The sequence below is a fragment of the Neofelis nebulosa genome, chromosome 15 (assembly GCF_028018385.1).
Source record: "Neofelis nebulosa isolate mNeoNeb1 chromosome 15, mNeoNeb1.pri, whole genome shotgun sequence".
NCBI lineage: Eukaryota > Metazoa > Chordata > Mammalia > Carnivora > Felidae > Neofelis > Neofelis nebulosa.
The window spans coordinates 63,021,747-63,155,986 of record NC_080796.1 but is presented as its reverse complement, the minus strand read 5'-3'; the positions used below and the strand labels follow the sequence as shown (position 1 = coordinate 63,155,986).

The 134,240-nt window shown below is 40.5% G+C and overlaps 1 long non-coding RNA gene across 1 annotated transcript; it reads left to right on the top strand.

Moving 5' to 3' along the window:
• Positions 1 to 63,857: 63,857 nt before the first annotated feature.
• Positions 63,858 to 124,444, top strand: LOC131495831 (uncharacterized). The gene is made up of 4 exons (XR_009254143.1): positions 63,858 to 64,245; positions 105,080 to 105,224; positions 119,758 to 119,902; positions 122,277 to 124,444. It is a non-coding gene; the product is annotated as an uncharacterized LOC131495831 (long non-coding RNA).
• The last annotated feature ends 9,796 nt before the right edge of the window (positions 124,445 to 134,240 follow it).

Genomic DNA, 134,240 nt, shown 5'->3' with positions numbered 1-134,240 from the left:
ACAGGAATTATTTCATTTAATCCTCATAGAATTGCTGAGACCGATAATATTATGAGCCCTATTTTACAGTTCAGGAAAAAATGAGGGGAAAACAGGCTAAGAAAATTGGCCCCGTTGTAAGTGCTGGAGCAAGAATTTGAACTATGTGATGTTGATTTTTTAATTAACAATCATACTCGGTTGAGGTGAAGGGAAGATATATAACAGACATGGTTTAGTGGAATTTGTTTTTTAGGACGAGCAAGAGAGGAGACATACTTTAATAATCCACTACAGTTTAGCTTCCACTGACAATCATGGATTGTTAAGAAACTGGTGGAGAGAAGTGAATGACAGGGACGAAACAGGGATAAGCAGCATAGGCAGGGCAATGAATGACAGTCACTGGAAAGCCACCACTGCCACCATCTTTGAATGTCAAGGTTGCAGAAAGTCAGGTACTGTGGATTACCTCACACGAGTGGCTGTTCAGGCCTTGCTCCCACATCAGCATCAAGGCCTGAGCCACCTCAGGAGATAGCTCTGATTTCACAAAACTCTTTAACTAAAACGAAAAAAAAAAGTTTTTTTTCTTTGTGTTAATCCAAACCCCGCTTCCCTGTAGCATTAATCTAGTTGCTGTTACTAGCTCTATCTTCTGACGTCATGTAACATAAATCCACCCCCTTTTCCACCTGACAGCCCTTCTGGGTATTTATCCAAAGAAAATGAAAACACCAATTTGGAGAGATATATGCACCCCTATGGTCATTGTAACATTATTTATAATAGCAGAGACATGGAAACAATCTACGTGTCCATTGACAGATGAATGGACAGCGAAGGAGTGGTGTATATGCGTGAAATAGAATATTAGTCAGCCATTATAAATAATGCAATCTTGCCATTTGTGACAACACGGATGGATCTAGAGGGCATTATGCTAAGTGACATAAGTCAGAGAAAGACAAATACCGTACAATTTCACATATACACGGAATCTTAAAAAGAAAACAAATATAGCAAAATGGAAATAGACTCAGGGATACAGGAAACAGATTTGGATATGGGTCGGGGGGAAACGTTGGGGTGTGACTAAAATATGTGAAAGGGATTAAGAAGTACAAATTTCCACTTATAAAATAAATAAGTCCTCCTTATAAATAAATAAGGATGTAATATACAATGTAAGGAATGTAGTCAATATTACTGTAGTAATAATGTAGTCAATGTAGTCAATAATACTGTAATAACTTTATATGGTGACAGATGGTAACTAGGGGATCATTTCATAATGTATAAAAATATCAAATCACTTTGTGGGGTGCCTGGTTGCCTCAGTCAGAAGACCATGTGGCTCTTGATCTCAGGGTTGTGAGTTTGAGCCTCATCTTGAGTGTACAGATTGCTTAAATAAATAAACTTAAAAAATATCAAATCACTATGGTGTTCACTTGAAACTAATAGGATATTATATGTCAATTGGACTTCTGTAAAAAAGAAATGAAAATAAAGTGCCTCACTCTCCCGGCTCCTTCAACCATCCTTTATGCAAAATGGATTTGAATCATTTATCATTCTAGTCTTTCTCTGTTTAGGCACACTTCAGCTCTAATCCCACTTTGGAGAAAGAATTTTGATAAATGAAGTATATAACATTGTATAAGACATGTTTAGGGGCTTTAAGCCTCAATTAAAGATAATTGTATAAAATTAACTATTGTTGGGGCGCCTGGATGGCTCAGTTGGATGAACATACGACTCTTGATTTCAGCTCAGGTTATGACCCCGGGGCGGGGGGGGGGGATAGAGCCCTACATAAGCCTCTGCACTGAGCATGGAGCCTGCTTAAGATTCTGTCTCTATTCCTCTCTGTCCCTGTCCCCCACTCATGCATTCTCCCCCCCCCTCTTTTCCCCAAATTAAAAAAAAATAACTATTTTCAATAGTCCCCTTAAAACCACATACGTATGCGTGGACCATTAGAAGGGTTTACTGGGTGTTATATGTCAGTGATGAATCACTAAATTCTATTCCTGAAACCAATACCACACTCTATGTTAACTAACTTAAATTTAAATAAAATCTAGGAATAAAAGAAAGAACGGTTTAGACTGGAATTATGACCTCCCTTGTTCAGACACCTTAAATGAGACCTAAATTTATATTAGCATTTTGAGTCATCTTGCATCAACTAAGCCTCTAAATCTTTTCCACACCAATGGCTGCTAAGCCACAGACCAAGGGACAATCACTATAAAGGCGGCACAGAAGAGGAAAGAATGTGGGTTTTCCAAGCTTTTTCACCCATTTAGCAATTCACGTTAATATTACCCATTCATTCATCAACTCACTCTCTTGTCCATCCCACAAGCAGTTACCAAATACATAAATCTGTCCAGTTATGCATAACATACTTGGGTGGGCTGAATGTGAAAGAAATATGAGACATTAGTCCCTGCCTTCAAGAAACCTATAATCTAGCTAGGGAGGGGGAAAAACCTACAAAACAAGATGAGTTCTTGAAGCATCACACTGGAAAAGCATGGAATTGATTCAGAAACCCTGAATTCTAGACAGAACTTTGACTGAAGCCAGTCACATCACTTCTCCGGGCTCAGTTTTCCTATTTAAATAATGAGACGCTTGGAGTTTTCAGGTTCTTTCTAGTTCTAAGGTTCTATGCTTACGAATGCCAGATGACTGCAAGCTTCTTGAGTGTGGGAACCACACTATATTTAAGTTTATTTTTCATTAAACTGTACAGTGGTAACCAGTGGTATCACTTAGTACATATTTATTGAATGGGCTCAATTCAATACTACCCCTTAGCTTCAGTTTGGAGTACAAAAAGCACCCCAAGTCAACCCCCAAATAGGCATGGGAGTTTTAATTCCAAGGGTGACTGGTGTGATGGCCCAAAGACGTGAATATGCAGTCCTGATGCTCAGGTGCAGAGATGACACACACATCCTGAGCCATGATCAAGGAGTGAGGTCCAAAGTATACACTAACCAGGCCCACACTGCCTACTTTTCCTCAGGGCTCCTGCCCCTTATCTCTTTAGGTATTACACCCCTCCCCCCCAAACCCCGCTTGGCTCCTTTTGCTCTCTTATCAAAGTGTTTGACGGCCCATAAAGAAAAGTTGGATAGAGAATCTGTTACTTTTTTCCAAAGCTGAAATAGTCCCAATACTAACAGCAGCACCTTCTCCCTGATAAGCCCAGATTTCTTGCTGTGGAAGCAGAAACACACACACACACACACACACACACACACACACACACACACACAGATACACACACACACACAATTGCTAGATGGTTACCCTGCTAGATTAGTCTTTATGTAGCTGTCTGTACTTACAGAAGAAGGAAGGCGACAATGAAACTCTTGGCAGAATAATATGCCAGGTGGGGTGAAATAAAAATGGAACTTGCAGTCTGGAAGTTGAGGTGGAAAAAGCTACTTGTGGGGAAGGGGGAAGGTGACGGGTTGTTTGGAGACTCTGAATGTTAAGCTGATGAGTTTTAATTTGATGCAAGAGGGAGCCACTGCAGGATCTTTAGCCACTGCAGGATTATGCCACGTATTGTAGCTATTTATCCCCATGTCCCAAATCATTCATAGACTGTAAACTCCTTAAGGTGGAAAAACACAGGAAGTAGGAAGACAGGCAAAGTGCTGGTCCCACTAACTCTGGTGAGTGGTGAAAGGCTGTTTTTCTACATCACTTTGAATGAGGAGGCACACTGTTGCTGAAAGAGCAGTTGTAAGTGATAGTTAAAATAGCAACTTGAAATCTACACAGTCTTGATTTTGAAAAGAACTTAGACTCTGGAAGTTGTTACCCTGGGAAAACTTGATTCCCACCAGCATCTATTTGAGGGACTGAGAAATAAAAGCTCAGGCAACTTTGGAAACACTTAGGCAAATGGCATTTTGATGAGTTAATTGTAAGTAGATCAGGAACACATGGATTAAATCTTCCAGAGAATACCCATTGGCTTAAAGAGTAAAAGTCCAGTGTTGTTGACATCATGGAGTTTGGGTTTTGCTGAGCTCCCTATCTTTGGAAAATCAGTTTAAGACTGTCATCAGATGTATGCAGCTGTGGGTTTTTCTCAGATCTGCTTTATGGTTTTATGGCTTTCAGAGTGAAGCCAAAAGTCTTCCAACAGTCATGGCAAGATGAAGATCTGTAAATTTTTGAAAGCATGTTCCCAGGCAGACCCATCATGGCCAGAGCCTTTTGTAGCTGGTACCAGCCTAAGGGTCAAAGTTACAAGAAAATGAATTGGGAATTTGTGTTTAGAGACTGTCCTGGGTCGCAAATTTTGCTGGGATATTGCAAATGGAAAATTTGGCCATTTCTGGTTGTCTCAAAAATTTAAACTGCAATTAAAATGGAAAATAAAACTCTCTTGGGGTGCCCAGGTGGCTCAGTCGGTTAAGTGTCTCACTTCGGCTCAGGTCATGATCTCACAGTTCGTGGGTTTGAGCCCCACATCAGGCTCTGTGCTGAATGCTTGCTCGGAGTCTGGAGCCTGCTTCGGATTTGGTGTCTCTTCTCTGCCCCTCCTCTGCTCATGCTGTCTCATTCTGTCTCTCAAAAATAAATGTAAATAAAAAGAATTTAAAAAAAAGAAAGAAACTAAGACTCTCAAAAATTTCTGAGCTCATGCTTATAAGTAACAATTGTAGGGCTGTTCTGCAGCTCAGAAAAGACAAGGTCACGGAAAAAAAAAATAAAGCAGACTTGGTGGTGGATGAGCCTCTCCTCCAACCACCCCTTTCTAACATCTTCAAGTTCACAGTGACAATTGGAGGCACTGTCATCCTTTTGAAGGGAGGCTGTAGGGGGTGGGGAGGGTGAAAGAGAGGCTGGGCAACCCTCAACTTTCATCTTCTTAAGTTGCAGAGCAACTTTGGTGAAAATAGTGCATTTTCGCATTTCAGAAATCAATGTTTAGTGTTCACACACAGGATGGCTGCATATACAACATTCATTCTGCAAAGTGTCTGCATATAACATTCAATAGCTCGCACACAAAGCGACCTGATATTTTCAAGAGAGAGGACCACTGATTTCATATTTATGTTATCTCCAGATCTATTCCTTTGTGCCATCTTTCAAATCTGCCTGCACTTGACATCTATAAAGGAGACAAAACTTTTTCATTTGGGTTCAACATTTTACGTTGTAATTGATGGGTGCAAAAGCTATGAGAGACCATATATGAATCAGCACTGGCAACATTGATGGAGAGTTGTTATTAATAGGACAAAGACTATCAAGAAAATCCATAGGACCAAGTCAGAAATCTGCAGGACCTGAGGATGTTCAACACTTCTTTTCAAAAAGCTAACACATATTTAAAATATGATGCATAGTCTTCAAATGAGATTGGAAGTAATAGAGTAATGTGATCCAACCCATAGTTTTGCTCCTTTCTGGCCATATTACCTTGAAGATAATTAGCTTCTCTAAGACTTATTTCCTCATTCATGAAATCAGGACACACAGGAGCCCTCCCTTAGCCACGATTTTGGTTTCACTTTCCATGGTTTCAGTTACCTGCGGTCAACCACGCTCTGGAATGGGTGGTCTTCTTTCTGACATATGTCAGGGGATCAATAGTAGCCTAAAATGCTACGTCACAGGGCCCACGTCGTTCACCTTGCTTCATCTCATCACACAGGCATTTATCATCTCCCATCATCACAAGAGGAAGGGTGAGTGCAGCATAGTAAGATATTTTGAGAGAGAGAGAGAGAGAGAGAGAGACCATATTCACATCACTTTTTTTTTTTTTTTTCCAACGTTTTTTATTTATTTTTGGGACAGAGAGAGACAGAGCATGAACGGGGGAGGGGCAGAGAGAGAGGGAGACACAGAATCGGAAACAGGCTCCAGGCTCCGAGCCATCAGCCCAGAGCCCGACGCGGGGCTCGAACTCACGGACCGCGAGATCGTGACCTGGCTGAAGTCGGACGCTTGACCGACTGCGCCACCCAGGCGCCCACATCACTTTTTTTATAGTGTATTGGCAGAGTTGTTCTATTTGATCATAAGTTATTGTAGTTAATCTCTTACTGTGCCTATTTTAAAAACTAAATTTTTTCAGGGTGCCTGGGTGGCTCAGTTGGTTAAGTGTCCGATGCTTGATTTCGGCTCAGTTCATGACCGCGAGATCGATCCCTGTGGTGGGCTCTGTGCACAGCATGGAGCCTGCTTGGGATTCTCCCTCCCTCTCTCTCTGCCCCACCCCTCAAAATAAATAAATAAACATTAAAAAATTTAAAAAGTAACTCAACTTTTTCATAGGTATGTATGTAAAGGAAAAACCATAGTATAGAGAGAGTTCAGTACTATCCACAGTTGCAAACATTAAAAACATTAAAATAAACATTAAACATTAAAATATTAAATAAATTAAATAAACATTAAGCATTAAAAAACTTAAAAAGTACCTAAACTTTTTCATAGGTATATATGTAAAAGAAAAACCATAGTATAGAGAGTTCAGTACTATCCACAGTTTCAGACGCCCACTGGGAGTCTCTGATTGTACATCCGCTGTGGATAAGGGGAATTGTTCTAAAAGGACCTACCTGATGGAGTCACTGTGGTAATTACATGAGATAATATATGAAGGGAACTTAAAAACATGCTTCTGTTATTAAATGTTGGTTCGTACTGCTTTTGATATCAACAATCGTCTTGTTGCTGCTTCTTTAACAATGACAGCTGCTACTGAAAAGAATAGGACAAGAGGAAAAATATCAAGTCACACATTTAAAAAACATTTTTTATGTTTATTTTTGAGAGAGAGAGAGAGAGAGAGAGAGAGAGAGAGAACACCAGCAGGGGAGGGGCAGAGAGAGAGAGGGAGACACAGAATCCGAAGCAAGCTCCAGGCTCCGAGCAAGCATTCAGCACAGAGCCCGATGCGGGGCTCAAACCTAGGAATCCTGAGATCATGACCTGAGCCAAAGTTGGACGCCTAATCAACTAAGCCACTCAGGTGCCCCACACATTTTTTTTCCCCTGACAACAGATCTTCTCTAAGGTGAGTAATGACTTTGTGAGAGACCGAGTTGGAAGTTGCCAGCATGAGGAAGACAAAATGAGAATGGTCTGATCAGCAGAGAAAAACTCTTCCATGAGTGGACCTCAGGAGCTACAGAACTCTTCTGAAATGGTAAGAATTTTCTTTGTCTCAGAAAACTTTTTTTTCTCATTGTAAGCAATACAAGATGGCTGAAGCACAGTGGCATATTTAGACAGGAGATGGCCTCTTTTTTATGTATATGATTACAGCGGCAGAGGAAACAACCATAGGATAAAACATGCATCTGATCACTAAAAGTACGAATTCCATTAGCTACGTTGAATTCAGCTCTCCCTGTGGCCAGGCCCCATGCTAAAGGCTTTACATACACTTCCTCCCTGAATCCTACACACAAGTCAATGAGGTGGCATGATTGTTATTGTCCCCATTTTATGAATGAGGTGATTGTGGATTAGCACATTAGGTGACTTAAATCTAGCAAGGGAGACAGATATTAGACCAATAATCACACAGACAAATATATGATTGTAAACTGTGTTAACTTTATAACCGGAGCCAGTGAAGCACAGAGGTAAAGAATTAGGCAGGAGTCTGGCAACTCACTGCTTATATTTGAATCCTAGCGCTGCCACTTACTAATGGTGAACTTTGGGCAAATCGCTCACACTGTCTGTGCCTCAGTTTTCTTGCCTATAAAGTGGGATACTAATGGTGACAGTTGTGTGGATTAAATGAGTGAATATACTTTTTGTGCTTAGAGAATTACCTGGCCTACAATGAGCCCTCAATATATGTTAAGCCTGCTGTAATTCCTCTCTTACATATAAGAAAACAAGGGTAGATAGATCAAGTAATTTTGCCAAGGTCCCATTACTTATTGGGAAGGAAAGCTAGAATCTGTCCATGTCAGATTCCAAGGCCTACTCTCTTAGTTAGGCTCCTCCCTAGGCATCAGCCGTAACCAAGGGGAGAGGTGGTCCTTCTGGACAAAGTGGGAAGTAGGGGCCATGAGATGAAGCAGGAGCATGGGTAGAATGTCACAACTCTCGCTGTTTTCTGTTGTAAGAATGGAGGAATTGATAGTGTCAGTATGTAGATGTCACCTGGACAGGCAGGGAAGATGTCTTCCTCTGGCTCTTCACCATCCTCTTGACAACCCCTGCATTGTTCCACTCTTGGCCTTGACCATACGAAACACTCGGGGGCACAAATGCGCCCAGCTCTCCATGATTATGAGCAGTTGGTTTGACAGGCAGATGGCTCATGTGATATGGTCTTCAGCCCTCCAACATGGACTCCCTAAAAGTCTCCATTTTGAATGACTACTGTCTTGGTCAAAACTAGATGTTCTTAAATCCTTTGAAATTTATTGTAGAAAGTTTCATATCAGAACCTAGTACATTTGACTTTTCTTTCAGAATAATGTGATTGGTCAGTCTAGATTCTCAATGCCAAGTTTATATTCTTATTAAATGAGATAAGAATTTAAGTAAAAATTATCTGGAAGGAAATTCTTTCACAGGAGTCTATCTTTACTCCCAAATTTTCAGAAATAAAAATTTCCTTCATGTAATTTCTTCCAGTAAATCTAGTGCATTATGTAGCAATCCTAATTATTTTCAGTATAATAAAATAACTTTAGAATATATTAGTCTTAGGACAGGTTTTATTAGGGCAGTATTTGTCTTCTTCTTAAAGGTGTGTGAGGGAGAAGGGGAGAGAGAGAGAGGGAAGGAGACAGAGAGGTATGAGAGAATTTCTATTTTCTATAGTGCCTCAGTTTTATTTTCCACCAGTTACTAAGTATAGTGTCTTAGTGATGCCATTTAAACTCTCTGAGCTTCAGTTTTTCAACTGTAATTTTCTCTGATATCCTTTCAGGGTTATAGTGAGACTCCAAATAGATAATATCTAAAAATTTCTTCATAAACTCTATATAATTATAAAAGAATTACAATTGTTCATATGTGTCTAGTAAATAATTATATACATGGAATGAATTTGCCTAGTTGGGCTATTGGGGTTCAATCTTAGCCTTTGGAAAAGAACATATACCTTTGATGTCAAGGGTTATAACAGCTTTACATGTTCCAATAAGGCATTCACTTATGCATCTGATAGCTGCCTATGCTGAAACCATGGCCCCAAACCCAATGACCCACTGTAGCAAAACAATATACAACCACCCTCTTCAAGGATCACAGAAGAAAAACATGGGCATATATAACCATAACACAAAGTTGAACATCAAAAATACTATGAAGTGAGGAGTCAAGCACAAGTGATATTTTGGGTGGGGATGGGGGCCAGCAAATTATTTCCAGTTGGTAAGAGTGAAAAATGAAAATGTCCAGCTGTACTGTGCAAAGAAGAAGAGCTTGCCTGGACCCCAGGGGCAGTGGTATGACGTGTGGGTATTGGACATGAGGAATGAAAAGAGAAAGGGGTGAGTAGAGAACAGTGTTCTAGGAGAAATCAGCTCTGTGAGCAAAGACGTGAAAGTGGGAACATTTTACATCGCTCCTTTTCAAAGTACAACCTGGGGGTTTCCTGATTTGTGAACTGATGAACAATGTGCGTGTTCCTTTATGAGTTCTTGGGGGAAAGAGGGATGATGCGCAAACTCCCAGATTTTCATTTTTATGACTAAAAGCAAATTATTACCCACTGAATAACTGTATGACTAAAGATGACTAATATTTGCTATATATACACCAAAATTTGTAAGTTACTAGAATTTCCTTAGGTCTATGACTCTATCCTACTGAAGAGTCTGAGTGCCGAGATCAAGTTTATGCTGTCTTCGTAGACACCCAGATAGTTGGATGCCCCCCTACCCACTGCTATCCCTCAGTCATCTCCAGAGGTGAAACTGTTATTTGTGTATTTTAGGTGCTATCGTAAGTTGATCATTGCTTTCAATTTTTTGGGTTTTATTTACAAATTCTTTTTAGGTTTACTCTTGTTTTATTTTATTTTATTTATTTAAAATTTTTTTGTTAATGTTTACTTATTTTTGAGAGAGGGTTAGAGCACCAGCAGGGGAGGAGGAGAGAGAAGGAGACATAGAATCTGAAGCAACGCTCCAGGCTCTCAGCTGTCAGCACAGAGTCCAATGTGGGGCTCGAACCCATGAACCATGAGATCACGACCTGAGCTGAAGTTGGACACTTAACTGACTGAGCCATTCAGGCGTCCCCTCTTGTTTTATTTTTTGAACCATGAATCATTGCTGGGCTTTTACCATTTTGATAACTATTGAGCTTTTTCTATATGCTTTATCACCAAGTTCTTTTCTTTTGGACAAAGGAAATAAGTGATAGAGATGGGACCACATGTCTTCTGTCCTGACCTAATATATCTCTCCTACCCTGTATACAACATTTGTTTTACCACCCTGTCGTGCTGCCTTTGGACAAATCTTGTTGGCTTTTAGGAAAGAAGACAATGTAAAGGTACAACGTAAAATTCCTGATTATGTTGACCAGGAGCTGGCTAATTATGATCCATGGGTCAGATCTGGTCTGCTGTGTTTATAAATAAAGTTTCATTGGGACACAGCCATGCCTATTTTTTGTATATGATCCAAGGCTGCTTTTGTACTATAATGACAGAGTTGAGTTGCACAAAGTCCCAGAAGCCTTAACATTTTACTTTTTGTCCCTTTACAGAAAATATCTTCTGACCCCTGGTCCAGACCTTAAGAGTGAAGCTATTTCCCAAAGGGAAATCTCATAGCTCATTTTGGGGAGAAAAATATGATATGGGCATATCTAAGAAGTGAATCAGAGCAGGTTGTGATAATTCACTGAGCAAATCTGATCACATTAGGAAAGATTATTTTACGAGTCACTTTCATCTTGAAAGGGCACAATCAGATCTTTGTAGGTGAAACAGAAGTACACAAAATGTAAGTGATTATTTGATGAATAATAATAAAATGTACCCACTTAAAATTAGTAATTCTTTAACTTTTCAGGGGTTTCCTATTCTTTCTCATTACATTGTTTTGCATTTTTTTAATGTTTATTTTTGAGAGAGAGAGAGAGAGAGAGAGAGAGAGAGAGAGAGGCAGGGAAGGGGCAAAGCGAGAGGGAGATACAGAATCGAAGCAACGTTCCAAGCTCTGAGCTGTCGGCACAGAGCTTGGCGCAGGGCTTGAGCTTACGAACCATGAGATCATGACCTGAGCCGAAGCCGGGCGCTTAACCGACTGAGCCACCCAGGCGCCCCCTAATTACATTGTTTTTCATCATCAGCCAAATCTTTTTGTCAAGAAATAAACTCATCTTGAAATTTCACCCTGCCTTTCTTCTCCCATCCTCCAATTATTCCTCCTCATCTTCTGTTCTGTCATGCATACATCTTATGGCAAACAATATTTATTTGTCTTTCGGCTCACTAGAATCTCTAAATGTGTTTTGATGGCCTTGGGAATTGAATACAAGCCTTTAGGATGGGGCCAAGTCCGGGTTTTATCCTGAGAATATGATGTAATTAATATAAGCTAGCTTATATATTCTTCACTTTCAATAGGAAAAATGTCTTACAACACACCAGCCTTGTGAAGTTATCTACCTGAGATTTTAGGACCTTGGGTGGCTTCCTCAAATGCCTGCCAATGGTAGAATTGACTACGACTGTAGCTCCAGCTGCCACGGTGCTTTTCCCCAGGGTTCTCTGGTAGGATCCTCATTTTGTTTGCGTATGTTTTGATTTCCTTACAGTGATATCATTGACTTTCACCCTGAAAAACATTCTATGCCACTGCATTGAATAGCTGAAAGTCCATTTTGTGTTCATGCCATTCAGCTCTGATTGACTAGGCGACTGAGATATTCATAACTGGGCTTAATCCTTTATTTTAAAATTAATACCAAAAGGTTACACTTTATTCACAAAAATTGTGAAATAGTTCAGATTGTATTGGGAAGTCTTTCTGGTTTGTTGGCCATGTCAAATGGCCAGGCAAATTGTTTACTTCTCCCTTGAATTTTTATTTAAAAATCCAAATTTCACAACCAGTACAGATTTCCCAGGCAGTGTTTGCTCAAAGTGGATTCCTTCTAGAAATACGTGATATGTTTCTAAATTAAAAAAAAATTAATCTGAAAAAAAAATCAACATTTCAGAGTAACTTGAGATTCCTCTGACTGTTTTGAAAAAGCGTGCTACGTCTATTTATATACAAGCCACCCTTGCAATTAATTCCCAGCTTTTAGAAACCCAGAATTTATTCTAGTGGGGTTTTGTTGTTATAAAACGAGATGCCACAGTAAGGAAAAATACATGGTTCTAATTATTGTGCTTTTTTTTTTCTTTTCTGAGATATGTTTTTCCATGACACTTCAATATTTCTTTTGCAGGTGGTCAGCAATTTTATTAACAATTGGCAAACCTACTCCTACAAAGCCAACATTACCAAATTATAAAGCAAGTCACTGGAGAAGAAAAATTAGGCTATGGGTAGGCTCCTCATGGGGTTTACAACATCGTCAACATTTGAACTGCTCTGAACTAAACTGTAGATTACAATTTTAAGGGGGTGGGGTGGGGGTGATTTCTACTTTCTATGAACAGCTTCCAACTCCACTTTAGGAGCATATGGAAATTGAGAATATTCTTGATTTTGCAATACGACTATTGTCTTTTCTCAGGATTACGAAAAAGTAGAAGACGCAATGAAAATAGAGTGCAAATTATGAGGGCACATGTTTAAATTATAACCTTGGCTGGCACGGCAACATCTTCTCAAATTTTTTATTTGGTGAAATTAAATCTTGAATACTGTAATTCTGGATTTTCTGAAGTTTAACAAGACCTGTCTGAAGCCTTTGGGGTAACAAATGAAATTTCAACACTGCGAGTGACTCACATCTGTTACTTCACATGGTTGTTCTTGGAGTTCACAGGTCAGCATCTTTCCTCATGGGGTCTTTACCCCAAGTGTCCCTGCTCAGGTCCACACTCCTGTCTGTGCCGAAAATGACTCTCCCTCCCCTGTGAACCTTGTACCACGACTATAGATGTGAAAGCCTCAGGAAGAACTGGGGGTAACTCGTTCCTTCCCCCAAGTAAGGGGACCTGGCTTTTCGGGTTCTGGCACCAGCTTTGACACTATCAGGTGGGGATCATGAGGACTTGGCTGAACAATTAAGAGGCCTGGTTACTGCGTTTTAGACTTCGGGAAGCTGGCTGTGTATATATGTCCTTTCAGAGACTCCCTAATTGTATGACAGAGACACTCCGTGTCATTTGCCTATATGTCACCTTTCTTGCCATGCATGTGGAAGCTCATGTGCAGGGGCTGGACTTCATATCCTGTTGCATAACTGGAGAGACCACGGTCCAGCCTCAAAGGGGAAATGTCTGTACGCACCCTTCTGGGTCATCTAACAATGTGTAAGATAAGGAAGTGGAAACCAAAGCATAGTTGTGTGTATGTGGGTGCGTATTTGGGATGGTGGGCTCAGAAGCCCAAAGGAGAACCAGAGTATAGACCAACTCTGGTCTCTTATGAACACAGGCCCCGTCATTAACATTCTGTTCTCCCAATAATCAGGAAGGTAAGATAGCAAGGCCAGAACACTCCATGAGTGATGAATGCCTGGCTCTCATGTGGCTGGCCACTCACAAGGCAGCTACTCACTGGCTCTCCCTCTTACATTCTGAGAACTAACTCTTAATGTCTGCGGGAGGGACTCCAAGGATTGCAGAGATATGGCCGGAGATTTGGTTGAAGACCAGCTGGACTTTCTGCCATGATTACAGGCCTCAAACAATTGGAAGATAGTTTGGTAGATTCTTCTTAAAAAACGAAACATACCATTACCATACAATCCAGCAATTGTGTTGATATTTACCCAAATGAGCTGAAAACTTATGTTCACACAAAAACCTGCACATGGATATTTTAGAAGCTTTCTGCACAATTTCTCACACTTGGAAGGAACAAAGATGTCCTTCAGCAGGTGAATGTGTAAACTGTGCTATATCCAGACGGTGGAATACTATACAGCACCGAAAAGAAATGAGCTATCTGGAGCACCTGGGTGGCTCAGTTTTCTGACTGCCCAACTTCGGCTCGGGTCATGATCTCACGGGTTGTGGGTTTGAGCCCCATATCCAGCTTGCTGCTGTCAGCCTGTCAGCGCAGAGCCCATTTCAGATCCTCTGTCCCCCTCTCTCTGCCCCTCCCCCACTTTCACTCTCTCAAAAAGAAATAAACATTTTCTAAAAAAAAGGAAACGAGCTATCAAGCCACGAAAAGACACGGAGGAACCTTACGTACATATTAAGTGAAAGAAACCAATGTGAGAAGGCTACGTACTGTTTGATTCGAATTATATGACGTTATAGAAAAGCCAAAACTGAAGACAGTAAAAAGATCAGTGGTGGCCAGGGATTGGGAGGAGGGAGAGATGAATGGGCGGAATACAGAGGATTTTTAGGGCAGTGAAAATATTCCGGTGGACACATGTCATTATAAACATTTGTCAAAACCGATAGAATGCACGATGCTGAGAGTGAACCCTAAGGTAAAGTGTGGACTTGGGGCGATTGTGACGTGTCAGTATACGTTCATCTCTTTTAGCAAGCGTGCCACTCAGGCAGGGGGTGTTGATAGTGGGGAAGCCTGCGCATGGGTAGGGGCAGGAGGTATATGGGAAATCTCCGTATCTTTCACTCAGTTTTACAGTGAACCTAAAACTGTCTAAAACTAAAAACTATTAGAAAACATACTCAAACGATCCTTAAGCAAAGGCTAAGCCAGAGCCTCCAGGCTGGGCTGGAGCCAGTGCTGGGAGGGCTGGGGAAGTTTGATTCTCACTGGGCCTGGAGACCCTGAGGGAGATAGCACCCAGACAGTCTGGGGTCTTCGTGAGTGGGAATTGCTCTCCTCTATCTTTTATTTGTGAGCGGAGTTGACCAACTCTGGATGGAGGACCTAGGGTCCAGCCTCTCAGTGGGGGACATTGGAATGGGAAGCACGCACTCGGCTGAACCAGATAGGTTTATAAGCAGAGAATGTGGCGGGAGAACTGGCTTTTGAGATTTTAGTTTGCAGCTCCCTCCCGTTGCCTTCTTTCCTGATTCCCCCGGATACAGGCGGGCATTTTGGATTCCCATACCCCAAAATGTTTTGCAGGGGAGAATGCAGGAGCTGGCCAAGTCAGGATTCTGTTTGTTTTGTCAACTGCGGTTACTCAATGAAGCCTGTGAAGTGTCCCGAGCAGAAGGGGAACTAGGGCAGAGCATGCAAGAACCATGTGACCCCTGATTCTAGAAGGCAAAAGTCGCACCCACCTCGTGACAGCATCCGGGGCTGCCAGCTTGGGCACCATGGTGGTCCCTGGGTGCGGGGCGAAGCCCCCAAGGGATCACTGCATGGCATGCCCCAGAAAGCTGAGCTCTGCATGGGGAAGAGCCCTCCACCCCAGTATGGTATGCAGACGGCCGAGCCAGCAGACGTGAAGAGTCCAGGTGGGAATGGGACAAAGAATTCACGTTAGTCGTGCCCGGGGAGGAGTGCCTGAAATTCCAGGGCCTCTGTCACACCCAATAGTAGCTGAGATTAAATAGACTCCACGTCAGATTTGCATAAACACACCGTTTACAGCACACTAAAGGTTCTGTTTGCAGATTCTTGCTCACAACATCTGCCCATACCTTGGACAACCTTCTGTGAAATGTGACACACGGCAGTTCCCACCCTCAAATATCTCCATCGCAAGTGATGGTCTTTGCTACGCACGTATAACCAATAGGCCCATTTCACTGGTTTGTTCAAGAAAAGGAGCACCAAAGACCAGGTCTCCACGGCTTGCCATCGAGAAAACTGTTTTCAGCTTCTGCATGGGTTTTTCTCGCAGGTTTCTATTTTTCCCAACAAAGTTTTGAAGTCTTAGAGTATCGGCGCCGTCCGGAAATAATGACGTGAATCGTCACCGTGGTTAACGCTCACACGGCCGCCGTCTCATAAAACAAACACAACGTAATAGAAGAGACACGTCTCTCATGCAGAGGAAGTCCCAATCATTTATGTGAATACATGGCCCTTAAGGAGGGGGAACATGATCCCCCACCCCTTAAATGTCCACAGTGGCTTCCTTTCAGGAAGCAAGGCTTTGAAAGGGGGAAAGAGAGTGACTTCCCAGTGGCGAAAGTGGACAAGCACTATGTCAGCCATGTGAGCAGGTTAACATTAATACGGATAAATCACATCAATAGTATATACCCGCGGTATGGTGTGCTAACAATGTTACTTTACCTCTGTAATCTCCCTCCTAAAATCCTGTAACCCCAGTCTAATCGTGAGAAAAACATCAGCCAAATCCCAGTTGAGGGACGTTCTACAAAATACCCGACCAGGCTTCCTCAAAACTGTTAAGGTCAACAAAAACAAGGAAAGACCAAGAAACTCACAGCCAAGAGGAGCCTAAAGAGACATGGGGACCAACTGGATTTCAGGGGTTTCTTTTGCTGTTGTTGTTCACCCTCGTCTGCTATATCCTCAGCGCCCTGCACAGAGCTTCAGTATACTTAGCCCTCAACTCATTATCGAATAGGTGAAAGAATAAAGAAAGGAAGGACTGTAATGACCTTTGAACTGGCCCTTCAGATATCTCTATATGCTTGGGTGATGACAAGTACATGAAAAATAGCAAAGTCCTCCTTAGGAAAAAGTGACCTAACCAGTATCTGTATTAAAAAAAAAAAAAAAATAGGAGAAATGGGGCATCCGGGTGGCTCAGTTGGTTAAGCATCTGACTCTCGATTTAGGCTCAGGTCATGATCTCAAGGTTCATGAGTCTCAGCCCCAGACGGGGCTCTCTGGTGTCACCTGCTTCAGATCCTCTGCCCCCTCGCTCTCTGCCCCTCCCCCACTCTCTCTCTCTCACAAAATAAATAAACATTGAAAACAAAAACAGTAGGAGAAATGGAAGGAGGAGTTATCTAAGCCTCAGGTGAAATTATTCCACAAAGGTAAAGAAAAATTTACTTCCGCCGGCAGGGAAGAAAGCTGATCACCGTCTCCTAAAATGGGTGTTAGCCCACATTACGGCTGGACAAAGTAAGGCTCAGGTAACTGTTTTGACAACAGTTAGGAAATGGCAGCACTGGAATGTGAGTCCCCATGTTCTCATCTGTAACAAATATTTTCGAGGCTCCATTCTGTGCCAGTTGGGTGCCAAGGCACTGCCGTGTACCCAACTGATGCCTTTTTCTCCAGGGCTAGACCCTCTAAACAGCACAAGCATTTGGGGACTGTATCGCTTAAACTCATGTAGCATGGGGTGCCTGAGAAGAGGAAAGCTAAAATCGAATATTGGCATTTATTGCAAACCTGAGGAGTAACAATAGACCTGAAATGCAGTGATAGTGGAAGAAATGGGAAGGCCCGATAAGTGGGCCCTGCCATTCTAGGGAGGACCTTCCCCACACCCTGTTGTGTACGTCTTTTCTTCCGTAGGGAGCTCGGCAGCGTCTGGGGGCACATAAAAGCCGTTAAGATGTATTAAGAAATGACAACTGTCTGAATGGTGTTTCACTGCATACTTTCCAGGTTTATTTGCTCACAGAATTCCTTAGCTTATTTACGGATCGCAATTTACCTTGCATAGCAAGAGTGATTTGTAGAACACACTCTGGAAAGCCTTCTTTGATCAAGGGGTTGCCAAATGCAGTTAGAATGGAGAGCGCGAACAGTGTTTCCAGCGCCTGGAACAGATGTCTGTGCACAGAGCTCAGGCACTAGTGAATAAATAAATGAATGAATGAATGTAAGAATTGTGAACACCTTGGCAGAGCTAATGGATGTAAGTGGCTCTGTTTTTGTTGCTTTGTTTGCTTATTTTGAAAGGGTCGGGAGCTCTCACAGAGCCCTTAAAATGACAATTACGCGGGATGCTTACTTTTCCTAGCGCCAGGACTCCTAGAGAATGAGATTAAATACCCCTTTGTTTAGTAACTTTTTTTTCTCAGACCTCAGAGGTGATTTCAGTTACCAAAATAAATAGGGACTTCTCTTTCCTTACCAAAAGATATTATGGGTTATCTGATTCTTACAACACTGCTTTTAAAAGTAGCTATCCCAAATGGATCGAATTTGGAAGGTGTTTTGTTTATCTGGCACGCAGAGCAGTGGCAGTCAGCAAGCCCATATAACAGAAGATGAAGATCCCTTATCTGGATGGAATTTAATTAAAAATAAACAAGAAGATGGCTACTATTTTAGGATAGCAGAGCCTCTTCCTATAATTTAATTTCCTTCCAAGAGAGAAGATGATGTGAAAACTTTTCGGATTCCAATGTATTAAGGCGTATTCTACATCACATTATTATTCCCAAGGGTAGTTTTTTTTTTTTCTTCCTCCCCGACCTTCAATTCTTTTTTTGTCAAGTAATTTTTCTTCAACACATGAGTTCCATTAGCTGATTCAGTTACATCCTGCCCAGTATCTCTATCTACTTAATTTTGACAACACCAAGAGCTGGAACTCTAAACCAACAATTCCAAAAATAGTTTCTTTGAAAACAAAGATGCAATCGCAAATAGATTGGATTGAAAAGTTCCCTGGATAATGTCTTATACGGTTCCTTTAAAAAAACAAGTGTGATGAGCCGACTCATCCTACTGGAGGTCTCAAGAAGTAAACCACAAAAATGCATTTATCTCTTTTGTTGTATACTTAATGGACGTTCTTAGCATGGAGGCTTCATTTGGGTCTGCCTGTGTTGTGCATCTTGCCTGTCTTAGTAACGTTGGACTTAAATGCAGTCTCCCAAAGGACAGTTTTCTCATTTCACGTCACTATATGAGTGATAAGTAACAGCCTTCTTTGAGATAGGGCCTTTTGATTAGAGAAGGTTTCTGTATGAATGTGAGAAAATATATGGCTGCTTTGTGGTAATCTTGAACGCATTTGGGGGCACCCTCCTTTCTCCCTCTCAGTAATAATAGCAGACATTTACCTATTTGTGGAGTGTTTACTATGTGACAGGTATTGTGCTATGCATCTAACTTGTAGTATATCATTTAATCTTGGCTATGATCCTGTGAGGTATGTGCTATCGTGTCCACTATTTTACAAATACAGAAGTGGTGTATGGAGGGATTATTGCCCAAGGTCATGGAGTCAGGATTAGGGTTAGGAGTTAGGAGGCAAACTGAGATGAAACACTATCATATAAAACAGAGCTGGACTCTAGAATTCAAGCCCCAGCTCTTCATGTAATACTGCTTTTTTTAAAAAAAAAATTTTTTTTTTAACGTTTATTTATTTTTGAGACAGAGACAGAGCATGAACGGGGGAGGGGCAGAGAGAGAGGGAGACACAGAATCTGAAACAGGTTCCAGGCTCTGAGCCATCTGCCCAGAACCCGACGCGGGGCTCGAACTCACGGACCGCGAGATCATGACCTGAGCTGAAGTTGGACGCTTAACCGACTGAGCCACCCAGGCGCCCCTCCTCATTTCTTATTGAGGTTCAGAATCTTCAAGGATTTCCTTTTTTTTTTTTTTTTTTTATGTCCACTTATTTTTGAGAAAGACAGAGAAAGAGACAGTGAGTGAGCAGGGGAGGTGCAGAGAGAGAGAGAGAGACAGAGGATCTTAAGGGGGCTCTGAGGTGACAGCAGAGAGCCGAATGCAGGGCTCAAACCCACAAACAGCGAGATCATGACCTGAGCCAAAGTCGGACACTTAACCGACTGAGCCGCTCAGGCACCACTTCAAGGATTTCTTTTTGTTGAAGGGACAAAAATTCAAATTCTTCAGTTAGAGAATTCATTTCCTAGAGCCAGCCCACCTTTCCAAACAGTTCCCATCAATCTCTAACAGAATCCTTCTGGTGCAGATGCCGTTTTCCTCATGTGACAGACTTCTCCGCAACCACCTGTTTGTTCATACATGGTTGCTTCTAACTGAAAATTAATTTTCTTCTTTCACTTCTGAGAATCTTAACTATCACTTACATTTCATCCCAGACCTGTGTTTTCCCATAGACTCTTTAAGCTGCCCCTTCTGGAAAATTATTTTTTGCCCACGGAGCTCCCATGGGACAGATTATTTACACAGCCACAGTGTATTTATAAAACACTCCCTTGGCTTGCTAATTTATCTTTCCTTTATTGTGAAAATAGGATTCAGTCTTCAAGGTAGGACTTTTTTTTTTTTTTTTTGAGAGAGAGTATAAGTGAGGGAGGGGCAGAGAGAGAGAGAGAGAGAGAGAGTCAGAGAGAGAGAGAGAATCTTAAGCAGGCTCCAAGCCCAGCAAGCAAGGACCCCCAGGTGGGGCTCAATCTCACCATTGTGAGATCATAACCTGAGCCAAAATCAAGAGTCAAATGCTTAACTGACTGAACCACTCAGGAGTCCCTTGGACTTTTGTTTTTTTTTTAATTCTTCTTTTTTTTTTTTTTTAACGTTTACTTATTTTTGAGACAGAGAGAGACAGAGCATGAACAGGGGAGGGTCAGGGAGAGGGAGACACAGAATCTGAAACAGGCTCCAGGTTCTGAGCTGTCGGCACAGAGCCTGACGCGGGGCTCAAACTCATGGACTGCGAGATCATGACCTGAGCCGAAGTCGGCCGCTCAACCAACTGAGCCACCCGGGCGCCCCTGTTTTTTTTTTTTTTTAAACAGTGTAACTTATATACTTCAAGACAAACTCTCAATGTGCTTGAAGCTCATGAGTATAGTCATTTTCTCCAAGGCCCTCACAGTCGGCTTCTAAATGGCTGTTTTAAAAGGGATCCTAATATTAGTCCAAAGTTACTTCTCTCTCAGATAACCTAGATGTTGGGGTTGACTCTAGCCTACTTGTCTAAGATGCAGTAGTCAATGTGACATTTTCATTAACTCTCAGCATCAAAGAGAAAGCCTGAGTATAAATCCCTCTGGTTTTCCAAGACAATTTGTTGATTCCTTTTCATCGAACTCCAAGATACTATACTCAGAGCTCTGTGGGAGTGACAACAGGACCCCATCTGCCTAGGGAGTCTCGCCTCCCCATAATAATAGGTGTAAAAATTTAACATGTATGTATTCATTCATTTATATTTTCCCAAAATTAATGAAGTTGGCTCCAAAGAGATGGATGCTAGTATGTTTTTTAAATAACATTTTCACAAATAAAACAAGACTTTCGTATCCACACTACATAAATCCACATACTCACAAGCTCATTTAGATTTCATGCTTACTATCTACTTATTACTTTAAATTTATTATCATCACATAAATCATACCTCCTCCTGTTTATTGAGCTCTGTGCCCCAGTTAGTTATATTTTATATATATGGTCTTTAATCTTTATTAAAACCCCTATAGGAGACACCATTATGTTCTTACTCAACAGCTATTTTCTAACCCACTTTTTCCTGACGATAAGACGCCAAATTTGTTTGGAGAGAAACTGTGGCCAAGTCCAGACAGTGAATCACCATTTCTTTGAACCCTCATAAGGATATAGTCAGTTTCTTTCTTTCCTAGTCTCCCTTCTTTCCAGAGGTGGCTTTCTAACACGGTTCTGGCTGAGAAGACAGCAACAGAAATCTGCTGAGCATTTCTGGAAAAGGTTTTGGTTTACTGATAAAAGGGTGCAGACCCTCTTTGCCTTCCTCTTCCCTTTTGGTTGACTTGAATGGACTGTGATGTTTGGAAATATAGTGGCCATTTTCCAACTGTGAGGCAACCTCATTAAGAAAAGATCAAAATAGGTGCAGAACTGTTAGCTATTGTGTCCTTGAATTCATGCCCATAGCCATCAACCTCCAGATTTGGGATGCTTCTTTAAACTAAGATCACTCAGGTTGTGTTACTTGCTGCTGAAAGCATTCCCCACTGATTCACCTCGTAAGGTGAATGCCATTATCCCCTTTCACTGATGAGGAAACAGTGGTTCAGTGAACATTTTGTGAGAGTAAGATTTTGTTTTGTTTTTTTCATTTAAGATATAGACTTATATGTCTACTGTGTTCTTGACGTTGTACCAGTTGCTAGGAACAGAAGAGTAAGACCAAATCCCTACAAGCATGTAGATTTGAAATTTCACTTTCCCTCTTCTTCACATCTTGCCAACCTAAAAATATCAGAATTGTCATTTCGTGTGACTTTAGAAGAGCAAAAACGAAACATTGAGTATTTCTTTTTCTTTTTTTTAAATTTTTTTTTAATATATGAAATTTATTGTCAAATTGGTTTCCATACAACACCCAGTGCTCATCCCAAAAGGTGCCCTCCTCAATACCCCTCACCCACCCTCCCCTCCCTCCCACCCCCATCAACCCTCAGTTTCTTCTCAGTTTTTAAGAGTAAACATTGAGTATTTCTAAAAGTAAGGACCGCCTGGTTGGAAAACAAGGTCATACAAGCGCGTTTAGTTGTAAAGCTTGTTAAACTAATTAGTGACACACTCTACTCCAAATTAAGGAAAGCAGTGGAGTTGTTTGACTTTGCTGGGTACCTACTTAAGCCACGCAGATAAACTTGCTTCAAATCCTGTGTGATATGTTTTTCTAGGCATAAGTGCCTATGAGCATGATGGCTCACATTTCTGAGTTTCAAAGCTTCCCTTTCTTGAACAGGAGACAAGCTGTTGCTTTATTTTTTAGCAAAGTAAAATCAGGTAAGAGTGTCTGGTCCCAACGCAGAGAAAATGGTGTCCATAATAACAACTTATTTCCCCTTTTAAAAGGTGGACTTCTGGGGCGCCTGGATGGCTCAGTCGGTTGAGCGTCCGACTTCGGCTCAGGTCATGATCTTGCAGTCCAGTGAGTTCAAGCCCCGTATGGGGCTCTGTGCCGACAGCTCAGAGCCTGCTTCGGATTCTGTGTCTCCCTCTCTCTCTGCGCCTTCCCCACTCATGCTCTGTCTCTCTCTCTGTCAAAGATAAACATTAAGAAAACATTTAAAAGGTGGACTTCTGCCTGATATCTAAATGCTTTTATAACCTTTTAAGAAGATGGAGTTCTCAAAACTCAAGCTCATTGCAGCTGGCATCTGAAGCTGGGGGCACTCACAGAGCTGGTTAATGTCAGCAGCCCCAGGATTGTCAGGAAAAATAGGCTGAAGCGACGCTGTTTCATTTTAAGTAGACTTGTAAGACATTCCAATTTTCAGCTCCTCAACCCAATGGACCAAACACCTCTGACTACCTCAAATGTGGCCTCGCTGAGTGCTTCCATATTCAGGGGTTATTAGAAAGGATTGAGCAAGTGACCTGTAACTGGGAAGGAATCAGGGCAGCCTCTGAACCTCCTCGGAGAGGTCCTGTAATGAACTGGCCTCAGAAGGTCTTTGATGCTGCCTTTGCATCCTGTGCAGGAGCTTTCGGCTCAGTCATTTCCTCTGCACTTTGGTCGCGCAGCATGAAGCCTGCTATTAGAAACAAGGTTTATTGCTGCCTTGCAAACATTTATTGGGTAGTATCTGCAACATGGTATCAAGTTATAGTAATGTGCTGTTCCGGGAACCTTTCTGAGAGTTTTTAGTGTTTCAGAAAACGGTCCTCTGAGATTTCTTCTGTTTCAGAAATGAAAAGTAGCAGAGACTATACCCACGCCTGCACACACACACACACACACACACACACAGACACACGCACAGACACACGCACAGACACACACTCGCATACCCTCTGGTTTCACGGTGGAGATGTACCATTTTTCTTTCAAGAGAAACATCTATTCCTAAACTAGATCATTCCTGGACTCTTTAAGTCGTGTGCCTCCGAGAGCAGGTAACCAGATTTACCATTTGCCTGGAGATATTCTTCGCCTGTATTCATACAAGGTCAACAACGTGACACACAGTTTAATCCCCAAGAGGATTTATTCCGTGTTGCTACCTACTCAATCAAGCTCAAGCTTCTCTAGTTCATAAGAAAATAGTCGGATATGAACTCAATGCAGATGGTTTTCGTGCTGCAGGAGAGGAAGAGTATGCACCTTTAATCATGGTGATGGGAATGTGTACTGTGACCTCCAGCTGTGGCTGCGTGAGTCCTCTTTTCCTCCCCACAACATCTGGAGAATGCGTTATATACAGGGTGGTGCTCAGGAAATGTCTGTTGATTGAATGGAAGATCATTAAAACAGGTGAATAAAAGGTAAAACGTGTTATTCATTTATGCATTTCCTGTTTGACGTTCAAAGATTTCCCCAACTGACATGAAGTTGTTTTCTATAAGCCATTTATAAAGCTCCATACTGGACGAAGTGATGAAAAAGAACCGAAGAACTTATTCCCTGATGTCAAGGAGGACCTGACGGAGTTAGGCTGAAAAACAAACAACCTAGTGACGTGAATGCCGTTCCAGTCCTTTTCCGATGTGGTAGCCCCTCCTCGACTTTCCCACTTGATCTGTCTCTCCGCCGAGAACTGCTCCATCTTTCTACCGCACCGCTTGCTCCTGCCCACTCCTGTCACCCTCTCCCCCAGGCTCAGACTGCACCTGTTGTGGCCGTATTTACCTCCTCTTTCTCTTCCTTTCTTCTTTTCCCATTTTACCTTCCTAATTCCAGATTCTCAATTATCCTTCAGATCCCAACCCCCAGATTTGGCTTTGATGTCCATTTTTTTTTTCTTTTTTGGTGTATATCCGTAGTGCCCTATATTTATCTCTACTCAGGATCAGAACATTGTAAGGCTCCAGGGAAGTTGACTATTATGATTATTATTATGCGCATTATTATTCTCTACTATAAAAAATAAGTGGCTGTTTGAAGAGACCATCTTCCAGCACCAAAACATTTAAAGATGATGAGGAATAAGACAGCGTTCTCTTTATTTACGAATGATATAGTTGAAAGGCCTATATTATCTCCAACCAGCCCTACCCCCACCACCAAAAGGGATTGCTTGCTTGGACATTAGTTATATAATTAATATCTCAACTAAGTGTTATGGACTGAATTGGGTCCTTCAGACATTCATATGTTGAAGACCGCCCCCCCCCCCACTCCCGCCCCGTGTAATGGTATTTGGAGGTGGGGTTTTTGGTAGATCGTTAGATTTAGATGAGGTGATAGGATGGGGCTCTCATGATGCTATACCGGACAACTCTCTCGCTTTCTCGGCTGTGTGAAGACAGAGGGAGAAGGCAACCACCTACAGGTGAGAAACCAATCATGTTGGTATCTTGATATCAGACTTCTAGCCTGTAGAACTGTAAGGAAATACATTTCTGTTACACCTCCCAGGCTATGGTATTTTGTTATAGCAGCCCACACTGACTGAGACCTAGAGCTAAACAGATTTCTTTAAAGGTGTTTCCTGGTGGGCAGAGAGATTCTATTTTCAAATGAAAGACCTCATTTCATGGGAGAAACCCCATATTGAGGTTCTTAAATTTCAGACACCAGAAATAAAGGAATTAATTCAACACTCTCCTACCATCTCTGTGTTCCAGCTTTGCTATTTTCAACTATTCTCCGTGCATTATATGCAGAGGCATGTGCTGAATGGTAAATGTAGATGATATATATTCTACTTAAAACCCTTCACTTGTAATCAATTGCCTACAGTAATCCTGTTTTCCTCTGGACCATCAGATAGGTTATTTATTCCTCTTGTAATTCCAGTTCTCTGTTCCTCCTTCTCCTCCATACTTTTCTTTTTTAATATTTTTTTTTACTTTTTTTATTTTTTACTTTTTATTTTTTTAATATATGAAATTTATTGTCAAATGGGTTTCCATACAACACCCAGTGCTCATCCCAAAAGATGCCCTCTTCAATACCCATCACCCACCCTATATTTTTTAATGTTTATCTATCTTTGAGAGAGAGAGAGAGAGAGAGAGAGAGGGAGAACAAGGAAGGAGCAGAGAGAGGGAGACACAGAATCTGAAGCAGGCCCCAGCCTCTGAGCTGTCAGCACAGAGCCTGAAGCAGGGCTCAAACTCAGGAACCACAGGATCATGACCTGAGCCCAAGTCAGACACTTACCTAGTTGAGCCACCCAGGTGTCCCTCCTTCTTAACTAAATACTACTCAGGCCTCAGAATTCAATCAGTACATCACCTCTTCTTTGGGAAACTTCCCTTGGTCTTCTCAAAGCTGGGAAAATGTCTGTCTCCTGTGATCCTAATTCATTATAAACATCCCCTTTTGGTCCCTATGTTGTAAGTGGACGTTTTCTTGTCTATCTCGGGCAACGTATTATAATCTCTTAAAAGACAAAGACTATTTCTTCTCTTCAGTGTGTACTAGAGCTGAACTCAATAACTGGCATGCGTACACACTCAAGTTTTTATTGAAAAAATGATTGAATGAGTTATTTACTTTCTGGGTCTTTCTGACAACTATGGTTACAGGACTCATGGTCATAAGCCCAAGATTGGCCCCACACCTGAGGACAGTATTTCTCCAGTGTTTAGGACCCTTAGATTTCAGTTCCCCTTTGCTCTCTCCTGATTCTTGAGTTTCACTTATTCTCTAGCTTTCAGATCTAATCACAGTGTGAGGAGATATTTATTCTGACATAAGTTTGAGGCAAAAAAGGAAAAGATTCCAGGGAACATCTTTGTTTTTTCTAACTCTATCTTCCATTTCCAGAACAGGAGAACCCTTTTCTTGGGTTTTATTCGCTCTCTGTTTTGCTTCTTTCCCCTTATTGTAACCAAATGAGACTAATATAAGTTAACTTAGATTAATATAAGTTAATTTGCCTTAGTTATTTTGGATTCAGACAACAAAAAATATCTCTTTCAGCACTTCTTTTTTTAAAAAAAAAAATGTAATGTTTATTTATTTCTGAGAAAGACAGAGGGACAGAGTGAAAGCTGGGGAGGGGTAGAGAGGAAAAGGCACGGAATCCAAAGCAGGCTCCGGGCTCTGAGCTGTCAGCACAAACCCTGACACGGGGTTTGAACGCACAAACCATGAGATCATAGTCTGAGCCGAAGTTGGACGCTTAACCGACTGAGCCACCCAGGTGCCCTCTCTTCTGGCGCTTCTTAATCTTACCAGATGATGCCCACTATGTGACAGAAACTTGCAGATGTTTCTACTTTAACCTTTTCTATTGCTCCTAATAGAGTTTTCCTTTAGATGGCACTGTAGCAGTTAAGGCAAGCCAGCTATTTTCAGAGCAGTATTGGGAGAAACTCACTAGAAGTCAATCTACTCGGCCAAGATTGATTGACTTATTTTCTTTAATGTTTATAAAATTTGGTAATGTTGTGTTCGATGTGAAGGCATATCTCAGAAGAAAATGAACTTTTCAAAAAAACAGATCATGTTTAGACAAGCTAGTTCTAGTTTCAAATACGGTGCTAAAAAGAAATCAAAACAAAGCATTCGGTTTTTATTCGAGATGGTGAGCAATTTACTTTTTTTTTTTTTTTTCTTTTTGGTCTGGAATCTGATTCAAGTGCCTTGATTCAGCTTCTTGCAGAACTAACTAAAACTCAAAAGAAAAATTTTAAAGATGATTTTTATAGCAATGACATCATTATATAAAATGTTGGCATTTCATATTTTCCAAACAGAAACTTGGAAATAACAGAATACAAGTTAAATAAAAAAGTTGAAACTAATCCAATTCTCTATTTTTCTTTCCATTTCTTTTTCTAACCGAGCTTTTTATTGCCAGCTTTTACTTTGCATAATAATATATGATGAATTGTCCAGGAAAGACCCAGTGGGTACATTTCTCTTAGAAATAAGCCTCACTGTGCAATAGGAGGCCAAGTTCTAGGGCAGCATGCTTATATAATCATGTAAGATTTTCCTTATTGCTGAACAATTGACCACCCTGGGCATTTGTCAAGTAGGTAAATACACGGAGGCGCGGGTCACCAGAAGACTGAAAACACAAATCACTTTATTCAAATCCATCCCTATTTGCAGAGAAACAATCCCAACTCAAAACATATACCCTTCTGGTAATAGTCCTAGCAATATTATCTTGGTATATTGAACTACATATTAAACATTTTAGTACTTATTTGTTTAATGAGTCTGAATCATTAGGCACATGGGCGAGAACCATGGCCTTTAAAATATTTTGCTGGCACATCTTCTAAAAGAATTTTGAAAAACTATTGATCCTCTTGTAATTTTTGTTTGACTTGTAAAATATCTCATTGTAATTTGAAATAATTGCCAAAGATATAATTCTTTTCTTTTTTAAATGTTTATGTTTTTGAGAGAGAGAGAGACAGAGCACAAGTGGGGAGGGGCAGAGAGAGGGAGACACAGAATCTAAAGCAGGCTCTAGGCTCTGACCTGTCAGCAAGAGCCAGAAACCAGGCTTGAACTCATGAACAGCAAGATCATGATCTCAGCCGAAGTCGGATGCTTAACCAACTAAACCACCCAGGCACTCCACCAAAGATATAATTCTTATTGTGAATATCACTATTATAAAATGATTCTATGCAATTGATCACAAAAATTAAAAAATATTTTTATTAATAATGATCAAATATAAAAAAAAGAAATTATCAGAAATGCATTTTCTGATAGATGTATTGGGATTCCATTCCCTTAACTGTTTAATGGATACAGGAGTGGATATGATTATTGTCAGAAGGAGGTAAAATGGAAGTCAATAACAGAAAGAAGCCATTGGGCCACTGAAATCTGTGGGGCTTCATAAAAGATAATTAATTGTTTTTTGTTAAGAGTATTATATAGGAGAATCTGTAAGTTATGCCAAATCTAATAAATATATATTTGTCATGAAAGTTGATAAGTGAGAGGGATTTTTGGAAAGTCAATGAAAATGTTTTTCAGTCTGAATAAGTGGTTAAGAAGAGATAAAAAGTAAACTAACTCTAATATTAATTTCTTTTATTTCAAAATATAGTGTTGATATGTAAGAAATGATTATGAAATTTTTATTTCCTCCTTAAAATCATGCAAAATATGTAACTGAGACATGAGATAAATAAAAATATTCACCAAGTTGTTTCTTCATATCAGGAATGGGGAAAATGAAGAGAGGGTATGTCTTACAGTTGAATGGAATTTCCCAGCATACTTTTTATGAACCTGGACTACTTAATTTTAAAATAAAGAGAGAGAGGGAGAGAGAAAGAGAGAGAGGAAGTGTGTGTGTGTGTGTGTGTGTGTGTGTGAGAGAGAGAGAGAGAGAGAGAGCATAGAACCTTGCCCTGAGTTTGCTGCCTGATGAAATGAGGCATTGCAAGCTTGACCAATTCTTATTGATGACATTTATTTTGGTTCCACAAGACCATCCTGGGTGATGCACTTTTTGACAATATTTGTGTAACTGAGGAGGGAATCTTTAAACAAGAATTAACATCATTATGACCCTAGTATAGGATTCTGCAAATATTCTGAATTCAGAATATTTCAACAAGTGCTCTAATAACCCCAATTCTTAAGCACGGGCTTTGTCCTTAGCAGAAATAAATTTTAGACAAGGAAAGATATGAACCTTTAATGTGAGTTTATAGTGCCTCATTAAAAAAGTTTGTCAGACACAAATATTTCATAATGCTCCTGTTTCCTGCTCTGAAGAGTTTTACACCCAGTATAATGTACCGCAATGTGATTCATGATGGATGAGAATTACACTTTTCTTCGGTACACAAGGAAAATAACGATTCTGTAAGGGGACCTGGGAATAAGAGAACCTGGCTGATATGAACACAGGTAAGTTCTCAGGCATCAGTTTTAAGGAACAGTAAACATATGGAATTTCAGAATCTAGAAATTGTTTCCCTGAACACCATCCATCATTATAGACCTTGTTGGAAAGTCTCTCTGGACCCCTCAGGGTAAAAACAGAATTTATTGATCCATGGAGCCAAGAAAGTTTGTAGGTAGAGCAGGAATCAGGTCTGATTTGAGTGAATGCCAGCTAGGTTTGGGAAACCACCAAGTGGAGAACTTGGAAACCCCAATTGTCTCCTATTCTGGGGATGCAATCATCCTTAGGATAGGGCTGGTCCTTCCATCAAAGTGTCAGGCCCCAACTCCTCCCCCAAGCTGGGAAAACAAGGCTCAATTTGGGAGGGTGGTTGCCTTGAGGGTAGTTCTAACCCCTTCAGTCTTCCATCACTCCATAGGAGAACAGAATCTCTTCTATTCACAAAGGGCTTCAGGGAAGTCATATAGAGGGTAAAAAGACAACTTACTTTTCAAAATGCATCATCTTGTTATATTAAGACTTTCACTTTTACAGTTTTCCTATCATGATTAATTGTGATCCAATTTCAAAACCCTTGGCCAAGGAGCCATTAACTCTCATGTAGATCGTCTCCCTGACCAGTGTGGAGTCACCTTTCCTAATGGTGGTTGAGAGGACCACCTACCCCTGGAGATACTCATACACTGGCCCACATCTGGTGTCACCACAAAGGGATTTCAGCAGTGTCACCTTAGGTGGAACACATCAAAATACATATTAAAATGAAAGATGAAAAAGCCCCCACAAAACATGGACCATTTGAGTGTAAGTAGAGGGAACTTGTTGGAAAAGATAAAGTACCTATGAATGTGTTATTTTTTGTAGATAGAAGTGAGTTTAATGTGTTTAAGTAGCTATAAAGTTCATTGTCTTTTATATTTGATGCTGGCTATGGTGTCATCCAAAGGTACAGTGTGGCTGAAAATCTCCAGGTGTAACCCACTGCTGTTTCTACTCTCTGTGATAAGACCCTTGGAGTTGATCCTCTGACTGCTCCTCAAAGAGTCTTCGTTATTGGACACTATTTCTTGGTGTCAGGAAACTTTTATGAGAAGAAGAAGAAGAAGAAGGAGAAGGAGAAGGAGAAGGAGAAGGAGAAGAAGAAGAAGAAGAAGAAGAAGAAGAAGAAGAATGTTGATTGCTGAAATCTACCCAGCTGACACATTTTAGAAGCTAAGCATTATGCTTGAATACAAAAGAGAGAAAAATCCATCCTCTATCCTCAAAAATTCCCCTGTAATTGAGGAGACCGATTCTGTACCCATGAGACAATAGGTGATCAGTCAACCCAGGATAGGAGGGACTGGGAGGGTCTTGTTAAGCCAGGGCAGGTACTTTACATATACACATGTCTCATTCAATCCTGCCACAAACCTGGGAGACACATATTTCTGTTTTGTGTTACAGAAATAAAAATGGAAGCTTAGGTAGCTAACTCCTGTGGCAAAGATGACCCAACTGGTAGGTGAAGGATTTGAGATTTAAGTCCAGGTCTATTTTGAGAAAATAACTTCACTGCTGTGTCCTGGTAGCCAACACCTATGCTCTCTGGAGACTCTGAATTGATTGCTCTTAACCTTGGGACAAAGAGCTATTGTACAGTAAGTGTCGAGATACGAGTTCCAGCTGCATGAATTTTGAAAATCCTTTAACCTTCCTGTAGCCTACTTTTATCATTTATAAAATGTAGACAATCTCCTGTTTATCTTCTAGTCTTATTGAGCAAAGAAAATAAAGGCTAGAGACTAGAAAGTGTTTTATGACACAGAGCAAGAAACAATCTTAGACATTGTCTAATCCGATACTTAAGAGATTACTGATAAGGAAATGGAGAATTTGGTGAATTAACTAAATAAAATAATAAATTAAACCCTAAGGGTTACCTAGTCCTTGTAATGTCTACTGTGCTCCTTTACAGTCTATGCAAATATGGCATTGTATAGTGGAGAAGGTGGCTATTAATTTTATTAGAGATGTTACATCTTTCACTCATTCTTTTTATTTTTTTTATTTAATTTTTTAAAATTGGCATCCAAGTTAGTTAGCATATAGTGCAACAATGATTTCAGGAGTAGATTCCTTAATGCCCCTTACCCATTCAGACCCTCCCCCCCTCCCCCAACCCCTCTGGTAACCCTCTGTTTGTTCTCCCCATTTAAGAGTCTCTTATGTTTTGTCCCCCTCCTTGTTTTTAGATTGTTTTTGCTTCCCTATCACTCATTCTTGATACACCAATTCAGAGAGATTGTGTGTAGCAAACATCAGTTTTATATGGTAGATTACTCTTTGCCATTTGATAATAGCCTAGCTTCTATATTCGACTTTGAGTTTAGGTTAGGAGTTTAGACTAACTTGGTGTTGATGAGTATTTCCGAATAGTTAGACCAGTTTCCTTGAGGTAGCTTGAGGAGTCCTTCATAACCCAAGGTCAGGGTTTAGTAACGTCTTTCACAAGTGTGACTTTAATGTGACAAATTGAATTCACAACTGTGGGAAATTCTATATACTGAGTTGCCCAGGAAATAAAAATGGTGATAATAATATATGCACACTGCCTATAGCTTATAAAGTATTTTTACAATAAGATCTCATTTCATTCTTTTCCTTATTCATGCTTTCAAAATATTCTTTAGTAGTCAAACATGCCCTAGGTCTGGGAACACAAAGATGAATATCACACAATCTGTTCCTTGAGAGCTTACAGTCTATTGCACACGTTTAGAACCTTTTGGTTTATGGGTCTGTTTGAGACGCAGATGTTCCATGAAAACCTTTTACATTCATGTATATAGAATTTTCCCTAGGGGGTGCATTGGTCAAATTTAGTGGTAATAAGGATTATGGGCCTCTGGTCTCCTACTTCTGAAGAGCAGCACTGTACTGTAAGAAGAAGACCAGGTGTTAGGACTATCACTATTTTTATAGAAGAATAAATTAAAGTTCACAAAGGTTAAGCAACTCATTTTGGGGCTGGTAAGTGGTGAAGTGAGAATCTATTCTCTATTTTCATGGTTACATAATAAAAGTAGAGTTGCTCATAAAAAACACATGTATCAAATAGCTCAGAAAGATGCAAAATAGAAAACACTAGTTTTCAGTTTTGCCTCCACTATCTAAACAGCTGCTTCCACATCAAACTCACTTGTCGAGAGGCAAGTTTTAAACTCGATCTTTGTCAACTGGATATTAAACGGACTCCGGGTACAAGCATTGCCTTTAATGAGACTCACTGCAAACGACACAGTCTCCATGTCTGCTAGCTCCAAAGATGACATTCTTGGGCAAGGACGCACAATTACTCTGGAGCTCACTTTGGACCAGCCAATTTTGTCCAGGTGATGGGAACACGCTGTCCAAACGTGGAGCTTCGTGTTTCAACCAGGGAGCAGAGGCATGGGGTAAGGGCGGCAGGTGCCACATGAAGGAGACTTGGCCGATTTAAATCATATGCGTGCACTGCCTTGTACTCTGGGAACAGGCGGTACAGCGAGGGCAGAAATAGTTCAGGGCTGTCATTCCAACCAAGGTGGATGGTGATCTTCATTTTCTCAATTTTAACGTTGTGTGTTAACGATGCAAGATTTGGTGTTCGTTTCTTATTTGCATAATAAGCTATTGTGCTTGCCAGCAAAGTGGTCTAAAAATGACGAGGATTCTAATTAGCTACTAGAGGAATGGTCACCAAAGATTTCCTCCCTCTAGGGTCACTATGATGATACATTTCACCTGTTTGCTGCTGGTTTTCTTGTAGATCAACAGCACCTCTAATAGCAAGTACAGATTTTTTTGTTCTCTTAGTGACTATACATAAACCTCAGAAAAAAGGATAAAGTTCATGAGAATAGTTATTATGAAAGTCCTCCGTGCAATAAGTTTTAATAAAAATGAACCTGTTGGTTATTTTTGAAAATGAGTTAAATGATATTTGACAAATAAAGTTGTGGCACTAAACTTTTATTTGAGGACATTGAAAAAATATTTCATTTTGCCCTTAGCTATTCAGGTCCTTGGACATAATCACAAAGGTTAAAGAAAACGATAAAGTAGCTAGAAATACTTAGATGAGAGAATTTGATTTGAAAATTCAGGCTAGAAATTGCTACATAAAACATGCTGCACATTACTTTTGGAAAGGGGTATAGAGTGGCTAAGAGCACACGCTCTTTCGAGCGAAGGTAAATGTTTCAAATCCCGGTTCTGCCTCATATGAGCTGTGTGACCCTGACAAATTATGTAATTACAGATTATTACCTGCCTTGCAGTTTATATGTAAATAGAGATGATGATAATAGTATCTACTTTATAGGGTTGTTGTAAGGATTAAATAATACCTGATAGATATATAAATATTCGAAATTAGTGGTGGTAGGTAGTATATTCGACCTATCCTATTTTCCTTCATTTACCAAAAAGATAAGGAACATAAAGCTTTTTTTTTTAATGTTTATTTATTTGAAAGAGAGAGAGAGCGCGCGCCTACACACAGGAGCAGAGGAAGGGGAGAGAGAGAGAGAGAGAGAGACAGAGAGAGAGAGAGAGAGAGAGAGAAATCTCAAGTAAGCTCCATGCCATCAGCACAGAGCCCAATTCAGGACTTGATCCCTTGACCGCGAGATCATGACCTAAGCTGAAATCAAGAGTCAGAGGGTTAACCAGCTGAACCACCCAGGTGCCCCAGGGAAGGTAGCTTTATCTAAAATGCTTGGCGTTTCATATTTTTGCATTGGATTTCAAAAATTGTTTTCACAGTGCACTTTTGCTTAGAGATCCTATCTTGGCCCAGAACTTGACAGTTTTTTATAACATGATTCACAATATTAAGCTATAAAGTGATTTTGTAGATATTCCAGTTCAGTGATGAATAAACTGATGTTCTCTGACTATGGCTGGCTCTTCGGAGTTTTAAATGTGGCTTTTGGGTTAACAATTATTAAAAATATATATATTGACCTTATAATTAAGGCACATCATGTAATTTGTAAGACAGAAACTCCTAAAAATATATGTCAGTCTAGAATTTGGAGAATTCATTTAAAAAATAATTGTAATAAAGTTTATATTATATTTTCCTATAGTCTTTTCCTATGACAGAAAGTTAAGCTTTAGATTTGAAAATATGTTCAGTGTTTGGGATAAATTCTTCTAAATTGAATTTAGAATAGATTCTATCTCTTTTAAAAATTATTATCATTTTAAAAATTAAAATTTCAAAAAACTTAATTATGTTTTCAAAATTTTAAAACTCTTCGAGATTTTGCTTTGAAGGCCTTTTCGAAATTTTAAGCTTTCTTATAAGTAAATATACTCTATTTGTCAGTTCTATTAGCATGAATTATTGAGGTATTGACATGGAATTATAAGAATTACATCCTAGCCATTTTCCAAAGACATTGAGCAATAGTGGTGCCAAATTTATTCAGGTCGTTTATTTTCAAGTTTATTTTGGGTTGAAAATAAACAGTGTTTTTGAAAATTTGTGCCAAAATTATTTCATCTTACCTGACCCTTTAGCAAGTATAATTGAGTCTTTGAAGCTAGAGAGAAATGCATCGAATGAGGGACTTCATATTTTTTTCAAGCAAAGTTTAATAAGTGCATGTTAGTGGTGATCTAAAAACCCACCCTCACGGGGGCACCTGGGTGGCTCAGTTGGTTAAACGACCAACTCTTGATTTTGGCTCAGGTCATGATCTCACAGTTCCTGAGATGGGGCCCTTGCATCGAGCTTTGTGCTGACAACGTGGAGCCTGTTTGGGATTCTCTCTCTCTCCCTCATTCTCTGCCCCTCCCCTGCTCGCACCCACTTCTGTCTCTCTCTCAAAATAAATATATAAACATTGAAAAAATCACCTTCATATATCTTTCACATATATGAATGAAAATACATGCAAAATGAAAAAAATAAGCAAGATATAAATTTCAATGATATTATTTGAGAATGGTAAAGAAATTCTTTCTCCTGGATAATTTCAAAAGAAGTAGTGAGGAGTAGGGGACATGTATGAATCCTACAGTCAATTAGAGTTGGACAAGGTCGAGGAAAATCAATTCTACCACTTTATGATGAAGAGAATTAGAACCAAAATCTTAACATCTGTTGCATAAACTCTTGGAAAGTGTCCCTCCATAAATTGCCTATAATCTGTCCCCTGGAAGGCATGTTGAGAAATTAGACTGATAAATAAAAATTAATTTCTACATGGCTTAAAAGGGTTAACAATATTTTGCAGGTATTGTGTAGCTGGATATAATAGTGCATAATACCATTAAAACATTACAAGCCACAAAACAAGTGGAGAGAAAACTACAAAAAAGTAGATTTTTTTTTAAATAAAAGAGTAATAGCAAGTAATAATGAAAATATTCCATATTCGACAGAAAGGAAACATTTGTCAATACAGCCCTGTAACGTGTATGTTTTCCTCTAAGTTTTATTAACATCTGCAGGGAGCCAGTGAAATTTCACATCTTTTTATTTCATTAATATTGTCATTTATGATTTGATGTTCCAGAAGCCTTCAAGCCTTCGTACACATGGTGTGGTAGAGACAACTTTGGAGGTATTTATCATTTTCAGTGCCTCTTCTACAACCCACACATACACACAGGGACCCCTGATATCATGTTTGCTTCATGAGACTATGTTTCCAGCCATAGCTGATGGAAGAGGAATTCCACTGGTTCTAAGCCATTCTAGATTCACTCTCTCCTTTGAGTTTGAAACTGGGATAAAGAGTACTAGACTCTACCAGTGTTTTGAACTGAGAGCAGATAAATCCTAGAGCTATGAGATAACACCCTATACCTCACACCAGGAGAGGCAGAGGAATAAGTCTATAGAGACATATGGGTGAAGCACAAGTATGGAGAGAAACAAAATCAGAGACTGAGAGAGAAAGAGAGTCTAAGACAGGGCTTGTCATGATTCACAGTGGTATTTCTGTTACTTTTCTTGCCATTTCTCAGGCTCGACAACACCTGCTGTGTTTGGAATCTGCGAGAAACACTGCATTCTTACAATGATTTTCTTCTCTTATTGCATGGTCTTGTCAGGAGACCACTGTCCACATGAGGAAACACTGCATTTGTTTCACTCAACAAATATTTCCTGAATGCTTACTATGTCCAGAGTACTGTGTTTTGTGCAGGGTATAAACAAATGAACAAAATAGACATGATGTGGAACTCATCATCTGAAAGACAGAAATTAATCATGGTGGTTAGTAGAGGATATACAACCCTCGCTGTGGGCATAATGAAACACCTGACCTGGTCTCAAGGTATTGGAGGAAGCATTCCATGAGAAAGTGATGTTTCGGCTTAAGCTGTTGGGTGAAAAGTATGGAAGTAACAGGCTTCACCTGTGTGCGAATTAGAACCCAGCCAACCTTGGGGCGCCTGGGTGACGCAGTCGGTTGAGCGTCCGACTTCAGCCAGGTCACGATCTCGCGGTCCGTGAGTTCGAGCCCCGCGTCAGGCTCTGGGCTGATGGCTCGGAGCCTGGAGCCTGTTTCCGATTCTGTGTCTCCCTCTCTCTCTGCCCCTCCCCCGTTCATGCTCTGTCTCTCTCTGTCCCAAAAATAAATAAAAAACGTTGAAAAAAAAATTAAAAAAAAAAAAAAAAAAAAAGAACCCAGCCAACCTTGCTTCCCAATAAAAATAGCAAATACTGCTGGTAAGGAAGCATATTAAACTGTTTTTCCTCAGATATTTTCACAGGTAATTTGTACAGTTTGAAGAACAAAAAATAAAAATAAATGTGGAAATATCATTTAAAATGAAAGCAACGAGCATTTGACATATTTCCCACCTCCTCTCCCAGTGATTCATGATTCCAAGCACCCAAGAATTCCTTACAAACCCAGAGGTTAAAGTAACCTGAAAGGTGTTTAAGACAACTTATTTAGTAAAAACAATTTGACCTAAGCAGAGTTATTATCTCTTTACGTAGGATGAAAGGAAATCATAGAAAACTGAAGCTTGCCACATGGGACGTAGAGTAAGAGTTAGATAGATTTTGTGTTTAAGGGAATTGGCTTCAACTTGATTAATCAGCTAATCAAATGTCTTTGTTTCATTTTAGTTTCCTTTTCAACTCAGAGAAAAACTTTCAGAGGACATCATCTGTGTAAACACAGCAGTTACAGGTGAGGAGAGAGCCTCCTCTCTGTACATGACTCTTTGCTTAATTTTTTCCTTTTAATTATGGTTCAGCTAAAGGATATATGCACATAATATTTTATTTTATTTTATTTAAAAAATTTTTTTTAACGTTTATTCATTTTTGAGAGACAGGGAGAGACAGAGCATGAGCAGGGGAGGGGCAGAGAGAAAGGGAGACACAGAATCCGAAGCAGCTCCAGGCTCCGAGCTGTCAGCACAGAGCCGGACATGGGGCTCAAACCCACGAGCTGTGAGATCATGACCTGAGCCGCAGTCGGACAGACGCTCAACCGACTGAGCCACCCAGGCGCCCCATATGCACATAATATTTTAATGAAACAGACTTAAATGCTAAGTAAGTATTATAATGAGCTAGGTAAGTGCAGGCAGAGAGTACGTCAGGCAGGAATAGCACAATGAAGGAGCCAAGACAGGAAGGAATGTCAAAGGGTTTGAGGGTCATAATAAGACGCTGGAAATTTATCATAAAAGCTGTCCAAAGGCTTAAAGCGGGGAAATGATACAATCAGATGTTCATTTTAAGTCAACAAATTAGATGGAGCAGGTATAAAAGTTTTTGCTAGAAAGTGACTGTGTTAGTGTGTGTGGACTAAGCTAGTCATGATGGCTAAAATAGAGAGAGGGGTAATGGATTTGGAAGAGATTTTTTAAGAGGTATAATTTGTCGGTTTGGTGATTAATGTGCCCCAAGAAAAGAGGAAAACTCAAAAAGGATGGTCGTATTGTAGGTGGTACCATTTGCTTTGGTAGGAAACACTGGAGAGGGAGCAGGTTTGGGTCAAATTCACTTTTGTTCATACTGAGCTTGAAGTTCTTGTGAGATATCCAAAAGGAGGGGCTAAGTAGGTAGGTCAGGAACTCAAAAAACATATCTGGGTACAGTTTTTAAATGTAATGCTTATTGGTGCATAGGTGATACTTGAAATGATGGATATATTTGAGATTCTTCAGATTGTACAAAGTCAGAAGAGAGGAAGCCTGAAATAGAGTCCCAAGTTGCTCCGAGTTTCAAGGGTCCAGGATAGAAGGAAGCTAATAAAGGAGCCCAAAAGTGAAATAATCAAAGAATGGGCAAAAATCCAGTGGAGAACCCTGGTTGTTATGTCCAAAAATATTTTGTGAAACACATTTCCAAATAATCCCTGAGACTTTCTGAGGAATCTCGTTTCTCTTCCAACTACAGGGAAATACGTGGATTGCGACAGATCAGCCGCCAGTCATCCACGCAGCTAACTTTGTGGAAGAGTTGTGCTAGAACTCAGCTCTGCTTTCTTTCAGTGGGGAGCTCTTTCTTTACAATAAGATGAGAGCCACTCTTTAGTGGTTCTACTCAAAACTCTGTCAGAGTCAGTGAAAGAGGGTAACACTTTGGAAGAATGGAAATGCTAAATGCCAACTGGCAGAGAAGGTAGGCTTCAGAATTCCCAGTTTACGTTTGAGCTGCGGAGGGGTGTCCAGGAGGCTCTACAAGCTTCCCATGGTTGCCCAATGGCAGTGGAAGATTCAATTACTCCAGAAGCCAAGTTTAGGAAACCATATGCCTGGAGTCCACCTGGCCACTAGAGGGCTCCAACCACACAGGTGATTGTTGCAGAGTTCCCAGGGCTTACAACAGTGTGTTCGAAGGCTATCTGTGAAACTAATACACTTTTGTACATTTCAGGCATACAATAGAGTTAGTGTTAGAAACACTGACTGAGGGGAAAAAAATAGATGAAGTGATTATATTTCCCTCTGCTTGGAGGTCTTTTCCCAACTGCACATAATTTACATAGGTTGGCAACCTACAAAATTCTTTGTTAGCAAATTACAGTGTACAATTACTTCTTAATTCTGTTTGTCTTTGTTTCTTTATTCTCTTGTTCTTGTGAACGATTTCATCTTTCCTTCTTCATGAAGTTTGCAAAGAGAAAAAAAGAAATGAAGCTAAAGCAGGATATGGGAAATTCTGCACTTTTCCGACCCTGTCCTACTGGTCTATCACAAACACTTTCCCAAATGCTTCTTAACAAATATAATCATAATGTCAAGTTATTTTCAGAGTCCCGAATCAGGACTCATGCTTTAATAATGGATCACAAGTTTTTATTAAAGTGTGGTGTATGTCACCATACATTATACATTGCCCCCAAATTCCTCAAGGATAGGGCAACCACTTCAGAATGCACTAGATTCAGAACTCATCTATTGTAGGCTTTAGAATAATTTTTTGAATGGCCTTGGGGCAAACTCAGGAGTGCGACTTCAGGAATTGTGACAGACAGCCCTGTCCTCTCCATCTCTGGCTGTACCTACTGGCCTGACGCCATGGGATTCCTGGGTTTAGAAGTTTGACTCTGGCTGCATATTCTTCTTTGTGCTCAGAAAGTTGGGTTCTCTAGGCGTGGCGTGAGATGAGTGTTTTCTGCTTTCTTTCACAATGAGTTGGTTCTACTTTGGAGCGAGAGGGTTTAAAATCCCCAGCAGACCTCCAGAAGGTTTACTCAGTATCAACTCACAGCTTCACTGACCCTTTTACCTTCAGGGAATTGCAGAGGGCACCACTCAAGATGACAGCTTTGTCTTATGTCCTGGACGATGCAAAATAAGTCGAATCCCATTTGGACTTGTATCACCAACAGTATGTAGGTGTAGAGAGTTACTATGTAGTCTCTTCCTTCATCTTTTCGTGACGAAACAGAATCATAATAGTCACATCAGAATATGATCTAGTGTCTGGATGAGCTATATGTGTTCCTATCTGATGGATTTCTCCTTATTTTATCAACGTCGGGTCACTTAGGAGTACCACGTAGGACTTCCATATATGTCATTTTTGTACATATGTTATGGTACAAAGATAAATCATAAATACAAATGAATATATTATAGGGCTTGAACTGATTCATTATATTAAGCTCCTCACTAAACATGGTTATTACACTACATTTGAGGCCATTTACAAAATTTATAAAACGTATTTCAAATAATTTTTTATCCAAAGATTAATCAGGCAGTTTACCTGATTTGTGGATCTAACTCTCCACAGTTTGGTCTGAGAAGTTTTGAAATAAACTAGAATATATAATCAGAGGAATCAAATATCTTCTAAAAGCCACTGCTGGGATACCTCCCAAGTGCTTCTTGATTGCCAATAGGAGCATTGTTCAAACAGTTGGAGGAACACCGAGGAGAAGAATGTTTTGTATAATTGTAACAGCAGGTGGATACCCCTTTACTAATTATAGTACAAAAACAGAATTTTAAAAACTGGCAAGAGCATCATGTCTTAAATATTTTTTTATCTATTAAAAACTTTGCCGTTGGAATAATGGCATTCTAAGGGAGATTTCTCTGCACTTTCCTGTCTGTTTTACTTTCTTCTATCTTTTCCATCAATTCATCACAAACAAGTTCCAGAGTCACTGGTAAAGATGAAAATCGATGTTTTCATTTATAACTCTGGTCTCACTTCTTCATAGAGTTATTGTTAGTTTTCCAGTGCAATTTGTTCATGTAAGATGTGTAGGCTGTGAAGGAGAGGGAAACAGTGGGGAAGGAGAGAGGAAAGTTGGCAGGAAAGAGGAGGGGGTGGCAAGATACCAACCCAAGAAGCTTTTCTACTTGAAGAAAATGCTGTAGTCCTAACAGAAAATGAATCATATGTAAACAGGAATGACGTCATAAATCATGTCTCTTCTTACTAATATCCGAAGCCACAGGGTCTGTCTGCTGCTGTATCTATTCTAAATCAAGCTCACGTGGAATATTCCACTGGCTTACTGTGCCAAAGAGTAAGAGAGAATCTGACAATAAGTACACATTGATTTGGTCAGTGGAATATATGTTCCCACAAAAACTGAGACAAATTGGTTGGTAATAAACTCTGGAATTATGCCATCTATAATTCTTTATGTTTCTATTAAATATTATGCATGGGTCCTTATGTTAGTTTCAATTCAACGTTATGGTGAACTACTGACTGTGTAGATCTGTTTGCCATGTGGGTTAAAGCCATCTGTTGAATATCAGGGATTATAATCAAGTGATTTGCCAAGAACTCCATCAGAGATGTGTCCTGTGCATTTTTCTGAGGTGAGAACACCACCTAAAGTATACTGACCTATAGTAGTATGTACAATAATGCATGTGAACTGGGGAACACAACGACCAGCCCTCCAAATTAAAGTGTCAGAAAGATACAGCTATATTTCTCCTTTGTCATAATTTCAAATACAACTTCTCACATGCCGCTTTCAGGACTTGGAAATCCCAGCTCAAACTACCCATGGATTTGATTCCTTCATATTGCAGAACTCAAAGGGATGACTTAAGTTTTGGGTAGAGTATAAAGTGAGGAAGTATATATTCTTTAAAGACAAGTGAATACACTTTAGTGGGAATACTTTATAATTCAAAATTTTCCTGGACTAGAAAGCAACAGTATGACAGTTGAGATTGAGACTCAGTTTATATGGGACCAAGAACTGTTGTTTAATTTAGTCAGTAGTCCAGATGGTCTTTCTAGATATAAAATTTAGGAAACATATGTGATGTGCTATTTTTTTAAACCAATGTTTCACAATGCCATCATCTTGATGCAGCATGTGATCTGGACAGCAAAAATATTGTACTGAATAAGGCATTTTTGTGCCATGTTTGTTTAGAGTTGGCCACATGAAAAAAAAATCTATTTCCTGCATGTAAATTTCTTGTATTTCTCTGATGTGCAACTGGGGTGTAAACATCTAGTCACATAATCATGTTTTAAGAATGAAATTTCGTTGCACATACAGTTGTACGTCTGACTGGTTACTTAAGCATTATGTGGAGTGAGGAAGTTAGTAGCTTTAAGTACACATTTTCTTGTTTTTACAGAAAGCAACTTGATGCAGTCTGAAATGAGGAAGAACTTTCTTTCAGCACAATCCTGAGCCTGTCATGAGGCGTGGCCATCCATCGCAGGGGGGTCTTGCCACAGGTTATGGTTCTCCTGAATTTTGTCTTCTGTTCAAAGGGAACACATATAGGTCATGTAAAGTCAGATTCTCCACCCAGCGAAGACAACCTTCTGCAAAACTGTGAAGCGGCTCACATGCCTTGAGACCACCCACCACCTTCTTTCCAGTGTGTCTTCTGTGCATCAACCCCAGCTGAGCAACAGGCTCCTCATGGGCCACGATAGGATAGTCAGAAAGGAAAGGTGATCTAAGAACCCGCTCCTAGACAGGCTGGTGGAGGTCAGATCCGTTTGTTCCCAGAGGGAATAAGAGCTGTCTGGGAGAGGGCTATCCAAGACATGGGTTCATGGAGGTCATATGCCTTCTTATATTACAGCTCCTGTTGTACTCTATCATCTTGTCCCCCAGTGGGCTATGACCTCACCACTGGCAGGGCCCATGTTTAGTCTTCTTGACATTTCTAGTATCAGCACAGGGTCAAGATGAAAGTGGGGTTTCACTGGTATTTAACTCCATGAATGAATGAATGATCTCTCACCAGTTTCAGATAGAGATCTTCTTAGTGATACCACCCTCTTTTTTTAATTTTTTTTTAATTTTTTTAATTTTTATTTTTTTTTAATTTTTTTTTTTCAACGTTTTTTATTTATTTTTGGGACAGAGAGAGACAGAGCATGAACGGGGGAGGGGCAGAGAGAGAGGGAGACACAGAATCGGAAACAGGCTCCAGGCTCCGAGCCTGAGCCATCAGCCCAGAGCCTGACGCGGGGCTCGAACTCACGGACCGCGAGATCGTGACCTGGCTGAAGTCGGCCGCTTAACCGACTGCGCCACCCAGGCGCCCCAGATACCACCCTCTTATTTCGTGTTTCGCATCTGCTCCTTACTGTCATCCCAGTGTGAGCGCTTGGCAGAATCCATATCGCTATGTCACCCAAGGCTCGCTTTGGCTGTTTTCCTGGCCTGGGAAAGAATATGTCAGGAATGTGAAAAGGATGTTTTCTCTTTCGTTGTCATTAGGAGTATACAGGCTAGTTTCCTTTTGAAAAGGAAAGAGAGACTGTACATGAATCTACATAACGGCCAAAAAAGTGTCGTGAAGGAAACGAGCTGTTATATTTGTGAGTTTCTGACTTAATCCTCTTCATCTTACTACTCTTTGTTTTCTTTTTGATTCGAATTTTTTTTTTTTTTTTTTTTTTTTTGGTCATATAAAGTAGAAGTTGGCAAATTATGGCTCTTGGGCCAAATCTAACTTGGTGTCTGTTTTGTCAATAAAGTTTTATTGGAACACAACCACTCCCATTTGTTTTCTCCCTACAATAGCAAATCTGGGTAGTTACCATGGAGACCCTAAATGCCTCCAGAGCCTAAAATATTTCCTATTTGGCCCTTTATAAAAGACATGTTTGCCAACCCCGATATACAGTAAATACAGTGTCAAACGTCATCTAAAATATAAAAGCATTGCTTTGTTTAATTTCTTTGATCTTTTTAAAAAATTTTTTTCTCAAGTTTTTGTTTAAATTCCAGTAGGTTAAAATACAGTGTAATAGTTGCAGGTGTACAATTTAGTGATTCAACACTCAGGTACAGTACTTGGTGTTCATCACACGTTCCTGCCTTAACTCCATTAGTTATCCAACACGTACTCCCACCCACTTCCCCTCTAATACACATCAGTTTATTTTCTGATAGTTAAAAGTTTGTTTCCTGCTCTGCCTCTCATTTTCTGCCCTATTTTCATTTGTGTTGTTTCTTAAATTCCACAAATGAGTGAAAACATGTGGTATTTCCCTTTCTCTGACTGACTTACCTCACTTACCATAATACCCTCTCGCTCTATCCACGTCGGTGCAAATGACAAGATTTCATTTTTTATAGCTGAGTAATATTCTGTGGTATACTGTGTACATACCACCTCTTATTTTTTTTTTATTATTTGTTAAAAATATAATTTATTGTCAAGTTAGCTAGCATACAGTGTATACAGTGTGCTCTTGGCTTCAAGAGTAAATCCTGTGATTCTACGCTTACATACAACACCCAGTGCTTGTCCCAACAAGTGCCCTGCTCCATGCCCGGCACCCATTTTCCCCTTCCTCCTTCCCCCTTCCATCAACCCTCAGTTTGTTCTCTGTATTTAAGAGTCTCTTAAGGTTTGGGGCACCTGGGTGGTTCAGTTGGTTAAGCGTCTGACTTCGGCTCGAGTCATGTTCTTGTGGTTCGTGAGTTCGAGCCCCTCGTCCAGTTCTGTGCTGATAGCTCAGAGCCTGGAGCCTGCTTTGGATTCTGTGTCTCCGTCTCTCTCTGTCCCTCCCCTGCTCACACTCTGTCTCTCTCTCTCAAAAATAAATAAACACACAAAAAAATTTTTTTTTAAAAGAGTCTCTTATGGTTTGCCTCCCTCTCTGTTCGAAACTATTTTTTCCCCTTCCCTTCCCCCATGGTCTTCTGTTAAGTTTCTCAAGTTCCACATATGAGTGAAAACATATGATATCTGTCTTTCTCTGACTGGCTTATTTCACTTAGCATAATACCCTCCAGTTCCATCCACGTTGTTGCCCATGGCAGGATTGCATTCTTTCTCATTGCCAAGTAGTATTCCTTTGTATATATCAACCCCATGTTCTTTATCCATTCATCAGTTGATGGACATTTGGGCTCTTTCCACAATTTGGCTATTGTTGATATTGTCTTTGATCTTTTCAAGGAAGGTTTCACACCGAAGTGAAATGTTTATTGAGTGAAGGCTCAGGTAGCCCATGATCAAATCTTTAAAAAAAAATTTTTTTTTTAACATTTATTTATTTTTGAGAGACACAGAGAGACAGAGCATGAGCAGGGGAGGGACAGAGAGAGAGGGAGACACTTAGAATATGGAAGCAGACCCCAGGCGCCGAGCTGTCAGCACCAAGCCCAACGCGGGGCTCTAACTCACGAATCTCGAGACCCTGACCTAGGCCGGAAGTCCGACGCTTGACCCACCGGGCCACCCAGGCGCCCCAGCCCATGATCAAATCTTAATCCCACTTCTTGTAATCTTTATGACCTCACACAGACAGCAATGTCTGCTCAGCCCTCTTCTGAGGGAACCCGCCGCAGGCAGCATTGCTGGCTGGCGGCCTCCACATACTGTACCTTTGGATCTAGCACCACACTGGTACCGAGGGGGCACTTCCCTCAGGTGGCTCCCAGCCAACAACTGTACATGACAGGGTTAACGGTGCCTGACCCAGGAATCTTCTAGTGAACATGTTTACTTGGGGGCGCCCCGCTGGTCTGGTAGCTTTCCAAACTCTGCTGTAGCTTGGGTTCTTCCTACTCAGTCTCCCCCTTCTTCTCTTCTTTCTCACTGTCCAGCCCACATTGTGAACTGAAGATTCTCCATGGCCGCTCTGGCTCTTCCTTCTTGTTGTTTTTCACAGGCATTTCCTCAATAAATAATTTGCACATCTAAGCCTGTCTCAGCTTCTTCTTCTTGGAGAACCCAAACAGAAACATGACCCCCACCCCCCCACCGCACCCGGGGCTTTAATTTCCTCATTTATTAATGAAGGCTAAAAATGATAACTACATCACAGAATTTTCATAACGATTAAGTAAATAATGTAAGCAACATTTTGGGCACAGGTTGGGTGCAGTTCTTGGCACCCATGCACGTATACCTTCTACAACCATGGGCTTGGGGATGGCCACTGGCCTGTTCCGACTGCTTGGCCCCTCCTTGCCTCTTTTCCACCATGTGGTGACTACTCTCTGAACCTTGTGGGCATGGACATTCTTTCCTCTCTCTCAAAGTCCTTTCAAAATTAACAATGAGTCTTTTCAGTGAGCACAGCACCCTGACACAACTGACATGCATGAAGTGTTTTCTGACTTACATGGCACACACTTCCATTAATCTGGTCGCAGATAACTTGTGTGTCTAGACAAACAATAAATAGGAATTCAAGGAAACTTCTCATCTCACCCCCTATATATATGTGTGTGTGTGTGTGTATACATATCTATACATATCTATATATATATACATGTATATATATACATGTATATACATATGTATATATATAGATATGTATAGATATATATTGTTGTTATTTAATTACTTTTTCTTTTTTAAGCAGTAGAACTATCAACATGGAGGGTGGAGTAATTTAGGACTGAAAAAGCAGTCCTGTCCTGGAACTAACTCCTGATAGTAACTTTGATGACACATTTCCTGAGACCCAACAGCGACACTCTTGGGCCTACCAAGAACATCCTTAAGCTTGTAGTTTTAAACCGTGAAATCCCATGCCCCCTTTACAGTTAATCGTAGCAAAAAAAAAAAAAAAAAAAAAATGTTTGAAGCCTTGACAAAGGGTGGTTGAATATCCCAGGTAAATGAAGGGAAAATTTGCTTTTCTCCACACCAGGACAGCGTACTGGAGAGGTAGCCTGCTCCAGGAGTCTCTGCCCTCCCTTATTTTCCCTTCTTCACACTCAGGTTGGAATAGAACCCAAGGATTGTGCCTTACTACCCTATCCTTTGCCAAAGGCAACTCAGCAATCAAGTAGGGGCAGTAGCATTGCTGAGAATTGATAAAAAATTGGAAGAATGTGACCTAGAGGTTAAAGGAAGTCACCAGAATATGCCTCATGACATTTTTTTACAGAAGAACTTGTGTCATTAACTGGTAAATGTTATAGTCAGGCTTATAGTATAGAACAGACATACCAACTGTATAATACATAGTATATATACTGAGATGTTAAAATGTATTCTATGTTCCTAGCTGACCTCTAAGCAAAAATAGAAATGGTCATAATTAAGAATTTGTGTCTGTTTCCCTTCAACAGATCAGTATCTCATGGTAGACCTTATTTTTGGTAAGGTGGTTCACCAGGCATTTGTTTGTCAGAACTGCTTATTACATTTGTTTAAAATTCAAAAGCTCTTTTAAAGTTCTGATTTAAAACAGATTGTCCAGCTTTACCTCCCCCAGCCTCCCTTAGCCCTTATAACCCTTTGGATCTATCTCAGTTGGCTGAAAGTTCCTTGCATATACTCCTAAATGTTCCAACTCCATCATCTCATCTCTCACCATGGCCTCCATGAGTTCCAGGAGCAGCAGTATGCTTCATCGAACATGCCAGGAACTATTTACTTCTGGGGCTCACATGTGAAGCTTTCTCTGCTGGAGAACCCTTTGTCTCCATTCTTTTTCACTCTTATCCCCACACCCCCCACCACCTCTGGCTGAATAACATTGCCTTATTTCCTTGTCCTTCCTGACTCCATTCAGTTATCACTTCCTTTGAACAGCTTTTTCCAACCCTCTACAATGAATCAGAGTTTACTTGGTCAGCAAACTCTGGCTAAATCCCATTTGCCACTTGTTTTTGTAAAGAGAGTTTTATTAGAACACAACTATCACCATTAGTTTATGTATTGTTTATTTCTGCTTTTTTGCTACAGTGACAGAGTTGAATAGTTAAGACAGAGACCATATGGTTAGCAAAGCTGAAATATTCATTCTCTGGCCCTTTACAGAAAATGGTTGCCAATCTGTGGTTCATACCTTTTGGAAGCTAGGTGTCTTTGAGTTGGAAACATGCAAAAATATGAATCTATACATTCTTATTGTGATAATAATTATATAACATAATATAAAATTTGGCATTTTAACTATTTTTGAACGTACAGTTCCGTGACATTAAGTATTTTCACATATTTGTGCAGCTATCACTACCATCAATATCCAGAACGTTCTCCTTTCTTAAAATTGAAACCCCTTACTCATTAACCCTGGCAACTATTGTTCTGCTATGTTTATGAGTTTGACTATTTTATATACTTCATACAAGTAAAATCATATAACAGTTTTCCCTCTGTGACAAACTTTTCATTTAGCATAGTGCTAAACTTCAGGGTTCACTCATGTCATAGAATATGACAGAATTCCTTCCTTTTTTAGGCTGACCAATATTCCACCATCTGTAAATACCACATTTCTTATCCATTAATCCACCAATTAACACTTTGGCTGCTTACACCTTCAGGCAATTGTGAATGATGCGGCTATGAAAATGGGTGTACAAATGTCTATGTCTGTCTGATTGTTTTGAGTAGTTACCTAGAAGCAGAATTGCCGATACATATGGTAATTCTATTATTAATTTCTTAAAGAATTTCCATACGATTTTCCATAATGGCTACATGAGTTTACATTCCCACCAACAGTGCATAAGCTTTCCAATTTCTCCACATCCTTGCCAGTACTAACTTTCTTTCTTTCTTTCTTTTTTTTTCATAATAGTCACCCTAATGGGTATGAAGTGGTATGTTATTGTGGTTTTGAAATGCATTTTCCCAAAGATCAGTAATGTTGAACATCTTTTCATGTGCTCATTGGCCATTTGTTTATCTTTTTTGGGGGAAATGTTTATTCACGCTCTTTGCCCAATTTTTACCTGGGTTGTTGTTGTTGAGTTGTGAAGTTCTTTATATATTTTGGATAATACCTCCTTATCAGATATATGACTTGCAAATCTTCTCTCCTATGCTGAGGGCTGCCTTTTCATTCTGTTAATAGTCTCCAAAATCTCTTAATTTTGATGTAGTTCAGTTTATCAATTTTCTTTCATCTTTTTGGTGTCATTCCCAAGAAATAATCGCCAAATCCAACATCATAAAGCTTTCTCTCTCTGTTTCTTTGTAAGAGTTTTATAGTTTTTGCTCTTGCATTTAGGACTTTGATCCAGTTTGAGTTAATTTTTGTATATGATATAAGGTAAGGGTCCAACTTCATTCTTTTGCCGAATGGATACCTATTTTTCCCAGCACAATTTGTTGAAAAGACCATCCTTTCCCCATTGTATGTCAAGACTCTCTTGGCACCCTTATCAAAAATCATTTAACCATATACGTGAGAGTTTATTTCTGGGTCCCGTGTTCAATTCCATTGGTCCTTATGGCTGTCTTTACACCAGTATGACACTGTTTTTTCTTACTTTAGTTTATAGTAAGTTTTCAAATCAGGAAGTTGTGAGACCTCCAATTTGGGTCTTCTTCTTAAAGATGGTTTTGGGCGTTTGGGGTCTCTTGAGATTCCCTATGAATTTTAGGATGGATTTTTCTATTTCTGTAAAAAAAAAATGGCTTTGGATCCAATGTACTTTTCTGAGAGATCATCTACTACATAAACCAAAATCTTTTCTCTTTTCTTGCCTGCTGTTGTAACTTGAATGTTTTCTTTTGCTCTGCTTCTTTCTTGCCCTATCAGAGTAAAGATCTTTTTATTTGCATACGGTGTATTCCCTGTGCCTTACCTTGTCTAAATTAGAAGGGTGAACACAAGAAATAAGGTTGGCATCACTTACCTTGGGCAGCTACTTAGTGGGGTCAGTATTACTCTTTGGAAGCTTTTGCCTTCTTTCTGTGCAGAGAGACCATAAGCCTGAGCACCCCACATTTCTGTGTGCTGCTGGATGGGTCATGAGAAATTCTCACTCATGGCTCATATAAACATGGTCATATGGCTAATAATGCTTATGTGTGGCTGGTAGGAACACAGCTGGAAAACATAAAGATTCAGCCTTTCTCTGCCAACTGGATTTTAATGACCAAACCACAGAGGTTTGGACCATTTAAATAAAATAGGACAAATGGAAGAAAAATCTAATATCCCTACAAAAAAAACCACCAAACAACAACAAAAAAAACCCCCACGTGATGTGTAATCTGCAGGACTGTAAAACCAGTGTTATATTTGAGAGGAAAAAAGTGGAAACTTTTCTTGGATATGCATAGCAGCCACTATTTGGAGTTTCAGCGTTTGACCCAATAAACTGCATTATTAAAAATTTGCAGGCAGAAATCTCTTCCTTTTTCCTTTTGGAGGTTTGGTTTGGTTTTATTTTTTTAGCTGCCTTCCAAAAGGAATTCCAGAGGTTTTTTTTTTTTTGTTTTTTTTTGACAATTTTATCATTTCTGACTTAAGCCTGTTGCAAATCTCTTTGAAACAACTAGGCCCAAGGGTGGCTGAGGCAGCTGCCTGAATTCCACGCAAATGTAAAAAGTCTCTTCCATTTTAAGTGCTATACTTTGGCGTAATAGAATCCAGATGCTTAAACCATTCAAAGATTACCTTTTACAGTGTGAACAGAAGCATGAATGTAAGTGTTATGTTAGAATGTAGTTAGATTCCAATTGTTACTAAGCTTTTTGAGTGCAACCTCTGAAGGAGAGTTGAGGCAGAGAAGCCTAGGAAAAAGGGTACTAAAAAAGTGGGTCCAGGGATGTCTTATCATGCAATCACTGGAGAGTCATAATTAGATTAAAGGCTGCACAATGTATATAATTAACAGCAAGAGAGACCAGGAGACTCCTTCTGAGAGAGCTAGAATAACTGAGCAAGTGGGAGCCAGATTTCTTCTCTCATGGAATTCAACTAATTCCCATTATGAGGTGAAACTGAGTCCCCACAACTCAAGACGCTGTCAGCTACTGTAACTTATCTTTACTTCCCAGTGGAGTGATGAGGGAGGTTTCCTATTTTTTTTTCACATGTCCTACATGGTGTGCAGAGGAGCTCTCAAAGTCTTGCACCCTACCATTTAATTTATCCTTGATACGCTTGTGCATGCCCTGGCTTCATACCCATGTTCGGTGATGTCTGTGCACACACGCCAATGTTCAACAGCACCCAACTGTCATGTCAGAATGAGTGACTCACTTTTCAGCCATCAGAATGCCTGATGGTTAAACAATAGGTGAACCCAAAGTATAGCCAATGTAAATGTTTGCACGACACAAATTGCCTAATTATTTTTGCATTTAGGACAATGTTCGGGGCACAGCTTGCCAATTCTTGGTGATCAGTCCATGAAGGGTAGAGCTGATTACTTTTCTGAACAAATATGGATAGGAATCATTTTGGTTATTTTATATTTTCAGGCATCATCAAAGGACATTTACTATGCAACCACTGGATGTGAAATTCCTTTGGATATCTCAGAATCGAGAGCTTATACGGGAAACTAAAGAATACAAATTCTACTAATGGCCAAAGAAGGTGGCCTTCTGAGCTGACAGATTTCTGTTGAGATCCTAGTGACTTCACCTGGGGATCTAGGTTTCCTTATTTGGAAAGTGAAGAAGTTGGACAAGATTTCTAGGTTCTCATCTAATATTTTATGTTTCTGAAATCCTCCAATCAGGACAGACTTTCTGTATAAGAAGTGTTTCTTTTATAAATATGATTACAAAGTTTCCCTGTCCCAGAACATTTATGCTCTTACCATTTGACCTGTTGTGCTGCTTGAAATTTGGTCAGGAGAGTAGTTCTTTGGAATAAAATAGGTATTGTGTCTTCAGAAGTTTTGATTGAAAATGCAATTGTGCTATGCAGGTAGGGTAGCAGAATCATTATCTCCTACTAAAATGTTAATATGGAACTGGATCTTCAGAGACTGGAACTTAGGAACCATGTGTAGGGGTATTCAAAGAACAGGGATATTGATGGGAAGACCAGATAGTTAGCTTCAGAGAGAGGGGTGGGAGGAGCCTGGGAAAGTGGGAGTACATTAAAATTATTTATTATTATTATTATTGTTGTTGAGAAATTTGTTGTGAATTAAATAGTACCCATCCAAAGACACACAAAAAATTACTGATTGAATGTTTTTCACTAGTCAGTGACTTTGTTTTGCTCTCAGGAATAGCAGTAGAAATTTACATCCCTCAGACCTTGAAGACGGCAGTCCTTCCTTCTATATGATGATTTCTGTACTATCTGAGGAAGGCTATTCTTTCCTAAGGGGTGCCAAAGGCAAGTGCTTGGTGGAGACCAAAAACTGGTAGGGAGACAGTGAGGGTCCACGAATCCTGCCTCTTTTTGGTGCCCTTGAGTTGTGGCTCCAGGTAATGCATATCTGCAGTTCAGTCCTGCAAAAAAAGACAGAGGTAAGGGAACACATGTTACACCTTTTAGTTGACCAACGCTTTTCTGCCCAGAACTGTTCTAGGTGTTTTGCAGTATGTTTTTAAGGTCCAGAAAAATTAAGTAATCTGTCTAGGATGATAGAGCCAGGAGCTGATAGAATCATTAATTGACCATGTTACTACTTACGCATATGAAAGTTAGATTGTATGGGAAGGAATTGTATTCTATACTTCTCATTACTAGAAGCCTGAGAGAGAGAGAGGCCAGGACGTTAGAGTGGACACCTGTCTTAGTTGAAACCTAATTTATTGGCCCTTTATTTTAAGTGCTTGGAAAAGTTAGCAAGGACATCCTTCATTAGTGAAGAAGTCCGTCTGCTGGGAGTTAATCCCTATGGAGAAGCTCAGAAGGATGGGTGTTGGAAATTATTGCTTCCCCGAACTCCATATAGCCATGGCATTATTTCTTTAAAGCACAGATCTAAGAGGCTGGTCACTTTCACAGAAGTGTGTTACTGACTTTAGACTCAAGACTCTTCACAATTTGACCCCAAAGCAATTTCCAAATCTCATTTCCAGGTTTCCCTCTGACGGTACTTCCTGATGGTGCTTGGTATTTTCAAGCTCCCTTATGTGATGGGACAAAAAGGTTTAATTTGTGGGAGTCCACAGCCTTCCTGCAGAGAGCAGACTTAATACCATTTCTTTCCCCCAATTTTGGAGGATTATTCTGTTTCTGAATTTGTGGCATGCAGAATTGGGACATAGGGCAATAAACAATTGCATCAAAGTGGTTGGAAGAAAGGAGGGTGGAGAGAAAGGTCCAAGTCACCCGAGTCAGGTCTGAGGAGAAAAGGAACCAGAGCTAAAGAGAGTCCACATTCACAGGTCTTCGAGTGAGGTGGAGTGAAGAAAATGAAATAGTGAGGGTGGGGTGGAATGGATGAGAGAGACAGAATGCTTCTCAGGAGGAGAATGGGAGCTTCTTCAAGTGTAAGGAGCTGGACAACGGGGCAACCCAGCGATGGTTGCTGTGGACAAGCACTTCGATCTCCTTTAAGGTTCATTTAGAACTGCAAGTCAAGATGAAAATTGCTACTCCTAGCATGCTCTTCTGAATGTGACTCCTCCCGGGACCGGGCCACTGAGTCATAGCTGCAATAGAACCACACTTGCCATTGCTTATGCCTTTGCTTGGCATGAAATACCTTTTTTCCCCCACACAATAGTTTGCTTTCCCTTCATGAAAATGTTCAAATGTTCATTATCTTCATGGCTTAGTTCACATTATGCATTGTTCTTCCTCAGTCCAAGCGATCCCTCTTTCCTGAGCACTCTAGAAGCACTTTTTTAAATGTTTTTTTTTGACAGAGAGATCGTGTGTGCACTTCTGCACACGCACAAGTGGGGGAGGGGCAGAAAGAGAGGGAGACAGGATCCCAATGGCTTTGTGTTGAGAGCGGAGAGCCAGATGGGGGTGCTGAACTCCCAAACCCCCAAGATCATGACCTGAGCCGAAGTTGGATGCTTAACCAACTGGGCCACCGAGGTGCACCAAAAAGTACTTTCTAAAGTACTTACCGCAGTTTGGTTATATGTGGGGGATATATTTGTCTTCTTATGCCTTGGTTTGATCGGGTTTATGTCTCTAATACTTCGCAAGGGGCTGTTAATTGTGCATGTGACCGGGATATACTTCACCAAATTAAATAAATCTGCATTCAGTCTGGTCCCAATCAATGCAGATATTCAAGTTTGTCCTGTACACTGGTTTTGATGTACTAACATTCATATACAAGGTTTAAGACATTTTACACAACTAGAATAAAAAGCGTTAGTAGAATTCTACTTTTATTGATTTTTTCATTCTATACACAAGCAGATAGAATGCTGATGTGACAATTTATAAGTCCGAAGCAGTCTTTTTATTTTCTCTGTTTCATACGTGTCTGAGTCTGTCATTTGGGAAGGTTATGTAAAAGAAACAAAAAAGAATGTTTAAAAAATATTGTCAATATTGTCCCATTTTATTTGGTTTCATTATTAAGGAGATTTGTCTGCCCACTCTTGTTCAAAGTTAAATGAGCCTGCTCAAATTCTTTTGGGGCTTAAGTGGAATATAAATAAAGGAAGAAAGAGCACACTCTCTGTTCTTGCTTGGAAAAATATTTGTGTGGTACCAGGTTTGTGATAGTAAACTGAAGTGATTCACCAGATCATTATAGTTACTGCTATCCAAACTCTGCTTTTCCTTTAATGATGCAAATACTTCAGGATTGTTACAGTTTGAATTATACACATGATTGCTTCCATTCTATTCTTTATCTGGAATGATTGAAAATCTTGTCTTTCGGATGACAGCAAACACGGTGGTTTAGCCAACAACCTTAATCCCACTTTTTCTTGCTGACAAAGCCCTCCAACCCCCCATCCCCACCCCATGTTTTTACTTGGCAATCTACCCCTTTCCCACTAGACTTACAATGAGCAGCTCTCTCCAAATTAAGGGGTGAAGCTAAATTGGATATGCCGATAATAATTGACCTCAATATGAGTATGGGTCAGAGATAAAACTCTGGTCAAAGGGACACGGGGATAGTGTTCTGGAGGGCATTTGGGAAGGGTTTCCCTTACCTCCACGTAAAAGGAAGAAAGGGAAGAATCTGTCTCTACACATTATAGTGCCTGTTTTTGACACGGGGAATAGCCAAAGAATAAAGCTGATATGCTGAGGATTTCAGAACAAAAATGTGGAAAGAACTTGCATCCTTGGTATTGTCTTTGATCACCAAATTATGCAGTCCTAGGGTTGTCCCACCTTAGCACTTACTGTTAGGTGGAATGAAGAATGTACTTTATTATCTAAGGCAAATAGACTTCTTATGTTTCTATTATTTACTGCCCAAGGTACGTTAACTGACCTAGAAAAAGAAGGATATAGAAGAAGAAGAAAGATATAGTTCATATTTCAGCTTGTAACGTAATAAGAGAGAGTAAATCCAAAAAGGAAATGAAAGAAGAAAAAACATGAAGTCATAGATCAAGTAGAAGATCTTTGCTATTTTTGTCCATCTTTGTCCATCTGGTGAAGTTTATGTCCTTTTCAGACAAATACTTTTAAATAAAATAATAGGTCCCCCAAAATATTATATCTTAAAAGTTCTTCAGATTCAGAACCCTTGAAGGGTATGACACTTTCTTTTCCGTGGAATTCTTTTCCATGGAATTAGCATTCTTTTCCGTGGAATTAGGCTCTCAGAATAAGCATGTCTTATGTACTCAACCCCAGTGCCAACTAGTTCAACGGATACAAATGAAAAGTTCAGTCAAACCAATGATCTTGTATTTCAACCTTATAATAAATTTAACTTAAAAAAAAAATGAACTGTGGGGCTCCTGGGTGGCTCAGTTGGTTAAGTGTCCGACTTTGGCTCAGGTCATGATCTCATGGTTCGTGGGTTTGAGTCCCGTGACAGGCTCCACTCTGACAGCACAGAGCCTGCTTGAGATTCTCTTTCTCCCTCGCTCTCTGCCCCTCCCCTACTCAGAATTTCTCTCTCTCAAAAAAAAAAAAAAAAAAAAAAAACTTAAAAAAAATGAACTGAATTTAAAAAAGTTGTTTTCCTATACACACATTACCAAAGTCATCACTAAGTGACACAAAGTTATTTTATTTTCCAATTTTTGTGGATATAACATTCACAAAGGAAGGGTCCTATCCTCCACTTTAACTTGAAGAGCTGGGTATAGTGTGTATTATTGGTTCCAAGTATATGCTATCTGTCCTCCTCTATTCATGAGACCCATCCATGCGGGTTCCTTCCCTGGTCCCCTTTCTGTGGTGAGGTTGTACTTCCTGCCCAGTGATATCAAGCTTGGTCATATGACTTGATTTGGCCAATAGAACATGAGCAGAACTGATGTCTCCCATCTCCCAGCTGATGCTTTAGAGTATCATGGTTACACCATTATTTTTTTCCTCTGTTGTGAGAATGTGGTGTACCAGATGGCATCACTCCTTTAGCCTGGGTCCTAGAATGATGAAAACACATAAAACAGAAACTGGTCCAAGGATGAAAGGTCACATGAGCAAGAAATACACTTTTGTGGTTGTAAGTCACTTAGATTTCAGAGTTATTGCCAAAACAAAACTTCATGAAAAGTAATTAATACAAGTTGATGTTTACGGGGAGTCTTTCTGATTTCTTTACAGTTGTCCTCTTTTTTATTATATTTGGAACTTTGTCATATTTATAACTCCTTTTTAATATCAGATTTATTGTTCATCAAACTACAACACATGACAAACATTTATACATTCATTATCATTTGCAAATTTTTTGGGTAAAATTTCTTCTTGCTGGCAGGTTAGCGAGTTGTGCAGGTATTGCCTTTATTAGATGGGATATGAGTGAGTAAGTTATACTGTTAGATCACTCCCACTACAGCAACCTAATATGGACTCAGCCTGAGGCCAAATGTCTAGATGAGGCCTTTTCAGTTGGAGGAAAGACTAACAGAATTGAGAGAAAGCCATATGCATAGACTTAAAAATCTGGATTAAAATTTAAAATGTAGTCAATCATCCTAATTTTCTTTTTTATTATTGTCAACCCACCCAACCTCCAGGTATTGAAGTCTAAAGTTATGGTCATGGATGGTCTCAGCCACATCGGTTGAAAGCTTGCAGTTTCACTAGATCAAAGCTGAGGCTTCCAGAGATGCTATCAAAACAAAGATAACAATTTTTTAAGAATAGGGAGAAAAATTTAAGTCAAGATTTCACTGCTGTCTTGGAGGGTGCTGGCTGTGTTTCCCATTTACCATGGCCACATTTGTGCTTCTCACTTATTTGATAAACCCTTCTTTTATGACTAAACATGGAAAGAATTTTGGTTTTGTGGAGTGCCGTCAAGAAAAGAGAAGAGAGGGCCTGTTTGGGCACCGTTCCCAGGTCTAAACTTTGTGGAGGCATCCAGGGAAGAGTTGTTATTAATTGACATTGACAGTCAAATGAAACAGGTCAGCTCCTGGTGATCCAAGGTGGTTTCTTCAAGTCCCAGGCAACTCAGGTTCTTTTCCTCCTCTTGTTCAATGCTCCCTTGCGTCATTTGCTCTTTATTAGCACGTCTAGTAGAAAAGCAGAAAGTGTATGACCAGTTGCCAAATAACTCAGGCAACAAATTAGCATAATGGAGCATAAATCACTGAGATCTGAAAGGTATAAATTAATCACATAATTTCATGCATGAAAGTGTGCTGATCGTTAAGGACTGACTGGCAATCACTTATATAGAGACCCAACTGGCCTCCTTACTCATTCTTCAAGACAAGATTCCAAGATCACCTTTCTGTGAATTCTTTCCAAATTCTTAGTGAATTGATGGATCTTTCTTTTGGGTTGTTTTGGAGCTTTGTACGTACCTTCATCATACTCTTACTACAGCACTGTTGTATTGTGCTGTTTGTGTTCAAATATAGGCTATAACAGTACTGTGGCAAAATGATAAAAATAAATCTGGTATCTGATGCAACTATTCGATTTTTCACCAAACTATTAGATTTTTCACATGGAAAAAAAACTCAATTTAAAAAAAAATTTTTTAAACCCTTATTTATTTTGGGAAGACAGAAAGAGACAGAGCACGAGCATGGGAGGGGCAGAGAGAGAGACACACACAGAATCCGAAACAGGCTCCAGGCTTTGAGCTGTCAGCACAGAGCCCAACGCAGGGCCCGAACCCACAAACCGTGAGTTCGTGACCTGAGCGGAAGTTGGCCGCTTAACTGACTGAGCCACCCAGGTGCACCCTCCCCTAAATTTGTTTTTTATTTTATTTTATTTTTTTAATGTTTATTTATTTTTGAGACAGAGAGAGACAGAGCATGAACGGGGGAGGGGCAGAGAGAGAGGGAGACACAGAACCTGAAGCGGGCTCCAGGCTCTGAGCTGTCAGCACAGAGCCCAACGTGGGGCTCGAACTCACGGACCGTGAGATCATGACCTGAGCCGAAGTCGGATGCTTAACCGATTGAGCCACCCAGGCGCCCCTAAATTTGTTTTTTAAACACACTTTGAGTACAGAATCACACAGTTTAACTGAATGTTCCAACTTCTTGTCAATTGGTTGTGCTGGTTTTGTATAGATGTAGCTTAAATAGGCAACTTGACTCTTCGTGGATTTGCAAAAATGATATCCCAATTAGCCCAGAAACCTAAATTTAAAAACTCAACATATTCTATGTGGTTCCAGTACAAATTTGTATATGAATAAATCCAAATAGAGACTATTTGATTATGTTCGCTCATGAAAGGTAAGAATGATTCTTCTGCAAAAGTGCTTTCTTATGTTTAAATTTCAGTTTGTTTGTTAAGCAAATATTAATGAATCTCTTCTCTGTGCCTGGCAAGTTATTGGGCTTACATTTTATTGAGGGAAAACAAACTAAAAAGTAATCACAAAATCAAGATCAGATGCTACTAATATCTCTGAAAACAATGCAAAGAGCAAGAGGAGGTAAAGACAGCCTGGGAAACTGTGGCTACTTTAGAGAGACTGATCAGGGAAGGCATAGTTGACCCTAGAACGATACAAAGGAGCTAGCTACAGAAAGCCAAGACCAGAGGCCAGGGTGCAAAGATCAAAAAGTGGGAATGAGAATGTATTATGGAATAGAGAGTAGGCGTTATTACGGGAGCTGAGGTGTTTTGGCTGCAAGTAATAACACTCAATTCAAACCCTAAGGAGTATTTATTATCGCCCCGGAGAAGATAGAGATCAAGAACCTCGGTCAGTCTGCCATCTGTGTTCTTCAGCAAGGCCTCTTTGTGGGCTAAGCGAAATAAGCTTGCAAGATAAAGACAAATAATTCATAGCTATCACTTAAATGTGGAATCAAAAAAATAAAATATAAAAAGTCAAACTCTTAGAAACAAAGAGTAGAAAAGTGGTTCCCAGGGACTTGGGGATGAAGGAAATTAGATGAGATTGGGAAAGAGTATAACCATTCTGGGGCTGCTGGATGGCTCAGTCAGTTGAGCGCCCAACTCTTTCTTGATTTCAGCTCAAGTCATGATCTCCTAGTCGTAAGATTGAGTCCCAAGTTGGGCTCTGCATTGGGTGTGGAGCTTGCTTAAGATTTTTTCTCTCCCTCTCCCTTTGTCCCTCCCCTGCTCGTGCTTTCTCTCTCTCTCTCTCTCTCAAAAAAAAAAAAAAAAAAAAAGTATAAACTTCAGTTATAAGATGAGTAAGGTCCCAGGATGTAATGGTGACCATGGCTGGTACACTGTATTTTATCATTGCAACTTGCTAAGAGAGCAGAGCTTAAATGTTATCACCAAGAAATAATAATAAACAAACAAATCTGTGAGGTGATAGATATGTTATTCACGTATCAAATCACCACAAGGTACCCTTTAAATATCTTATAATTATATTTGTTAATTAGAATTCAATAAAACTAAAAGACTAAACGATGCAGAAAAAAATTATCAATTAAATATTCCACAGACTTTTTTTGGTGTTAAGTCTTCAAAATGTAGTGCGCACTGGCTACATTTCAAATGCTTAATAGCTACATGTGACCAGTGGCTACTGTATTGGAAGGCACAGGTGTAGACAATGAAATATGAAGAGGCAAGAGAGGAAGCAGGGAGGAGATAATCCTGGCAATATTCCCAGGCAGAGACAGTGGAGTCTTGGACTGTGACAGCACCGATGAATATGGAGTCTATGACTTTGATGTATATACATTTGGACACAAAGGCAATTAGGCTTGCTCCGATTTCTGCCATTTCCTAGCTGTGCAATCTTAGACAAATAACCCCTCGAACACCAGTTTGCTCTTTTGTCAAGTAAGAATAATATAGTACCCTTCCCCTACAGTTGAGGGAATGGGATGACATAATCCATGGAAAGCTCTTATCACAGTTCCTGGAACAGATTCAGCTCCTTAAGACACACAAGTGGTGTAAATGAAGAACTGTAAGACCTCAGAGGAGGCAGAGAGTATTTCTGAAGGTAGTAACCAGTGAAAGTCACTTTTCTTTTAGTATATGCAAGTCATCTTTTTTCTCCATTTTCCTTCTCAACATTCACTTTTTACAAATTTAGTTTATACCTTTTGAGCCACTTCGCCTATTTTGCCCATGCACGCCCCCCCCCCGGCATCTTGGCAACCACCAGTATGTATTTATGAATCCAGAACAAAGAAAGTCACTTTTAAACAGATCCATGAGGAATAAGTAGACTTGAGCCAGGGAGACGTCATAGAAGTAGGTGCCCTAGAAGGAGATACGGAAGTAGCAAATCTCAAGGTACACGTAGGAAATGGCAGGAAGTAAGATTTGGACCAAATGAAGGTTGGGTACAAAGGGAACAGTGGAAGATATGGTTGGAGTGTGATATGGTATAGAATATTTGGAATCTCAGGCAAGAAGTTAAATTTTAGTTTACCAGTAGTGAGCTTTGTTCTGATTGAATCAGAGGAGTGACATCAGAATGGCATTTTAATAACATCATCAAGTTCAGTTGTGGCCAGGAGATGTTTCAGAAAGGAAACAGCAGACACGGAAGAACTAACCAAGATGCTGCTGTGATTGTCCAGGCCTGAGGCACTACCAGAATGGGGTGGAGAGCTGAATGCAAAAAGTATGGCAGATAAACATTTTATTGCTAAGTTGTGTTTCATTCCTTTGTCCAAACTTCTTTGTAGAATTCCAACCTGCTTATGTAACACCAAGTTCTTCACTGTTCTCAAAAGTTAAAGGCTACACAGGCTAACAAAATACACATATCTAACACAAGTATTAAATGCATAAGTATTAAATGCATAAGCATTAAAAACATTTAAATAAGATGTATTCTGCACTGTTGGGAGATCAATTCTCTATACATGTTCGTCTTTCAGCCACTGGAACTTTCCCTTTGGATCACCAAATACTTTAACAGTTGTACCTATTTTTGGTTGTCTGCGTGTCCAGTTTGATTTATCATGTAACAATTGGCTATTAAGTGCGTGTGGGGTGGGGAGAGTGACTTAATAGAAGGAGCAAGGGACTTGGATTAGAAATATACACACTATTTCCTTGCTGTGTGATCTTGGACAAATCACATCTCTGGGTATCAGAATGAGGAGACTGAAGTAACAGATCAAAGTCCTCCTCTCACCGTACGATTCTATTCGTCTGTCAAAACTGAGAAGTGGAGAGGTTTCAAAGGGATTAACATTCCATTTTCGTATCCTTCAGTATGTTACTGGTTTGAGAAAACTGGCCAAAATGGGGGGACAAAGCCTGAATGCTCATCTCTCTAAATGAAGGAGAGATTAACTGTTTTAGGAAGATATGATTTACTTCTCAGAAATATAAAAATGGACACGGAAAGATCACATTTGCCAAAACAGAATGTTTTTAAAATCGAAGATTCTCGCCAAGCTCAATCCCTCTAAGATTCGAGTTTCTTGTTTCCCCTCACCGTTGTCGTAAATAATGTGAATAACAATTTTCTTGTAATAACACCTTTTTCTTTCTGGAGCCATTGCATGTTACTATTGGAAGAGCAACTTTTCCTATTTCTAAGAAATGAGGCTTTACTGAGAAAGCTCCTTGGACTTCTGAGATGTCAAACCAACCCTTTTTGCGCATGTATTTTACAAGTTTGCTGCTAAGTTGAGTGTGAAGGACACCCACGCCTGGATTTAAGAGTTGAAGAGAAGTGCGTGGTAAAGCACATTCCTGCCTTCTCTGAGCTCTCAACCCCGAGAAAGGGCTTGAGATGTATAGCAACTGGAAACACGAAGATGCACATACTCCCTAACAAATAAAGCCATTTGGTGAGGTGGTTTGAAAAAAAAAAAAAAAGAGTCAGTTTTAACATTTCTTCCCAGTTAGGCTCTTGCAGTGAAAGAAGAAATAAGTCATACTCCTAGAGACCTGGACGAGGTGAAGTTCAGGCAGTCCGTTCTCCCCACATGGCTCAAACCTCCTCAGTCCTCGTGTGAAAGGAGAGGGCATCGGCAGCCTAACAGCTGGTTCTCCAACTTAGAGACTGGAGGGTTGATGGCTGTAAACCAGTGCAAAGTGGACCTTTTGCTGGCTGACATCCGTATCAGGGAATGAGGATTGCTATGACCCCTGTGCACATGCACACAGACACGCACACTTTGCACACTTTGAACTTGCCCAAGTTCAGCTGTTATGAGAGAAAGGTTCTTGTTTGAGGACTCTGCTGACTAGGCAGAAAGGGAAGAAATTGGGATTTTAGTTTTTCAGGAGTCTTCAGGAGTTATTAGAACATTTTCTTTTATCAAAACTTCGCATTTTCTAATTTCATCACCTTTTGCTTCTTTTCCACTCACAAGGCAGAAAGAACAGTGGCTGATCCCCAGTGGAGAGGTCTGCCCAGACACGGCGATGGTGTGTTCTTTTTCTATGAAAGCCCTCTCCTCTGGCTACCATGGAGCCTGCTCTTGAAAACAGGCTTATCGTGCCCTTATGTGGAAATAAGGAGTCTGTGGATCTTGTTCTATTAGATGTGATATGAATCTGTGAGGAAAATGTCTTCTTGGGTTTCCCTGTCCGATTCTGAAATATATGTTGCGTGAGCATATACGCATGTATGAATGTGCATACGCAGATCCTTTTCTTATCACTTCCATTTATTTCACAAACATACTAGAGAGTTCATTCTCTGCCTGGGACTTTTCTGGGAGCTGGACGACGGGGAAGAATGAGAATAATTATGATCTTGTCTCTCGTGGAGCTTATGTTTTTACATGCAGGCAGGGTTTGTCGGAGGACTACACCAATGTCCATCCATACAAAATGCAATAACTGTTTTGAAGGCAAGCCTCACGGTGCCATGAATCTAAAGAGAAAAATGAGAAGCTCTAAGGAGAGATGGTCTAATGAAGACATTTAGCACGAAGAAGAAGCAGGGAGAACTAAAATTTATCACCAAGAAAGTCTCGTCATGCAGGTTTTCCAGCTCGATTCTGAAAGTTCACTAAGTGGGGAAGGGCTTTAGATAAGCTTTCGAGATTCTGAACTTGAAGCTGGTATGGTTTGCGGTTTCCCTGTCACTATGCAAAGCTCTTGCTGGCAACAGCCCATTATCAACAGCGCCCTCTTGGAATTTCTTATGTGTGGAGAGACAGGTTGACAACCTCGACTGGCTTTTCCAAAGAGATTGTCTTGCGTTGTTTGGGATGCCACGAAAGTTCTGATTGAGTCTCGCAAGGCCCTGGGCCAATGGGGATGTCTAGTCTCAGGGGAGGAACTCTTTATGCAGTCGCTCTGGGGAGGTGCCCACACACTTACCTTTCCTTGCGTTATACAACCGGATAGCATGCCAGCTCCAGGCTTGTGGCCGTTTCGTAACCAGCCCTTTCATGTGTTATGTGTGAAGTTTGAAATAAAGCCGTCTTTGACCACCACGCTACAGAAACGATGGTTTTGATGCCAGGTGAGTCAGGTAATAGAACATTTGGACTCGCATTTTTTCTTTACAATCAGTTTATATCCCTACGGTGACATTTTCATTACTTTTGTGTGTCTGTTTGTAGGGTTTTTTTTCCCCCCTCTCCATAAGTACACGGGATGTTATTTGTTATGCACTCCATGTTTATTTTAAGAAACCGGATCATTAAATCCACATCCCATGATTTAGCAAATGACCTTCAAGCATAAAATGAGGTGAGGGGTGTTATTTTCAAGAAGAAAGGAAAGCTTTGTGAAAGCTCACACTGGGTATCTGCTGCTGCTCTTTCCATTGTTCACGAGAATAATACTGCTTGTCGAATCTCCAAAGCAATGGTTGTTTTATGCTCTGCAAGAGCCCAGTCCTCCAAATAATGAGGCTGATGTAACTCCGGGGATAGTTAAAAGGGGATAAATCCCAATGTAAGAAAACACAGTTTACTTTGTATATCCTTTAAGAGGTTAAGACCATGGTGATGCTCAGAGGTATTGCCACACTGCTGAGGTAAGCACGATGATCTTGTGACACCATGGCGTGATTACTAATTAGTCACAAATGTAAATGGTAGCCAGCAAATCTCTTTATTACGTTAAAAGTGAGTTTACTTGCCAGGAGTTTGCTTTTTTTTTTTTTTTTTTTCCTTTCTTAAGTGTGATGTAAGATTTCTCTAGTTGGAAAATCCCTTATTTGCTGATTTATATGGAATTAATGTTGCCTGAACTTTATTGTTTCCTAGTTTAGTTTAGTGCCACCGATAAATGGCCTTGATCAATAAAGTCCTCATTTTGACCTACTGAGAAGATCCAGTGTGGTCCTTCTTGGTATAGCTGAAGTAAGGTCACTCGTGGTCCCTCTCGGTACAGCTGAAGTAAAGTCACCCGGATGACTGTCAACATCTCACAGGACGTGAAGGATCTGGTTGCTGATGATTGTGTTCTCTGCTGTTCTCTTGAGCAACCGAGGATGTTAATACAATAGCTGCTATTTCACCGTCAGGCTTTAATGGTATGCATTTTACCCCTTCTAGTAGATTCTTTCATTCTCTCTGTCCACATATACAGGTGGAATTAGTAGGAGGCCATTTTAAAAATCAAAAACTATCATAACCGATCAAATCTATGGATAACAGTTGCACTTTCTGGTCTCTTCACATCCAGGGCAAGCCTTTCTCATCTGTAGGAATATGCTTTTCTTTGGGACATTAAGCAGGTTGCTACCGTTTGCTTTGGGAGGCCATAGTCCCAATTTTCAGTAGGGGAGAAACAGCACGCTATACCCAGTGAAGAAACAAGGACATCTTTCTGGTTGGACAGAGTGAGGTTCACTCCTGAAGAGGCCCTGTGGAATCCCCAAACTCCCGTGACATTCATGATTCACGCGCCAACTTGGAAAATACGTATTGAAATACAGCACTCGGGAAGTGCCCCCTGTGTGTGAAACCAAACATGAGCACGTGTGTGTATGAAAGAATGCTAAAAATCCCACAAAACTCTTACAGTCTATTTGATGCCACAAAGTCTCCATAAAAGTGAAAGACATATAAGTGTCAGTACAATGAAAACATGAAGAAAGCAAACTAGTTTAATAGTGTAGTGGGAGAGAAAACAATGAACTGGCAAGAGCGAACTGTCTTATAATTGCGGCTGAAAATTCCCATCCTCCCCACTCTCCCTTGGTTTGCACTGGCTGTAAAGGTAGGGGAAGACCCATAAAAATAAACTCAGGTCACGAACAACTTAGCCAGAAGTGCAGCACATGCGTTTGTCTAGGGCATTACATCCTGTGGGCAGGGGCAGGGATCAGGGGGAACCAGCTTTATGGTATCTCCTCAAGCACTGCCTTTGGCGTAACTCCTGACCCAGGGCACACCCAGTGGACACACACTCTGCTCAGGACTCTCAGTGATACTAAGTGTCCGTTGGGGGGCTTGTTGTGAATTTTAAGGGGTCTGGAAGGGAAATAATTAGTATTCTTTGCCTTCAGCTGGCTTGCAGTCTAGATTGGATTACCTGGAAGACAGAATCTGAGATGTGGGCAGGAAGTTTACCAGAGAGAGCCCTGGAGAATACCACCTTTGTAGAAGAGTAGAAAGCAGGATCTGAACGGGACAGAGGGAGAGGATGAATTGACATGAGTTGCAATACAGGTTTCAGCCAATTAGTAGCAGCGTGAGGAGCTCTGGAGCTGGGATAGCCATGCAAGGTTGTCTCATACTGGGGATGAGAGACAGTACCAGAGCTTTATGCTTGCAAATCAACCCACTCTCTGGGCCAGGTTGTCTCCAGAGAGGGACCTGACCTTGGGCAAGGCAAGCTTCTTCAGCCAAAAGAAGTCCCAGAGGGAAACTGGCTGAGAGTTAAGAGACCCACCAGAAAAGTAAATGAATGAATAAATAAATAAGAGAGAGAGAGAGGGACCCACCGGCTGGGCGAATGAGGCTCAGATCCTGGAGGAGGGAGGCGGGACATGCATGAGTACAAATCACACGCAGAGAATAATGGCAACCAGCACGGTACGCGGAAGTGGTTTTGGCTGTGGCTCATGTGTACTCAAAGTTTTGTAGAAATTCAGTTACTGAGGAAAAGAATGAAAACAGGAATACTCGGGGTTTTTGTATACGCACCTTGTATTCTGTGACAGTATAAATTTCAGTAGTTTTTTTGTGAATACCTGCAGATTTTCTATGCGTACATCCATGCCTTCTTAAAATGAAGACGGTTTTACTTATCCTTTTTCAATGTGGATACTCGTTACTCCTTTTTACTTGCACCATTACATCGTCAAGGACAATGTTGAAGTGAAGTCAGTGACAGCAGACATCCTTGACTTGCTCTTGATCTTAGATTGAAACATTCAGTCGTTCACTAGTAAATGTTAGATGTGGGTTTTACCTCTATTCTAATTTGCTGCAAGGGATTTTTAACACGAATTGGTTTTGTATTTTGTCACACATCTTTTTCTGTATCTACTGAGATGATCATATAATGTCCCAAGGTTTGTTTATTCATTCACCTATCGAAGGATATTTTGGTTCCTTCCAGGTTTGGGTGATTACGAATAAGGCTGTAATAAACACTGATAGTCAGGTTTTTGCATAGACATAAGTTTTTAAATCAGTTGGGCAAATAGCTGGAAATGTGATTGCTGGATCACATGATAAAATTGTTCAGCTTTGTAAGACACTTGTCAAACTGTCTGTGAAGTGGCTGTAACATTTTCATCCCCATCAACAATAAACCACACATCAGTTTCTGTTGCTCCATATTTTTGCCAACTTTGGACAATTAGCCATTCCAGTAGTGGGCAGTGGTATCTCACGTTGTTTTGGTTTGCATTTCTCTGATGACATACAATGCTGAACATGTTTAATAGGCTCTATTGGCCATCTGTATATCTTCTTAAGTGAGATGTCATTTCAATTTTTTTTGTCCTTTCGAAACTGGGTTGCTTGTTCTCTTAGTGTGTAGTTCAAATCTTTTTAATATTCTTTGAGGTGCGACAGAACGCATGCATAAAAACACTGTTGCTGCATACTGAGGTAGGATGGCCATCTCAAGGCAAAGCACTTGGGCAATTGTTTTAGTTGTGAGCTGAACTAGCTGCTTTTTTTTCAGAGAACACCAGTTTCACTTGGGGAAAAATGACTGCGAAAAAAATGTGCATAATTGGCAGTCATTATCTCAAAATTAATGGAGAGGACCTGTAACTTCAAGAAATCAACTGCTATTCGACAATTGCCCTATTACGTATGTATCCAAAGGATACGGAGATGCTGATTTGAAGGAGCACATGTACCCCAATGTTCATAGAACTGCTATGAACAATAGCTAAATTATGGAAAGAGTCCAAACATCCACCGACTGATCAATAGATAAAGAAGATGTGGCGTATATATACAATGGAATACCACTCAGGGATGACAAAGAATGAAATCTTGCCATTTGCAACAATATGGATGGATCTAGAGGGTATTATGCTAAATGAAATAAGTCAGTCAGAGAAAGACAGATTTATCATATGATTTCACTCAAATGTGGAATTTGAGAAACACAACAGATGAACATAGGGGAAGGGAAGGAAAAATAAAATAAAAACAGAGAGGGAGGCAAACCATAAGAGACTCTTCAATACAGAGAACAAACTGAGTTTTGATGGAGGGAGGTGATGGGGGTGGGCTAGACGGGTGATGGGCATTAAGGAGGACACTTTTTGGGAGGAGCACTGGGTGTTATATGTAAGAGATGAATCACTGGGTTCTACTCCTGAAGTCAAGACTACACTGTATGTCAACTAATTTGAATTTAAATTAAAAAAAAGTCAACTGCTATTTTTGTTGTTGTTGTTGTTGCCAGTGGAAACATTTGAATTTGTAACTGAAACTTAGAATTTTGGACACTTTTATCTGCCATGCAGGGCTCCAAACTTCTCTCTTGTGATGACATTGGTAGTGATATTGACAAATGGAATTTTTGATAGCATATAATATGACGCATCAACATTCAGAATAGCTTCTTAATTCAGTGTAGCAAAAATTTCCAACTGACCAATGTATAATTTAAGAAAATTATGTAGGGGTAAAATATCCATTCAAAGTGCAAAGCGGCACTTTGATTAAAATCCACATAATGGCTTTTAATGCAGTTAGTGTAAGAAAAGTTCAAGCTGTCACTTTTCAAGTTCTGGCATACTGTCAAAGAAAAATATCCACAATTATCTGTAAAAGCTATTAAAATAGCCCTTCCTTTCCTAACTGCAAGTCTTTGTGAGGCTGGATTTTCTTTACATACTTCAATTAAGGTGGCCTATGGCAACAGATTGAATGCAGAAGCAGATGTGGGAACCGATGTCTTTGAATAAACAAGACATTAAAGAAATTTGTAAGAAGGAAAATAATGCCATTCTCATTAATTTTTGGAAGATATGGTTATTTTTATAAAAGCATTTCAGTTATGTTAGTAGGCAACAGATTTATTATTTTATTTTACAAGTAATAAATATCTTTAAAAAATTCTCAGTTTTAATTTCTTATGAGGCAAGCATTGATAGATATAATGCACACAAACAAAACTTGCTATAACTGTCAATAATTTTTTAAGAATGCAAAAGAATCTTGAGAAGTTTGAGAATCATTGTTCTAAACACTACTTTAATATCATCCCATATATTTTAATATATTTGAATTCTCATTTTCATTCAGTTTAACGTATTTTTCAGTTTGTTTTCTGATTTCTTCTTTGTCCTACATTGATTTAGAAGTATGCAGTTTAACGTCCAAATATCTAGGGATTTTCCAGATATCTTTCTGGTTTTGATTTCTAATTTAATACCACTGTGGTCAAAAAACATACTCTGGTTTCAATCCTTTTAAATTTATTGAGACATATTTTATGGCACACCATATGGTCTATTTTGGTGAATGTTCCATGTGCTTCTATAAGAAGTTATGTTCTGCTGTTTTGTGTGCACATCCTCCTTATTGACCCTTTTATTATTATTTAATGTTCTTCCTTCTCTCTGGCAATATCCCATTCTCTGAGGTCTAGTTTTTTCCAAAAGAATATAGCCAATTCAGTCAGGTCTTGATTTTTCACTTTTTTAAGAGTCCAACAATCTCTGCCTTTTAATGGAGTGTTTAATCCATTTATATTTAAATAATTGTCAGCATGATGGCTTTATGTGTTTTCTATTACCCTGTTTGTTGTTCTTTTTTTATTCTGCATTTTCTCTCCTTTGGGACTACTTGAGTTACTTTTGGTATTCCCTTTTACCTCCCTTTGGCTTATTACCTAATAGATTTTTGTATGTTTGTCTTGGTTTGGTTTTCGTGGTTATTGTAAACTGTGCTGTCCAGTGCAGTAGCCACGAGCCACACCTTTTGTGTTTTTGTTATAGCTTCTACTTCTGCATACATCTCAATCCTCAACAACACATTATCATTGTGGCTTTAAATGGTCAAATCTCTTCTTTGGCAACTAATAAATGAGAAAAAAAATATTCTATTTCATCTACATTTGCCTTATCTAGCATTCTTCATTTCTTTGTGGAAATCTGAGTTCTATCTGTAATTGTTTCCTTCAGCCTGCAACCATCCTTTAACATTTCTTGTAGTCTGTGTCTACTGACCTCAAATGATCTCAGATTCGGTGAGTCCAAATAATATGTCCACCATATAATTCATCTTATATGTCCCAATTTATATGTTATATGTCCCAATTTAAAGGTGAAAAGACTGGGGATCAAAGAGATTAAGAAACTGCAGTCAGTCAAATAAGCTGGAAATGATAGCACCTGTCATTTAGCCTCAGATTTGGCTGCAGAACTCAAGCTCTTTCCTCAGTCATACTTCCTCTATAAAGTGAAAGAGAGGTAGCTTTTATTTTTTTTTTATTTTTTTTTATTTTTTTTATTTTTTTCAACGTTTTTTATTTATTTTTGGGACAGAGAGACAGAGCATGAACGGGGGAGGGGCAGAGAGAGAGGGAGACACAGAAACGGAAACAGGCTCCAGGCTCTGAGCCATCAGCCCAGAGCCTGACGCGGGGCTCGAACTCACGGACCGTGAGATCGTGACCTGGCTGAAGTCGGACGCTTAACCGACTGCGCCACCCAGGCGCCCCGAGAGGTAGCTTTTAGAAGCTATATTTATATTAATAGAGAGATACTAGTAACATTAGGATTATAATGTTTATTCTTCTCCCTGTGACCTGGAATATAACATGTCGTTTTCCTCTAGCTATCTTATAAATTGTTCCTTGATATTTGTTTTTTGTCACTTGGTTATGATATGCCTTGGTATAGTTTGCTCTGGTTTTTATCCTGCTTTGGGTACCTTGATATTCTTGGATCTCTGGTTTCTTGCTTTCATCAAATTTGGAAATTTCTTGCCATTCTTTTTTTCAAAGATCTTTCCCTTCAGTCCTCTGTTTCTGAAACTGTATGATAGACTGCTTGACATTGTTCCATGGGTCACTGATGCCCCATTCATTTCTTTTAAGTCTTCTTTCTCTCTTTTTTCAGTTCAGTTGGTTTCTTCAGCCATATCTACAAATTCACTGGTCATTCTTCTTCAGCATCTAATTTATTCTTAGGCCTACACAATGAATTTTTTTAATTTCAAATGGTGTTTATTTTGATGCTAGAGATTCTTTTTTTATTCCTATTTTCTCTTTATTTGTGCTTTCCTTTTAACCCTTGAACATATTTATAATACTGGCTTTAAAGCTTTTATTTGCTATTTTTATTTTCTCCCTCTTATCTTGTTCTGTTTCTATTGGGTGATGTTTCTCCTGTTTATGGGTCATATTTTCTTGTTTCTTCAAATGTCTAGTAATCTTTGATTAGGTGCTAGATATACTGATTTTTTGTGTGGTTGAGAGTTTGGATTTCATTTTCTTCCTCTAAAGAGTATTGAATTTTATTTTGGCAGGCAGTTAAGTCACTTGAGGGAGGCCAGTTTATGCTTTCAATGGATATTTTCAAGCTTTGTTTGGGTATGTCCAGTAGAGCATTTACTCTAGAGCTAATTTGGCTTATGCTGAGGCATGATCTTTCTGGAGTTCCTACCAGATGCTGTCAGTGTCTGACAAAATACCTCTCCTGTGGTTTGTTAGAACATAATCATTTCCCAACACCATGCTCCTTTTAGACGTTGCCCAGTTTCCCAACAGCTTCTCTTTCTTTAGTAGTTGATGTTTGCCAGCACTCATGGAGTCTCATTCTGTGCATGACATTCTAGCTTGGTATTCAAACAAACACTGAAAGGCCCCTCTGTGGATTTCAAGGGTTCTATCTCTGCTTAGCTAACTCCTGATACTCTACTCCACAAACTCTAGTGGCTGCAGCTTCTCTGAACTAATCTTTGTCCTCTCAACTCAGGAGGCTCACAGTGATCTATTTGGGTTTCCCCTTTTATGCCGGGACCTAGTAAATGTCTCCAGGAAAGAAACTCTGGGATAACAGAAAGGCTTATATTCTTTGTTCACTTCTCTTAGACAATATATGCTTATGCTGATGACTTCTCTATCTCTTAAAACTGTTGTTTCACATATTTGGTCCAGTTTTCTAGCTATGGAAAGCAGGAGGGTTAGTTGGCACCAGTTACTCCAACTCCATCAGTGTTGGAATCAGAAATCAACACTGGGATGCCTGAGTGGTTCAGTTGGTTGAGTGTCTGACCTTGGCTCAGGTCATGATCTCACAATTCGTGGGTTCGAGTCCTGTGTTGGGTTCTGTGCTGATACCTCAGAGCCTGGAGTCTGCTTTGAATTCTGTCTTTTTGTCTTTCTGTCTCTCTCTCTCTCTCTCTCTGCCCCTCCCTGCTTGTGTGCTCTCTCTCTCTCCTTCTCTCAAAAATAAATAAATAAAACTTAAAAAAAGAAATCAACATTTAATTTTTTTTTTTAATTTTTTTTTTTTAATTTTTGAGACAGAGAGAGACAGAGCATGAACGGGGGAGGGGCAGAGAAAGAGGGAGACACAGAATTGGAAGCAGGCTCCAGGCTCCGAGCCATCAGCCCAGAGCCTGACGCGGGGCTCGAACTCACGGACCGCGAGATCGTGACCTGGCTGAAGTCCGACGCTCAACCGACTGCGCCACCCAGGCGCCCCCAACATTTAATTTTTATACTGTATGAAATGAGGAATAATTGAATGTCTTTGAGAAAGAGAGTGACATGATAAATATTGTGTTTGAGAAAGCTCAATATTGATAAAGAGATGAATTATATGGTGGACAAACTAAGACCAAGAAAACCATTTAGAGAGTGGTAAGTCAAACATAAGATGAATACAGCTTTAACTGAGATAATTGTGATGGCAGTGCACCTGTAGGTATAGATAAGAAAACTTGTGTCTAGGGTTGTTGTTCAACAGGGGTTAGACTGGGGATGTACACCTGTTATGTTCCTGGGAGGACACCTGAAGGAAGGGAGTTATTAATAAGCAGTAAAGAAAAAAAAATAGGAGTATCTACTTTTTTTCTAGATGCTTTACATATTTTATCTTATTTATTTCTCACAACAACCCTGTGGGTGTTATATGTCCCAATTTAAAGGTGAAAAGACTGGGGATCAAAGAGATTAAGAAACTGCAGTCAGTCAAATAAGCTGGAAATGATAGCACCTGTCTTCAGCCTCAGATTTGGCTGCAGAACTCAAGCTCTTTCCTCAGTCATACTTCCTCTATAAAGTGAAAGAGAGGTAGCTTTTAGAAGCTATATTTATATTAATAGAGAGATACTAGTAACATTAGGATTATAATTTACTAATACCTAAAGTTTTCTACCCAAGTAAAATTAAAAGTAAAAATTACAAATCTCTGAGAAACACAAACTTTTCAGTTGTGTGAAATTGTACACCAGCTAAATACGTGATGGCAATAACTGTAAAGAAAGTGGTTTCTTAGGTGTTTGTAACATTCAAATTATAAATTCTCTTTTGAGTTTCAAAAAAAATTAAAAACTCCTATAAAGCTCCACCCAGGTGGAATTTGGAGGTGACTCTTTGCCAACTGTATGAGAGACTCCTTCACTACAGTACATCAAAACCATCTTGTGATTTGTTTTAAATGCCTCAGAATGACTTTGGGAATAAAAGGGAAAACAGAGGCATGATTGCTAATTTGCTAGACTCAGCAACAACTTTTTGATATGTTTGTAATTCTTTGTAAGAACATTAACCATCAGTGATGTGGATAGGCTGGGGATAAAGGGACCAATGCGGGCATTCTCTGTAAAGCAATTGGTTATTATCAGACATAAACCAGGGGCTTTTATGGCATAGACTCTGCTATTTTAACACAGGACCAGTAATTAGACTGATCCTCACTTGGGCGCCTAAGTGATACTTTGTAGAGAGGGACTTCCCTCTGGCTTTATACCCTCGGTTGCCCTATAGCTCTCTCTCTTCTCCATTATTCCCTTTCCTTTCTTCCATTCCACTTGTACCGCTGGATAAGAACGGACCTTCTCATCCCGACAGTTTGCTACTGGTAAGTATTTTCAATATCTGGAGACCCACAAATAAAAAGGTCTTGAGGGAAAATATCTATGTGTAAGTCTGTCTACTACATATGTCTCCTCTAAACCAATAGCTATCAAACATATTCTGTCTGAAAGCACTAACCAGAAGAATTTAGTAAGTACTAGGTAACAGTACAAATCAGTGGCTATGATATCTCAGAATCTGTACTAACACATATACAAGGGAGATCGTGAAGGTCTTAGGTAGACACAGTAAAATCTGAACAAGGCTCCTGATCTCTTTCTTTTCTACCTATGGTTTGTTGTGATAGTTCAGAACAAGGTGGCCAATTACTTCGGAAAATGGCCCTTGACCCACTGGGCTCTTTACGCTCTTGAAAACGCCCTACCAGGAGTCAGTTTCCGAAGCCAATGCCAGAAGATGGGTTAGGCTCATCCCTTTCACCCCACTTAGCAGAACTACAGATGTTATTCATATTCATCACAATGTCCAGCCCTTTGACAAACGTTACAGAGTTCCTTGGCTCAATAAAAATCATGTGTCATCAAGTGGCCTGGGTTAAGTGCATGCTACTTAGAAAAGCATTTCCCTTCGTCCGTTTGTTTCATGAGATGTTTGGAGACCTCCAACATCTGCATTTCAGTTGCAGCCTGTCTTTCCCTGTTCCACTGCTGCCAAATGCCCTTCTCTTGGCTCTACTCCATTCTTCAAGGTGCTCACTCTCTCTGCTCAGCTCTGTACTTTGCTATCTTTCGGCAAGTCTTAACGTTTTCTTGAGTCTGGTGGAATGTTGATATTCTCTACTCAAAATGCAGAATGCTGGGAGCAGAAGGAGGAGGCAGTGTAGCTTCACACAGTTTTATTATTTCCTGCCCTCAGTCTCAATCCCAAAGGCTGAAGATTATTTCCAAATGTGCCCTGCAGCCAATCCCATCATTACACGGATATTAGGTCCTACAACCCAGCATTGTGGCTTAGGCATCTCCATGCCTCATGAGACCATGTGTGGGTTAAGTTTTGACATTGAAAAAAAAATAACAACCTTGTAGAACTGATTGAAAACATATACAGTGTGGCAGAGCATGCCTGTGGATCTCAGCCTGTGGCTTCACGAATTTGAACAGAAAACATTGGCATCTGGTGCTACAAAATAATTACTTAAAAATAGACATCTCTTTATTTCTTCTACAGCAGCACCAAGGTGTCTCTATCTGCACAAATTAGCTTGAAGGAATGTCATTCTGCATGTAAAAATTCTGCTATGGAAAATTATTCATTTTTGACATACAATGGAATCTGACTCTAACTCTGGCCTTGGGAGTCATTCAGTGACATCGAAGGCATCAGTGGATAATGAAATAATCAATTTTAGTCGTCTCCAGTGAAACTCCAATTTTTGCCTGGACAGAATGGAGGTATTCTAGAATCATGTTACAATTTTTTCCATCTTATTTTAGAGATTAAAACAAAACAAACCTACACAGTGATAGGTTTGAATAAAAACAATAAGAGTAAAAACATATATGGAGGCCTTTTCCTAGTCTAGGTTTAAAATATGCCACTCACAGGGCACCTGGGTGGCTCAGTTGGCTAAGTGTCTGACTCTTGATTTCGACTCAGGTCATGATCTCGCAGTTCATGAGTTTGAGCCCCACATTGGGTCCTGTACGGACAGTGTGGAGCCTGCTGGGGATTCTCTCTCCCTCCCTCTCTGCCCCTCCCATGCTCTCTCTCTCTTTCTCCAAATAAATAAATAAACTTGAAAAAAAAAAAGATGCTACTCAAAGTTCCTCAGACATGTCATATTGTCCCAGATCTCTGGGTTATTCCTGGTGTTTCCTATTCTGTCGACTTGACTGTCATGTTACTCTCTCCCTCACCACACACACACACAAACACACACACACACACACACACACACACACACACTACTTCACTGGTAGTGTCATGTTTGAGGAGCTCTCCTTGAATGTTACAAGATGGGTTCAGTTTTCGCTATTTTATGCTCTGTTAGCATTTTGTTCACACCTCTCTCATAGCATTTATACCATCATACTGCCCATATCTCTTCTTGTAATAAAAGTTTCATGAAGCCAGGGGCCACACCTTACTGCCTTTTCAACCCCTAGCTTAGCTCCTAACATACAGTAGGTTTTCAGTCAGAGCTGCACTAAACAAACTATAAAATTATGATAATTCTAAGAAGGATTTCTTTGGGATCACTTTCAAGAGAACTAAGGGTCAAAACTGGGGGACTCTCTAGATCAATGATGTTTGTATATTCAGTCTAGTGGTAATGAGCTAGAGAGACCTCTTTTCACCTTTGTACAACCTTGGACAAGTTATTTAAAGTCTTTAAACATTCAGGTTTTTTTTTTTCATTTAGAAAATGTTACCTCCTAAATAAGTTGTTGTGAGGCTAAAGTGAAATGATTCTGATATAGTAGCATCCAACATTAGCTGACATGTTGATAGTAAAGACCGTTATATTCTTAGAGATGGTGTTTTCTCTCCATCCACCAGGATATGTAAATTTGGCAGTGTGAAGGTTTTTATCTGTTTTTCATTCTCAGCCATTAGAGGCAGTGCCTAGAAAGGGCGTGGCATATCACAGGACCTCAATCAATATTTGCTGAATAAATTTGTGGATACAGGTTGCTTTCCCAGGATGGGTAAATGGATAGCAATGCTTTGCGCATACCCTTCCACTCTTCTGAATATCTCTAAGACAGTTGGGTGGATGTTTAACACAAAACCATGGTCTGTACGGTAGCCAAAGCTGATTACTTCATTCCCTGAAAGTTTTTGCTTATTGACCTGATTAGTAGAGTATATCAGTACTCAAAACAAGAATTAAATGGAGAATTTCAGAGATAAAAAAAAAAAAAAGAAGGCAAAAATCATGTTCCTTCTTGAAAATCTATCATATCCAGAAGGAAAACCATGTGTTGAAGTGACCCAGGGGAAGAAGAGGGATATATTGAGTGACCTCCAGAGGCTCCTTTCAGCACTAACGATCCATGAAGGAGATTTACAGATCCACAAGAATTGACCCCAACCTAGCCTTGGCTCACTGCTTTTTCCCCATTTTGGCCAATCTTCTCACTCCATTCACTATGGCAGCTCCTTCCAAACCCATCCTTCCCCCATTCCTTTGCTGCTGGAAATTACCCCTGGCCCATGGCCTAGAGGCAGTGGCTGGCCATGGAGGTGGGATGTGCCCAACTTGTACATAAAGGCAACAGCTGGACAGCACACCCAATATGAGCAAAGCCAAGTTTATTTTACGGACAGGCCTCCTGTCTGAAATTTGACTTTCCCCTCTTTGCTGACTTGGCCAGTTTAACAGTAGTCACCCCTGGATCACAGGAAGCACATATTTGCCTCAAAGTCTTTGGGGAGACCCATATAGCCCTCAGATGTACAATAATCCAGATTTCTATTTTATTTTTTTCTTTTCCATGGGAATAAGAGCACTTCTCTGCCAAAGAACATATTTCAGGATTTTCTTTTGGCTGCTCCCAGGAGGGGGAAAGTTCAAGGGCTTGATGATTTTTTTTAAAACTATGCATCAAGGGAAAGCTGGACCCTGTCGTGAAAAAAGAAAAAGAAGCAAGGGAAAATATGCCTCATGCACCTTACTGACCTGTCTCCTCCAGTGAACTAGACCTCAGGGGAAAATTGAATCCATTAATGTCTTGGTTGGGGTGGCAGGACATCTGAGAGAAGGTAAGGGGGTTTTTGGATCATTCTAGCCACACCTCTTGCTTAGAAAAAAATAAATTAGGTTCTGCAAATATTTTGTGGCTCACATCTATTGGCATCTAGACTCTCTTTTTTACTGTGAGTAAAAGAGGGGGGAAAACCCTGGCAGAATCTCAGGGGTGGGTATTTATGTCAGCTCCAATGAGAAGCAGGGGTTGAACCTCTGTCAGTGTTTCAGGGAGGCCCTGGTGACTGTGGAAGCATCAGGACCCGTGCTCATTTCTCTGCAGATGTCGGTGACCAAGAGTGCGTATCAGGGATGCTGACTTGAAGACTATCTGTATTAGATTTTATTTTGCTTTAGGAATGGCCAAAAAGTGGATTAAACAAAAATCCAGGCATACGAGTGTGTCCAGAAATAAGGATGAGAGAAACAGTGGCAACAAGTTCAAACACCAGGAAAGATTTTTGAAAAAGCTTAAGTCATAAAAATGAAAACAATGATGTCAATTTAAGAGAAACGTTAATGAATGACATAAAGGAGGACAAAAAAGGGAGAGTGGCTAACAAGAAGCAAAGTTAAGGGATTATCTGAGGTGTTCTGTGGTTTACCAACACGTCTTTGCTGAAATAAACATAGCTCGTCAAACCCTAAGTAAGAAAAACGAAGTAGGAGCCCTGGTGTTTATTTGTTACAATAGGTTGCCTTCCCCAGGCCCAGCCCTCTGCTTCCTCAGCCCTGTGTGCTCTCAGTTTCCCTGCTCGTCAAGCTTTTCTGGATTGCTATCCTGAGTCTGCTGCTGGTAGTCAACCTTTATTGTCTAGTTTGCAACTTCTCTTCCCTGGCCTTCCTCTACCCAACCACGGGCCCAGGGATACCAATAGGGTCACATGCATTAATCTCAGGGATCCTCTCCCTGTCTGCTTGCCTGCTTTTACAGGTCCTCCCCCAAGTCACAGGGATTTCTGGGGGGGGGGGGGGGTTGTTCCAGGGGGTGGGGTCCAACAAGAGGTCTTCCTGATGCCAGTTCCATCCGTTCTCACTCATTTCATATGTACCTGTTTGCGTACCCAGTGGCCGCTCAGAGCCACACCCTTCCTGGACCCGCTTCTGTGATTTCCCTGGGGGGCAGCCTTGCCTTGCACAACCCTGCGTTCCAGACTTTTCTTCCCACACCTACTGGGTTCTTCCGGTGGGCCGGAGGAACGGACACGGATAGACCAAGATGCACGAACCTTCCCAGTGCTGAAGCGGAACAAATAGCATGTGTGTGAGAACACACTTGAGGGGCTGGGGACCCAAAAAGAGCGTGGTGGTGAAGTAGTCCAAATTTGTCTTCGAGGCCTGCTGGAGCCATGCCCTCTGAATGTTGTGTTTCTTTTACTTTCCCCTTTTTTCTTCCTCTGAACACCAGTGTGTTTGGAGGAAGAGAGGAAGGCAGGCGAAGGGAAATGGATGGGATCTCTCTCTTTTCCTTTCCATCCCGTGCGCGTCCCAACCTAAAGCCAGCTCGCCTAGTGCAGGACGTCAAGCAGAAATCTCTGTTGGTGTTCTCATCTCAACTCACCTTGGGAATGTGTTTTCTAGCGGAAACAGACCCATAAGTTCGGAGAATAAACTGATGGCCTCCAGAGGGGGGTGGAGTCGGTGAGGGGTGGGGAGTGGGAGATACAGTCTTCCAGTTACGGGATGAAGAAACCGCAAGATGAAAGGTACAGCATAGGAAGTATGGTCAATGGTGTTATAATAGTGTCGTGTGGTAACAGGTGGTAGTTACCCTTATGCCAAGCATAACATAACCTATAAACTTGTCGAATCATTGTGTTGTACATCTGACACTAATGTAGCATTGTGGGTCAACTGCACTTCAATCAAAAATGAATACAATCGTAAAATAATTAAAAATAAGTTTTTCTTTCCTTAAAAAATAAGAAATGCATTTTCAGCAGCACATATGTACCTCATTTCTCTTGATATTTAATTATAATTTAGAATTCTTCAATTGCATTTTATTTTACTTTTAATTTATTTAATGCTTATTTTTGAGAGAGAGACAGAGAGAGACAGAGCATGAGCAGGGGAGGGGAGGAGCAGAGAGAGAGAGGGAGACACAGAATCCGAAGCAGGCTCCAAGCTCTGAGCGTCAGCACAGAGCCTGACGCGGGGCTCGAACTCACGGACCGTGAGATCATCACCTGAGCCGAAGTCAGATGCTTAACTGAGCCACGCAGGCGCTCCGTCTTCAATTGTATTTTAGAGTGCAAGTCGATTTGTGAGTTAAAACCAAAACCAAACAAACAAAACCCAACTGGTCATAAGTGGCAGAAACTGGGTCCAGGGGAGGGAAAAAGAGAGCCAGCCTCAGGCTGCCAGTTTTTCAGTGCATGGCTCACTGCCATTTTCTTCACGCATTCACACATTAGATTAGTCTTTAGGACACCTACCTGGTGGAAGACACCGTGCGGTACTGTGGGGAGAATTAGAAGGAACCAGTCCTCGTGAGAGTTTACGCTAGAGGCGACTAAAAATGCATACAAATAGCTAATGGTCACGAACGAGGAAGGGGTACCCGATGCATTGTATGTGAGCACACTCGGTAATCTAGGCTGCTATAAATATAAAAGGAAATACAGTAAAGCCTTGGATTGTGAGTAACTTGTTCTGTGAGTGTTCCACAAGATGAGCACACAGTTTTAATCAATTCTAACTTGATAAACGAGCAATGTCTTGTAATACAAGCAGTACCTGACGGCGAATGTCACGTGGTCACAACCGAGCCAACGGTTCTTGGAATTCACTTTGATATACGAGTGCTTTGGATTGCAAGCCCGTTTCCGGAATGAATTACGCTGGCAAACCACGGTTTTACTGTATTCCTATTCAGTAACTGAAGTTGTATTTTACGATTAAGTGTTGTAAAGAAGGTGGTCACTTCTGACTATTGTGATTAAGGAAAATACTGTGGAGGGGCACCTGGGTCAGCATGGAGCCAGCTTTGGATCCTCTGTCTCCCTCTCTCTCTGCCCCTCCCCCGCTGCTCTCTCTCTTTCTCTCTCAAAAATAAATAAACATTAAAAACTTGTTTTAAAAAGATAAAAAGAAAAATACTGTGGAAAAAATAGTCTGTGAGTAGAGCTTTGAAGCAAGGACAAGATGAATGAACATGGATTGGAGCACCATGAGAAGGCATGTTAGGAAGACGGTGTCTCAGGAAAGAGTCCAGCAATAAAAGACACTGACGGGGAATGATTTCACTGTAAAGGATACAGGGGGTCTGGAAAGAAAAGACAGAAACATGTCAAAGGAAGGACTGATTGGGTTCATTAATCGATTCATCAGAAGAGGTGAAATAGAAGTCAAGGAGGACCCCAAGGATTTTATTCTGGAAGCTATGTTACCATTGGGAAGTCTGGCTGGTGTAGGGGATTAACATGATAAATTTGGTCCTACTCACAGAGAGGTGAAGATTAGGATGGGGAATTGAGGCGGTAATATTCAGAAGACAATGGAATTTGGGACTAATACCAAGCTGTTAATGCTGCCCATATTCAGCAGACAGCCACCTGTGCAATGGGCCTATTTAAAGCCCCTAAGAGTAAGAATTCCAATAAAGTGCATTTAAAAGGGATGTAACGTGGGGCACCTGGGTGGCTCAGTCAGTTGATCCGACTTCGGCTTAGGTCATGATCTTGCAGCTGACGAGTTCGAGCCCTGCATTGGGCTCTGTGGTGACAGCTCAGAGCCTGGGGTCTGCTTCAGATTCTGTGTCTCCCTCTCTGTCTGCCTCTCCCCTGCTCACGTTCTGTCTCTCTCTGTCTCAAAAATAATAAATAAATAAATTAATTAATTAATTTAAAAATTTTTTTTTTTAATTTATTTATTTATTTTTTAATATATGAAATTTACTGTCAAATTGGTTTCCATACAACACCCAGTGCTCATCCCAAAAGGTGCCCTCCTCAATACCCATCACCCACCCTGCCCTCCCTCCCACCCCCCATCAACCCTCAGTTTGCTCTCAGTTTTTAACAGTCTCTTATGCTTTGGCTCTCTCCCACTCTAACCTCTTTTTTTTTTTTTTCCCTTCCCCTCCCCCATGGGTTTCTGTTACGTTTCTCAGGATCCACATAAGAGTGAAACCATATGGGATCTGTCTTTCTCTGTATGGCTTATTTCACTTAGCATCACACTCTCCAGTTCCATCCACGTTGCTACAAAAGGCCATATTTCATTTTTTCTCATTGCCACGTAGTATTCCATTGTGTATATAAACCACAATTTCTTTATCCATTCATCAGTTGATGGACATTTAGGCTCTTTCCATAATTTGGCTATTGTTGAGAGTGCTGCTATAAACATTGGGGTACAAGTGCCCCTATGCATCAGTACTCCTGTATCCCTTGGATAAATTCCTAGCAGTGCTATTGCTGGGTCATAGGGTAGGTCTATTTTTAATTTTCTGAGGAACCTCCACACTGCTTTCCAGAGCGGCTGCACCAATTTGCATTCCCACCAACAGTGCAAGAGGGTTCCCGTCTCTCCACATCCTCTCCAGCATCTATAGTCTCCTGATTTCTTCATTTTGGCCACTCTGACTGGCGTGAGGTGGTATCTGAGTGTGGTTTTGATTTGTATTTCCCTGATGAGGAGCGACGTTGAACATCTTTTCATGTGCCTGTTGGCCATCCGGATGTCTTCTTTAGAGAAGTGTCTATTCATGTTTTCTGCCCATTTCTTCACTGGGTTATTTGTTTTTCGGGTGTGGAGTTTGATGAGCTCTTTATAGATTTTGGATACTAGCCCTTTGTCCGATGTGTCATTTGCAAATATCTTTTCCCATTCCGTTGGTTGCCTTTTAGTTTTGTTGGTTGTTTCCTTTGCTGTGCAGAAGCTTTTTATCTTCATAAGGTCCCAGTAATTCACTTTTGCTTTTAATTCCCTTGCCTTTGGGGATGTGCCGAGTAAGAGATTGCTACGGCTGAGGTCAGAGAGGTCTTTTCCTGCTTTCTCCTCTAAGGTTTTGATGGTTTCCTGTCTCACATTCAGGTCCTTTATCCATTTTGAGTTTATTTTTGTGAATGGTGTGAGAAAGTGGTCTAGTTTCAACCTTCTGCATGTTGCTGCCCAGTTCTCCCAGCACCATTTGTTAAAGAGACTGTCTTTTTTCCATTGGATGTTCTTTCCTGCTTTGTCAAAAATGAGTTGGCCATACGTTTGTGGGTCTAGTTCTGGGGTTTCTATTCGATTCCATTGGTCTATGTGTCTGTTTTTATGCCAATACCATGCTGTCTTGATGATGACAGCTTTGTAGTAGAGGCTAAAGTCTGGGATTGTGATGCCTCCTGCTTTGGTCTTCTTCTTCAAAATTACTTTGGCTATTCGGGGCCTTTTGTGGTTCCATATGAATTTTAGGATTGCTTGTTCTAGTTTCAAGAAGAATGCTGGTGCAATTTTGATTGGGATTGCATTGAATGTGTAGATAGCTTTGGGTAGTATTGACATTTTGACAATATTTATTCTTCCAATCCATGAGCAGGGAATGTCTTTCCATTTCTTTATATCTTCTTCAATTACCTGCATAAGCTTTCTATAGTTTTCAGCATACAGATCTTTTACATCTTTGGTTAGATTTATTCCTAGGTATTTTATGCTTCTTCGTGCAATTGTGAATGGGATCAGTTTCTTTATTTGTCTTTCTGTTGCTTCATTGTTAGTGTATAAGAATGCAACTGATTTCTGTACATTGATTTTGTATCCTGCAACTTTGCTGAATTCATGTATCAGTTCTAGCAGACTTTTGGTGGAGTCTATCGGATTTTCCATGTATAATATCATGTCATCTGCAAAAAGCGAAAGCTTGACTTCATCTTTGACAATTTTGATGCCTTTGATTTCCTTTTGTTGTCTGATTGCTGATGCTAGAACTTCCAGCACTATATTAAACAACAGCGGTGAGAGTGGGCATCCCTGTCGTGTTCCTGATCTCAGGGAAAAAGCTCTCAGTTTTTCCCCATTAAGGATGATGTTAGCTGTGGGCTTTTCATAAATGGCTTTTATGATCTTTAAGTATGTTCCTTCTATCCCGACTTTCTCAAGGGTTTTTATTAAGAAAGGGTGCTGGATTTTGTCAAAGGCCTTTTCTGCATCGATTGACAGGATCATATGGTTCTTCTCTTTTTTTTTGTTAATGTGATGTATCACGTTGATCGATTTGCGAATGTTGAACCAGCCCTGCATCCCAGGAATGAATCCCACTTGATCATGGTGTATAATTCTTTTTATATGCTGTTGAATTCGATTTGCTAGTATCTTATTGAGAATTTTTGCATCCATATTCATCAGGGATATTGGCCTGTAGTTCTCTTTTTTTACTGGGTCTCTGTCTGGTTTAGGAATCAAAGTAATACTGGCTTCATAGAATGAGTCTGGAAGTTTTCCTTCCCTTTCTATTTCTTGGAATAGCTTGAGAAGGATAGGTATTATCTCTGCTTTAAACGTCTGGTAGAACTCCCCTGGGAAGCCATCTGGTCCTGGACTCTTATTTGTTGGGAGATTTTTGATAACCGATTCAATTTCTTTACTGGTTATGGGTCTGTTCAAGCTTTCTATTTCCTCCTGATTGAGTTTTGGAAGAGTGTGGGTGTTTAGGAATTTGTCCATTTCTTCAAGGTTGTCCAATTTGTTGGCATATAATTTTTCATAGTATTCCCTGATAATTGTTTGTATCTCTGAGGGATTGGTTGTAATAATTCCATTTTCATTCATGATTTTATCTATTTGGGTCATCTCCCTTTTCTTTTTGAGAAGCCTGGCTAGAGGTTTGTCAATTTTGTTTATTTTTTCAAAAAACCAACTCTTGGTTTCGTTGATCTGCTCTACAGTTTTTTTAGATTCTATATTGTTTATTTCTGCTCTGATCTTTATGATTTCTCTTCTTCTGCTGGGTTTAGGCTGCCTTTGCTGTTCTGCTTCTATTTCCTTTAGGTGTGCTGTTAGATTTTGTATTTGGGAGTTTTCTTGTTTCTTGAGATAGGCCTGGATTGCGATGTATTTTCCTCTCAGGACTGCCTTCGCTGCGTCCCAAAGAGTTTGGATTGTTGTATTTTCATTTTCGTTTGTTTCCATATATTTTTTAATTTCTTCTCTAATTGCCTGGTTGACCCACTCATTCGTTAGTAGGGTGTTCTTTAACCTCCATGCTTTTGGAGGTTTTCCAGACTTTTTCCTGTGGTTGATTTCAAGCTTCATAGCATTGTGGTCTGAAAGTATGCATGGTATAATTTCAATTCTTGTAAACTTATGAAGGGCTGTTTTGTGACCCAGTATATGATCTATCTTGGAGAATGTTCCATGTGCACTCGAGAAGAAAGTATATTCTGTTGCTTTGGGATGCAGAGTTCTAAATATATCTGTCAAGTCCATCTGATCCAATGTATCATTCAGGGCCCTTGTTTCTTTATTGACTGTGTGTCTAGATGATCTATCCATTTCTGTAAGTGGGGTGTTAAAGTCCCCTGCAATGACCACATTCTTATCAATAAGGTTGCTTATGTTTATGAGTAACTGTTTTATATATCTGGGGGCTCCGGTATTTGGCGCATAGACATTTATAATTGTTAGCTCTTCCTGATGGATAGACCCTGTAATTATTATATAATGCCCTTCTTCATCTCTTGTTACAGCCTTTAATTTAAAGTCTAGTTTGTCTGATATAAGTATGGCTACTCCAGCTTTCTTTTGGCTTCCAGTAGCATGATAAATAGTTCTCCATCCCCTCACTCTCAATCTAAAGGTGTCCTCAGATCTCAAATGAGTCTCTTGTAGACAGCAAATAGATGGGTCTTGTTTTTTTATCCATTCTGATACCCTATGTCTTTTGGTTGGCGCATTTAATCCATTTACATTCAGTGTTATTATAGAAAGATACGGGTTTAGAGTCATTGTGATGTCTGTATGTTTTATGCTTGTAGTGATGTCTCTGGTACTTTGTCTCACAGGATCCCCCTTAGGATCTCTTGTAGGGCTGGTTTCGTGGTGACAAATTCCTTCAGTTTTTGTTTGTTTGGGAAGACCTTTATCTCTCCTTCTATTCTAAATGACAGACTTGCTGGATAAAGGATTCTCGGCTGCATATTTTTTCTGTTTAGCACACTGAAGATATCGTGCCAAGCCTTTCTGGCCTGCCAAGTTTCAAAGGAGAGATCAGTCACGAGTCTTATAGGTCTCCCTTTATATGTGAGGGCACGTTTATCCCTTGCTGCTTTCAGAATTTTCTCTTTATCCTTGTATTTTGCCAGTTTCACTATGATATGTCGTGCAGAAGATCGATTCAAGTTACGTCTGAAGGGAGTTCTCTGTGCCTCTTGGATTTCAATGCCTTTTTCCTTCACCAGTTCAGGGAAGTTCTCAGCTATAATTTCTTCAAGTACACCTTCAGCACCTTTCCCTCTCTCTTCCTCCTCTGGGATACCAATTATGCGTATATTATTTCTTTTTAGTGTATCACTTAGTTCTCTAATTTTCCCCTCATACTCCTGGATTTTTTTATCTCTCTTTCTTTCAGCTTCCTCTTTCTCCATAACTTTATCTTCTAGTTCACCTATTCTCTCCTCTGCCTCTTCAATCCGAGCCGTGGTGGTTTCCATTTTGTTTTGCATTTCGTTTAAAGCGTTTTTCAGCTCCTCGTGACTGTTCCTTAGTCCCTTGATCTCTGTAGCAAGAGATTCTCTGCTGTCCTGTATACTGTTTTCAAGCCCAGCGATTAATTTTATGACTATTATTCTAAATTCACTTTCTGTTATATTATTTAAGTCCTTTTTGATCAGTTCATTAGCTGTTGTTATTTCCTGGAGATTCTTCTGAGGGGAATTCTTCCGTTTGGTCATTTTGGATAGTCCCTGGAGCGGTGAGGACCCGCAGGGCACTTCCCCCGTGCTGTGGTGTATAACTGGAGTTGGTGGGCGGGGCCGCAGTCCGACCTGATGTCTGCCCCCAGCCCACCGCTGGGGCCACAGTCAGACTGGTGAGTGCCTTCTCTTGCCCTCTCCTAGGGGCGGGATTCACTGTGGGGTGGCGTGGCCCGTCTGGGCTACTTGCACACTGCCAGGCTTGTGGTGCTGGGGAGCTGGCGTATTAGCTGGGGTGGGTAGGCAAGGTGCACGGGGGTGGGAGGGGCAGGCTTAGCTCGCTTCTCCTTAGGTGATCCACTTCAGGAGGGGCCCTGTGGCAGCGGGAGGGAGTCAGATCCGCTGCGGGAGGTTTGGCTCCGCAGAAGCACAGAGTTGGGTGTTTGCGCGGAGAGAGCAAGTTCCCTGGCAGGAACTGGTTCTCTTTGGGATTTTGGCTGGGGGATGGGCGGGGGAGATGGCGCTGGCGAGCGCCTTTGTTCCCCGCCAAGCTGAGCTCTGCCGTCCGTCCGGGGGCTCAGCAGCTCTCCCTCCCTTTGTCCTCCAGCCTTTCCGCTTTCTGAGCAGAGCTGTTAACTTCTGACCTCCCAGACGCTAAGTCGCGCTTGCTGTCAGAACACAGTCCGTCTGGCCCCTCCGCTTTTGCCAGCCCGACTCGGGGGCTCTGCTTGGCCGGCGAGCCGCCCCTCCGCCCCGGCTCCCTCCCGCCAGTCTGTGGAGCGCGCACCGCCTCGCCGCCCTTCCTACCCTCTTCCGTGGGCCTCTCGTCTGCGCTTGGCTCCGGAGACTCCGTTCTGCTAATCCTCTGGCGGTTTTCTGGGTTTTAGGCAGGTGTAGGTGGAATCTAAGTGATTAGCAGGACGCGCGGTGAGCCCAGCGTCCTCCTACGCCGCCATCTTCCGGAACTCCCTAAAAAATTTTTAAAAAATTAAAAGAGATGTAACGTACAAAAAGACCAAACCTAGGGTTAGACTCGCAGTTAGTGAATGGAAGAGGACACACAGCCAGGGAAGGAGAGGCTGAATGGGTAGAACCCATGAGGGACCAGAACAGTATTCTTACACAGAGGGCAAAGAGGAGACATTTCTAGAAAGGGAGATCCGCTTACAGTTCCAAGTACTATTAAAAAAGTAAAACTGGATGTGGGTTGAGAAAAAAATAGGGGTCCACTGGTTCCCTTTGAGTGAATAGATTCAGGCAAGTGTAACAGAAGACTAACTAATGGCTTCACTCACAAGTAAGGAAGTGCAGTGGCCAGAGAGAGTCCATCCTGTTAGAAATGTGATTAGGAGAAGGGAATGGATGGGTGTGATTTTTGAGGGGGTAGCAGATCGCAAAAAACTGCTTTTGTTCCAGACTGACCAGAACAAGTCTTGAGTAGAGGGTCAGCTTTCTGCAGAAAGAGAGAATGTAAGCTACTGCAGAATTTGGAGAGGGAGTCACTGGTAATGAAAAAGCGTAGAAAGGCAAACGTGACTGTAAACAAAATTACTTGCGGCGTTATCAGTGTTAGAAAAGAAGAGAGATTGGTTCTTTTCCTGTTCTCGATGGAAGAGAGAATGGCTAAACGGGTAGGTATATTGAGGCAAAGGCCAGCCAGAAGGAAAATGAGTAAGCTCTCTAACAGGAGCGAGGTGATGTTTAAGATGATTCATTACTGATTTCCAGACTCAAAGGGAAGAGTGGGAGCTAATAAATATCGCCAAATTCGTTGAAGTAGAAGAGAGTATGGATGGCTTGTGACTGTTGCCTGTGCTGATAAAAAAAAAAAGAAGAAATGCATTGAATAAGTGGGAACAAATACAATGTAGACATAAAGAATTTTTTAACAAAAAGTATCAGAAATGGCACTGTTATTTTTCCCCTGCCTGACCTTAATTTAAAACTTTGTTTCAGTAAATCAAATCTACTAGAAAGATGTCAAATGTACCTCATAGAGAAATTGTCAAGGTTCAGATTCAATCAACTTTTTATTGCAATGGTTTATGAATCCACTTAATTTAGATTTTGCTGTAAAATAAATTTTATTCATTTTTATTATAAATTCTGCATAAATCTAAAGCAACAGCTTGTCATTCATGCTCAGACCTATAAAAACAGGCTCTTGGAAGTCCATCTAATAGAAAAAAAAAATGAAATGATAAGTGTATTCTCTAACAATGGCTCTTTGTGAACTTTGTTTTCATTAGATTTTTAATAATATAAAGGCCACTTGGTTCAGGAGAGAAGGGTGTAATAAATGCAGCACATTAAAACAAAATAAAACATACATTACCCAACTGTCTAATACTGAATCTGACAATTTATCAAGTTGACCCAAAATAATAAACCTTACTTTCAGAAAAAAAAATGAAATAAAATTGGACCCTTTCTGAAAAGAAAGCCATGTCACTTGTGGGGCATGCCACATCAATATAATCTAAGGAAGAAGAAAATTTGTAAAAATTCATAGTTGAAGGAATTTCTGATTGAGGACAAACCTCAGGCATGTGCACTATAGAATTAGCATATATAATATGTTGCTAAAAGAAGTAGAATCTGGATCACATAGGGACTAGAGTCAGTAATATTGTAATAAATTTGTATGGCGACAGATGGAGGCAGATGTACACCACACTTATTGTAGTGAGCATTTTAGCAAGAATATAATTATCAAATCACTATGCTGTATACCTGAAGCTAATATAATACTATATGTCAACTATACTTCAATTAAAAATAAATTTTAAAAAATCATAAGGAAGAGAAAATATAAGAAAGAAAAAAACACGAAGGACTATATAAATGAATAAAAATTATAGCAAAGTGATTCGAGGGAAATTGTACTTCTTAGGTTCTTCAAACATCCAAAGATGAAAATATAACATAACATAATGTAATAAAATTAACAAATTGTATAAAGCAATCATATATTATTTAAAAAGTTGTGGAATCTAGGAATATATATTCAAATTACTAACTTTAAACTCTGTATGAAGTATCGAATCTATTTGGTGGAAAATATATCAGACAAGCTGGCTATCCAAAAACCAATGGAATAATGATAATTTAAAAAGCTGTATCCCAAATGTGCTCCATGTGCACTGTTTGTGGGTTTTGTGATTCATATACAGTTTCTGTCCTTGGACTCTCCAACTGGATGGCCAGATTGGGCAGATAGTTACATATGGAACATTAGTGAGTAGCGCCCTGCAGGTTAAGATAAATGCTAAATGAGTTCACCCAAGAGCTACTGCAGTTCAGAGGAAGCCCTGGGAGCTGGAGGGGATAGAGAATGCTTTACCAGGTAGTATGTTAGATGAATTCATTACCTCATCCTGTTACACGATAGAGTTTCCCATTTATATAAATAAAGGTGCAAGTAGAAAGATCTAAGTTTTAGTTGCAGTTTCAGTGATGATTTTCAGACCAGTGATCAATGGCGATCCTTTTTCCCTTATCTCACCTAGCCACCCCAATGGTACTTACAATTTTATTTTTTTATTTTTTAGAAAAAGAGTGGGAGTGGGGGAAGAGGCAGAGGGAGAGAGAGAGAGAGAGAGAGAGAGAGAGGGGGAGAGAGAGAGAGAGAGAGAGAGAGAGAGAATCTTAAGCAGGCTCCCTGCCAAGTGTGGAACCTGATGTAGGGCTTGATCCTACAACCATGAGATCATGACCTGAGTCAAAATATAGAGTCAGATGCTCAACCGACCGAGTCATTCAGACACCCCTCATCTCCCACTCTCTTTTTTTTTTTTTTAATTTTTTTTTAACATTTATTTTTGAGACAGAGAGAGACAGAGCACGAACGGGGGAGGGGCAGAGAGAGAGGGAGACACAGAATCAGAAGCAGGCTCCAGGCTCTGAGCCATCAGCCCAGAGCCGGACGCGGGGCTCGAACCCACGGACCGCGAGATCGTGACCTGAGCTGAAGTCGGACGCCCAACTGACCGAGCCACCCAGGCGCCCCTCCCACTCTCTTAATTGGCAGCTTGCATTCACTACTCTTATTGGGTATAAACAATGGGGGGAAATTCGTATTGATTCCTGAATAAAGACAGAGGAAAGATTTAGGCAGCTTATGTGGTTTGAGTCTCAGGTTAAATCCAGAAGACATTCTGGCATGAGAATATTGAATTGATCCACTTCTGGGTCTTTCAAACAAATAATAAAGCCTACTCAAGCTGCCACAGAAAGACTTAGCAGACCTGAACACTATACGTGTAACTATTTCCATCACTTTGTTAATACCCAAAACTATAGATATTAGTTACAGAATATTCTGTATAAATTATTGTAAGCTGTGCATTTTGTTCACTGAATTATATTAATTTAATTGCATGATAGTTACACACTACATATTTTTCATCAACACACGTAATATTCATGATCAGTGGGTTAGGTTTCTCATGTGTACGCTTTTGAGAATCCAGGAGAAAGAGATGTTATAATTGTAAATTCCTGCACTGGAAAGGGAGAAACTGGTTAGTAAAACAGAAAGTCAAAGGAAAGGAACCCCAAGACTCTGCCAATACACAGTGCAAAAAATGCAGTGGGGTTTTGGGTTGGTCAAGTTTCCCAAGCTAGCCTTTACATGTTTGGATAAAGCTAAGTGCTTTTTTTCTCCTTAATTTTTCAGCCCTGATGTATTTTCAGGAAAATTTGATCCATATGTTTCTAATTCATTTACTCCAACTCATCAAATGTTGTTTTGTAAGAGTGTTCTCTGCCCAAAGTTTTTCTAAACAGTCTTAAGAAGGCCCCTAAACAGAAATGGGATTAGATGCAAAGGGTACCCATTGCCAAACCTAAATTCTCTTGAACCCAGTGTTAAGTAGAAGACTAGCATCTATTTTTAAACCTGGCAAACCAGAGACACCATTCAGCTGCTGACTCAGAGTGAAACAACAATTAGCTGTTATTTGTGCAAGTTTTAGATGCAAAAACATTGTTTTCTAAAAATTTGTGGAAAAGGAGTAAATTCTTATTGATAGCAAATAGAACAGCATTGTGCTTTGCTTTTTCCTAAAACTTGGTCATAGTTATCATCAACTTTGCCTCTCAGCAAAATCTTATGAGATAAACAAGGTAGTTATTTCCATCCTCATTTTACACTTGAGGGAACTGAGGCCCAGAGAAATCAAGTAACCTTCCCTATAGCACATAGGGATGTTATGGCCCAAGAGAATCTGGAACCCAAACCTCCTGGTTCTAAACTCCTGATTCTCTTTGGACAAATAGTGGTGTCTACATCTCTCCGTAGTTCACACAGACAATATCTTGATTCGAGGCAGCATGGGTAACCCAGTGTATAGAACTCAATATGAGCCTGACTAAGGGACCTGCCAGTGACAGGACCAGACAGTGTCCCTGTCTCTTTTTCCGGGATATCTCCAGCCTTCATGTGGGGTCAGTCAACCTTACTGACAGCTGAGTGAATTTAATATATAGGCATTTACACACACCTGGAAATTTGATCTAATCCTATTTGGTCTAATTTGGTCTCATTGATTTATTTACATATTCCTGAAGATTATTGTAAAGATTTATTACAAAGATAAATATGACATGTCATACTTTTAAAAATGATTGCATCCAACATATCATTTGGTTCTCAATACACTGTCTAAAAGAAAGACCAAAGTTATTTGTCCTTACCTTACAAGTAAAAAATCTAAGATACAGAGTTACTAAAGTTTCCATATTAAGAGCTGAGTACAGCATGTGTAGCATTTTCCATAATTTACTGAGTGAAGCAACTTTAGGTCAATTTTCAATATTAATGATGATGTTGACAAAAATAATGATGGTGGTAATTACCACTGACTGGGTTTTTGCCATGTGCCAGCTACACAATCTCAATTATTTGTCACAGAAAATATTGAGGTAGACATTTTTAGTGTTTAAAGATGAAGAAATGGTCTTGACAAAGTTAGGGATTGCATTAGTTAGGGGTCTGTTTGCAACCAGCAACAGATAACCAAACCTAAACTGACCTTAGGAGAGACAGAATGTTTTGATTCATATCACTGAAAACTCCGTGGGCTTCATGTGTGGCTTCATTCTGGGTTGCAAATAATATCATATAACCTTGTAATTTTCTCTATTTCTTATTTCTTTTTTTCTCTATTGTTGGTCTTATTCCCAAGTCCCACGTGGGGGTAAGATGGTAACCAACAGCGAGAGATCCTTTCTTGCCTCCATAGTATATACTTGTCCCTGGCTGATGTTGGTCCATGTCAAATCATGTGTTTGTGCTTGAACAAATTCCTAAAAGATCCCTCTGGCTTAGGCCTGAGTTTCATGCTTATCCTTGACTGGGGATAGTGCAAGTTCCAAACAAACCACATAAAATGAGTGTGAGGAATGAGGGGTTTCTCAGGAAAATGTGGATGGGCTACGAACCAAAATATCAGAAAGGGCAAAAAGACACGAGGAGGCCAGATACCTATGAATGTCACTGCTAGTGGCCTCCTAAGGTCAAAGAGCTAGAATGTGGCTGAGCTGAACTCACATGCGTGTCTCCTTCATTCCAAAGTCCATTCTCTTAGTGACCTTCTGCAAACAGCGAGCTAATAAATATTTTAGGTCTTGCAGGCTGGACAGTGTTGGCTGCGACTACTCAACTTGGCCATTGTTGTGCAAATGCAATCAGAAACAGCATAGACACAAATGGGCACAGCTATGTTCATAATACTCTAAAAAAAGGTGAAGGGGAAGATTTTGTCTGTACGTTATAGTTTGCTGATCTCTGCACCTCACTTTTCATGATCTTTTTTTTTTTAAGTTTATTTATTTTTGAGAGAGAGAGAGAATGTGCGAGTTGAGGAGAGGCAGAGAGAGAATCCCAAGCAGGCTCCACACTGTCAGTGCAGAGCCCAGTGCAGGGCTTGAACCCATAAACCATGAGGTCATAACCTGAGCTGAAGTCAAATGCTTAATCAACTGAGTCACCCAGGTGCCTTGTCACTTTTCATGATTTTGATTGGCCGCAGTCCACACATATAGAACAGAACTGGAACGGCCTCTGCAGTGTGCGTAGGTGAAAATATTGCCTAGATGAAGGTGCACCAGTCACACAGCTGGTCAGTGCGAGAGCCACAAGTGCTTATGACCCACTCCATGGAAAATCCCTCATAGGTCCCTACACTAATCAAACAAATACAAGAAACAAAAGCATTCGGGAGGAATATTTTATGAGTCAGAGAATATTCTACATCATGTTGATAGTTTCTATATCACCATCTTACCACAAGCTTTCTTCAGGTATTTTTACTCCCTGAATAATGTAACATCATTTCTGGCCATCTTTGTGGTAGACAGAGTAACGGACTCCCGAAGAGGTTCACGTCCTAACCCCCAGAACCTCTGACTATGTTACCCTATATGATAAAGGGAGCTTTGCAGATGTGGTCAAGTCAAGGATGTAACTAGAAGATGGATGGAACTAGAGGGTATTATGCTGAGCGAAATTAGTCAGAAAGACAGATGTCATACGACTTCACTCATATGAGGACTTTAAGACACAGAACAGATGAACATAAGGGAAGGGAAACAAAAATCATATAAAAACAGGGAGAGGGACAAAACATAAGAGACACATAAATATGGAGAACAAACTGAGGGTTCCTGGAGGGGTTGTGGGAGGGGCGATGGGCTAAATGGGTAAGAGGCATTAAGGAATCTACCCCTGAAATCATTGTTGTACTATATGCTAACTCATTTGGATGTAAATTAAAAAAGTAAAATTAATAATAATAAAAAAAAAGAAAGAAACCTGTTCATTGGCAATTGTATATCCAGTGGTAGCACATCTCTGGGCACATCGAAATGTTCAATGGATATTTAGTGATAAAAGGAGAAGTGGATGAGTAAATATGTAACTGACAAATGAATGAATGATTTTGGCATGGTGGAGTGGGGGTTCTCAGTCCAGAGAAAAGTGAAGTTTTCAGTTCTTAGGGCAGTTTATTCTAAAATTCTACACTGCAGAACAAATATCTAAATGCCTTAGTTCACTTCAAAGCATAACAAGGAAACAATCAATTTGTAATTTGATACCAAAAAAAAAAAAATTCAACTGAACTATTATACAAATAACTTTTCTTCTATTGCCCAAATTACTGCTTCCAATTAAATATCACACTTTGTATTTCTTATAAATCCTGGTGGGGTTTTTAAAAGTTTTTTTAAATTTTTTTTTTTTTTTCAGGAGAGAGAGAGAGAGAGAGAGAGAGAGAGAGAGAGAGAGAGCATGAGCGGGAAAGGGGCAGAGATAGAAAGAGATACAGAATCCAAAGCAGGCTCCAGGCTTACGTTGGGCTCGACCTCAGGAACCTCAAGATCATGACCTGAGCCGAAGTCGGATGCTCAATCAACTGAGCCACTCAGGCGCCCCTAAATCCTGGTGGTTTTTAAAAGAAAAGCTATACCCCAGAAAAGTTACTTATATGTAAGTGGGAAAAGTCATGTTCTAAGATATGGGATATGCTGTCCTTGTGAAATGTCCCCTGTATCTTTCACTTTTATATTTACCTTAGAAGTAATTCGGTACTTATAGCCCTGAGGAGTTATCAAGGGCACAGGACTGGTAACTTGAACCAAAGAGTGTGAACAGAAAGGAATGGTTTCAATGGAACTAACTCAGAATATTCTAGGGTATAGATTCACAAATAGAGGCATAGGTGGTAACTGACAACAGAGTTGAAAAAGAAACAAAATGCGTGAACTAACCTAATAAAAATATTATTGTGAATTAGTTTTTTATAAATGTAAAAATGTAATTTGACAGAGAAAATTGGACTTGACTTAAGAGAGTTTTCTATTTACAAAAGAAATATTATGATATGCGGACTTGGATACAGGAGCAGAACCACTTACAAGAGTAGGAAAAAGAGGGGATTTGGAAGAACAGACAAGTGTAGTGGAAATTCTAAAAAGTTTACCATGAAATGTACAATTTCTCCTTTTCTCTTATTAACTTTTCTGTGCCTTCTACATTACCACCAATGCTTTGGGTATAGTGGAGTATTGGTAGGTTAATGTGACAAAAGGTTTGGGAGCCGAAGGCAAGGTATTTAGGGGGAGAAAATACAGTTTTCATATAGAGACAGCCAGCATAATAATAACAAATACTCCATATGTTTAGTTTTTCATTCATTCATTCAGAAAACAGTTACTGGGAACCTATTTTGTGCTAAGGACTATATTAGATATCAGACATAAAAAATAAAATTCCATATTCCTTTGAGTTTAATAGAAATTCAGACATGGTATAATAGGTTTTTATACAAATTACTATGAAACACAGATCAGAAAGAACACACACACATACAATCCCTTCATTATGACTGGGCTTGAATACTTCAGAGAGGAGCTGTCATTTATGCCAGAAGAGTAGAAAGTTCGCTAAAAGAAGAAAGGACAATTTATTCTAGATATGGAAGAAAAGTTGGTCAATGGCTCAAGATCATAAACATGGGGGGGGGGGTATTAGGAAGACACAAACAATCCTGAGTCATTAGAAAATTGGGGCGGAAAAGGGGAGAATTATCATGGGATATGAGACTGGTGCCCACACAGTCCTGTGGGTTGGTAGGAAAAGGTATTATTCTCACTTAGATGAGAAGAGAATCTCAGAGGGTTGTCCAAAGTCACAGACAGAAAAAATTGGGAAGCATATTCTCCCTCCCACTCTACAGTTCTTTCCACCATACTAATGTTTTCAAAACTGTGCTCAAAGAAGCCTCAGGACATCACAGAGATTCAGAAATTACAAAGGCAGAGGAAGGGGAATCTCACTTAACAAACAGGAAGGCTTCATTTGAGCTTTTAAAACAATGGGCTTTTTACATTAGATATCTTGGAACACTGTTCCGCCACTACATCAATAAAGTTGAGAAGCATGGCACCCTATCAATCGTCCCATGGTCAAACTCATTGCTTCGTAATTAGATTGTGAGGTAATTACTAGTCATGAGTAATGTTAACATAAACTGGAGGACAAAATGGTAGCTGTCTCCTGGCTAGGTAGTGGCTGGTGACACATGAGAAAGGCTGACTCAGCTGGACACCGAGGGATAATTTGGTGAGCGGAACTAGAAAGCATTTAGGATACTGAGAGGGGAATAACTAGGCTTGAGAATGAGCTAAAGGATCTGTGCAGATGTCCGGAGGTCCTTTTCTTAAAAAAATAATCCATCCTAAAATTTTGCTTTCTGTAATTAAGAATAATATTACCATTGTAAATATTTCCTTTAAAAATTTCTTTTGTTTGTTTGTGTCTGAGGGAAAAATCTTTCTCTTGGGTTCATAGAGAGAGAGGATGGAAAGAGAAGTCCTGCGCTGAAACGTGAGTGAATTGGTAACTTGCCAGTTTGGTTGGGAGGGTTGGTGACATGGAAATGGAGCCTTGGACATGTAAACTGCCTCCCCTCTGCTCTAAAATGCTTCGAAGAGCTGTCACATATAGCTGCATAGGACGCATCTTGCATAACTCCTGAGTGTGGTATTAGTATATACCATGATGTAAAAGGAACTTTTTGCAGTTGAGGAAAGGATAATTTTCTGGATTATCCAGTTGGGTGCAATCTAATCACATGAGGTCTTAAAAGCAGAGGGAGACAGGAAGTGGAAGGGGAGACAGGAAGTACAAGAAGGATGTGACCTGCCATTCCTGCAAGAGAGAGGAGAGGAACCAGGAATTTAAATGGCCTCTAGAAGCTAAGAATAGCCTTTAGCTTACAGCCAACATGAAAATCTGGATCTTGATTTTACAACAACAAAACATGGAATTCTGCCCAACAGTCCAAATGGATTCTCCCCTAGAGCTTCCAATAGATAGTGATCCTTTGACCTGGCTTAATCTTCTGACAGAAAACCAGCTAATATATTAATTTATTGACCCTCTCCTTTAGATAATCCGGTTGTAAATTGTAGAACTCAAAATTAAATAATACTTAGTTGAAAAGAATAAACTACTTCTTCTCTCTCCACACTCATCAAATAACAAGAATATCGTATATCATCACTGACATTCCCCATGATAAAAATGTCATGTCCTCTGGAAAAGATGCCAAAAATGGCAAAACGATACAGACCACAAGAATTCCACCTTTTGGAGAAATTCTCACAAAAGTCACTGTTACAATGATCTTATCCTGGCTAAAAAACTGCCCCCAAACATAGTGGATTAAAACAATAACAAGTTTATTGTGTATCGCAACTCTACGGATCAGGAATTCAGATGAGGCACAGCAAGAATGGCTCTTCTCTGTTTCATGTGATGTCTGTGGGGGCTGTACTATCCAAGATGGCCTCTTTACTCATATATATATATATATATATATACATATATATATACATATATATATATATACATATATATATATATATATACACTCATATATATACTCATATATATGCGTATGTATATACTCATACCTAGCTAGGGTAGTTTGAACACCTGGGACCTGGCTGAGACAACTCAGCTGGGTTCACAGGTCTAGGATCTAAGCTCTTGCTGTTGGCTAGGTTCCTCCACTATCCTCCATATAGCTTCTCCCTCATCCCATCTCCCCCCTCCACCCCCCACCCTGGCCAATATGGTCTTTCCAGGTGGTGTCTAGAGCAGCAGAGAGTACCCTGACTATTTAATGAGCAGCTGGGCTCTGAGAAAGAGAAAGCAGAAGCTGCCAGTTTTCTTACTGACACATCACTTCTGCCTTGAAATCTTACCCCTAAAAAATCTACAAATCTCTATATTTACAAATCTCTATAAAACTCTTTCCTTTTTGTATTAGTCAACCTTGGGCTAGAGATAGTATTGACTGTAACCATCAACATTCTATGTAACTTGCATAATTAGAATTCAACTGTGAAATACCCTTAGAGGCTACGAGACTTTAGCATGACAACAAGCTAACGGTATGATTCAAGTGAAAGATGTTGCATGACCTTCTTCCTTGCTGAGTGATTTCTACCTCTCAACTGTTCCATCATCAATTCCTTGAATTATGGCTACAACTGACTTGTATGCCTTCCTCGACATTTGACAATGTGGAAGAAGGAATGGTTGTCCCCAGTGCATAACCTCTCGCTGTGTCCTGCCCTTTTGGCATATGACTTTGTTGTTCTTCTCACTAGAGGTAGTATGTACTTTCCCAGTCTTTGACTTTGGCTTTAGCCAATTGCCTTAATTTAACCACTGGAATATGGGCAGAAGTGAGAGTTGCCAGTTCTGGGAACGGGTCTTTAGAGACGTTGTATGTCTCCACTTATCCCTCTTTATGCCTCTGCCATTCCCATGAGATGAACATGTCCCAGCTAGTCCACAGTCCAAAGATGAAGAGAAACATGTGGAGCAGACCCATATCCAACCTGGAAATTTGAGTAGTGCTTAGTGGAGGCCTACTTAGATCAGCTGATCCCCAGCTGATCAACAGATGTGTGAGTGAGAGTAATCATGCCGTTTGGGGTGGGATATTATGCAGCATTATTTTGGCAACACCTAGCTATCACACGTGGTGAGATGAAATCACAAGAGAAAAAACTTCCCATGACTTCAAGCAATGGTTGTCATTCTGAAATTTGGAAATCATCAAGTTCCAGAAATCCAAACACCTAGACAACACTGAGATTCTGGTATTACCAAGTGGTCTCCAGATTCTGCCAGACTAAATGAAATCCCACCTTTATGGTACACTTGAAAGGGTACAACTCACAGGCCAAGCATTCACTAAAATAGCTCTTTTAATGAATGTGCTAATACATACCTTTAGAAGATAGGAACTAGCTGAGAAGCCTTTACAATGGCCCCAATTCTGGCCTGACTGCTGCCAATTATTAATATGTGACTTTGGGAGTCAAGGGGTAGAATTAGAAACTCTGCATTATGAAAACAATGCCTATTGCCTCAGAGCCAGAAAGAGCCTTGGTCACTCAATGGTTTTCTCAGCACTTGGATCCGGGATTCATGGTGACATTTCCTAATGTAAAGAACAGGTCAGACAGCTGTCACGGGACATACAAACATCTCAGTGGCCAAATCAACAACCTACAAAGTATTTTGTTTTGTACAAAGGCAACTCTTGTATTTAATGTATTTAGAAGTAAGTGTTCATAGATACCTGATCATTAACTTGACATACAACCTGGAGTCACACATTCGTTGACATTTTTTAACATGGCAACCATACAAAAGGGTCACTGTCTACACGAAAGGCAAAATCATAAATAGGTTGAAATGTCTCTCAGATTCCACACAGGAGCCACAGAGAGTTCACAGTTTGATTTAAACTTTTGCACTAGAAGCAATTAGCATTTGGACAGCTGATGTGAAAATCACAGTTTTGTTCTTTTTTTTTACACAGAACATGACTATTGTACAACCTTGGGTCTCTGTTCAGATTTAAAATATTTTGTGTTGGTGTAGCAGCATTAGATATATTGTCTGCACTATCTCACCCTTACTCTATAGGTTATGTCAACATGAAATTCCTGAAAGTAATGTCAATGAAACATGAAATTAATTTTGTGTGGCTTACTGGCTTTTGCCAAAACAGCAGTCCTGTCTTTAAAGTGGTTACTTAAAATGCAGCTATGTTCTGTCTTTGGAAAGTTTAATTTTCCTCTTAGGATTTTGTCCTTTTATTATTCCTCCTCACACAACCAAAAGATATCAAAACCCACATGCTTTCATGGCATTTTGTGCCCGAGAGATCTGTAAGTCTATTCCCAAGCAAAGGCCTCCAGTAAGTTTTAACAGTTATCTACTAGCCCCCACTCTACAAATAGGCAACTTAATGAATTTTATAAAGAAAGAAAGAAGGTCAAAAGATATGATAATAAATTAGAGGAGGTGAAGAGGAGATTACTGGAATGCTTTGGGGGAGGCAGTTAACCTGCTTGAATGCCACAGGATCCATGATTTTCTGAGGCAGTCAAAACCGTTGAAGCTCAAGTGCTTGTTTTATGCTATCGTAGCTGACTGAGAGGGAGAAAACTGGACACTGAATTTCCCTGGGACACCACTGTCTTCCTCCTACTCCCATTAAGCAGTATCAGAGTAGGCTGGGGGGAAATGGATGGCATGCTGCCTTCACCAATGAAAGCTGACTGAACATTCCAGAGAAAACCAAGTCATGCCCTTGGGAAAATATGTAACAAAAAGCCAAAATAGAGGTGGCTGCTTTGAATGCTTCATTAAGTCAAGAAGAAAGGGATTTTAAGTAAGTCACCATTTGTCCTCATCTAAAATTTGTTATATATTTGGGCGCCTGGGTGGCTCAGTCGGTTGAGCGTCCGACTTCAGCCCAGGTCATGATCTCACGGTCTGTGAGTTCAAGCCCTCCGTCGGGCTCTGTGCTGACAGCTCGGAGCCTGGAGCCTGCTTCCGATTCTGTGTCTCCCTCTCTCTCTGACCCTCCCCTGTTCATGCTCTGTCTCTCTCTGTCTCAAAAATAAATAAACATTAAAAAAAGAAGTTCTTTAAAAAAATAAATAAATAAAATTTGTTATATACCTATTTGATTAGTGACATCACATGTGGGACCAAGGGAAAATGTTTAAACCAGAGAGAAGAGGTTTCTCAGAAACCCTACTATGTAAGACACCCATTGTCATTGCTATATGCTTGACAAAATCAAGTCAGGATGGTGACAATTTTATTTTATAATTTATAAATCAAGGAGCATTTATGGAGCATATTGTATCTATCAGGCATTATGCTGGGGATCTTTCGTATTTGCTCTTTTGTCTATCTGGTCACATTTCCCTGTTGTAAGGATAGTCTTCCTTTAAAGCAAGCTCAGTTAAGGAACTTTCTGGTGCTATAGCTGCTAAGTGTATAATTAGAACCAGTACCTAGATTTTTTTTTTTTTTACTTCAATTATAGGTTATCGTGATGGTCAGATCAAGAAATCAAGGCTAAGGTAATGATGAGCCATAGAAAGAGATAAGGAGCAAAACCAGGAAGATTAAAAAAATTACATTAGTAAGTTTACCAAATAACTTCTGCCTTGTTCCAAAAAGGACCTAAGGTAACTGGAAAACGCATATAGTATAAATGTATTAGAAAAAAAAAAAATCAATTACAAATAAGGATAGAAGAGTAGATGCTTATTGCTGAATAAAAACATAGGACACAGAAATGTTTTTGCAATTCCAGCCAGCCACGGTGCTCAAACGTGGGATGGTGGGAAGAAAGCAATTACAAGCAACAGAACACATCCGGGGTTGGTAAATGATAACGTCAATGACTGGGGCCCATGTCAGGTACAATTTTGACTGAGGTCTCATTTATTTATTTATTTATTTATTTATTTATTTATTTATTTATTTATAGACTGCTCCAGCAGGGGAGAGGGACAGAGGGAGAGAGAAAATCTTAAGCAGGCTCCATACTCAGTATGGAACCTGATGCAGGCCTTGATCCCAGTACTCTGGGATCATGACCTGAGCCGAAATCAAGAGTTTGACACTCAACCTGACTCAGCTACCCAGGTACCCCTGAATGAGGTTTCTTAATGTGCTTGTTTGTGTAGGAATCGTACCCTCAAGTTAAAGCTCGTTCTATTTTATGAGGGTGTGTTTGTTATATCACCATTTATTTCCTTATCAAATATAAAAGAGGATTTTTTGAGATGTCAGTTGGGTTCTAAATGGTGACTGCCAAGCAAGAGAGAAAGGAAACCAAAGTGTTGACGAGGAGAAAATAATCATTCTTGTAGCATGAAGTCAAAGGGGGTAAGGACAATGGCAGGCATAAGAGAAAAGAAGGCTAGCGAAGTTTGGAATCAGAATGTAGGAGGCCTGGGTCCAGGTGGAAGGATGGCCCATCAGCTAGATAGAAAATCTTTCACCAGAGGTAGATTAGCTACAAAGTCTTGACAATATCTATACACATCTCTCTCTCTCTCTCTCTCTCTCTGTCTCTGTCTCTCTGTCTCTCTCTCTATATATATACCTGTATACCTATACTTATATCTATGAATACGGATAAAGAAAAAAAGAGTCACAGAAGGGAGTTGGGGACCACACCCTACAGTAGTAACCGCTACTGGGATGACAACAGGCAGCCCCCAAAATGGTCCCAGCCATCTCTCTAGCTTCTTCCTGGAGCATAGATTAATGTGTTGCCAATCCTTGCCAGTATTGGCATTTTAACTGGGGAATTTTCACTACCTAAAGAAAAATTCATGTGCCTATTTCTGTTGTTAACAAAGTCCTTTTTATTTTAACTAACTTCCACCCCACCCTCCTCCCCAACACAAAACAAAACAAAAGAAAACAAACGAAACTAGCATAGGAGGGATTTCAGGTCAGTGGGGTGGAGATTTGGGAGTCAGAACGCCTGAAGCGCCCAAATTACATCATTCAGGTGCTTCCTACTTTACCCAAGGGGAAAACACACACACACACGCGCGCGCGCGCACACACACACACACACACACAACCCAGGCCTGGATGAACATATCTTTAGGATTGCATCACTTCCCACATTTCCCCCAAATTCTATAATCCCAAACTTCACACGGGATTAGTCTGGAGAGATGGCAAAAAGCACTCCTGGGATCCAACACCTCTGCTAAAACTTCGAGGATTAACAATATGTGCTAAGTGGGCTGATTTAATTTATTCTGAATTAAATTATAATTCACTCTGTTTCTCATAGGGGAAGGTGAGGTGAGAAGTGAAGCGATGAGGGAAAAATATGTATGTGGTTGCTTAATTGACTTGTACTCAATTACGAGCTACAATCCTTTGTTTTAATTCTTTTCATATGTTCTTGAACTCATAGACATTCTCACAGGAACAGCACCCTATAGTACAAAATCGTGATGATACGGTATTGCTCTTTCCATTACTATTAAGCCCGCTCTACTGGTCTTCATGAGTCAAGAGAAGCCAGGGTTATTTTTCTTAGCATGGGAGTCCTCAAAGTATCAAGGGGGAGATGGTTTAGACAATGTCTCAAAATTTCTTTTTCAGGAGCTGTGACTTAACAATGTTGCAAAGTGCAAAAACAGAGCGGGTGGGGAAGGGGGGTGAGTGAATCTATATGACAAGTCTTGTAGTGCAAGTGTTTGTGGTTAACCGAGAAACACATTATGAGTCAAGCCTTTGGAAAGAGGTGAGTAATTAAAGACAAATGCTATGACATAATCATTTTACACGCAGCAGAACGATTTTAGATTAAATCTGGCCTGACCCACTGCTCAGCAAGTGTTATCATGGATTCTTGAGAAGTATTCATTTATTTACTTTCTAATTTGGCCCAAATTTTTATTGAAAACCAAAAAAAAAAAAAAAATTGTGTTTCCCATAGGAAATAGCCTGAGTCCGGCGTTGGTTAATAAGGTTGGTGTATTTGGGAACAGATCTGCTGTGTACACGAAGCAACTTAGCTCGAAAAATACTTCATTTGAGAAAAGCAAGAAAGAGCTTGGCTATAAGCACTTTTGCAGGAATGAACCCTCTTATGTTTAGGAAGGTTACCATATGTGCCTTTAGATAACTCAGTGAAATATCAGTTAAACCAATAATTTTGCCATGATAAAAAATTATATTTACTGACACTTTGCTTTGCAACTCCCCAACCTGTCCCTGTACACACACACACACACACACACACACACAGACACACACTTCTTTTTGGCTTCATCCTGTATATCAGTCACCATCTATATCAGTCTGATGTGGAGACACCAAGTTTTGCAGCAAGAGACCCATTGGAGCCTCACTCCTTTCCGAACTCTACCACTATAATATAAAATATGCCATGTAACTCCAGGACATGGCTTCACGGCTTTCCAAATGCTATTACATTTTAGCTGCTGCCTTTATTAAATGCAGAAAACAGGGGTGTGTGGGGGGGATGACAGGGCTCTGAGTTTACCCTTTTGTTCTTTTTATTTGAGTAGATGTGGAATCGTTAGGTAAGGCAAGTTTTCTGTGGAATAAAACAGTAGAAGATTTTGTTTGGTGCGCTGACCCGGTTCAACAGGCATCTCGAAACATTCCAGCAAAGAATTGTACGTTTGTCTTAGGGAAGAAGAAGAAACCGCGGTGTCACCTCATCCCCCTCCCCACCCCCCCCCCCCGCCCCCCAGAGAAAGAAGTTTAGAATCCAGGGCCCTTGACCCACGTTACAGAGAGAGGATTAAGTATCAGAAACTGGCACCCATTTCCCTTACAGGATAATTATTTCCTAGTAGCAACCATATGGCCACATTCTGTTCTCTTGCAGGGTAAGGAATGAACACGTTTTCCCGGAGAAACATGCACTTAGACTTGGTGGTAAAGAGATCACGGTCTCACTGGCCAGTTACTGTGTTCTCGGGAATCCTGCTGATTTGTCAAAACACGACTGATGTTCAGAAAGCTGACGAGGCGTAAGTCACAGCCTTTGAAAAACGATTGTGTGAATGTATGTGGCTGTGTGTTTGTGTGTGCACAGGCGTGTGTATATTTCTTCCCACAAGAGGAAACATATTTCCATAAATATTATTACAGAGGAGAGACAAGTACAACTGCAGGAATGAATCTACAGTACTTTTTTCTGGGGCTCTTATTAGTGTTTTTGTCTTTGCTCTCAATTTTTCTACAATGCCTCCGTTATTATTGAGGCTTACGTTATACGTTATTGAATGAATGCCAGCCCTGTGACAACCACAGTCCTGTCCGCAGGTCGCTCTGGTACCTGTTTTGTCTGGAGCGGTATAACCAAGTCCAGAGTAAGGGTGGGGCACTACCGAGAGAGGTAGCAGGGACTTCACAGCACCTGTCAACGGTGGGGCTCTGCCCATTTTGACTATCACTGGCCTCATGGCACACGGACAGATGCCAAGAGGATACTTCACTGCTTGCCTGTTTGGCTCAGTCCCTTCCTTCCCCGCTTCTCCCAAACCACCTAATTGGTAGAGGTGAATGGGGTGTCTCCAGAGCAGGACTATTGTCAGGCAATCAGTACAAGGGTCTGAATCTCAATCATCCCTCTCCTATTTTTTTTTTTTTTTTTTTTTTTTTTTTTTTTGCCTTTCCACAAGGTCTCCTACCCTAGGTTTTTTTTTCAGTGCCCCTCCAATTCCATGACTGACCTACCATTAATCCCTGTGTTTTCACATGCACTTTTTTTTAGTCCTTATTTATTCTTGAGAGAGAGGGTGCAAGTGGGGGAGGGGCAGAGAGAGAGGGAGACACAGAATCCGAAGCGGGCTCCAGGCTCTGAGCTGTCGGCTCAGAGCCCCACCTGGGGCCCGAACTCACAAACGGTGAGATCATGACCTGAGCCAAAGTGGAGGCTTAAGTGACTGAGCCACCCAGGCACCCCCTCACCTGCAACTTTTGACCCTACGGTTTGTGACTTTCTCCCTGAATCTTGCTGCAGGATAGGACAATCAGGCTTCTGCTTATACATTAAACAGTCAAGCTAGGTCTCTGATTGTCTAGCTAAATAGCTGCACTTGCTTATAGGAATTAATGAATAAAACAAGGTCTGGATTTCACAAGTATCTTTGAACTTCAAGCCTTGCTATTCACACCAGGAAGCCAATTTCATGCAGAACTTTCCTGTTTTAACACCTGGGATCAAAAGGAAAAGGATTACTTAGACAAGTAGCATTTAGAACACAGCCTTAAATCTAAAACCGAGACTAACTTCAGATTTTCTATTTTTCCTTTACTGCAATATTTATGCATTTGATTTTTAATTTCAGCACACATCCATGCTCATAAAAAGATCAGAAACAACAGAGCTCTAATTGGGACAGAAAACAGGCTAAGTGAGGAAGAGGATATTCACAGATAGGATCCCTAAAGGCTTCTGATGTGTTTTCTCTCAGAACAATAAAATCTAAGCCTGGAGAAGTCCTCTGTAAGCTCTCACCTTCTTTACTTCTTGGAAGGTTCAAGTAAACAGTTTTCTTGTTTTGCTTGCCTTTTGGAAGCATGCTTGAAAGTGTGAAAGACAAAAATAATTCCCAAGAAAGGAAAAATACATCCCATTATTGATATTCTAATGTTATCTGATTCTTAAATCACCGCCTAAGATTTTTGACACCTAAGATTCACTTCATTGTTTTCTCACTGTCTTCAACAACGAAGTTGCTTTCTGCTGCTAAAAACACCTGTGTATCTATCCTGCCCAGTATATTCATCACAGCCACAGCCCCTGGCCGTTTTTAAATCAGCCTGGCTAAATTTATCAACTGAGCTAATGAGGGAGCTAAGAGGTCGAGTTTCAGGCAAGGTGTGCTTTAATGATGAATATATTATAGGCAGATTCTGTCATCTTGGGGCCATATCATCTGTCCAATTTTATCCAAGGCATTGGGACTCTACTTGGCAAGAACTGGCGCTTCTCGCTTTCAACATTTCAAATATTTTGAGAACCATTGCTTTGGTCTGGGGCACACGAACGGTGCCAGTGATGCTATTCTCTTGTTCTCACTTCACATTATGCATTTCTCTTTCACTCTTCCACACCTCTTTACACGGATCCTAACTTTTACCCCTGGTAAACTACTCCTCCAAGGAGTAGCCCAATCACCAGTCTCCAAAATTTCTTGAACGAGTCCGGTTTTTGCTCTCATCACCCCAACATTTTGAACGTACCCACCGGTCATGTCGGGGTCCTCGTGCTACTGAACCACCTGCAGAAAACGAGCTTGCTATTTGCTTGGGTGACTGATTCTGATGACCCAGGGGGGGAATTGGATTACTTCTGTGCCGAGGGGACAGGAAGGATTCTGTCTAGATTTTAGGAGATTCTCTGGGCACCTTCTCATGTTTTCACACCCAATAACAAAAGTTAATGGAAAATGGCAACAACCAAAAGGAGGCAGAGCCCGTGAGGGCGAAAGCTTTGTGTCACCATAGCAGGTAAAGAACTAAATTAGCTGAGGAACTAAGGGAAAAGAAAACACAGACTAGGGGGGTGGAGGGAATAAATTATAAATGGCTTCATGACACTTGCAGAAACAAAGACTGTAGCCGTCATGTCTATTTTTCTGCCTTCCTTACTGTGTTATATGGCTTATGTGTTATTTTCCCTTCCTGTTATTTCATGCAAGGATCGTTATATTGTCGGATCATTTTCAAGTTTAGTGTTTGTGTTGCAAGATATTCTGGTGTGACAGTGACTGGATTATAAGAATAGTTAACATTGCTCAGAGATGGGTACCATGTTCGTTGCCCAGGGATGGAAACCATTGACTCTTGGGACTTTGTGTCTCTTCTTTCTGGGGAGATGGCAACAGAGTTTTCACTTGTATAACAGATAGTTGAATCTTACTGAGAAAGGTATAAAGATGTTCTTCCTTTCTGAAAGTTCGGGCCTATTCAGAAGGGCATATGTCAGGGTGAGTGAACAAAGGCTTGGAACATGATGCTTACTAAGCTCCTGCCTCTCCCTCCGGTCCACCATTCTGTGCTCTTCTCCATGATACTGGGGCTAAGACTCTGCAAAACACATTTCTCTCTTGTCCTCTGGCTTCTGCCAGTAGGGGATGTCAGAAGGAGACAGGAAGACAGGACCAGGGAGAAGAGACCCCTCCCCTCCATCTCACAGTTCTGGATTCCAGTTCCATGGAGGTTCTCCCCCAGGGCAGATGCATAGCGTTCCCTTTTCAGGGGTCTATATCTCAGCTTCCAGAGGTAGAAAGAAAGTAGAGGAAAGTCTGCTTCCTGAAGAGTCTAGACCCTCCTCAGAGGTCTGAGCCCAGCCCCACAGGGAACTCCTCTGCACTGCTAGAGGTTAACTACTAACTGTGTCCTTCATTTCCACAGGCCCTACTTTCCTGTTACTGTCTGTGTTACCTCAGTTTTCCCTTATTCTCCAACATCAGTTTCACCAGTTCCCTGTGTTATATTATCTCTGCTGATTCTGTTTTCTGATTGGAACTTGCCTGAAAAAAATGATCTATTTTAAAGTGTTCCGTTTGTGAAAGGACGCTATGGGAAGCAATCTTGAGGGGTCACTGGCCCAAAATACATGTCATTTCCCTTGTAGGAAAACAGGGCTTCCTTCCTACACTGGCAGTGGAGTGAGTTCCTTGGCCAGTCCACCTGTCAGCCTTCAAATCTGCCCTCCGAGAATATTTCCCTGCCCAGTGTCCCAGGGATACTTTGGGAGTTCTCCACTTCCTCTTGGTGAGTGTTTGAGGACATGATGATTTCATTAGGGAATGAACAATCCCAGGACTTTCTTCATTAGCATTGTGTTTCTCTAAACACACAATTCCCTGATGACCTTGGTCCAGTTTCGATCTATTTTATTCAGTCAATTCAAGGGCTAGTAAACAAAACTAGAGCTATTGTTGGTCACGGCTTTTGAGCCTTGTGTTTGGCATGGGCATTTCTCTTTCCTAACTGAAGACTTGGATGTCTTATTACCAGTTAGGATATGCTGGGTGGTGAAAATGAATCAGTGAATAACATGCAGTTCTTCCATTAAATCTCACAGCTGAATGGAGAGGGGGTAGGATGGAGGAAAAATGAGCAAATTGGGCATTTTGACTTAGGGAGTTCTGGTTGCAACGTGAAGGAAATATCACAGTTTGGGGGAGGGGAAAGGTAACATGAATGTCTGTATGGGGTGCTAAGGGGGACACTTCAGGCTTAGTGAGGCAAGCAGGACTTTTGAATGAAGGGGCACTTGAGATGACAGAAAGACAAGGGGGACGAGGAGCCCTCCAGATGATGGGGAGTCAGAGAAGTACATCAGATAGTGACTACTCCACAGAACTGGGCAAAGGCAGGGGGGATTTACTTTCTCTTTTACACATTGAAAGGAAACTAGCTCAGTCCATACACATAGGATCAGTCAAACTTTCAGCTCCCCACCTGTCAGTTCCTCAGTTTTCTGAGTCTGCTAAAACTCCAAAGGTTTATATAGCCCAAGAGAAGGTCATCACTCTACTTTTAACACCCAAGAGTAAAGAGCCTGGGCTTTATTCAGTTCATTGTTGTTTGTGCCTCTTGCTGCCACTTGGTGACACTGTTCACAACTGGACCTACACAGTCCCCAAAAGATGGCGATGGACCAGAGACTGGATCTTAGAGGCTGGAAGATCCACCCTCAGAACCAGGCTCAGCGGAATGAGAGTGCCCAGTCCCCAAGTCCTTAATCCTTGGGTCTCTGGGTCCCATACAGAGTCATTCTCGGAGATGATAGCTACTGCAGGAGAAAGATGGCAGGACTGGACTAAACATTCATGTCCTGCAGACGTAGAATTTCTGATGTCTTTTCCTTCCCAAGGACTTGTACCACCAGGGGTCAGGCAGCTTTTCTTTTTCAGTCCTGGAACTAGATTCTTTTTATCTGTCCTTTCCTGAATAATCAGGACAGGTGCATACTTGCTCACGGCCACCCTATCTTCCACAGAGCAATCCTCTTTGGACTGGGAACACTGCATTCAGTTCCTCAAGATCCTTTACTCTTCTAAAGATGATAAAAGTGATGTAACAGTACCTCTTTCAGCAAGAAAAAAGGAAAAAAAAATCCAAGTTACATCATCAGCAGGATGTTTCTCTACAGAAACATTGTAAGGGCTGTAAATAGTTCGTATAATTAGAATATAGAGTTATCCAGGAGATAATAGTAAAACACGAGCTAGTGAAAAATGAGTCATAATAGGTACACAGGAAGGTCCTTGATGTCATGAGTTTGGACTGACTTCTGAGGGCAGTGGAGAACCCAGGAAGAATTTTAAAAGGTGACATGATGTATTGGAATTCGAGAAAGCTTGCCCTACTATAGTGAGACTGATTTTAGAGGGCAAGCTTGTAAAAATTTAAGAATCAATTAAATCATGACCTTAATTTTGTTCGTACAAGGCTTCATCAATGGAGATAACTGGTTTTGATCAAAATTTGTAAGAGCCTCTGCCCCTAAAGAATGATCTCATTAGCTCTTTGAGATAGTCTTGTCCTCGTAGGTACTTTGGATGTAGCCTGTTATCAAATTGTCTTCTGCAATGGAACACATTTTCTTTGTCATTTTATTGTTATCAGAAGTGTTCTTGAAATATTTATCCATCCATATTTGTCATTAATTATTTTCTTCTGAAACATAAGAAGAAATTGAAATTAATTTCATCAGCTATCTGGGATCAGGATTGCCCACCCTTAAGCTTTTGGAGACAGAATCCCTGAGTTTGGATTTGTTTATTTCTAAATTTTTGTTCTTTCTTCATTTCTGACAATTTTCCAATATTTTCTAATGCTTTTGTAATATTTGTAATTACCAGAACTCCCAACAGTTTATATCTTGGAACTAGAGATGGGTGAAACCAGCTGTATTGGGGGCTTGGTGAACATCTTGAACTATTTTTCAAATTGTGTTTGGGGTTCAAGGCAAACCAAAACATATTTTCATATTTTACCAAGAACTTTGTTTCCTCCTCATTTTAAAATGATGTCTATTTTAAGGGAAATTTAATCCATATGTTACTAAATTCCTTACACTTACCTCATCAAAATTTGATTCTGCAAGAGCTATTTGATGTGCAAAAAGCCTTGGGAGTTATTTTATGAGGGGGTTTTTTTTTTTTTTTTTTTTGGGAGAAATTTTTTTTTTTTTTCTTAGAAACAGGAAGTCAAATTTGCCAGGGGAAGATTGACTCCAGTGCACCTTCTGCCAACTGTGGATTGCCCAATCAGCGAAAAGACCTGACTCTTATACAAAATTTTGATTTGTCAAAATTCCTGTGAATCCTGGTGATGGTACATTAATATTTCTTTGTTTGTTTCTGTACATCATCTTGACTGCTCGCAAGGTACTAATTTCTACAATAATATTGCCACACTCTTTAAACAGAGAAAAATCACTCTTGAGTTTAGATTGCCAATAATATTCAACATTTCTACGTTTCTCATTATGCTAAGGTTTGCTTGTGTTACCACCAGTGTAGCCCAAAGGATCCATCATCCTCAAAACACACACACACACACACACACACACACGCACACGTGATCAAAAATGTAGTAACTATTCTTTCTACTATTTAGATGCTTCTCTTAAAGCACTGAGCTTGAAACAACTTTCAGGGAGTCACCTGCATCAGAATGACCCACAGTATTTATTACAAACGAAGAGTCCAAGACTTCTTTCATAGTCTACTGAGTTCAGATCTCTGCTTTAATGAATTAATAAAGATATACTAGGCCAAGGTTTACAATGCAGCATATGAAAACCATAAGATGCTCTAAAAGTTCATCCTGGGGCACCTGGGTAGCTCAGTCAGCTAAGCGACTGACTCTTGCCTTCAGCTCAGGTCATGACCTTATGGTTTCGAGAGTTTGAGCCTCGTGGAGGGCTCTGCACTGACAGCACAGAGCCTGCTTGGGATCCTCTCTCTCTCTCTCTCTCTCTCTCCTTCTCTCTCTGTCCCTCCCCCACTCGTGCTGCCTCTGTCTCTCTCAAAATAAATAAATAAACTTAAAACAAAGTTCATCCTGTTACCTAACATTTATTGTCTACTACATACAGGTTATCTCCCACTCTTCAAAAGTTTGCATTATACCACTTTGCTATTACAAAAGACTTACATTAGTACCTGTTTTTGCTAACCAAAAGATATCTGAAGAAAAGGTAAGAGATGAGAAAATAGCCGTCAGCATGGGTTTTGCAGTGAGCATTACAGAAGCAGCGTGTTCTGGGCAGCAGGAATGGTGCCGACCCACTCCTTCCCCTGCCCCTTCCCTGGCTCCTTCCCCTGCCCCTTCCCTGGCTCCTTCCCCTGCTCCTTCCCTGGATCCACAGGCAGCATCTCAGCATCAAGCCTCCAGAGCTCCTATTGTGTCTGTGAGCATCTGTGTCTTTTCTGTAGTTACTTTTGCATCTGTTAGCAAGACGTGTCCTAAGGTATCAGAACAGCCCACGAGAGGTTGTTCTTTAGGTCTGGGCACACTCAAAAACTCTTCCTTATAAATAAATGGTAATTGCTTTTTTGCTTTATGCCAGTTTGGCAGGAAAGGTTTCACAGGAACACTCTATTTTTGGATATCAGGGGAAACTTGAACGAGAAAGTAGAGGAAACGCACATTACTAAATGCTTGCTATAAGCCAGGGATTATACAAATGCATTACCTCACTTAAATTTCCAAGTCATTATAGGGTAGGTATTATTTTTTCAATTATGCAAATGGGAAAGTGTGGCAAAGAGAATCAGTGGCCTACTTGGTATCCATTCTCTTTTCTTAATGAACAGAACGTGAGTTTTCTCTGCAGTGGTCATGTACCCCCTCTACCATGGTGACATTTCTTAGCCTTCCTCATTGGTCAGCATGGCTCTGTTACAGGGTTCTTGCCAACTTGATGGTGGCTGCAAGGTGACCCTGGATGAGACTTCTGGAAAAGCGGATTAAGAGCAATCATTTCTCTTTAGCCTTAGCCTCTTTCACTTAGCTGATCCTCTTCTTGATTGAGTTTGGAAGTGGAGCTGCCATCTTGGGATTACGTGGCAACCAACATGAGGATGGGAGGCCTACTTTAAGGATGGCTTTTGTCAGGGGAGAAGAATAAACCCCCTTCTTTGTTTAAGACAAAGTCCAACACAATCCGAACTAACACACTGATGTTAGTCGTTTGTCCTTGGAGACTTGCAACTTAGGAGGTAGAAAAGGAATTCCTTTTCAGGGATCCAAAGCCTAGGCTCTTTCACTGTCTTTTTCCTCATCTACCCAAGTCACCAAACATGGGCAGGTGTGGTCCCAAACTTTCCAAAGCACCAGTATCAATTCTTCCCCTCCCCTCTCTCCTCACAAGCCTCCATCTTTATTCACAGCAGCTTGGCAAGTGTTCAGAAAACAAGATGATAAGACTAATTTGCACTAAAGTAAGAACAACTGATGAGTCCATGATAACCTTCCAAGTTTTCCTGGTTCACAAAATACATATTTTTATTGTATGGGGTTTAAAACATTGTTGGAGGACTTTGTGTGCATATTTTCTTGAATGGCAAAATTGCCTAGTATTAAATATTTATTTAGCCAATTCTATTTTTTTCAGTTTATTTATTTATTTAGAGAGAAAGACAGCACACACACAAGAGCAGGGGAGGGGCAGAGAGAGAGGGAGAGAGAGTCCCCAGCAGGTTCTGAGCTATTAGCACAGAGCCCAGTACAGGGCTTGATCTCATGAAGTGTGAAATCATGACCTGAGCCAAAATCTAGAGTTGGATGCTTAACCAATGGAGCCACCCAGGCACCCCTCACCAATTCTATTTTTAGTTGAAGGTTAGACGAAATATCAGAAAGGAAAAATGCACAATACCAGGCACAAAATAGACACTCAAGAAACATTTACTGGGTCATATGTTTATTCAGACTCTCACCTTTAACATCTAATCATCTGGTGGTATAATAGTGATGATGCAGCTCCTTAACTGGGAGTCAGATCAAATTTACTTAAGCCTTTTGTCCTATTTAAAATTTGTATTAAGTGTCTCCCATGTCCAAAAAACTGTGCTAGATTCTGAGTGAAGGAAATGGATGGAAAGATGAAAGAAGCATGGTGCCCACAGTCAAAGGGCCTTCTGACAGGGCAGGGAAGTCAAATGGGTCAACAGAACCAAAGATCAAGATTGGTGTGCTAGGAGAGCAGGAATGCTCACATTGAGCGGAATTTGGGATATGCCAGACTCCTGGTTTCAAACCAGAACTTTGGAGTTACTGATACATGTGATTCCAGAAGAGTAGATTGATGGTCCATCGGGGACCTGCAGATTATAGCACCAAACACAGTTCATGTGTGTTCACATGAAGGCAATGCTGCCTCCCATAATTTTTGAAATTAAAAAAAAATATATTGCTGTTTCCACTCCTTCTCTTCCATTCTCTGAGTGACAGAGAAAGATGGGGGTTAAGCACAAAAGCCTTAGCAGCAACTCCACATCCAGGACCAGGGAGGAAGAGACAACTCTTAGATCGGAAAACTAAGAAGGCATATTCTTTGCAATAATTTGATCTGATGAATAAACCTGCAGTGTGAATGACATATAGTGTATAAGCCACAGTGATATTAAAGGATAAGCCAAAAACAATTAGAGCTAATGTTGAATCTGTCTCACTGCGTGCCAGGGACTGTGCTAAATTCTCTACGTGCATCGATGCATTTCTCATTTTTCAGCAATCTTTAGACATAAGAACGATTATTTTTCGTTAAGGAGGAGATGAAGTACTGAGAGGTAAGTTTCCCAAGGGAACATACAGAACAGGTGGCTGAACTGGGAGTCTGACTCAGCATTTTCTGACACCAAAATCCATTCTCTTAACCACTTTCCTATGTTGTCGTTATGTTCCCCGGCGGGGTCAAGGAATGCCCACTCACGGAAATATGAAAATCATGAAGATGAGTTTCACTTAACTTCACTTTTTTCTCAAGATTTTGCCATCATTTCCTTCCCCCACCCCCCACCCCCCACTCCATAATTCATAACTTGGCCTTTGCTTTTAGTCATTAGTGGATGTGAGTCACAAAATGTGCTTTGAAGTCTAAGCTTGTGTGAAGTGAGATAAGAGCAGGCTCCGTCACCCTCAAAGCATTCCTGTTGTGTTTACTTTCTTCAGAGGGCTTGGTCTTTTGGTCTCTTTGCTCCTGCTTCCAAAACACATGAGTGCTTGCTTGTGACACGTCTTCCAACTCAAATCAGCTATCAGACCCTCAAGCATGGATTGGGGCCCTTTTAAGTTAAGATTCACAGCCTCCTGGACACATCAAGACCCCAGGTAGCGAGCAGGAAATGAGTGAATGAAAACTGCTGGGTTTACCGTTCAGCACGCACCCCCCCCCCCCCCCAAAAGGAGTTGCCTTGAAAACAGACAAAAATAATTACTCCCTCCAAAGTGTAGCACTTTGATCTTCTCAACAGTGCACTGGGGGACAATTTTTATCCCATTCTGAGATGAGGTAAGAGACTTGCAGAGTTTACCCCACCAGCAAACGGTAAAGCTGGGGCTCAAATTCTGGTGTTCTAACCCCAAATAGTATTTTTTCCCCAATGACCCCACTATAACTACTGTTTAAAAAAATCAATTTTGTTTGAGTCAAACTGGCAATGTAATTGGCTTAGTGTTAACAGAGCAACTCAAGCAGATCAAATCTAAGGTTAGGTTTCCAAACCAAATCATTTATGATGATGATGATTTGTTGTTGTTGCTGTTATTGTTGTTTGGCTTCTGATTACTTGTCTACATGGCACACAACAAATGGGACTAACTGGATTCTAACAAGCTAAGGTAGAATTCCTGTATTTTGAGATGGATAATTTATTTTATTTTATTTTATTTTTTTATGTTTTTTTTAAAGCTTACGTATTTTTGAGGGAGAGACAACATGAGCCGGGTAGGGGCAGAGAGAGTGGGGGAGAGAAGATCAGAAGCGAGCTCCACACTGAGACAGAGAGCCCGACATGGGGCTTGAACCCACAAACTACAAGATCTCAACCTGAGCTGAAGTTGGACGCTTAGCTGACTGAGCCACCCAGGCGCCCCTGAGATGAATATTTTAAACAGACATACTGGAAGTTGTAAGTTCACGGGATCTTGCCTGTCAACATTATCACCTCTACTCTTATCCTAGTGGTTCTGTGTATTGCTTAGGTTATACCAGCTACCAGCTACCGTTATAGAACCGCCATATTCCAGGTGAATCAATATATGGTAAACCCGAAACTAATATAACACTGTATGGTAATTGTACTGGAATTAAAATGAAAAACTGGAGAAAGAGAAAGAACAACCGCACTCCAGAAATCTCAGTGGCTTAACAAAATAGAAATTTACTTTTCATTCATATAAAATCAAAAATGGATATTCCTGATCAAGTGTCCTCCAGTTGGAAGGAGGGACTCAGGCTCCTTCCATCTCATGTTCTACCACCTTCAATACATGACTAAAGTCACCACTGAACAGAAAAGAGCATGAGCGGGGTGCCTTGGTGGCTCAGTCGGTTAGGTGCCTGACTTCCGCTCGGGTCATGATCCCACAGTTTGTGAGTTCAAGCCCTGCGCTGGGCTCTGTGCTGACAGCTTGGAGCCTGGAGCCTACTTTAGATTCTGCCTCTCTCTCTCTCTCTCCATCTCTCTCTGTGTCTCTGCCCCTCCCCTGCTTGTGCTCTCTCTCTCTCAAAAATAAATACATAAATATAAAAAAAGAAAAAAGGAAAGGAAGGAAGGAAGGAAGGAAGGAAGGAAGGAAGGAAGGAAGGAAGGAAGAAAGGAGCATGAGGAATCTTGTGTGTGCTTTGGCGGGAGCCAGGGGGGTGTTTATGGGCCATAACTAAAAGTAGTATACATCAGAACTCAGTCACACAGAAAAAGCAGTCAAGCTATATTCTCAGAAAGAGGAAGAAACAGATTTGGTGGCCAGGCAGTGGAGTCTGCTAAATACTCCCATTGTTCAAGACCTATTTGGAATTCCTACTTTAAAATTATTTTCAAAACCAGTTATTGAGCCTATGAGAAAAATAAGGGGTCTTTATTATATATACATCTTTTGGGGTGTATGTGAACAAAATTTCATTTCCAGCTTGTCAGCTAATGTGTTCCTCCGGCTCTATATTCATCGGGTTCTCTAGACAAACAGAACCAATAGGATCTGTCTCCTATATTCCATATATATGGAGAGATATTTATTATATATATATATATATATCATATATATATATCATATATATATATGTGATTTTGAATGTGTATATGTGTATATATGTGTGTGTGTATATACATGTAGAGACAAAGAAAATGAGAGAGAGAGAGAGAGAGACACAGAGAGAGAGAGGGATATATTACAAGGAATTGGCTGATGTCATTAAGGAGCTGACAGTCCTAAGATCTGCAGCTGGCAGCTGAAGGCCTAGCGGCATTGATGCTATGGTCTCAGCCCCAGTCCAGAGGCTTAACAACTAAGAAAGTCAATGTTGTTCTAGTCCAAGTGCAACAGAGTCAAGATCCAGGAAGAACTGACGTTTCTATTCAAGTCCAAAGAAAGAAAAGCAAACAAGCAAACAAACAATCAAAAAACAAAAACAAGCCCCAGCCTGAAGGCAGTCAGGCAAAAGGAATTCTCTTTTACTCAGACTCTATTCTATGCAGGCTTCCAACTGATTGGATGAGGCCCATTCACATTAGAGAAGTCAATCTGCTCGATCTGGTTTACTCAGTCTACGTACTCAAATGTTAATCTCATCTGGATACACCCTGGCAAACACACCCAAAATAATATTTGACCATCAGGTACCTTGGGGCCTATTCAAGTTGACACATAGAATTACCTATTACAGCGTCCCAAAACTTTTATCTACTTACAAAGTTTATTTTTTTACAAGATAAATATTTGCCAGAGCTAAAGAATCCAAAGAATGCAATGCACTTGCTGAAATCAATTTGCAAAGAGATTTTCCAAGTTTTCCAACCCTGTACTCTCAAGGTCTATGCTAAAGATGGTAATGTTCTTGTGTCTGCATCTATATGTGTGTATGACTGCTGTGAATTCAGTTCCATGTGTAGAGCTCATTGTCTTCTAGAAAGTACCAGTAATAGTGGGGACTCTCAGAGTGCCCAAAGATTAAGTTACTCTTCATGGATGAAGATCATCGGACCTAATCTGGAAATGGGAGGAAGATACCACCAACAGCCTTGGGTTAAGTAAAAAAAAAACACTGTATAAACAAAGTGGAATCAGGGTAGTTTCGTGGTGGTGGTGATGTTGAAGGTAAGAGCTTATTATTACCAAGAATATATGGTCGCCGCAACTATGGGTTCTTCTCAACTGGGGAATCAGCCCTGTATTTCTTTTCTATCCTGACGGCATCTGTTGCAAAGCCCAACATACAGTCAATAAACTTCTATGTCTAAACTTCGGGTTTTCCAACAAATCTCTAATGCACTGAACAGCGCACTCTTCACTGTGCCGTTATTCTGCATAACCGAGCCGTGTGCGCTGGTTAAGACAAGCACAGTTACTGTAGTGTTTCGCATCAGCAATTGTGGCCTCGACAATAATTTTGGGAAGTCTCTGCAGGTACCACCCACTTTCACAGCCAAACATCTTTTTGAGATAAATGGAGAGGCTTGGGAAAGAGGCATCTTTAACTATCCTATTTCATCAGGGTATCTCTTTACTTACTTTCTTCTTTCTTTCTCTTTCTTTCTTTCTTTCTTTCTTTCTTTCTTTCTTTCTTTCTTTCTTTCTTTCTTTCTTTCTTTCTTTCTTTCTTTCTTTCTTTCTTTCTTTCTTTCTTTCTTCCCGTGTATTTATTTTTGTGAGAGACAGCGAGTGAGCAGGGGAGGGGCAGAGAAAGAGAGGGAGATACAGAATCTGAAGCAGGTTCCAGGCTTTGAGCTGTTAGCACAGACCCCGATGCGGGGCTTGAACTCATGAACCACGGGATCGTGACCTGAGCTGAAGTCGGACGTTTAACTGACTGAGCCACCCAGGTGCCCCTTTTCTAACCTCTGCATAACTTCTTGCCTCAGGCTAATGGCCTATGAGAACAGCACTTTATATATTTTTTGATCCCAATTAAGAATCACTGTATAGAGGCCTGTTCTTCGGGGCTCCTGGGTGGCTCAGTCGGTTGGGCGTCCAACATTGGCTCAGGTCATGATCTCACTGCTCGTGGGTTCCGGCCCCACGTCGGGCTCTGTGCTGACAGCTCAGAGCCTGGAGCCTGCTTCAGATTATGTGTCTCCCTCCCCCTTTGCCCTTCCCCCACTCAGGCTGTCTCTCTCTCTCTCTCAAAAATAAATAAATGTTAAAAAAAATTTTTTAAGGATCATCGTATACCTCAGGAGAGAGGGAGCATATTTGTATCTAGAGCTCTGGATGGTTTGTCTCCTTACCTGCGATACATGGCAAAGTCTATCTATCACCTGGCATTGCCTGTCCTCTAACATTTTTTCTTTTGTAATCTCTCCCTACAAGGCATGTGTCTCACATCTTCATATCAGAAATCCCACTCCTTCTCCGTTCTGAATTTACTGAGCCAGAGTCCACGTAAGAACAAACTGCGGTCCCCTCAGTGACACGGCACAAAACAGCCTTGTAGGTTGTGGGATATGCCGAACCAGTGAGTAATGTCTGGGAACTCTTTGGCTGACTTCCTCCTGTTCAAGGACAATTTTGCATTCTCCCAAGTGCTCAGAACGTTTCTCCTTTAGGAACAACATCTGACACTAGGATTTCTGAAACCTGAGGTACTGTGGCAAGCCAAGGCTCTTCCCGATAGGAAAAATGCTTAACCGACTGAGCCACCCAGGCACCGGATAGGGAAAAGTGAAAGTCAGTTTGGCTCCTCCTTCTTCTAACTGGTTCGTTGTGTCATGAGCTCCTATGGACTAGCCTTTACTTCCCCTAGAGGTCTGTGTAGATGGTCTGGCACCTCAGAGCAGTGCCTGGTGCCTTCATGGCAATCCAGGGTCTGGTCCCTTCCCTACGCTCCGCAGCTGTCACTTAGTGATGGCTTCTTGGATTTCTGCCTCACTTACTTTCACTACATAATTTAGAATTTAATTACATAGACTTTACATTTTTGGACTCTTGCTTCCCAATCTAAACTGCTAATTTGCTAAAGATGTGGGCTCTGTTTTGTGCTTCTTTTGAGTCTCACTCAAAGCACCTACTATCCTGTCTGAATAACTTAGCAGTCACTCACTAAATAGGTGGCATGATGATGAAGTCATACTAATTGCTTCTGATGACATACCAGATCTTACACATTCTGATGAGTGCTTTCCTTGGCAAGTCGGCCACCTGGGGAGGCTACCCACATATGCCGATGATGTTATCAATTCTCAAAATAATATTTCAATACCTCTCTCTGTTTGCATGTGTGTCAGAATGCGACATTTAATGTCAGACATTCAGCACCTACTCTAATGCAAGATACTGTTTTCGGTGGGCACTGCGAAGATTAAAACACAGTTTCTGCTCACAGTTTGCAGTCTTCTGTAGAAGATACGGAGTCTTCTGTAGAAGGCTGTAGATGGTGATGATGCAAGGCAAAACGGGTCATGTCCTATAAATGAGGCACAAAGGATCGCTGAGGACCAAAAAGACAAGACCAGGTAATTTAGAGCAGAGGCTCCCCAAAAGCTGTATACCCTTATTCTATCACTGCTTCGGCCTTAGGAAGCAACCAAAAGCTACTTGGAATTAAGCGTGGGGAATAAACTAAGTGAATACATGGGATAATACCATCTTCTAGAATGGAAGTAGAGCAATAAATCGTACCCATAAGAAATGGTCTTAAAGGCCACTTTCTTCAGAAGAAAATGATGGCCAAATGAGCCAAACAATTATCAAATTATGTGTATTTGCCTGGCATCTAACTCTCGACCATTCAGCTCTACGCCCCAACTGTACCTCCATTTCCATAAATAGCATAGACCAGATCCAAGGTTTCCAATGCGACTATGAAAATACGCAGAGGTTATGGACCTTCCTGTGAGATTTCGCTTTGAATGAACACATGGCAATGGAATAATGGTTGAGAATTCCTGGACTTTATAACTGCTGAGTACCCTTCGAGCTCACACATTCTGTGCTCTGCACACAGATGAGGAGAAGCCATCAATGCCATTGGGTGACAGAAGACAGTCAGTTGCCAGATGCGAATCATCTGTCCCATGTCCAAAAAGTCCTGGCTAACCTGCATAACCCCTGGCAGAGCCCTGCTTCTCTGTCACCATCTCGCCTATCACCCTATTTTATTTCCCTCAGAGTATTTATGACTCTTAAATTATTTATTTGCTTACCTTTGAGTTGTGTGCTTTTCCCACTAGAATGAAAGATGATCCATGAAAACAAAGAACTTGACTCTCTTGTTTATGGCCCTATCTGGGGTGACTAAATCATTGTCAGGTACATAGCAAACATTTGATACATCTTCGTGGAAAACCAATGAGTGAATGAGTGAATGAATCAATTGATCAGTGAATTCTCTTTTGTGGATAAGGATTTAGGGGGCAGGCCTCAGGAAGATAACATAATGTGAATTCAGTAAAGGTATAGCTGAGTACCATCTATGCTTTGGCATTTGGGAGGCACTGAGAATACAGAGTGGAAGGACCTATCTTTGGTGAGCTCACAGTCTATTTAGGGAAACAAAGCAGGACTGCATGGAACACTACATATAGGAGAAAAATAACAAAACAAGATAGTATGTCGAGTAAGATCTCAGAGATCTCACCAGCAAATGGTGGATTGTGAAGCAGGAAACCACATAATGTGTTAGGCATTCAGAGGAAAGGCAGAAATTCCTGTGAGCTGAAATGACCTAGAAGATCTTCAAAGAGGAGAAAAACAACAAGTGAAAATACAAGGATGTGAATCAGGGGGTATCCCAGGCAAAGATGCCTGAGGGGAAAGAGCAAGGGACAATCTGATTGCATAGAAGGGGCATCAAATAATATGTTCAGCTATCTTTCTCATTTATCTTCCAGCAAAATCCTGAAAGGAGACTATTATCTCTATTCTATGGATGAATCAGCTTGCCCGGATTCCCAAACCTTGGTGATGGAGCCAGGATTTGTGCCCAGATCAGTCTGATTTCCAGGACCCTGCTTCTCCACTGATGGGGAAAAGTCTCTGATCTGTGGAAAGGGGAGGTATCTGTAGGAGAATGGTAAAAAATGAAGATGAAGTTAATCTGTTGTTAGAATATGTTAAGGACCTCGGATGGTACTATGTACCATAAGACAAGTGAAGATATTAAAAATTCTTACCCAGGGGAGTGATTCTTTGAAAGTATTCATTTAGGAAATTGAATCTGAATAGATTGAAAAAAGAGAAAGAAGGAGATCATGTAACAATTATCGGAACATTTCTGAGCTGAGATAAATGGAAATGAACGAAGAAGGAACAGGAATAATGGTAGTTTAAAAATGGGAGAATTATTGGATTATTGTAGGGCAAAGTCAGGAGGAAGATGCAGCCTTAATATTGCTGTCCATTGTCCCCTGGTGTGCCCATGTCCTTTTTTGTTGTATCTGTGGTGCCTGTTTCTGATTAGAGTCCCTATTCTCAACACACACATTCACATCACACACACACACACACACACACACACACACACGGTCGTCTCTTTGCTTTTGATAATCTGTATTTTGTAGTTTTTTTTCTCCAAAACAAGTATGAATTATTGTGAAATAAAAAAGGAAATTTAAGGGGTGCCTGGTGGCTCAACCAGTTAAGTGTCTGACTCTTGGTTTTGGCTCAGGTCATACTTTCACGGCTTCGTGGGTTCATGCCCCACATCAGGCTCTGCTCTGGCAGTACAGAACCTGCTCGAGATTCTCTCTCTTTCCTCTTCTGCCCCTCCCCAATTCATGCTCTCTCTCTCTCAAAATAAATAAACAAACTTAAAGTTTTTTTCAATAACAAAAAAAGAAAATTTAAAAGGGAGAATTAGTTACTGGCCACTTTTCGCAAGTAGTAAAAAGTGAAGAGGCATTTACAAGATATTAAGAATAGGAAATGAAAGAGAGTTAAATTGTATATCTGAGAAAGAGAGAGAGTTCTGTCAGATAAAAAAGGAAGGGTTCAGAGAACTTTTTGGAGAGTTATAAAACTTTAAGGAATCCTACTGAACAGGGTTCTGTTATCTTGCCTAGGAAGTAACTGAAGTTATGATAGACATTCATGTAGGAATTAGAACTGATACAAGCACCTGCTTTCTCCCACATCTCTGAAATACTCTTAAGATTGAGAGACATAATGCATGTAAAACTGCTTTAGATTCTTGTTGGAGAAATATTTATTGAAGCGCCTTTGAAAAGAAAGGAACCTGGTCTAAATGGAATAAAAACAAGCTTGCGTTTTTTCCTCACAACTTTCCTACATATTCTGGCATCATTTTCATTCCATATAGTTCTGATTTCTGGACATCTGGGAGGTTAGAAAGGCCAGCTATACTCACTCGTCTGTTTGTACATCGGACATAATCCTCACCATTCTGCACCATAATCGTGTGTTTTTATGCCTGTTTCCCTAGAATACTGCAAAGATTAGAGAAGAGAATGTGTGTGTTTATTTTTGTGTCTCTAACGCCTTGAATAAGTAAGATGCTCAATCAATGAGGTTAATGAGCGAATAGATTTATGTAACATAAATTATGCTGAGAGATTTCATCACTTGAGAATTAATAATGTTGAATTACTCTTGGAAAGGCCACTCATTTTGACTTCTTGTATAACAACTGGTAAAATGTGAATGTTCTTGAAAGGAATTAAAAAACATTTAAATATCTAGAAGATAATTTCCACCGCTGGCTCATTCTCAGGGAAATTAGAACATTTTAGGATAAAGAGTATCAAAGGTTCACAATATCCCTTTTCTTTCTTATTTTATAAATCTCTTTTCCACCTACTCATGGGCATCAGGTGACTGTTTTGTTTTTAAAATGTTAAAACAGGAAAGGGAAATTTTATGTTAATAATAATCATTATATTCACAGGATAACTGGGAATTCATACTTCTTCATGTTAGGTACTCTGAAAGATAAAACATAATTCACATGTGATTATATTCATATATATACTAGAGGATAAAGGTATAGATGTATATAAAACGATATCGTCTATCCGTCTATCTGGTATCATATATCTACATATAGTTTCATATGTATGTATTTTTTTTTTTACCAGATACTGATTTATCTTGATTATGTATACAATAACATTATATAATTTAAATGACACTTTGAATTGAAGTAAATGAAAAATTTGGGGAAAATGGTAAGTAATGACATCTTTTTCCGTTTGGCCACTTGGGACCACTGATACGTTTTGCACATGTAGCCCCAGTCTTCATGTCTTCCCATCCGCATTTAGTCCAGCTCAAGAAGGAGCAACACCCTGCCGTGGGAAGGGAGCCAACCTTGCAGTCAGATGTTCCTGGGCTTGAATTGCTCCGGCTCCACCGCTGAGAGGGCGAGAGTCCTTGGACAAATCACTTCACCTTTCCGATTCTCGCGCTCGCCATGTGTCCAATGCGGATGAGACCCCGCCCACATCTTCACACGTGTCGCCTATCAAGCCCGCAGTAAACACTAGTATGCAGGCTCTCACTTCCTCACCCCTAAATCTCTTCCAACGATATACAGAAATCCCTTTGAATCCATTGCTTCATATCATGTTGAAAAAACAAAACCCCAGAACCTTCTCTTATAGTTGCCCAAACCATACGTAGGCAATAATGCCTAGAACATATTACTAAGATGTAAGAACCAATCACAACGTTTGCTCATACCGGTAGGTTGAATCTCAAGTTGGCTGCCTCCAGCTGGCTATCTGTTGAAACACTTTATGCTTTTATAAGGGTGAATCCAGAGTGCACTGAGTAATGCATAATAAAATTAGTTTGGGGAGAAAGGAACCAAGTTTAAAAGAAAAAAAAAAAAAAGAGAGGGGACAGATAAGCACAGTAAAATAATCTCCAATGACTTCATTGTGAAGTAATGACTTTTACCAAATAACTGCATTGTAGTTTTATCTTTCCAACCAAGATTGTGTTAATGCTCTAAAATTAAATCTCTTGTGAAAGTTATCTGGAATTTCTCAACAAGTTTTTAAAGGGGTTTTATTTTTTCATTGGAGGTCATGCCTCAAGAATTTGTAGGAATTCCGCCTGGAAAGTAATAATCAGTGGAAACTGGCAGTCAAAGCTAATTTATATTACTCTTCCAGATAAAAATTCCTTCCGTCTTAGACCTGCATTTCAAAAAAGATTATTATCACTCTGGAGAGAATACATCAGTGTAGAAAAAAGAGAAGAATGACCTCAAGGGTGTCTTTGCTGCCTCTGTGCAACTCCAGGTCTGCTTCTTTTTAAAACTCCCTTTTGAATCCTCTCCTCTGAAATGTGTTGAGGCGATTCAAAGCAAGAGTCTGTCAGAGGTATGCTCGAGGAGCACTCTCGAAATGATGTTCCCTAATGTGCCTGCTGTGGGAGTTCATGACACGTCTTGGGTGGTGGGGAAAGGGAGGACAGAAGGAAGATGGGGGAGACAGACGTTCAGCAACATGACCAAGAGGAGGGAGGTGTTTTTTGCATGGCGGTATATTCTCATTCCCTTAGTAGCTAGAGGGATTGGTTTTTCCCAATCAGACTCTTCTTCCTTCTTTTAGCTGTGTTGGTGTTTTCATACATATGACACGTTCATGAGGGAGCGTGCTTAATGGAAAAGCCTTCGCTCTTTTTAATGGCAGACCTAAATCCAAACCTCAGGTCCTTCGCTTACTACCTCCTCCGCTTACAAGTTATTTAAACTTTCTGAGCCTAAGTCTCCATACCTATAAAATTCATAGAATATTTAGGAATTGACTAGATGTTATATGTAAATCACTCAGCTTGGCATTTGGTCAGTCCCAAAGAAAAATTTGTCGGGAGAACAAATGAGCAAATGAATATTAGTTCCTTCTACCTTCTCCACCCCATCCACAGAGTTTGGGATGTTAATCCAATGTGGATAACCTGGAGTTTATTCAACAATGTGATCAATGAAGTACAAAAACACTACCACTCGCTTTGGTGATTCTGGAAATTGAAGTCATCAGATATTTTTGAATCAATACCAACTAAAATCCACAAAAGAGATATGCCAAATCATGAATTCACCGACTGAGCTACCCAGGCGCCCCTACCAAATCGTGAATTATATGACTAGAGTAAGCATTCAGAAGCCCTAACCATGTCTCAAGCCTAGGAGGCTGAAAAGAACTTTTAAAGGCCATTTTTTTATTCATAGTATTTCAGTCTGAGATACTTCCAAAAACATACATGGCATCAAACTCCAAAGGCCTGCCTTTCCTATCACCCAGATATGTGTAATGAATGGGTCAGACCTACCCACCTTCCAGCATTCAACAGGCCAAAATTGAACAGAGGAAGCATTCCATTTACTAAGAATTCAATCACTCTTATTGAAATATTTCAGCAGTTGAACTGAAACTTGCTAGCATCATAAATACAGTTTGTACAATTCCAAAAAGCATATATTTGGGACAAAGCCATTGTTAATCCTATGTGGTTTTTCAGTGGGTAGGTAATTCTTTAACAGTAGAAACAGAAGACAGATTTGCTTCCAATTGTGAGCTCATTCCTAAGGTCACAACTGAAAGCTGAAAGAGAAACGGAGTCCAAAATAAACATCAGTTTGGACTATAAAGCATTTCTCTCTGAGGGTGCCCAGGTTTATATGAAGGAATTCCACCTCAAACAAGGAGAAATTTAACTCACTTTTCCCAGTTATTAGTGGGCATGTCTAGTGTCTGCCTGTTCACCCTGATCCATTCTTTAACCTCCAATCCATTTTCTTAAGACCCTGGCTTAAGAACCACGTGAACCCAGAGTTCTTCTAACTCTGTGCACTTTGGTTGCTCTAGAAGGGTAAAAAATAAGGTTATAAACTATCTGTAGGAACAGTCACTAACATGGTTGGCCAGAAAAGCTCAGTAAGAATGCCAAAAAGTTTAATTTGTTGTAACCTATGATTTCTTAGTAAATATTAACTAATGTTAGAAGTATGCATGGATTTACTTCCCTAGGCTGTTTGAGCCTTTTAACTCATAATTTTTTAAAACAAAGCAAAAAAAAAATTAAATAACCTTCGAAAGTGACTCATAAAAGAAGGGTGTTTGGTTTGTGTCCCTCACCTCCTCCAAGCTACCCATCTTCAGAGTGATGTTTTTTTTTTTTTTTTTTTTCATGAGCTTGTCGCTTTCACTTATGTGCCTGGTTGATGGATAATTCCCTCTGCAGGTGCCTCTAGAATCCTGAGTGCTTAACCCTTTGGTTAAGTAACCAACCGTGCACCAAGGCAGTCACTTTCATTACCCTTTACTTGGGTTATGACTGCCAACTGGGTGCCCAGTCATGCTAAGACTGAAGACTTTACCCATGTGTAGTCTCCCAGGAGCTCTTCACAGAATCATGACTGGGACGTGAGCCAGAAACCTACATGTTCCCTGGCCACAAAAGGTATCTTCCTAGCCCAAGCTACTGAAGCTCAGCTGATCTGCAAACAGCTCAGTAGACTCAGTAGACTGAGTTCTTAAAAATTATTATTTCTTTATGATTACTTATTCATGTATTTTCAGAATGCCAGATGCCACTCTCCTTGTATCTCAAAGACACAGAACTACTTTAGAATTTGGCAAAGTCTAAATGCATGTATGCATTATTTATCCTATATTGATTTCACCAACTATATGCCAGTTGGAGAAATGAGGGCAAGGGCACACTAAAAAAGAGGCAAAAGTAATTTTAAAGGCAAGAAAGGCTACCTGATATGGTGCAGAAAATGAATAGGTCAGTGAGGCTGGAGCTCAGCATCCATTCACTGGAGAAAAAGGGTATCACTGGGGACTAGAAAGCTGGGGAATTGTGAGGGCAGTCCTCAGAAGACCCATTGCAATGATCTTCCAAATACCATGGGTTTTGGACTTGATTCTGAAAGCCAGAAGAGAACTAAAAGAATCACCTGATGAGATTTGTAACGTGAAATGATAGTGCAGTTTGGAAAATAACTAGAGATGAGGGATAGACCGAGGACAAAGAAGCAGACAGTGGGGAGGCCCTGAGTTAAGGCAGTGAAGACAAGGTGAAGAGAATGGAATTTATTTATTTTTTTTTTTTTATTTTTTTTAATTTTTTTTTAATTTTTTTTTTTTTTTCAACGTTTATTTTATTTTTTGGGACAGAGAGAGACAGAGCATGAACGGGGGAGGGACAGAGAGAGAGGGAGACACAGAATCGGAAACAGGCTCCAGGCTCTGAGCCATCAGCCCAGAGCCCGATGCGGGGCTCGAACTCACGGACCGCGAGATCGTGACCTGGCTGAAGTCGGACGCTTAACCGACTGCGCCACCCAGGCGCCCCGAGAATGGAATTTAAAATGACCACATGACACATCTCTTTGGGGACAGACATATTTTCTGATAATGAATGTTGATCAAAACAGAGGATCTCAGAGCTGGGAGGTTGTAACTCTCCTTTAAATACTGAATTTATAACTGTATCTCTCTTTGCTAATGCATGACCTCAAAGCTAAATCCAGATCATATCAAATCAAACAAATTCACAACGATGTTGTCGTGTGGGAGATGTAGGAGGGAGTGTAAAAATAGAAAGACACCATCTCTGCCCTCAGAGATTTCATAAACTAGTTCAATGATTCTGAGTGGTTACGTGCTGTGAATAATTGTGAAGTGAGCCACAATTAAAAACTTTTAAAGGGCAATGTAAGGCAGCATATGTAAATGTCTAGTAGTCGTGGTGATAAATGTTATAATGATAATTAACATTTTTTGAGCTCTTTCTTTGATTCACTCATTTCATGGATTATCTCATATAATCTTTAGGAAAAAAGAAAATGTACTATTTTCTTCACTCTTGTGAAATAAGCTAAGGGCATGGGTAAGTTTTTTTTTTTTTTTCAACGTTTTTTATTTATTTTTGGGACAGAGAGAGACAGAGCATGAACGGGGGAGGGGCAGAGAGAGAGAGGGAGACACAGAATCGGAAACAGGCTCCGAGCCATCAGCCCAGAGCCCGACGCGGGGCTCGAACTCACAGACCGCGAGATCGTGACCTGGCTGAAGTCGGACGCTTAACCGACTGCGCCACCCAGGCGCCCCGGGCATGGATAAGTTAAGAAACTTACTTGCAGGGGCACCTGGGTGGCTCAATCAGCTGAGTATTGGAATCGTGATTACAGCTCAGGTCAGGATCCCAGGGTTGTAGGATCGAGCCCGTGCTGTGCATGGAGCCTGCTTAGGATTCTCTCTCTCCCTCACCCTCTGCCTGTCTCCCCTGCCCTTTCTCTCTCTCTCTCTCTCTCTCTCTCTCTAAAATTAAAAAAAAAGAAGGAGAAGAAGAAGAAGAAGAAGAAGAAGAAGAAGAGAAGAAGAAGAAGAAGAGAAGAAGAAGAAGAAGAAGAAGAAGAAGAAGAAGAAGAAAAGAAAGCAACTCACCTGCAACCACACAGCTGTAAATGAAAGGGCCAGTGTGAACACAGTTTTGTGACAGACACTGTGGCGTGCTGGCCAGAGTTTCTTTCAGGACCAAAGAAGGCACTCATTTCCCCTAAAGCAGGGATCTCCGGGCCTTGTCCTTGGCTGAAAGGAGCTGCCTCACCTAAGGTGTAGCTGGGCTGGGGTGGGGGTGGGGTATACGATTGCCTCAATTGGAAAACTCTGAAAAAGTCATCCCAGACTCAGAGCTTCCAGAAGGATTGGCTGAAGCCTCTGTAGCAACTGCATTGCAGTTCAACTTCTCCCTCTGTACAGTATTACTTTCTCTCCTCCCTCAAAGGTACTGATCCTAAGAACAGTTCAGTAAACCTCCTTGTGTTGTGAGAACCTGCACTGTGAGAAAGCTTGACTCCAATGCCTGTGTGCTTAAGTACCAAGCCACGGAGTAGAGGAGTTATCACAAAGAATCTCCACCAGATGTGAAGGAAGGGTAGATTTTGAAAGACAAGAATTAGGTGCTTCAGGCACAAGGAATAATGGGAAAAAAGAAAGCATACCTGAAAAACAGTGACTACATCAGTCTGACAAGAATAGGGGTCCCTGTTGTTATTAGAGGTAAGTAATGGAGGGCTATGCTCAGGCTGCTTCTCGGACACTGTAGTCAGGAGCTTCTTTCTTGTTCTCTTCTTGATGAAGAGCAGGGGACTGATATGATGTCAATGCTATTTTAAGAAAATGAACCAGGCATCTGTGGACAGATGCAACAGAACGAGAACCAGACACGAGTGACATTTTATGTTAAAAACCCATAAGGGCTCTTGGCTAACTGGATACGGGGAGTCAGGAAAGAGTAGAAGTCATGGAGATTTGGAGTCTGGGTGAAAGGGAGAAAAGCAGATTTCCTTCTAGAGAAATGTTGCACGTTTGCCCTCTTTAGGACATCTTCACGGTGGAGTTAATACGGATGTGACTGGCTGAGTTGGAGGATGTCTTCCTCTTATCAAACTTCATCAAAATTCTTCTCTTTCATGAAATGTTACTTCATTAACCTTCTCCAGCAAACTCTCCATTTTAATGGTGGTTGAAAAAAAGAAGACATTGAGAAAATAGTTGAGCTGCTTAGGGGTTAATCTGCAGCTTGGATATTTTCCCAAGAATCAGTGCCACAGAGCACGCTGCTCTGTGATGGGCAAGGGATATATGAAGACTGAACGAGCTCGGAAGACATGACAGAAAAGTCGGACCTCCATAGTGCAAGACAAGTTTTTATCCTTTTGTCTGAGGGCGAAATCTCTGCTTTAACCTTAGGTTTTTCTTAACTGCAGATGCCATATTTGCAATGCAATCTTCTTCAATAGGTACTAATTCTGATATACAGAGTATTAAGGTGCCTAAGCTGTTAGTTTCTCTGTATGCATGAGTCTAGTGGCTCAGTCATGATCAGTTACTAATCACGTGGTGAAATCAAGTAGGACAGACTTTATACAAAAACGCTGTTTTGTGTTTTGTGATCAGCCTTCCAAAGACAAGCTCTTTCTGGCTTTCAGCCATAGGAAACAAGATGTTTCACTTCAATGTGAATTCCTGATTCCATATTTAAATAAAATAACAAAACATGTGACTGATGGGGAAAACAATGACTCCAATGATATGATCGCACTAAATTGCAGAACTTGAGGAAGGGAGAAAGATGGGGCGGGGGGGAGAGACTATATTTTCAACTGTGAACCAGAGTGTAATGATTAAAATTGTTAAGTTTGGATAACAGAATTGTTTTATTCCAACCTCTTTTATGTAATATCAGAATCAAGCCATTGTTGGTGGACCCTATACCTTCCTATTTTTGTTCTCCTCCACCTCCTCTGTTTTTTTTTTTTTTTTTCCTTTTCAACTTTTGACCAGAAATGTCAAAACTCTGTGGAGAACAGCTGTTCTCATTTCTGGCTCTTCTGCTGAGGAAATGCTCAGAATGTCCTAAAAAAGCTCATCTCCTATGGGCTGTTCCACCCTAGATGCAAACTAGATGACTGATATTTTTTTTTAGTCTGACAAAGTGATGGTCAGAGGCAATGGGCCTACATACCCTCATCAGTGAATTTATAACATAAAAATTATTTGGGCCCAGAGCTCCAAAGTGGCAGAACTCTCAAGAAGTCTCCATGCCCGGGCCCTCTGGGATATTAACAAGACATTAACAATTCAGGCCTTTTGGGTGAAGTCAGAGAAAACCAGATGACTCTTACACCAAGAAGCCTCCTCTGAAACCCCATCTGCCAGTCTAGGTCAAACATCGGGTGCCCAGGAAGCTTTTCTGTCAGCATGCAACTATAAAATAAGTATTTTTATAATACCTTCCTTATGTAATCCCAACCCCCCAGTAGATGAAGAGAGAGGATGTGCCTCATTCAGCATTGTAGTCACCGTGTCTGGCCATGTATAGCACACTTCAAGGGCTCACTGAATTTCCTAAAGATGTAGTTTTTAAATTGATCTGGATACAGCTAGAAGAGAGAAGGTGCGAAAGAAATGGCATGCTGGGGAATTGAAGAGTGTAGAGGGGCCTGGTTTGAATTTCTGTCTTGGGACTATGAGAAAACAGTGCCCTACAGGCTCCCGGAGCACCAGCAGGGGAGGGTAGAGACAGTGCCCAAAGTGCCTGTTGCTCAGACAGACAGACAGAATGCTCAAGTTCAGCTCTTCCTAAACCATTTTACTGGTTTTCAAGTAGTGTGGGGGAGGACTCAGCAATTCCTACTTGCTCCCAATGGGGCATGTGTCACTGTTGAGAATCTGGGACCACCATAAGGGAAAACCATGGTTAGTGGAGAAGTCTTCCATGGTGGAAGGCTAGGACAGACTACCTGGATGGGGGAACCAAAATAAAGTCACACCAAGACCTCAGGAGGCCAACACTGCCAGGAGAGGTGAAGAAGTCAGCGAGGAGGAAACTGGACCCTAATTAGCTCCAATGTGGGGATCAGGAACCAGCAGCAGAAGGTGGTGTCAGGAGAGACAAGGGCATTGCTATGGTACCACAGGAGCAAGAGGCCAGTTCCGGAGCTCACGCAGGCCTTCAGCACACACCCAGGCACCTTCTTACATGGAGCAAGGACAGTGGCAAGAAAGGTGTTCATAAGAATCTGGGATGTGTAAACTATTTCTTTCAGTGATCGTATTAACCACAACCAGTCTTGAGAAAACAAAATCAAGCAAACTTGTTTTGGGGGAAAGCTTTATTCTCCAACGCCGTACCAGTGGGTGGAGATTTTTAATGACAATGAGAGCATTTTGTCACAAAATCAGGAAGCTGCATTTCCCTGGCACATATAAATGGAATGGGAGGAGATTTGTAACCCTGCAACAGATATGTTTAATTTATAATCTAAGTATATAAAAGAAAAAGACTTGGCTTCAGTTGGAACCTAATTGGAGCGCTAAGAGGCTAAGGGAGAACTCTTATCTTTGAGTGGGGGGTACAGTGATAGCGTCATCATCTTTACCTCCAGTCTCACCAAGGATCAGGAGACCTGGTGAAGCCTGAATATTAGGGAAGGCGTGGGTTAATGCGTAACCCATAAAACATAATAAACATTCTTACTATTCCGATAGGAGAATCATTAGGGAAGTCAGATGTTAAATGTTCCCCACAGTCAATGTGGAGAATATTGAGAGTTGGCACTTACCTCCACATATTTGTATGCTTTTTTGCTTCTTTCATCTCCAGATAATACAAACAAATAAACCAAAATGAGTACCCAGAAGACTCAAATCCTAAATGGCAATATCTGGATTAGAGATCATTTGGTCTTGTATTACATAAGGGACTGAGAATCTATCCAATATGTAAAGATTATTTAAGTATTTTCTTTTCTCTTTTTTTGATACCATATATCATTGTATTAAATAATATATTAAATACAATTATCTGACACTTACTATATGCCAGTACTGTTTTGGGCATTTTATACAAGTTTACTTAGTTGGTCAACAGCTGCATGAAGTAGGTGCTATTAATTCCCCAGATTATAGATAAGATAACAACAAAAAAAAAGGATATCAAGCAGCTTGACTTTATAGCCAGTAAGTAATGGATGTGGAATTTGATGTCATGTTTTCTACTACAGACTGTGTGCTTAACTCCTGTACCATATTGCCCCGTGGCTAGAGCAATCCAACAAAACTTTGTCAGTACCTACCACGTGCAAGGTGCCTTGAAGAATACAAAAACAACTCACACAGCTATGGTTAGAGGTAAGATGCAAACTCTAGAAACAAACACTCTAGAAGGAGAAACAAAATGTATGTACAAATCACATGGTACAAGAGAGCCACAGAATGTTCAATTCTTCTCCTCCCCCTTCTTCCTCCTCCTCCTCCTCCTCTCCCTCTCCCCACTTCGTCTCCTCCTCCTCTTCCTCCTCCTCTTTCTTCTCC